The sequence below is a fragment of the Solanum lycopersicum genome, chromosome 3, assembly GCF_036512215.1.
Source record: "Solanum lycopersicum chromosome 3, SLM_r2.1".
Classification (NCBI taxonomy): domain Eukaryota; kingdom Viridiplantae; phylum Streptophyta; class Magnoliopsida; order Solanales; family Solanaceae; genus Solanum; species Solanum lycopersicum.
Window position 1 is genome coordinate 5673878 of NC_090802.1, and position 112676 is coordinate 5786553.

General features: G+C 30.7%; 8 protein-coding genes, 1 long non-coding RNA gene and 2 other non-coding genes across 15 annotated transcripts; 5 read left to right on the forward strand and 6 right to left on the reverse strand.

Annotated features, from left to right (window-relative positions):
* Nucleotides 1-10740: 10740 nt before the first annotated feature.
* LOC101259916 (uncharacterized) lies at nucleotides 10741-11931 on the reverse strand. Its single transcript, XM_004234450.5, has one exon. It carries the CDS (start codon nucleotides 11673-11675, stop codon nucleotides 10983-10985), a length of 693 nt encoding a protein of 230 aa, XP_004234498.2. The 5' UTR covers nucleotides 11676-11931; the 3' UTR covers nucleotides 10741-10982.
* A 2569-nt stretch (nucleotides 11932-14500) lies between these two features.
* Nucleotides 14501-19931, forward strand: LOC104646164 (uncharacterized). Of its 2 annotated transcripts, none has more exons than XR_011220346.1 (2): nucleotides 14501-17923; nucleotides 18117-19931. It is a non-coding gene; the product is annotated as an uncharacterized lncRNA (long non-coding RNA). The 2 variants fall into 2 exon arrangements; XR_740307.4 differs by having other exon boundaries at nucleotides 15307-17653.
* Nucleotides 19932-26408: 6477 nt separating this feature from the next.
* On the reverse strand, nucleotides 26409-28106 carry LOC138347728 (uncharacterized). Its single transcript, XM_069296047.1, has one exon. It carries the CDS (start codon nucleotides 27910-27912, stop codon nucleotides 27046-27048), a length of 867 nt encoding a protein of 288 aa, XP_069152148.1. The 5' UTR covers nucleotides 27913-28106; the 3' UTR covers nucleotides 26409-27045.
* A 13147-nt stretch (nucleotides 28107-41253) lies between these two features.
* Nucleotides 41254-49168, forward strand: ARF8a (auxin response factor 8a). Of its 3 annotated transcripts, none has more exons than XM_010319347.4 (14): nucleotides 41254-41609; nucleotides 41796-41908; nucleotides 42005-42103; nucleotides 42193-42257; nucleotides 42353-42508; nucleotides 42594-42678; nucleotides 43762-43852; nucleotides 43973-44137; nucleotides 44221-44343; nucleotides 45109-45184; nucleotides 46196-46343; nucleotides 46822-47828; nucleotides 47914-48104; nucleotides 48725-49168. In XM_010319347.4, the coding sequence occupies exons 4-14, from the start codon at nucleotides 42234-42236 to the stop codon at nucleotides 48903-48905; spliced, it is 2247 nt and encodes a 748-aa protein (XP_010317649.2). In that variant the 5' UTR covers nucleotides 41254-41609; nucleotides 41796-41908; nucleotides 42005-42103; nucleotides 42193-42233; the 3' UTR covers nucleotides 48906-49168. The 3 variants fall into 3 exon arrangements, with proteins under 3 accessions (XP_010317649.2, NP_001234552.1, XP_019068127.2); NM_001247623.1 differs by having other exon boundaries at nucleotides 41495-41609; nucleotides 42201-42257; nucleotides 48725-48951; XM_019212582.3 differs by having other exon boundaries at nucleotides 41553-41609; nucleotides 42205-42257.
* A 767-nt stretch (nucleotides 49169-49935) lies between these two features.
* On the reverse strand, nucleotides 49936-54010 carry LOC101260206 (probable L-type lectin-domain containing receptor kinase S.5). Its single transcript, XM_004234451.5, has 2 exons — nucleotides 51714-54010; nucleotides 49936-50835 (listed from the first exon to the last, which is right to left on the reverse strand). The coding sequence occupies exons 1-2, from the start codon at nucleotides 52948-52950 to the stop codon at nucleotides 50036-50038; spliced, it is 2037 nt and encodes a 678-aa protein (XP_004234499.2). The 5' UTR covers nucleotides 52951-54010; the 3' UTR covers nucleotides 49936-50035.
* Nucleotides 54011-60348: 6338 nt separating this feature from the next.
* Nucleotides 60349-65534, reverse strand: LOC101260512 (protein PIN-LIKES 3-like). 2 transcript variants are annotated; one of them, XM_004234452.5, is made up of 11 exons: nucleotides 65181-65534; nucleotides 64000-64177; nucleotides 63356-63435; nucleotides 63127-63251; nucleotides 62827-62948; nucleotides 62501-62728; nucleotides 62096-62188; nucleotides 61889-61989; nucleotides 61429-61481; nucleotides 61138-61323; nucleotides 60349-60763 (listed from the first exon to the last, which is right to left on the reverse strand). In XM_004234452.5, exons 2-11 carry the CDS (start codon nucleotides 64132-64134, stop codon nucleotides 60639-60641), a joined length of 1248 nt encoding a protein of 415 aa, XP_004234500.1. In that variant the 5' UTR covers nucleotides 64135-64177; nucleotides 65181-65534; the 3' UTR covers nucleotides 60349-60638. The 2 variants fall into 2 exon arrangements, with proteins under 2 accessions (XP_004234500.1, XP_010317673.1); XM_010319371.3 differs by having other exon boundaries at nucleotides 64000-64169; nucleotides 65181-65265.
* A 15390-nt stretch (nucleotides 65535-80924) lies between these two features.
* LOC101260797 (thioredoxin reductase 2) lies at nucleotides 80925-85596 on the forward strand. Its single transcript, XM_004234453.5, has 2 exons — nucleotides 80925-82205; nucleotides 84637-85596. Exons 1-2 carry the CDS (start codon nucleotides 81290-81292, stop codon nucleotides 84705-84707), a joined length of 987 nt encoding a protein of 328 aa, XP_004234501.1. The 5' UTR covers nucleotides 80925-81289; the 3' UTR covers nucleotides 84708-85596.
* Nucleotides 85470-85597, forward strand: LOC112941237 (U6atac minor spliceosomal RNA). The gene has a single exon (XR_003246334.1). It is a non-coding gene; the product is annotated as a U6atac minor spliceosomal RNA (small nuclear RNA).
* A 466-nt stretch (nucleotides 85598-86063) lies between these two features.
* On the reverse strand, nucleotides 86064-90032 carry HMG3 (3-hydroxy-3-methylglutaryl-coenzyme A reductase 3). The gene is made up of 4 exons (XM_069296265.1): nucleotides 88509-90032; nucleotides 87547-87728; nucleotides 86995-87341; nucleotides 86064-86680 (listed from the first exon to the last, which is right to left on the reverse strand). Exons 1-4 carry the CDS (start codon nucleotides 89582-89584, stop codon nucleotides 86447-86449), a joined length of 1839 nt encoding a protein of 612 aa, XP_069152366.1. The 5' UTR covers nucleotides 89585-90032; the 3' UTR covers nucleotides 86064-86446.
* A 4654-nt stretch (nucleotides 90033-94686) lies between these two features.
* Nucleotides 94687-94814, forward strand: LOC112941236 (U6atac minor spliceosomal RNA). Its single transcript, XR_003246333.1, has one exon. It is a non-coding gene; the product is annotated as a U6atac minor spliceosomal RNA (small nuclear RNA).
* A 577-nt stretch (nucleotides 94815-95391) lies between these two features.
* Nucleotides 95392-98929, reverse strand: HMGR4 (3-hydroxy-3-methylglutaryl-coenzyme A reductase 4). Its single transcript, XM_069296266.1, has 4 exons — nucleotides 97765-98929; nucleotides 96820-97001; nucleotides 96268-96614; nucleotides 95392-95954 (listed from the first exon to the last, which is right to left on the reverse strand). Exons 1-4 carry the CDS (start codon nucleotides 98724-98726, stop codon nucleotides 95721-95723), a joined length of 1725 nt encoding a protein of 574 aa, XP_069152367.1. The 5' UTR covers nucleotides 98727-98929; the 3' UTR covers nucleotides 95392-95720.
* Between the last annotated feature and the right edge of the window lie 13747 nt (nucleotides 98930-112676).

A 112676-nucleotide genomic window follows, 5' to 3' on the forward strand; every position in this document is an offset into this window, starting at 1 on the left:
CCAGACCTATCCTTCTTTTAAATGAATTTCAAATAATCACTATTTCTACTTTTAAAAGTAGATTGGAAAAAATCCTAACATTAATATTAATAAATTATCTTTTAATTAATATATATAAATTTATATTTTTAAAGAAATATCACATATTAATATTTTATTCATAGTAAAAAAAAAACAGGGGGAATAATCCAACTATTAGCACACATAATCAGAGAAGATTTTTTTTTTTTTTAAAAAAAAAAAGCTTTCTTCGTACAGGGATTAAGAAAGGGCAGATAAAAGTCAAACTCAAATTTAAGAAAAATAATAATTAGAAATGTAATTTGATAAATATATTTTTATTCTTTTTCTATTAATGTGCCTCCTAATTCCAAAATGATTAAATTTTTTTTATCGTTTAAATTAACAATTATATTCGAATAAGCACTTTTAATTGCTCAGGTGTCATGGATTTCCCAAATGATATTTGGAAAAAATTGACAAATAGTGTTTGTCCAAATGATTTGTTATTATTTAGTAATACTTTTAGCAATTATTTGAAATTTTTTAAAACTAATTTTTTTCTAGTATTTGGATCAAATCTCATTATTTGAAATATTTTGAAAATTGAAATTTTAGACCAAACTTTTATCTTTTACAAAAACACTTTTTGTTTGCGTTGTATTACATAATTTTTTGAGCAACTTTCACATATAACAAACACAAAATTCATATTTGTATGTTATAACAAAGTTTGCATAATTGTGTTTCATAACAAACATAAATATGTTAATTCGCTATACATATACAAAGAAACCAATTGTATAATTCACTATACATATACAAAAAAAATTGGGCAGGCGAATATTTATATTGTATAATTATAAGTATATAGGACGAAGATATATGTATTTGCAAGTGTATATACAATTTTCTCTCGCTTTATAAAACAGAAACACAATTTATACATTTCGTTTCTGTTTGTATAAGCGATAGAGGCGAGGGTGGCGGACGAGATCTGGGAGAGTAGTGAGCGAGATATGGGAGAGGGCAACGAAAATATATGTACGTATACAACTTTTTATTGCTTTATACAAACAGAAACACATTTTATACACTTGTGTTTGTATAAAAGTGAGAGGGAGCGAGAGAGAGATGGAGCTAGAGAGGGAGACTGACGAGCGAGAGTTTGAGGGAGAGAGGTGACTGACAAACAGTTCGCTACATGGCACAATCAAATTAAAGTGTGGTTATAACATTTAATTTAATTTATTAGTTTGTCATTATATACCTTTTTTCCTAATTTTTTACGTGAACATTAAAGTAGTGATGAAGTATTCAATGAATATGAAAGTAATGAATAATCGGCTCAGGGTAACAAAGTCATGTGTTTTGTCTACTTCACGATGTATGGAATGATACTTGTTGCAATTATTCCAAACTACCACATTGCTCTAATGTAACGGACACTACATGTTCTTTGTTGCAACGAAGATCGAATTGACTTCTAATACAAACTTATGATTGGTTTTGATAGTTTTTTAAAACTTATGGTACAAATCATATTTTTCTAAAAAAGTGAAATGTAATTTCCAAATACTATGGACAAATACATGGTGAAATTTTACACAAATTTTCACCCAGATAATATTTGCCAAGAATGAACACTAGCTTACTATATATGACAAGTAAAAAAAAAAACAAATGGACGCTCTTGTCGTTCATTTTTAATTGCTCATTTTAAATTTTGACAGACATTTTGAAAAATAATAATTATATATAGATATTTTATCATAATAGCTAGATTAATTGGTATTTATTTAGATTTTGAAAAATAAGTATTTGATATTAAAAATAAAATAGGAAAATATATATTATATTCTCCTAATATGTTAAAAATGGAGTAGTAATAATTATAATAATAATAGGGATGGAAATTAAGGTTAAGGATGTGTGTGTTGTGGGGCGGGGTGGGGTGGGGTGGGGTGTTGAAACTTAATTTTAACATTTTACATGTTATAAGAGTAATAGAGCATTATTTATTAGTATAATTTATTTAAAACTATTCATATATATTTAAGATAATAAATGAATTTAGGTCAATAAAAAATAATACAATTTTTCAATTTGATCTCTACAAAAAAAAATCAATCACTATCCTATTAAATTAATACAACTTATTCAAAAAATGAATTTATTTTTATAAATTTTATTTTTAGTATCGAACTGAAGTAAAAAAAAATATTAAAACAGTTAAGCAGGGAAGATTTATGCAAAGCGGGTCTATGTGTAACTAAGGTGGGTTGAAAATGACAAAAACTGTTTATGTGGGGCGCGGCAGAGCGAAGTGTGTTAAGCTAAAATCTGTGTCGCCCCATTACCATTAAATAAAAATAAAAATCCACTTTGAAATAGTGGAAATTTTCATAAATAATATTGTTTTTGTCCCTAATTATTTTAAACTTTATCTTTTATAATTATTCTTAATTAATTGTTCATTTTGATAAATTAAAAAAGGACAATTCAAATTCAAGTGTCTAAGTTAGAATAGAGGTGGTTGTTATGTTTCAAATATCTGATGAATTAAAGGAAGAACAACAAAAAGCATGTGAATTAGAGATCAATTAATGTTGTTATTAAATTCTTTATAGTATATAATATAATAATACTTCGATATGTTCTATTAACATGTCCTTTTTCTGAAAAATAATGTTACTTAATATATAAGTGATATTATTATTTTTATTTTATTCTTGAGAATTATTAATTTTAAAATTATATATTTGATGAATATAAAAAAAACTAAATAACTTACTCATGTTATTGTTAATTTCATTAATAAAAATAAATTAATTTATATATATTTATTAAAGTTTTACTTTAAGAGGACACTACATACAATAGTAATCTTTCTTAATTTCTTAAAGAAACATAAAATCTAAGATAATTACATATAAATAAGAAAAGGAAAGTGAAAAATTTAACATGCCACAAATGTCAATCATTTTGTTGGAAGATGAATAAAATGCAACACTTTTAGCTTTAAAAAAGACATTATAAGAAAATCATATCTAAAGTTTGTAACCTTTAAAAAGATTAAATTGTTCAAAATGAAAAAAGAAAAAAAAGAGTGTAACTAATTAAGAAAGATAAATTGTAGGCTGTAATCAATTTAAATTGTTCTTAATAGTAATATTATAAGTTACTTTTTAGAAGATAAAATTATTATTATTTTCGCAAAAATTAAGTTTTGGAACTTAGGCCAAGTATAAATTGTTGCTTAATATTAACAAAACTATTTGTAAAATTGATTAACAAGACTAAAATAACCTCTATACACAAATACTTTTTAAATATTTCTAATAAAATTACTTATACAAATTGTTATATATATATATATATATATATATATATATATATATATATATATATATATATATTGGTCAAATAAGCTATTTATTGCACATTAAAAAGATTTTTAAGGCAAGAAAAGACATATGGAAGAGTGGTTGTTATACATTAAAAATCTTTCCATCTTGGGGAAAATATATCTAAAATTGAAAGGAACTTATCATAAAGTTTAGCATGTAGGTGGGGGTGGGGGTGGGGGTGGGGTAGGGGCTACAATTGTGAATACTCAACCAAATCTATGGTGTAAGTTACTTCAATAGAAGGGAATCAATAGGAGACGAAATTCGAGATTTAAAATTTTATAAATTAATGTATTATAATTTTTTTTTGAACGTTACAGTTTTAAGATTGAAAGTGAAGGATGTTTGTTATTCGAATAACTTTCTCTTATCAAAAGAGATAGTTATCAAAACAGACATAAAATATCATTTATTTATTTATGAGTTTTTCATATTTGAACCATTAGATGCATGTTTGTATTTCTAATTTGAACTTTATATTCATAACTGTAATTACCAAAACAATCCTCGAAGTTGATTAAATCAATTGTTTGAGTGTAATCGTGACAACTATATTCATTAACTTTTTTTCATATATATATACGTGACAACTATATTCATTAACTTTTTTTCATATATATATATATATATATTATTTTTCATATCAAACACACTATCCACTTAAGTATAAAAAAAATTTGAATAAATTATACACATTTAACTTGGTCCCAACCAGTAGTTATATGAAATTACGGGAACATGTAGGAAAAATAAAAATTGCTAGCATAATAAATTCTCCAACAAATAACTGTAACAACTAATGCATTAGTTGTGTTGTAACAAATGGGATGGGTTGATCTTTTGAGGGGCCAACATAAAAGATATTTTTATGTATATGAAATATATATTTAATTTGGTTATATTTATACGAAAAAGGATTAAAAAAATGTTATTGAGTTATATGAAATAGCTCTGTTATATTTTGAGCTTTGATGTTATTCTAGAATCAATTTATTAGTGACATAACCTCTACTTAATTATTGGCAACTATGAATTAATACAAGAAAAGTGGATCGCTAAATAATCTCAGGAAAAAAAATAATAAATCATTTCTTATAATATAATGCTAAAAAAAATCAGTAAAAATCTTTAATGATAATATTCTGGAATTTTGATGTGACTATCATCACTATTAAATGTTCAGTTACTTATAGTAAATAATAATTGGCAACGCTTAGGCGGAGAGATTAGTGTTTATGTAGCTTGTACTCACACGATATATATAGTAACCTTGAATTAACTCATATATCTAAAAATATAACCAAGAATGTAAGGGCCCGCTTGGAGGCTTGAAAAAATAGTTTTTAAGTCAAAAATATGACTTTTAAGTCAAAAATATAAAAAATAGGTTGAGATTTACTTTTGATTTTTGACTTATTTTAAGTCATTTTAAAATTTATTTTAAGTCATTTTAAAATTTATTTTAAGTCATTCTTAACCTTGTTAAACACTTCTCAATTTATGTTAAGTTATTCTTTATATTTGTCAAATACTTTCAAAAATAAAAAAATGACTAAAAAATACGTTTATCCAACTTTTAAATCAATCCAACTAAATAACATATACCGTATGTAATAACCATGAATTAACTCATATATCTAAAAATATAACCAAGAATATAAATAATATATTTCGTATATTTGGATTTGACTCGCTATTTAGATATGGATGTACTCACATGACATGTAGTACCCTTAAATTAACTTACGTAAACATTAAAAATTGGCTTAAGTCATGCACGATCCTTTAAAATTATTCGCATAATTCACTTAGATAATTATTTCAATTAAACACCTTCATTAATTAAAAAAATATACTTATTGAATATTGTGCAACTTAAAATACAGAATGTGTGTCATACACTTGCGACTGTTGTGACATAGTAAGAAATAACAAAAAGATATGTAACGTTTCGTTCATAATAATAAGGAAAAAATAAATTAAAAAGAAAAATTATAAAATACTACGTTCTTAACAAAAAAAAAACGAAAAACTCTTCTTTCCCTCATTTCTTCTCATATTATCTTTTTTCTTCTTCTATAGTATGAGTTCTTTAGAATTTGACATTTTTAATAATTTGAAAGAAAATAATTTCATATTTGTATTAGCCTTCGCTCGGAAAATATAAAGTTTTGCCAAAATTATTTTTGATGCATTCGATTTTAGTTTTTGATAATATTAATAATTGTGGAATGCCACTCTGTAAAAATTAAATTGCGTATTCAAATATTAAATTAAAATCATAATTTTATATTGTATATTCAAACACAAGCTAATATTCGGAGAAGATAAAAAGTTGTTAGCATAATAAATTTCTCAACCACAAGCACAATAAATGTAATACCTGTTGTAGAAAATGCATAAGCTGTTGCAAATTAAATATAGTAGCAACATTTTTGGAAGGAATTTTTCAGTTTCTGATAAAAAAAAAAAAAGTAATTTTTGATTCAAGTATTGACATTCACCTGCCTAAGTAAAGATCGGTTCTGCGAACTCAATTGAATTTATTTATTTATATTTGAATTATGTGATATAACGATTTGGTCATGAAAATAAATAACGATTGACTCTATTTGAACTTTGAACTTCAAACTTTAAATTATGTTTGTCATGTTTTTAGTTTTTACGATAAATATTTAGAATTTGAATATATATATATATATATATATATATATATATATATAAAGTTTCAAAGAGAAAAAATTATAAAATTGAAATAATGTTCAGGATATTTTTCGAGTCGTATTTGAAATTTTTATGATTAAATTCTAATTTGTAAATAAAGAGGAAAAAGTGAAAATCCTCACAACCAAACACATCCTAAGAAAGTATAAAAAAAAATAAAAAAATTCATAAAAATTAACGTTTCACAACTCGGAATAGTTGCCCCACAGATCAGTTTGTGAAGTTAGTTGGAAATTTTGAACTATAAGTGTAGCTATAGTTAATTAATTGATGATAATTTTTAGATAATTAATTTAATTGGTAGCTAATGGACCAAATTTTTTTATAATTTATTTGAATAGATTGCATCGATTTGGAAGGCCAACGAAAGAGTAAGGCTTAAGTCCCGAAGTGATTGTTCAATAACTTGAAGCAAGTAAATTTTAGATCCTTTGTTAAGTGTATAGAGTCGTGTGTTTCCATGTGATATGTGCTAGGAGGGACTTGGTGATAGCTTGACTTGTCCATATTGAATAATTCTAATGACGAAAAATGGATAATAAAAGGCAATGTGATTAATTATTGTGTGTGATGATTTAAGAATGGTTTGAAAGGCTTAATTATTCATTGTTGATGTTGTATCACGATTGAATTTTTATGAACTGTGCATGGTTATGGAAATACTCATCTCCTCATTAATCGTGTTAACATATCATTTGCATTGATTCTGAGACATAGTCATGACATTACGAGGGACGTGTGGAGTATGACATATAATATGATTTGAGGGACGTGTCGCACGCCACAACAGATTTATTATCGAGAGTCGTGTAGCACACCGCAGAAGATACGTGGACAAATATGTTTGTGCGCCCTAGATTGAAAAAACAACGGGTGTATATCACTAGGTCATACATACATCATCATATTTGGCATTGCATATCTTTATCATTTGTAAACTTGTGAATGTCTTTCAGTGATTGTGATTAATCAATTAATCTCGTGTGTTTGTTGATATGTAATTGTTGAAATGTTGTAATTGAGTTGTGTGCTATAAATTTGTGAACAGTTAGGTTGATTCGGTTTCATGCAGATTGTAGTTGCAGAGGTTCAACCGGAGTGATAGGAGTACCGATATTTTATATTCTTAGAGTTTGTTTAAGAGTTCGCTTGATGAGTACCATATAGTTGATACTCACCTCTTACTTCTACATTTGTATAGGTTATGAGCCTATTAGATTGTCATCTCAACGGACCTTGTCACACTTATTTATCATCATGTTTTACTTTAGAACAATGTCATTTGAAACTTGTTTATTTCTCTTATATCTATTGTAATACAATAGAACTGATAGTATTTGACTTTTATTCTCACTTTGCTTCCGCATTATTATTTAAATTTTTGACTGACTTGTCTTGTGGGATAAGACGAGTACCATAACATTCATTTTGAATCATGACAGAGCTTCAAAACAAACTTGAACACACCATAATGCAACTATAAAACTTGCAGTTTTATCATGCCATAACATTTGTCTGTAAGAATTATAAAGGTTTGTTACTGATAATAAAATAGAATATCCAAGTCAAATCATTTTTCAAACTTCAAAAGCTATCACGACAATAACAAATTCAAAGTAGTCTCATACGAAAAGGTTTGAAAGAGGATAGAGTGTACCTCTACCTTAAACGTAAGGTAGAGAAGTTGTTTCCGATAAACATCCAGCTCAAAGGCAAAAACAAATCTAGGAAAATATATAATCAAAGTACAACAGACGATAGATGGTAACAAAACAACAAATAGAAACAAAATAGTACTACAAAAAAAAGAAATACTATTACTCTAATATAAACAAACTATACGAAATAATACACTCACAAAAAATCAAAGAATAAGCAAATACAAGACTAGTCCTACAACTATTAGTACAAAACACTCTGACTACTAATATAGGCATTCCAACCTGCTAATATTCTACCCTAATTTTTTTTCGAATCCTCCACACATTCCTATCCGAAAGAATAATAATAGCTTTTACAATGGTGATTAATTTTTAATAACATGTACTATTAAAAGTGGCTATTTGTCAAAATGCAAACTAACATGAAAGAGATGAGGCTTTTTAGCCAGTCAGGCCCAAATTCAATAATATACCATTGGGCTTAACTATTATCCTCAATTCTCAATTAATCAGTTTTATCAAATATAAAAACTGATACCAAGGAATAGCTTGTATATATTCCATCAGTGATTTCTTGTCCAGCATCCTGAATTGTGGCAACGCTACTAATCGAGTGCCAGCAACTACCAGTGAAGTAATCGTAGCAACCTTTTCATTGCCGGTAGAGAATACAGTTGGTAGGTGGTGGCAAAAATAGTTATGGTAAGCAGCAAATGGAAACTTTACTAAGAGTTTAGTCCAAAATCAACTAGCATATTGAAAAAACAACTGTCAACTGCACTCTGCCCAACCAGTTTAGAATTATCACAATAAAGAGAATACGAAGAACTGTTCTCGAACATCCAGAATATAGTGAAGAAGCTAGCAAGTACGGATTAAGCAAGAATAGACCTTCAGAGAACATCATAGAGTTCCTTTCATTAGACAATGTATAGCACTCAATCTTACTACTATGAGACAGCGAACTCAGCATACTGCAAAAAGGAAACTACAAGAAGAGCATAGCTTAGCTAGACATCTTGAATGATGATACTTACGCAGGCAGCTCATCCAGCTATTTAGTATCCAAATAGACAGGGCGACAATTACATGATAAGTCGGTAAAACGTAGAACTGTTACCATTCTCAAAAAAGAAAAAAGTGGGCAAAACCCAGAAAAACATGCCCTCTATGAAAGTAGACCTTATATAAACCTCTCAGAGGTGCTCCAAAGTCGGTAACAAATGGCTTCCAATTTACTTGTATCAACAAATAGAAAGACAATTATTGGCACCAACGATAATATTGTATTAAGGTTCGTACACTAAACACATCTTCTTCAATATAGTTAGACACAGCACAACAAACCAAACATTTGAACTCATCATCAAGCAATATAAGTGAGAGTTCATTTCACATATTGTCTGGGTATTGGGGTCCTTTCAACCTTGAGAGCTTGGCCCTCCTTGATCAACGCAATAATAACAAATCTCACTGACCACAGGAAAATCCAGATCACACGTGATATTTACAACACCTGTCAGTCAATGTACTAACAAACTTACTACCAAGCCCATCTCTCTCTACTCCTTTGCCTAAACCCATCCATCTTCCGCGAAGGCTCCGAAAATAGAACAAGCGAAAAAATGGTCAAAACACTTTCCTAACATAACTCTAACGATCAAATCTAAAGCTCTGTCGTGAATTGGCATAATAACAAATCTCAATGACCACAGGAAAATCCAGATAACACATGATATTTTCAACACTGTCAGTCAATGTAGTAACAAACTTACTGCCAACCCTGTCTCTCTCTACTCCTTTGCCCAAACCCATCCATATTCGGCAAAGGCCCCGAAAATAAAACAAGCGAAAAAATGGTCAAAACACTTCCCTAACATAACTCTAATGATCAAATCTAAAGCTCTGTCGTGAATTGGCAATTAAAGCATTGAAATCTAAGGGAGAGACAGATGTTTGAGGTACGAATACGATTGAGTGATGGTATTGCTGAGATGCTGATGGAAGATATCAATCAGAGCAGCATATTTGATAAGCTATGAACAATCATATTACAAGTTTAATTTGATGAAGACACTTCTAAAAAATAATGCTTTTTTAAAACTGTGATTGTGGTGGCAAATAAAAAATATTCGTATTAGAGGTGATGCAAGGTGGATAAGCAGCAATAAACAGAGTGAACTGGTATAAAGACAAATTATGCTGGGATTAGTTTATGTATGGAATAGTTTTTATTAACTGTTTCCTTTGTTGTATTAAAAACAACATGAATTCCATAATATCTAAGAAAGAGTTGCTTCTTAATAAAAATACCCTCCACCTTATCGAGTAGAAAAAGGTTTGTGTGCCCTGAAGGGTATCCCGGTACTACTAATCCATCCTCTGACACTGAAAACTTATCCTGCTACTAATTACTAAGTATGGTATAACTTATCCCAGGATTAGTAACAAAACAGGGGATAAGGCACCAAACAACGGATAAGGCAATACAAAATTTTTATCCGGGGACTATCTATGCTTTTCAAAACATACCAAACGACCCCTTAATTGTATTAGCCACAACACGCACACTATAACAAAAGTCAAAGAAAAAATATTCTGGAATTCCCTCAACTCAAACAAAGTTACTAACCTTAACTTAAATAACTAGTAAAGAAACTGGTAGCAAACCTGCAACAGAATCGGAAATCACAATTCTGGTGCATGGATCATGTTGGCAGACACATAATAAATCCAAAGACATAATTACCAAGTCCTACTGTCGGAGTCACCCATTAGTGAGAGGTAGCATTATCCCATGGAACTAGTTGACATACACACAAGCTGACACAGACATCTTGGCTATCCAAAAAAATTACAAAGTCCTACCCGAAACACACAGATAATACAATGTCAGCTTCCAAGTTATCATCTTTAACACAAGGAGTAGCGCATTGCACATCACATTATAAGAAACCATCATAATTTTTATATTTGTTCGATGGTGAATACACGATATACTACCCAATGAACATGGAGGATGCACTCCTCCATTACAATACTAACATATAAACAAAAGTAAAGTCACAGTAATGCAACACATTTGTTCATCAATTTTTGAAGCATCAATAACAAATGCATTCAACAAAAAGCAGAATTGTTTAAACGTTCCCCTATTAACCAAACACTTACACATAGAGACCACCTTTCATACCACTTCTTTAGTCGGAGCAGCAGGCTTCTTCAAATCATCATCCACAACTTTAGTCGGAATCGCCACATATCCCATCTTCTTAGCACTGGTAACATCATAATCGTCATTTCCGTCCTCGAACTCATCATCAGAATCCTCAAACTCGAAGCGGTTAGGCCAGAAAAGCGACCAGATCAAATACATACTCGCAGCAGTTAACGCACCACAACCCACACCGAAAAGCAAAGCTCCAACAACCCTCATAATATCCTTGGTCCGGTCACGGATTGAGCTCGTCACCGACGAGTAAAGTTCCACCGGAATCATCGACGATGATCGGCTCTCCAGTTCCTCTCCATCTTCCACATGTTCAACAGCGTCCTCTTGTTCGAAGAAAACCGGGTCGGGTCCACGGATTAGAAATGGGTCGGATCTTCGGAAGAAAACTGATGGCCTAAGAAGTCCAAATCTCGGAGCATCGTCACGGAAACCGGAGGTGGTAACGAAGAAAGCACGGAATCGAGGAGAAATAGAGGGGTTACGGAGGAAGAAATTGGGGTTAGGGTTAGGGTTTCGAGAAATAGTTGTGGGGATCTGGTAATAGGAAGTGGAGGTGATGAAGAATAGGGTTTTGCATGGCCGGGCGGCGGCGGAGACGGCGAGGAGAGAGAAAGCGAGAAGTAGAAGCGCGAAATTCGAGGACGCCATTGACGCTTAGAGAGAGAAAGTAAGAGACGATGAGAAAATCAATAATGACAATTATGGCTTTAGATGAAACTTTAGGGAGGAAAAATAGTTAATTAAACTAAATTTAATACAATTAATTAAACACTTTTTTTGGTTTCGACTTAAAAAAGTCATATTGAACTATTAACAACAAACTTCCAAATTAATATCTAAGAAACAAAACTGAACAAAAAAACTTCAAATTAGTCACCATTTGTTGGGAAAAAAAGAACCAAAAATAAATATGGTTTAGTTTAGTTTGATTTTACGTAGAGAAAATAGAAATAATAAATATAGCAGACATATTAACGTTTTACGGGTTTAGTTTCGATAATTGTATTTCATATTTATAGTTTTATTTGATATGTGGGTTGTGGTTTGTATATTTTGTTTGTGAATATACAAATAGAGTAAGTATATACAAATTTTGTATTTATACCTTTATGAATTTCAGAACTCCGTCTGTATATTTAGCTTGTCAATGTATTTATGGGCACAGGAAAGAAATCACATATTTTTAAAGCAGAATTACTGTTTGTCCCTTATAACTTTATAATTACAGAAATTCCTCAAACTGATATATAATATAAGCGTTGATACATTAATCTGATACGCGAGATAAATTAATCATTAAGTAAGATACATTACAATTTATACATGATACACTGATTCGAGGTACATTTTATACATCATACATTAATCTGATGCGCTGATACATTAATTTGATGCACGAGATACATTAATCTAATGTGTGAAAATGAGGGATTTATAACACTAAGGAAATAATGGTAATAAGAGAACTTTATTTTTTGATAACAACCGTAAAAGATATCATAACCATCAAAGAACAATTACAATTAAAGCAAACAATGAATTAAAGCACCTTATTTCTATTAGGAGAAATGAGGCCTCCAACAAAGCAAACAATGAATTACATCTCTAGTTCTCTAATAGAACTTCTTTAGTCCATCTACAATGCTCAAACAAGTGAGAATTAGTCTCGATCACTTGTTCATCACATAGGCAATACTCAGTCTCATCATCTTAAATGTAGAGCCTCACTTTCCTCTCTTGCGTTAGAAGTCTACCATGTACAGCGAATTATACCAATAATCTATGCCTAGGCAAGGCCATTGAGGTCCATATTAGTTATGCATTCTTATTATGATTTTTTCATAAATCGTATAGAAATAGTTAGGATAACTGGGTAAGCATAAACAAAATTTTGAATTTATTCCATTAGGAATACGAATTAGGCGAAACTATAGAGATGTAATTCATTGTTTGCTTTGTTAGTAACTACAACATTTAATATGGTTTAAATATTTGCTATTATGTACAATTTTTCCTTCTATGTATTTTGATACGGTTTATTAGTTTTTGATTTTCAAATACACTAAATCGATAACAAAACCAATAAAATATTTTTTATCGATTGTCAATTTGTTTTTTATCCTTGATGGTTCGAATTTTAGTTTAACCAATAATAAAATGCTTATAAAATAATTACTCCAATAATTTGCACAACAAGACAATTGTGTAATTTTACGAAATGCTCATAAAATAGAAGCAATAGTAACTAAAATTAAAAGAACAAAATTATACAAATTATGTGAATTGAAGGCAAATGACAAATATAATAACCACTAAGGTATTGATATTAATATTTAATATTTATGTAGGGGTAAAGTAACAAATTAGTACTGTCTTAATGAGTTATGTGTTTACCCGATCTTAATCTTATTCTTAATATAATATAAAGGAGAAACCTAAAGTAGGTGATATGGCACCTCTCTATGGCCTTCATTTAAATTTATCATTTTTCTCCTTATTTTTGGGCTTTTATTTCTTATTTAAATTAATTATTTTATTGTAAAAGTGAATTTCTTAACTTATTACAAATATATATTTATAAATTATGGACATTTACAACAAAGAATTCTCACATGCCAAGTTATTATTCATAACTCACATCTCTTTAATTTCTATTCTTAATAATTTATTTATTTATTCCCTTTTTTTTACCTTATTTTAATTATAAAATGACAACAAATTTTAATTTTTGCCCGTCTTTATTATTGAACTTTTTACCATGAATAATTATCCATGAATACACTTTTCAAATTTTATTGTTTTTTTTTACAAAAACTCAGGTGTTTGACAGAATAAAATATTAACTATTAACATTTGGTAAACTTTTTCCTCTTTTTTTAATTATATGTTATTTGCATGATTATGAAACAGAAGTATTTTATTTTTTTGATTGTTCTTTTTTTTCTTAATCTAACATTAGGTGTTTGACAGAATAATATATCGATTATCAATATTTGGTAAACATTTTCTTTTTTTCTTAGTGATTTCTTGACTATATATATAGTTGCCAAATTTTGAAACAGAGGCGATTGATTTTCTTGATTGTTCTTTTTTTTTTCCTATTAACATCAAGTATGATAAAGTAAGAGGATTGATATTTTGTAAAAAAAAATCCTGTTCTTTTTATTTGTCTTTTCGTCCATTTTGGGAGTAAAAGTTTGTGTTAAAAAAAGAATGAATCAAAAATTAAAATAATCATAATAGCAAAATCAACTGAAATATTTTTGTCAAATTTATGTTGAAACACAATTTTTGACGTTGTCCTTTTGAAAAACAATATTAGTGGCAATTAGAATTTTAGTCTTGAATTTTATTATTTTGAAAACTTGGAAATCTAACGTAGACTGAAGTTATTTGCCAAGGAAAATAAATTGGGAGAAGTATGTATAGTTTACCTTATTTTCTTTTCTATTAGTATGTCTTCTGTTTATTTATATTGTTTAATCATTTCATTTCTTAATATCAATTTTCATATATGTTTATGTTTAATTATCAAATATGGTACCAGGAACATTATTGTAATCAAGATAGCGGTTACATAGCAGTAAAAATACAAAAAATTATTAATTATAACATTTAATTTGACAAGGTTTGCACAAAAATAAAATATTGAATAATTTAGATAAATAAAGATATATTATTTAGCCTATTATTTATATGAAATTGTTTAAAATATTCTGTATACAAATTTAAATAAGGGTACATTTTCAATTATACTTTTAATAAATGATGCGCATTGTTTCCTTTTTTTCCTTTCATTTCCTTCATTTTAATAAAAATATCTAAAGTGAATTGTCTAATAATCTTTTTGTTGATATTGTTGTTGACACTCAATTTTAACCCTCTTCGATAATAATTAATTAATGAGCCTTTTAATTCTAAACGATTCGAGATAATTAGATTTATAAAGTTTAAAGAATTCATATAAAATAAAATGATTTTCAAGTTATTCTAAGTTAGCATGGTTACATTTATAACTTTTAGATAGCGTATGCTTTGCGTAATTATGTGTATAATAATATATTTTTATGATTACTCAAAAATCATAGCAAAAATATTTTACTTTGTTTAAATATTTTACTAACTAGTTTAGTTATATATGAGTTTATATTTTAATTAGTTATTTCATTATTAAGTCGATTATTTGGTTTCGTAAAATTAAGAAGCTCATTAATTATTATTATTATTATTATGTATACATTTAAGGAATCCCATAGTGTAATATAATAATTACATTCTGTCCCGACAAATTTAGTATTTACTAATAATCCCTTAAAATTGTTGTGGCGTGATACATTAGTATGTTGTGATACATGATAAATGATACACAGTAACTTAAAACTGTTAAGATTAAAAGGGGGAAAAAACAGAACATTTAAATTTGTTATCTAAATCAGCTTAAATTACGGTAACAGTTCATTAATAAGCATTAATTCAGCACGTAATTGGATAACAATTTCAAATTTTGAAAATTCGAGATTATATCATCTAGTTTGAAGATATTTTTATGAACATCCAGTTATTAAACTTATTGACTGATACATGATAACAATTTTCAAAAGCTCGTGATACATAGAAAATCATATGATACACATCAAATTCATGTATCAATGCATCGTCTAAACACTATAACACACTGAATCGATATGTATCAGCAAGCACACTTGATGATGCAGTTATTAAACTTATTGACTGATACATAATAACAATTTTTAAAAAACTCTTGATACGTAGGAAATCATATGATACACATCTAATTCATGTATCAATTCATCGACTAACACACTATAACACACTGAGTACTTATGTATTAAATTTATTGTCTGATACATGATAACAATTTTCAAAAATTCATGATACATATGGGATTCCTTTACTAAAATTTTTACTAATTTCAACAACAATGGTTGCTGCTTCTTTTTTCTTTTTTTTTGGTGTATTTTGTCAACCTTTGATTTAGATGATTCGCCAAAATATTTGTTTGAATCCTTCCGAACATTCATAGGATCATGCAAAGACTTTTTCTATTTTCTTTCCAATTTTCATCGTCCGAATCATAAATCTTTTTATTAGTAAAAGGATCCATTAATATGATGTAATAGAACAATGAACAAAAAAAAAAGAACGGATGATGGAGTAAGAAGAAAAAGAAGACCTAGAGACGGTTGATGTAATATAGCAATGAACAAGAAGAAAAAGAGAAGGAAATAAGAACAGATGGTGGAATAATAAGAAGAAGAAGAACTATAGACGGATGATGGAGTAAGAAGAAGAAGAAGAACCAGAGAACAATGGTACAATTTTCAGAAATTTCAAATTTTTTGAATTTTGAAATTCAAAATTTCATATTAAATGTTGTGAAACGTTTTTAATTAAAATTAATATCTCAAAATTCAAAAAGTGATTCAGAAGATTGAGTGTTTTAGTGGAGAAAAAATAGGCATGATATTGGGGAAGTGTGTGTTATAGGAGAGAGAAGGCTATGTATCTAAACTTCTACTAAAATTTTTTAAAAAAAAATTATGTAATATTTAAAAAAAAGGGAAAATTAGAGAATGCTAAACTTATAGTTGTGTATTTAAGTTATTTTTTCTTATTATTATTAGTCAATATTACGGCCCATTTAGATAAACTATTTTTTTGGGCCCTTCTTCCATATTCTATAGCAAACCGAAGTTGATTCACAATTCAAAAACCCGATCCCCCAGCCCAACCTTTTTTCTCCTTTACCCAAATAACCATTTTTGTTAGCCCAACATTCCCATTAATTATCCATCAGAGCTGACCCACATCCATTTTTTCTTCCAAAGGAAAACAAAAGCGGTGATAGCGTCAAACGCAGCAGCAGGGTGCGCGTGAACAGAAAGTGCCCCCTTACGGGTTTCTTCACGCGGCGCCAGTAGCGAATCAACCCAGAACTCCAATGCATCACCTTTTTCCCTCTCCGCAATACAAACAGTTCGTCGCCAGCAGAAAGATGCGTCCTTCACAGGCCAGGTGAAGCAATCTCCACGATTGCTCGTCCTTGGCCCAAGATCGAGCGGCTCTCGTTGATGAACCGTTGAGAAATTGTACAGTGTTGTACGAATTCAAGTTGTCTCCATCTTTTCTTTTTCTTTGGAGAGAAATTTCAATTTTTGGGGGATAGAATGTGAATCCCGTCTTTGACCTTTTCTCGCCCATTTCGAAAATCCTAGCTCCCTTCTATATAATATTGCTTTGGTTCTTTGTTGAGGGGATTTTTTTTGGTTTCGAAAATTTTCTTTAGTAAAAAAATTTTGCAGAAAGATATACAGAGGAAGTTTGATAAAAAAAAAGAGTTCTTTTTTACAAAAAAGTTCTTTGAGCTGACAAGTTCCTGAACTTTGAAAAAAAAATTAGTTTGGAGATAAATAGCTTGAAAATCGGGAGAAGGCACTAACCGTTAGTTATAAAAATTCCACATAAATACTTAGGCAAAGATAATGGGAGTTCAGTCGTAATTTGGGTCTTTGTTCGTTTTCCTCGTTCATTGAAATTTCTTGGAATCGTCGAAAGTCGTTGCCCCCCTTTGCTCGTGTCGTCCCAAGTTCGCTGCACTGCAAGAGGTAAACGTCCTTCCTTTGTTAGATTCATCTTCGCCCCCCCCCCCTTCTTCTCTGTGTTATTGTGATCTGTTCTGATGACGTGTGGAAATCGTGTGGGAATCGTTGTTCTGTTGTCTATCCACTGATTATTCGTCGGACTGATGTCATTACATAAGACGTATATTCCATGAGTTAGTCATAGTTTAATATCAAAGCTCTGCTGATTTCTGGTCAGTGTTGTTGCCGTCCGGTCATCGCATTCTTGATACCCTGTTTGTGATTTTTTGGAAGGTTGGTATTCAGTCGCTACATCTTCTTGGTAGTATTGTAACAAAATTTTGTCACCCCCTTTTGCTGTAAATATCATCCATTGTATTAGTCTTTTCTTATGTGTATATTACGATTTAAATTTTAAATTTGTGTTGTTTTCTTTTCCTTAGGCGATCTTGTTGGGCTTCATCTGCATTGTTATTTTTATTTGCAGTATTTTGCTTCAAACAGTTGGTTGGATCGTTATGTTGATCGAGTGCCACAGTCCCTGTTCATGTTGTTGTTGTTGTCTTGAGCTACAAATGTGCATTTACTGTAAATTTTAAAAAATAGAGCTCATATTTTTAATTTGTAGTGTTCGCATCCAAATTATAGTTGTGTTTAATACTCTTTTTCCTACTCCTTCCTTAAACGCTTATGCTCATTATTCATCACTGCAGGTTGTCACACTTTCCTCTACTTTGTGTATTTGTTTGCATATCTAGAATTCAGGGCTGTGATTTCTTTTATGGTTTACAACTATTCGTCAATCCTTCTTATAATTAGAAGTTCTCCATGTTCAGTCTAAATGAGTATACTTAGTAATACGCAGTTTGCTTGCTATTCGGGAGTCAGACGCCACTTTAAAAAAATGGATTTGACTTTACATCATATACCTTGAATGGGTCGGTGTCATCTCTTTGGGTCGTAACCTACTTAATATGTTGTTATTTAATGGAAAATAAACCTATCTTCCTCTACTGCTTTGTAACTTTTGTGAAATTGTTTTCCTTGATTTCAGTTTTTTTTTTTAAAAAAAAAAGAAAAAAAATAAAAAATAAATAAATAAAAAGTGCAAAATTTTAGATGCAGCGCTATTTGTCTAGTTGTGGCAACTCCTTCCTGGACATATTGCTAATCGTTTAAGTGTAATATACGACTTATTTGCTAGCTTCATTCCCTCACTTTGAATTTATAAAATATGGTCAAAGCTTTAGACTACGCTTTAGTATAGTTTTTTTTTTTTACTATCCTTAAGAATGCTAAACCAATATGCATCTTCTTTCATTGTTTAAAGTTCGTTGTCGGTAAGGTTGAAAGGTTTATTTGTGAGTAAAGTATGTGTTTAATCTTGCAAAATATTTGTAGCACTTTTGAAGGAATGCCCTTTTTATATTCTCTTTTCTTATGGTAGCCCCCGTAGCTAACAAATCGATCAGTTTTAGATTGATACTTTAATATCATGTTATGGGTTTGTCATGTCGATTTTTCTAGTCTTAATTGTTATTTTATTCTGACCTTTCGTAAAGGTGTGTCAGTGCATCTATTTGATTGTTTCCTTTCATTATTATTATTATAAGGGGTAATGTACAAGTACCCGCTCAACCTATGCTCGAACACACTTATACTATACTAAGGTCGTATTACCCTCATGAACTTATTTTTTAAATAATTTTCTACACCTTTTTAGCCTATGTGGCACTATCTTGTGAGCCCAACGCTGGTGTCACGTAGGCTGAAAAGGGGTAGAAAATTACTTATAAAATAAGTTCGGGGGGTAATAGGACCTTAGTATACTATAAGTGTGTCTCTGGTATTTCGGGCATAGTTTGAAGGGGTACTTGTGCATTTTCCATTATTATTACTATTATTATTGTCATTATTTTGCTAATGTGTCTTTAATTTGCCTTTTTATGTGCATTTGCCCGAGTTCGTCGAGAACTCCTTCTTCCCGCATTTCGAGAAAGTCGTAAAGACTTAATTTCATCTTTTTGAGTCTCTCCCGAAAACCGATGAACAGGTCTCCAACGTTGGAAAATTGCAAGGTAGAAAGTCAAAGAGTGGATGAAGTTTACCAAGAGGCCAAATCTATTTTACTAAATTGTATTTGTCATTTTTGGGCCTAAGCTTTGTTGTATTCCTTTTCTGTATTTTTTTTACGTAATTAGTTTAGGACAGGTAGAAATAGGTCAAAAATCCAAAAGAAGTGGGTCCAAATATCGATCCAGGCGGACAGAATTCGGGTTTGGGCCCAAACTCTCTTTCTCTCTCTCTCTCTCTCTCTCTCTCCCCCTTGTTTTTATTACTTATCTGCTTTTATTTGTCGCTAGTTTAAAGTTAGAAAACTTCAAATTTCCGTAGAACGCCGTAATGTTTTAGCGATTTAAAATTGAATCAAGTTTAAATAATTTTGAAATAATAAATTTTTCAAGTTAGATGTTTCACTTAGATAAAAGCTAAGTATTCATTTCCAAACAACTCTAAATGATTTTTACCCCAAAATAATTCAAGGTAAGTTTTAGCCAAATAAAATTAGTTGTTGGATTAATGCAAGTTAGCAAATATTTTAGGTGTCGTAAAAACCTTCCTAAAGTATAAATAGGAATCCCCGATCCCCTTTAAAAAGTTTTCAATCGATTTTCCTGTTTCAGTCCGTTGAAAACATAATTTTCTTGATTTTTCTTTAAAAAATTAAGTAACGACTCTAAAAAAGTCGAAAAACCTTAAATAAAAAATATTTTTCCTAAAACGTATTAAATAATTGTTTATCCTATTCATCCCATATTAATTGTCACATTTTTCTTTTACAAATTCTGTTAGAAATTATTAACGAGAGGTTTTTTTTCTGAATAATCAATTTTAAGGGCAAAATGAAAAATAAATTAATTTCAAAGATTTTGTTTCCTGAATATTTAATTTTAAGGGCAAAATGAAAAATAAATTAACTTCAATTTAATTTTTCTAATAATAAATGTTTTGGGACTGTAATTTTAAATGTTGATAACTAATAAAAATAGACAGAGTATTTTTCTTCCTTTTATTTTTCTTTCAACATATTTACTCTTTAATAAATTTCTTTAAATTTAGCTTAATTAGAAACACAAAAATTATTACAAATCAAGAAAAAAGAATGGTGTTACTAATTAAGAGTGAATTAACCATTGCAATCATAAATTTTCTATTTATTTTATTTAAATGTTAGAAGTGTTTAAATTCATATTATTTCTATATTTCATGTTCTTAGTGTTTTCAGCAAGTTAATTTAGGTTTCGATAATGTTCCAAAGAACTCAATTAAACATGAATTGTTTATATATTATAAATATTTGTCATTTACTTTTATTTTAGTAGACATGTTCATATTGTTATGTCAATTTAATCCTAAAATTTAATTGTGAATCAAGTATTTTATATTTTAATTTTGTTTGTTCCTCCCATTATGTCACCATCCAAAACGTGTCATGAGTGGCACCCACATTTATCCTCCTATGTGAGCGAACCAACCAATTTAAACCCCAATCATTTACCAATAATAAACAGAAAATAATGCGGAAGACTTAAAAACTCATTAATGAAAATCGGTTAAATAACTTCTAAAAACTCAATACTTATTATTCCCCAAAATCTGGAAGTCATCACTACAAGAACATCTATCCTCAAGATACTAAATCTAAGAATATCTAGGAAGCTAAAAAAATAAACAGCTAGTCCATGCCGGAACTTCAAGGCATCAAGACATGAAGAAGAAGATCCAGTCCAAGCTAGAAGCGTTAGCTCACCCTGAAATCCGGTGTGATGAAGACTGGCTAGAGTTGCGGTTGAGTTGAAGACGACGGTACGTTTGCTGTACTCCACAAATAACAAAGAAAGAAACATACAAGTAGGGGTCAGTACAAACACACGTACTGAGTAGATATCATCGGCCAACTCAAAATAGAAAACAGTATATATCAGATAATATCATAAAATCAACTACAATACTCAACATGCGCCATTTACAATTATCATAACTCTTGGTCACAACACCAAGCACATCAATGAGGACTCACGCCTCCCCATTATACTCATTTGAGAATTAGGTTCATTAAATTGAGTATATTAACATATTTCAAGATTCATTCTCTTTACTAATCCTGGTGCCGGAACGTGACACTCCGATCCTCATATACTATCCTGGTGTCGGAATGTGACACTCCGATCCTCATCATACTATCCTGGTGTCGGAATGTGACACCCGATCCATATTCTATCCTGGTGTCGGAACGTGACACTCTGATCCTCATATACTATCCTGGTACCGGAACGTGGCACCCGATCCATATACTATCCTGGTGTCGGAACGTGACACTCCGATCCTCATATACTATCCTGGTGTCGGAACGTGACACTCCGATCCTCATCATACTATCCTGGTGTCGGAACGTGACACCCGATCCATATTCTATCTACTTTCGTTCATCAAGCCTTCTTTTATACCAAGGCATCATCATTGACAAGTAAATTAGTGTTTTTCAAGATTTAGGATTCAATAGCCTCATCATGCTTATTTTATCACAATTATATAATCACATTCATGCAAGCATACAATTAAGCATATAGAAGGGTTTACAACACTACCCAATATATATCATTCGCTATTAAGAGTTTACTACGAATAGCATAAACCATAACCTACCTCCACCGAAGAATTCGTGATCAAGCAAGCTATCTTCCCAAAGCTGCGTTCTTCCTCTCTCTCAATCGATCGTTTCTCCCTCTCTCTCTGTTCTTTTTCTTTTTCTTATTCAAACCCTCTTTCTTTTACCCTAATTAGCATATAATTAAGTATAAAAGATGATAAAATACCCCACTACTTGTTTCAAGGTTCTCTCTTTTAACCCCAAATAATTAAATTATTAACACTAAACCACTAACTTTATAATTATAAGCAGGAATAGTCCAAAACGCCCCTTAAAATATTCAACAAAAATCCGACCCAGTCAGGGTCACGCAGCCTGTGACGGTCCGTCCTGCACGTCCGTCACAAAGTTCAGAGAGTTAATTCTGCGGAAGGATTTGTGACAGTCCGTCGAGCCCTCAACGGTCCGTCCTGCCATTTCGTCGTGAAGTTCAGAGAGTCAATCTCAGTACCCAAATTTCTAAATTCTAAGTGTTTTGGAACGAGACACCCTCGACGGTCCGTCGTGCCTATGACGGTCCGTCGTGGGATCCGTCGACCCAGACAGTGATTTTCAGAAATTAACTCTGCCGCTCCAAACGACTAAACAGGTCGTTACAATAGATACCAATTTACCCATCATTCGTCCTCGAACGATCACAAGAAAAAAAAACAAGGGTGAAAAGGAGTACCTGAATCTGTAAACAGGTGTGGGTATCTTTCTCGCATATCAGCCTCCTTCTCCCAAGTGGACTCTTCAACTGGTCGATTCTTCCATTAAACTTTGATGGATGCAATCTCCCTTGATCTCAACTTGCGAATTTCTCTATCTAGAATGGCAACAGGCTCCTCCTCATAAGTCAAATTCTCATCAAGCAAAACTGAATCCCATCGAATAATGTAGTTTCCATCCCCATGGTATCTTTTCAACATAGACACATGAAATACCGGATGCACTCCTGACAGTCCTGGGGGCAAGGATAATTCATAAGCCACCTCCCCTACTCGCTTAAGTACTTCAAATGGTCCAATATACCTTGGGCTTAGCTTACCTCTTTTTCCAAACCGCATCACCCCTTTCATGGGCGAAACCTTCAGCAAGATTTGCTCACCCTCCATGAACTCCAAGTCTCTAACCTTTCGATCTGCATATTCCTTTTGCCTGCTTTGAGCCGCTAAAATCTTTTCTTGAATAGATTTCACCTTCTCTAATGAAACCCTCAAAAGATCAGTACCCCAAGGTCTAACCTCAAATGCATCAAACCAACCAATGGGAGACCTACATCTCCTCCCATACAATGCTTCGAAAGGATCCATATCAATACTTGAGTGATAGCTATTATTGTATGAAAACTCCGCTAAGGGTAAGAAGTTATCCCAATGACCCCCAAATTCTATCACACATGCACGAAGCATATCTTCCAACACCTGAATTGTTCGCTCAGACTGACCATCGGTCTGAGGGTGAAATGCAGTACTAAGGTCCAACCTAGTACTTAATTCAACATGCAATGTTCTCCAAAACTTAGAAGTAAACTGCGTACCTCTATCTGATATGATGGAAAGTGGAACTCCATGCAATCGAACAATTTCTGAGATGTAGAGTCTGGCTAACTTCTCTGCATTGTAGGTCACCTTGACCGGGATGAAGTGAGCAGACTTAGTTAATCTATCCACAATTACCCAAATAGAGTCAAACTTCCCCAATGTCTTAGGAAGACCAACCACGAAGTCCATTGCAATTCTCTCCCACTTCCATTCAGGAATGGGCATTATCTGAAGTGTTCCTCCGGGCCTCTGGTGTTCATACTTTACTTGCTGACAATTTGGACATTTGGCAACAAAATCAACCATGTCGCGCTTCATTCTACTCCACTAAAAGTGTAGCTTTAGGTCACAGTACATCTTGGTTGCACCAGGATGTATAGAATATCCGGAACTATGAGCCTCTGTAAGAATAGTGTGGATCAAATCATCAACACGGGGCACACATACCCTTCCCTTAATTCTTAAAACACCTTCCTCATCCATTATTGCTTCTTTAGTCTCTCCTCGCAACACCATATCCCGAATTCGGCTTAGTTTCTCATCATTAAACTGTTTTCCCTTGATCTTGTCAAGAAAAGAAGATCTCGCCTCCACACTGGCCAAAAATCCTCCCTTCTCATTTACTTCTAACCTCATAAAGTCGTTAGCCAGAGTTGAACCTCTCTAGCCAATGGGCGTCTAGAAACTTGTAAGTGGGCTAAACTACCCATGCTCCCTGCTTTTCTACTTAAGGCGTCTGCCACAACATTAGTCTTTCCTGGGTGATACAAGATGGTAACATCATAATCCTTTAGTAGTTCCATCCATCTCCTCTGTCTCAAAATTCAAATCCCTCTGAGTAAAGACATACTGTAGGCTACGATGATCCGTATAGACTTCACACTTGACCCCATATAGATAATGTCTCCATTGCTTTAATGCAAACACAACTGCGGCCAATTCCAAATCGTGGGTCGGATAGTTACGTTCATGCACCTTTAATTGCCTCGAAGCATAAGCAATTACATTCTTCTCTTGCATTAGCACTGCACCCAAACCAGAATAGGATGCATCACAATAAACAATGAAGTTCTTACCCTCTACTGGCAAGGTAAGGATAGGTGCAGTAGTCAGCAAGGTCTTGAGTTTCTGAAAGCTTTCTTAACATTCATCCGACCATACAAATGGAACATTCTGCTTAGTCAAGTTCGTCAATTTGGAAGCAATAGAAGAGAATCTCTTGACAAATCGACTGTAGTAGCTGGCTAAACCAACAAAGCTCCTTATTTCTGACACATTAGTAGGTCTTACCCAATTTCTCACTGTTTCAATCTTAGAAGGATCCACCATCACTCCATCCTTAGAAACCACGTGACCCAAAAAGGACACTGAATCTAGCCAAAACTCACACTTGGAGAATTTGGCATAAAGCCTTTTCTCCCTTAACACTTCCAACACAATTCTCAAATGCTCCTCATGTTCCTTCTTACTCTTGGAGTATATCAGTATATCATCAATAAATACGATCACAAAGATATCCAGATATGGCTTAAAATTCCCGTTCATCAAGCTCATGAAAGCAGCAGGGGCATTCGTAAGACCAAAAGACATTACTACAAATTCGTAATGCCCATACCTGGTTTGAAAAGCAGTCTTTGGCACATCTGTTGCCCGTATTTTCAATTGATGATAACCGGATCTCAAGTCAATCTTAGAGAAGACACAAGCACCTTGTAACTGGTCGAACAAGTCATCAATGCGAGGAATGGGATACTTGTTCTTAATAGTTACCTTGTTCAACTGCCGGTAGTCTATGCACATCCGAAAACTCTCATCCTTCTTCTACACAAATAACACCGGAGCACCCCAAGGGGATGGACTTGGTCTAATGAAACCTTTACTTAACAACTTTTGAAGTTGGGCCTTTAACTCCCTTAACTCTGCTGGAGCCATTCTATAAGGAGGTATGGAAATGGGGCGAGTACCCGGCTCCAGATCAATGCAAAAGTCAATATCTCTATCCGGTGGCATACCAGGAAGGTCTGTAGGAAACACATCCAGAAACTCACAGACTACCGGAACCGACTCAATTGAAGGTATCTGGGTAGTATCATCCCGGAGGTGTGCCAAGAAAGTTGAGCACCCTTTACTAACCATTCTCTTAGCACGAAGAAAGGAGATGATACGAACTGGAGTGGAAGTGTAGTCACCCTCCCACACTAACGGATCTGTCCCAGGCTTGGCCAATGTCACAGTTTTGGCATTACAATCTAAGATTGCGAAATTTAGAGAAAGCCAAGTCATACCCAAAATTACATCGAAATCAACCATTTCTAAGATAACCAAGTCTACATGAGTATTGCTCTCCATAAAAGTCACAAGACAAGATCTATACACCTTTTCGACTATCACAAACTCACCCACCGGAGTAGAAACACGAATAGGCATGTCAAGCAATTCACAATGTAAATTAAGACCAGTAGAAAATGAGGAAGATACATATGAAATGTGGATCCAGGATCAAATAATACAAAAGCCATGCAATCACAAACCAAAAGATTACCTGTGATGACAGCATCAGATGTCTCCGCTTCCGACTGCCCAGGGAAAGTGTAACAATGGGCCCTATCACCTGTCTGCCCGTTGCCTCTACCAGGTTGCGCTGCAGTAGTTCCCATTTGTCCGTCATCCCGGCCGTTTTGGTGACCACCATTACCTCGGCCACCACGCCCTCTAGCATGACGGCCTCTTCCATGACCACCTCTACCTCTGACTATTTGAGGTCTGTAACTCTCTTTTGGATAATACCTCTTAATGTGTCCAGTCTCCCCATATCCATAACACTCTCTGGATTCAAGCATAGGTCTCTGTGAGAATGACGAAGTCTGGGGATAACCTCCAAACTCAGAGAAGTGTTGACCGATGTGCGATGGACCCCCAACTACAGTCTGCAGTGAAGACTGAATAGGTCGGACTGGATAACCTCCTGAACAATGCCCTCTGGAGTAAGAACCATTAAACTCACCTCCCTTACAAAACCTTTTAGATGTCGATGCCATGGTGAAGTCATCTGGCTTCACTCCCTCCACCTCTATCACAAAGTCTACCACTTCCTGAAAGGATTTCGCTGTAGCCGCTACCTGTAAGGCTGAAATCCGCAAATCTGACCTCAACCCCTTCACAAAACGGCGAATCCGCTCTTATAGACTGAAGCAAAGCTGGGTGGCATACCTGGATAATGCACGGAACTTAGCCTCATACGCAGTCACCGACATCTTGTCTTGCTCTAGGCTCAAGAACTCATCTCTCCTCCTATCCCTCAAGGTCCGGGGGATATACTTCTCCATAAATAAGCTAGAGAACGACGCCCAAGTCATAGGTGGTGCCTGTGCGGGTTGACACTCAACATGTGACCGCCACCACATTTTGGCATTTCCCTGAAACTGATAGGTTACAAACTCAACGCCAAATCGTTCCACTATGCCCATTTTATGTAGTAACTCATGACAATCAACCAGAAAATCGTAGGCATCCTCGGATTCAGCACCCTTGAAGACTGGAGGTTTTAATTTCAAGAACTTACTGAAAAGTTCATGCTGATCGCTTGTCATTATAGGCCCTGTAGTCAAACGAGGAAATGTGCCTATTTCCAATGAGGCATCCATGCGGAGAGCCTCAGCAGCGGCCTGTCGTACTTCCGGAACCTGAGATGCTGGTGCAGAAAACACTGGAGGTGTCTGGCCTTGATCAGTTAACCCGCTAAGATAAGCAAGAACCTGATTAATCATCTCTGGGGTAGGTTGGGGTGGTAATTCCTCATTCTGCACTTGCTCACTTTCCCCTTCCTCACCCTCTCTTGCTACTTCCTCAGTCGGTGGGGGAGTCACCGCCTTAGTACTAGATGGGACAGGTGCTTGTCCTCTTCCTCTAGAGGACGTCCTCCCACGACCTCTACCACGACCCCTTGTCACTGCTCCTCTTCGAGCTACAGCCCCAGTGGCTGGCTCAGACGCACCCTGTCCTGCCAGTGCTGGTGTTGGCGTAGTTGTTGCTCTAGTTCTAACCATCTGCGAAATAGAGTGAAGATGGTCATATAACAATTTGTATCACCTATATACCAATTGGATCCAAGTAATAGAACAAAAGAAAGAAAAAATGGAATTTTCCTAAAGTCTTATAGCCTCTCAAAGAAAAGTAAAGGCGTCCCCCTACCGTTCCTTAAGACTCTACTAGACTCGTTCTTGTGTGATGAGACCAACGAACTTAATGCTCTGATACCATGTTTGTCACGACCCAAAACGTGTGGTGAGTGGCACCCACATTTATCCTCCTATGTGAGCGAACCAACCAATCTAAACCCCAATCATTTACCAATAATAAACAGAAAATAATGCGGAAGACTTAAAAACTCATTAATGAAAATCGGTTAAATAACTTCTAAAAACTCAATACTTATTATTCCCCAAAATCTGGAAGTCATCACCACAAGAACATCTATCCTCAAGATACTAAATCTAAGAATATCTAGGAAGCTAAAAAAATAAACAGCTAGTCCATGCCGGAACTTCAAGGCATCAAGATATGAAGAAGAAGATCCAGTCCAAGCTAGATGCGTTAGCTCACCCTGAAATCCGGTGTGATGAAGACTGGCTAGAGTTGCGGTTGAGTTGAAGACGACGGTACGTTTGCTGTACTCCACAAATAACAAAGAAAGAAACATACAAGTAGGGGTCAGTACAAACACACGTACTAAGTAGATATCATCGGCCAACTCAAAATAGAAAACAGTATATATCAGATAATATCATAAAATCAACTACAATACTCAACATGCGCCATTTACAATTACCATAACCCTTGGTCACAACACCAAGCACATCAATGAGGATTCACGCCTCCCCATCATACTCATTTGGGAATTAGGTTCATTAAATTGAGTATATTAACATATTTCAAGATTCATTCTCTTTACTAATTCTAGTGCCGGAACGTGACACTCCGATCCTCATATACTATCCTGGTGTCGGAACGTGACACTCCGATCCTCATCATACTATTCTGGTGTCGGAACGTGACACCCGATCCATATTCTATCCTAGTGTCGGAACGTGACACTCCAATCCTCATATACTATCCTGGTACCGGAACGTGGCACCCGATCCATATACTATCCTGGTGTCGGAACGTGACACTCCGATTCTCATATACTATCCTAGTGTCGAAACGTGACACTCCGATTCGGAACGTGACACCCGATCCATATTCTATCTACTTTCGTTCATCAAGCCTTCTTTTATACCAAGGCATCATCATTAACAAGTAGATTCGGGTTTTTTAAGATTTAGGATTCAATAGCCTCATCATGCTTATTTTATCACAATTATATAATCACATTCATGCAAGCATACAATTAAGCATATAGAAAGGTTTACAACACTACCCAATACATATCATTCGCTATTAAGAGTTTACTACGAATAGCATAAACCATAACCTACCTCCACCGAAGAATTCGTGATCAAGCAAGCTATCTTCCCAAAGCTGCGTTCTTCCTCTCTCTCAATCGATCGTTTCTCCCTCTCTCTCTGTTCTTTTTCTTTTTCTTATTCAAACTCTCTTTCTTTTACCCTAATTAGCATATAATTAAGTATAAAAGATGATAAAATACCCCACTACTTGTTTCAAGGTTCTCTCTTTTAACCCCCAAGTAATTAAATTATTAACATTAAACCACTGACTTTATAATTATAAGCAGGAATAGTCCAAAACGCCCCTTAAAATATTCAACAGAAATCCGACCCAGTCAGGGTCACGCAGCCTGTGATGGTCCGTCACAACTGTGACGGTCCGTCCTGCACGTCCGTCACAAAGTTCAGAGAGTTAATTCTGCGGAAGGATTTGTGACGGTCCGTCGAGCCCTCAACGGTCCGTCCTGCCATTTCGTCGTGAAGTTCAGAGAGTCGATCTCAGTACCCAAATTTCTCAATTCTAAGTGTTTTGGAACGAGACACCCTTGACGGTCCGTCGTGCCTATGACGGTCCGTCGTGGGATCCGTCGACCCAGACAGTGATTTTTAGAAATTAACTCTGCTGCTCCAAACGACTAAACAGGTCGTTACACATTATCTTGGAAAGATTGTGCCTTCTTTTTAAAATGATGTCCGATAAAAAATAAAATACTCATTTTATGTTTGATGTGGTTATATTCATATAATTAAAATGGTTAAAAAATAACTAAATAATAAGAACATGAAAGTGTAAAGATGAATATTATTATTAAAATAATCGATGCTAAATTATTTATCGTTTGATATATGTATGAATTATTACTAACATACAACAAGGTTTTCATTTCAAATTATAATTTATATCAATACAAAATTATATTTTGAACTTCTTTTAAGAGAAGAATTTCTAAGTAAAAAGTTGATCATCATTTTAAAAAAATCGTTACTCAAAACAGCGTGAAGCGCGGTCGAATTTACTAGTGATCCAATAATTTTATTTATAAAATCATTAAAAATTCATTCACCCAATAACCCATTTGCAATAACCCAATTTAATATTTTTTTTGGTTTATTGGTCAATGTCGATTTGTGCATAATCCTAAATTTAAGGCTATATTTAGATATAATTTAATTTATTTGAAGTTGAAATTATATTTGACATAAAATTTGGAATATCCATATTCACATTGAGTATGAATCTTTTTTTTTTTACAGAATTCAAAAGAAAAAAAATTACAAAACATAAACTTATAAATCTTTTGCATTTAGAATTTTTGAAATTTCAAATTTTACTTTTCATTAAACGTTTCGTCATAGAATTTGGGATCGCCCTTTGAATTAGTGTTTATAAATGAAAATATAAACTAATCCAGATCTGTTGAAACTGTGTATGAGTTCGACAACATTTTAATATATAGATAGACATTTTAATTTGATTCCAACTAATAATTAAATATTCAAATTTTGAGAGTGTACATTAAACTCTTTATCTCCGCTTTAATGTATCAATCGAACTCTTCAACTTACGAAATAACACCATCAAATTTTATATGTCTCATCAGTATTGGATGCTCACAAGACACAATGACAATAAATTAAAGTGTCTAGATGTGCATTTTCAAAATCAGAGTGTGTAATTGTTAGTAGACACCAAAATTAAAATGTTTATTTATGTATTATATCTTTGTTCAAAAAAAAATTGTTTTTTATGGTTTTTTAGCCCGCAAGAGCTATACTTTAATTCTAAAGCGAAGGATCTATGGTAAAACAATCTTTTTACCTCACACAAATAAAGTAAAGATAAGATATGCATGAATTTTATCTTCTTCAATCTTCAGATTTTATTTATGAAGTTATATTCTTGAATCGAGGGTCTGTGATAAATAGTATTTTTACCTCACACAAATAAGATAAGGGTGAGATATACATATATTTTTATCTTCTTCAGAATTTACTTATAAAATTACACTAAATATGTTATTATTGTTATTGCGGTGCTATGCTTTAATAGATAGCCGTTTTCCATTTCAAGCAAACTCTTGTTGTTTTGGGGATAAGGTCCTATTGCAGGGCAGCTTTTGTTAATGATACAATTCACATACACGTATACAATATACAGATATACAATATATACATAAATATTCAATACTCAATTCGAGACTTGATATTTAAATTAAAAGGAGTATTTATGATTTCATCAAAAGAAAATTGATGGTATTACTAGTAAGTAGTGTGTATGCCTTTTAATTTGATTTTTGTGGTTAACTATTGTTATTTATCTCCCTGTTCAGTATAATTGAGTGATCATTTAGAAAAATTAACTAGTGAAAGAAAACATTCAAAATGAAAATATAAGACAGATTTGAAAAGAAAATAAATAAAGAAATATAAAATGAGAAACTCAACCCTTCCAGATACGCAAAAATTTGAAGTTCTAAATTCCTCATTACAAACTTTATCACGGATTACATTACTTACTACTAGAGCTCATACGGGCTGACTTGGTCTAACCTATGATTTAATATGGCTAGGTTATGATTTTTAGAGTCCATTTAAGAAAAGAATTTTTTAGCCTAATTTGAATAGGGCAACTTTCACATATAGCAAACAAAAAATTCATATTTGTATAATATAGCAAACTTTGCATAATTGCGCTCCATAGCAAAGATAAAAACTGTATAATTCGCTATACATGTACAAGTGTATAATTCGCAGGCCTAAATTGTATAATTCGCTGGACTATTTCGCTGCAATTGTATAATTAGCTTTGCATACAGTTGAATCGAATTAAAATGTATGTATATTGCATAATTATAAGTGTATAGCAAGAAGATATATGTTTTTCTCGCTTTATACAAAAACAGAAACACAATATATACACTTCTGTTGTATAAAGCTAGAAAAAATTGTATTTCACTGCAATTGTATAATTCACAATTGTATAATTCTTTGGCCTTTTTCTCTGCAATATTTGAAGTAAAATGTTTGTAAATTATATAATTAAGTGTATAACACGAAGATATACATTTTTGCATGTGTATATACAATTTTCTCTCGCTTTATACAAAACAGAAACAGAAATTATACACTTTTGTGTATAAAGCGAGAGAGGCGAGAATGGGAGAGTGGCGAGCGAGACTTCTGGGAGAGAGACGCTTGGCAAATTTTTGCCAATGTTTGCTATGGAGCACAATTAAATCAAACTCTAGCTATTCTATTTAATTTAGGTTATTAGTTTGCTATTATATACAATTTTTCCATTTGAATAAGCCTGACGATTTGAGGGGCTTGAGAAATATCGGTAGGACTGGCCCATGGGCCATAAAATTTAATTAAAAAATATAAAATTTAAAATTAAAGAGAGTCCAAACTCAAAGCAATTATGTTAATATTTCTATTTAGATATTTATACTTGGAAAAAAAAACTTAATAACTTTTTTTTTGTTTTTTGAAAATGATAACTTAAATTAATAAATATTTTATAAAGACAATTTTATTTGTGAATTTGATTAACAAGTAGTAACATTAACATCGTGTAATACTGTTTTGCCGATATTTGTGATAATATTTTTCAATTATAATTTATAATTTAAATTAATAATTATATAAAAATATAATTTTTAAAAGGGCAAATTGTATATAATAGCAAACTAATAACCTAAATTAAATGGAATAGCTGGGTTTGATTTAATTGTGGTCCATAGCAAACATTAGCTAAAATTTGTCAGCGTCTCTCTCCCAAAAATCTCGCTCGCCACTCTTCATTCTCGCTCACCTCTCTCGCTTTATACACAGAAGTGTATAATTCTGTTTCTGTTTTGTATAAAGCGAGAGAAAATTGTATATACACATGCAAAAATGTATATCTTCGTGTTATACACTTAATTATACAATTTACAAACATTTTACTTCAAATATTGCAGAGAAAAAGGCCAACGAATTATACAATTGCAAATTATACAATTGCAGTGAAATACAATTTTCTCTAGCTTTATACAACAGAAGTGTATATATTGTGTTTCTGTTTTTGTATAAAGCGAGAAAAACATATATCTTCTTGCCATACACTTATAATTATGCAATATACATACATTTTAATTCGATTCAACTGTATGCAAAACAAATTATACAATTGCAGCGAAATAGGCCAGCGAATTATACAATTGTATATGTATAGCAAATTATACAGTTTTATATTTGTCATGGAGCGCAATTATGCAAAGTTTGTTATAGCATACAAATATGAATTTTTTGTTTGCTATATGTGAAAGTTGCCCTTTTAAAAAAGTGGGCTGACCCGGCAAGCTTGTAGCTCACGTACTTATGGGTTGGATCGACCATTTTCTGGCACACACAAAAAATGGGCTAACCCGACCTAACCCGTAAAATATCAAAACCTGTATGGGTTAACCCGAATAGGGTGGGGTAGCCCATATTGACAGCTCTACTTACTACTCTACACATATTCTTGGTTTCAAATATTTTCATTAGGTTGATATCATTATACATTTGCATTATCACAATTTACAATATCTAGATTCATTAGTTTGCTTGTGACCTCATTTTAAATAATTTAACCAATTGAAGTTAAATTACTTGGCATAATGGATTACACTAAAAAGTTCACACAATGGGATATAAATTTAAATAAAAATGAATGAGGCAATAATTAAAAGAAATAATTATGTGGTCAAATATAATATAATAATGTCTTGCCTAGAGGTTGTCTAAAAAACAAGACATTGCTATTTTGTAAAATCATCATTAGTAATATATTATGCCATATCCAAATTCAAAACCTTAACCTTACCAAACAACAAAATCTTGACAATTAAATATGTCAAATACATATTTTATATTGGGAGACAAATTGAATCAACAATCATATCTTATGAGGTTAATTTTATCCACTTCATAAAGTCTTCTATAATATAAAATCAAGCCCTAATACAAAATACTTATGAATGTTGTACATATACGATAACGAAATTTTAACTATTACAATTCAAGAATAGTATGGACAATACTCAAATAGGATCAAGCTCTTTGTATTAAGATTTCGCCTAAAATTTCAATTTTATCTGAATTCTATTATAATTTTATTTTATCTCAAAAAGATTTTCTTGACTGAAAAAATTATTTTATATCTATTATTTTCTTAGAAAATAAAAATTTAACTCGATATTAAAGTACACCTTCTTCTTCTCCTAACAATAATAACAATAATACCTTTTTTTATATAATGATGATGTTGGAAATAGAGCAAATGCACTTCCATATTTTAATGATAGTCATGTACTCAAGTTTATTACCTTAGTCTTTTTACATTTATGAAACAAGAAATTTTTAATCTATAATACTAAGAAAAACACTATAATTAAGCAAAAAAATTTCATAATCTCTTAGGATTATGATTTTGATTATGACCCCTCCTCTTCTTTTTTTTTAAATTTTTTTTTTAACCTTAAACCTTTGCCAGCCATTTCTCAAACATCATTATTAAAATTTGTGTTCCATTAATTGACATATTTAGTGATATGATTAAGCTACCTAATTTAATCTAAAATGAAAAATTTACTGGTGTTAATTATGATTTATGAACAAGGCCCAAGGGTATAATTCATGTAGATAGGAGGGGAGTGAGTACTACTTAAGAATTGAGATAAATTCGATGTCTTTTGCTTAGACCTCATTTTATATGAAAAATTAATTAAAAATATATAAATATGTAATTGTAAATTTCGATATTCATTTATTGTCCTTATTAAAAATATTTATAAGCATTTTATATTAGAAAATTGGTAAATATATAATTGTGATTTTCAATATTTAATTAAATATTTCACAAGACAAAATTAAATCATAAATTTCTTTTGTTTTACTTTAAAAATTGCTTTTGAAGATATAAACACTTCAATTATTGTACATATATAGACATAATTTATAAGGTACATACTTAATAAAGATAACTAATTCTATATATATATATGAGTATGGAAAAAATAATCAAATATCCTTCTCAATAAATAATTAATCCATGAAGTATGACATAAACTTACGGTACAACTATTCAAAAAGTTGTAAGATTTATCCTTCTGTTTTTTTTTTAAAAAAAAAGAAATTCAAGCCACCAACAAAAAATTAAATGTGTCAATTAAAAATAAATATATGTACACATGGTCAAGCTAGTCAAGTTACATGATTTTATTTTTAGAAATTGAGGATTAAATCATATTCAGACAAAATATATTCAAATTCTAAATATTCTTGTAAAAATATGGCCAAATACTACTCCAACTTTAAATTTTCGAATACAATAATTATTTAGTTTATTTTTATAACTGAACGCTTACGTAATTTCACTAAATTTTCAATATTTTTGTATGTTGTATAAAATGCAAATTGCATTGTATATGAAAGATTCGTTTCCTATCCGTATCCTTATTCTTTTAGGTAACTTTGATCTTCTCGTTGTGGCAAGACATGACCAAATTATTATTTTTTATTGGTTCGATTAGTTTCTTAACAAAAATAGATTGAAGGATGGTTCTTGTTATTTTTTGTATAGAATAAGAATATTTTTTGCTCACTTAGATAATATAGAATGTACATTAAATTTGAGTCACAATTGAGGGATAATTTTAGCCAGTAACTCTAAATAATTTCTTAAGATATTTATAAATAAGTAAAAACATAACAAATATTTTGAAATTGAATAAAACATATATATTAAAATTTATTTTAACCTCGAATATTGCATGACGAGGCACTAACTATAGACCCTCGCTTCGAGAAAATGAATTTGCATTTATTAAAGTGTATAAGTTTGTTGTACCAAATTACATTTTATAGGCAATCTCGTATGCCAAGCTCACTTTACTATTGTATTTCTTACTTAGGAAGTCTAGTGTTGTGTAGATACTTAGAATTTGGTAATTATTATTATTTTTTAATGGCTCAAAAATAATCAGAAATCACGAGTTTGAGTTACAAAATATATAGTGAAATTTGAGAATAGTTGAATGTACGCGGATCGTATCACTATCTCGTAAAACTTTTTGAAAGATCCTCCCGCTCAACTGTTCGAAGCTAACCAAAAAAAAAAGGAGAAAACAATGAAGAAATTAAAACATAGTAGTTAATCATAAAATTAGTTGTAAACAACAATATTTTACAAATTCAACTATTAATCATAGTAACAAATTTTCAGGTAGCAATATGATTTCGACAAAACTCAATAACTTTGATATCTATATCATATATATTTACTTGAGAAATCTATTAATGAATACGTACATATCATAAATTTCAAAACTTAATGAAATTCAATACCTAACACTCGTAAACTTCAAATCTTGAATCATCGTCTAATCAAACAATTGTTTATTAATTTTTGAACCACTTGTCGGTTCCCACCTACTATACACAGCACCTACTTACTATATTACAAAATTATTTTACCATGAAATGAAGGGTTGTTGCTCCAAATCTTTGAAAATCTTTCACTAAAATCTTTGTATTCTCCACAACGTGTGAAAGGTTTAAGTCTATTGTACCATATTAGACTATAGTACTAAATATGCAGGCCATAGCCAACTCTTTTTTACGGCTCCCTCCGTCTCAATTTATATGACACGATTCGATTTTTATAAAATAATCAAAACTTTTTAATTGTTTTTGTTTTTGTATTTCTCTTAAATATTTTACATCACGTTGTTCATTGCTGTGATTTACATATTGTTTTTAAAATAGTTTTTAAATATATAAACTTTATTTAAATTTTTTAAAGAAGTTTTTTATATTAAAATTTATGATCAAAAAATAAATGTGTAAATCTCAAAATTTTAATTGTATTAGATAAATTGAGATGACGAGAGTACTTTAATTATGGACTTTTGTTAGGCTATTTTGATTTTAAAAAAAAAGGAGGAAAACAATTCTACGTCCAAACAACCCCCTAACTTGTTAACTTTAAATTCTAACAATATATATTAATTTTTTATATATATGATGAGTGGCTATATACACTGTATTTTTCTCCATATCTTAAATCTTTTTCAGTGTACTTTCCAAAAATAAAAAAGTGTGAATTCTTAAAAAAAAAAAAAAGGGAAAAAAATTAGTGGCCACAACATATTGCTTTTTATCAAATGAAAATAATATAGGTATGCATATACTTTTCTTTTTCTCACTTTTGACCAAAAGTAGTACGACGTATTAGAAAAACTCCACTTAGATATGAGAAGAAAGATGCACTTACCCTTTTTTTTTTAATTTGAAAAAAGTTCGAAATATATTTTAATTTTTATTGATATTATTGTAACAATTTTAAATTTTGAACAAGATCTGTTGCTCATGATATACTATTGAATGGTGTATTTAAAAGATAAATATTTGTTCACGTGGACGTATTGCATCATTATAAATAGTAACTTGTCCAGTTGAATTTATATATCTTTAAAATACATTATTAGATAGTGCAAAAAGATAATACGTTATGTCCAAAGTTTGAGATTGTTATAATAATTTCGATCAAAGTTCACATATATATATTTCATATTTTTCTCCTAATTTTTTCTTGGAATATATCAATGACTTTAAATTTTTGGGTATATTTTATTTAGATATATGAATATGTATGATTTGTCTTAGTTGAGTACTTGATAAAGTGTACTAAACAATTTTAACTCAAATTTTTTGTAAAAGTTTCTATTATTAAACTAAAATTCATTGATTAATCACTTAAAATATTTTATCTTGATTCAAATACGTGCATTAACTTTAAACAAGTTGTAAAATCTCAAAGTTTATTTTCATTGATGTGATTTGTATGATTAAATGATGAGATATTTTATGTGAATAATTTATTTAGTAATGAGCTTTTTTGAGAATATGTACAGATTTAACTTTTTGAAATATGAATTAGAAGTGTCTGAGAGACACTTAATCAATGTATTCAACTGCTTAATTGAGACATGTTAATTAAGTATTCACATGAAATTTACTAACAAGTTTAAAAAATAATCGATGAGTTTAACCTTAATTTTAATTGAAATTCAGTCTATATGAGTATGTTCATGAGTTTCGTACTCCATTTCAATAATGGTTAATTTAGAATTTTAAATTTATGAAATTGAATAGAAAAATAAAATAATAATTACTTTAGACCTAAATATAGAACTCAAACTAAAATTATTAAATTTTATTGAACTTATATCTCAATTTTATCCTATACTAAATTAAACAAAGTTCAAATGTCTTGGTCCTTGTTATTGTCGACCGTTTTCGAAAAATGATAATTGATGTGAGTTTAATTTGATGATAAAATGACAAAAGTATGGTCCCTAGTGTTTGATGTATATTTATAATGATTGCTTGGATATATTTTTGAGTAATTTTAATTAATTTTGATCTTTTAAATTTATAAAAGAAAATGTTGTTTGGTCTCTATAAAATAAAATAAAATATTTGAATAAATTAGAAATGTTAAGGGACTATTTTTGTTTGACAGTGTTAAAAAAGTGATGTTATCGTTAGAGGCGGAATCAAGATTTAAAGTTTGAGAATTCTAAATTAATTTGTTTGTGGTTCACAAGTTAATATATATTATTTTAATTTTTTTAATATAAATATAAAGTCTACAAAAAAGCTAGTGGATTCGTCTGAACGCATGAACCCCACCTAACTCCGTCTCTGATTGTCGTAACAAGTTATTTTATTACTCTATATATAACTCGATTTAAGTTATCATTTGGCTATATATTTATATTATATTAGAGTTTATTCTTTAAAATATTTTTGAAATCTTAAGAACTAGTTATTCGATTTATTTAATTTTAAAATTTATCAAGTAAGTAGCATGTTCGAACACAATCTCAAAGATCACAATTTTAAATATATAAATTTAAACATCAATATCTATAATTAAATACGAGTTAAACAACTTGACTGAGATAAAATACCTCACTATTCACTAGCTATAAATTATTGTCAAAATAGATTCCAAACAATTCAACATTGGAATTATTAATGTCTCCATATAACTACGATTGATTCTTTAATCATGAAAAAATCTTTTTTCACGTAGAGAAAAAATATCTATATATCCAATTTTTTTATAAAATCTATAGGGTTGATAGAAAAAGAATTTGGTCCCCTCCTAAACAAAGTCCTCCTAGGACTATATATATATATGAGTAGTAAATTATCAATTTTTTAGGCATGGACCATTTTACCATGTCCCTACCCTCTATATATACAAAATTTTTCTTAAATTATAATACATTATTTAAGATTAAGTTTCCATTTTAATAATCTAAATTTAATTTCACGCGTAAAGTCTTTATCTATAATTCTAACTTTTTGAATAATAAACTTAAGTCGTTATCATGTGTTATGTGACAGAAAAATGCATGTATCTCCAACACATTCTATTGAATAATTATAAAATCTATAAATGAATATTAAATTGTTCAAGTCCAGCACATTTACATAATAATCTTAAAAACGTGAATAATAAAATAATATACAATTATACAAGAATAAATAAAATTAGGAATAATAATATTCACAAAAAAATCAAATAACACATTAAAATATAGCATGCTATAGGCCAAATACATAAACAAATTCTTAAACTTGTTGGGTTTTTTCCCTCAGGTATCTCAACTACGTCATTTTCTTATTGAATCATTAAATTACCCATAATTTGTTTCGTTTAAACAAACACCATTTTCCGATGTGGAACCAGATTTGTGAAGGGTATTGATAGAGAATATATATGTTGTTCCAGAACTCATTAGTCCAATTGATTATAAAAATGTTCGAGAATAATTGTATTTTACTTAATTCATTTGAACACATTAGAAAACAAATGAGACTAACACGATTTGTCTTTATTCCTTCAATCAAAATCATTACAATTCGAACACAATTAAAGATATTTACAATAGAAAAACGGATCAAAATCAACCAACAATGTTTTAAAGAAACAAATAATGATTGATTAAATGATTCAATAGAAAAATGACATAATTGAAGTACGTGAGAAAAAAACCCTACAAATTTAGAGATCTATTTATATATTTGGCCTATGCTATAATATCATACAAGATGGGGTTAGGTTTGTCATGTCATAAATCGACAATGAATGCATAAAATGATGATAAGTCAATTTAACACTAGGAAAAAAATAAATCAGTTTGCATTCTTTTTTGATCGATTTATGAAATTATACTAAATATATAAAAATTATTAGTAATATATATAAAAATAATTTCGAATAAAATGTATTACCGTTTCACTATTTTTTTCAACTCTTTCTTTCCATGTCGTGAGTTCGGAACTTAAATAAATAAGTTACCGAAAGATAAAAGTAAATAGTAACTTATTTTGATAACTTTTATTTTTTTCTAACTTATTTAGGCTTGGAACTCCTTCTTCACTCACCACTAAAGAATATAATGCTGAATGAGATTGTTTCTCTTTTAATTATTGATAGAGATTTGAGTTTTGAATATGAAATATTATTGGCATAGAAAGTATGAATATGAATATCGAATTTCGAAAAAAAATAATCTTTCTTCCTTGTTTGTGTTTGTTGATCATGTGCAAATATTGTATTGGATGGTCCGTACTCTGACAATGACTATTCAAGAATGGTGGCACATGCCACTTCTGTCAAATCCAATACCCCACCTCAATTCAATGGCGAAGATCATTCATGTACAAGTTTCATCAAACGGCTGTTGATTGAAGCTTTTCTCCCCCAAAACCCCTTTCTCTGATTGAGTATACTCCTTATCTTTCTCTCTCTGTTTCTTGATTTTCTCTCTCTACTGTGATTCAGGTCGAACTTGGTCGGGTGTGCTATAAAAACAGAAAAAAGAACCTTTCTTTATCACTCACTCTTTCATAGATAGTGATTGCTCTCAACTCAACTTCTTTTTCTTCATATTCAACTAAAAATCAAGAAAAGGGTAGTGTTTAGAATTTCAGAAACACTTCAAAAACTTGATCTTTTTTTCTTTAAAGCTGGTTTTGGTGTTTTGGGGTTGTTAATGGAGGTCTTGGAGAAAGAGAAGTGTTGATTTCTTTAAGGTTTGATGTTGGGGAGCTGAAATTAGGAGTCTTTTTTTAGTGGGAGGGTGGGTGGGGTAATTGAGGGATTTTATATAATTGTCTGGATAATCATAATTTAAGGGTGTTTAAAAATATGAAGCTTTCAACATCAGGAATGGGTCAGCAAGCTCATGAAGGTATCTTCTCTTCCTTTCATGTCCTTTTTTTTCTTCCAAGTTTGCCTTTTTATATATCATTGTTCTGTCTTTATCTGTATATTTATGCTTATGCTTTGTGTTTAGCTAATAAAAGAGAGATCTTTAAGTATTTTACTTAAGTTGAACTCAATTATTGATGATGGATTCTTTATTTGGTTCTAAAAGGAGAGAACAAGTGTTTGAATTCAGAACTATGGCATGCTTGTGCTGGTCCCCTTGTTTGTCTACCAACGGTAGGGAGTCGAGTGGTTTACTTTCCTCAGGGTCACAGTGAACAGGTCTTTCTCAAATTAAGCTACATTAATTTTGAACTAATTGTTGCATATATTAGTATTTAGTCAATTGCTGATAGTTACCATTGGAATTGAGTGTAGGTTGCGGCGACAACTAATAAAGAAGTCGATATTCACATACCTAATTACCCGAACTTGCCACCACAGTTGATCTGTCAACTCCACAATGTCACAATGCATGTAGGTTCTTTTTTCATATTCTATGTTTTCTTATGAATTAGTGTTGTGTAAGTTGTAATATAGGCTTACGAGGGAATGACGATTCCTAGGATTTTAGGCAGATGTTGAAACGGATGAAGTATATGCTCAGATGACATTGCAACCCTTGACACTGGTATTTTCTGAACGATGCAATAAAGCTCATTTGCTTTTACTGATTACCGGATATTTTGTGTGAATTGGTGACAAAATATGCTGTTGCATTTTCAGCAAGAACAAAAGGACACGTATCTTCCTGTTGAATTGGGTATTCCTAGCAGGCAGCCTACTAATTATTTTTGCAAGACACTCACTGCAAGTGATACCAGTACGCATGGCGGCTTTTCTGTTCCTCGTCGTGCTGCAGAGAAAGTTTTCCCTCCTTTGGTGATATAACTGGTCCACTGTCTTGTATTTTCATACCACTCTGGTTCTGAGCCTGATGTTGTTCTCATTTTCTTGTGGCTCTCAGGATTTCTCACAGACACCACCCTGTCAAGAATTAATTGCGAGGGATCTGCATGACATCGAATGGAAATTCAGGCATATTTTCCGAGGCAAGCTTCGGAGGATCCTTTCTTTGCTATGTGTAGATTTACACTGTGTTAAGTGTATTGGGCTTTTATCTAACAGCTGGTGGTTATTTAAGTTTGCACACTTAGATATGTGCTGTCATTTAGCAATGTTTTAGTTTAATCCTCTTTAGTACTTGCTTGTTTAGAACCCTTGAGTTTTAGGTACTTCCTTCACTTGAATGTATTGAAACAACACGAATGATGATGAGTCTAGAGAAAATCTTTTGAAGTACTTTTTATTTTCTTTATTGAATCAACCAGACTGCAAGAAAAGAGAAAAAAGAAGCAGGATAGTAGCTGGTGTATAGGGGTGATGTTTTGTCTTCTGTACTCCCCTATACTGTAATATCCTTATGAATGATTAGAGTTGTGATTATAATTATGGAGGATTAACAATCTGTTATGTAGTAATAAAGTTGTTATACAGTGGGTCAAGGATGAGATGGTATAGAATGTGAAATTCAAGTAGGAACTAAGGCCATATGAGGTTCACATTAGGCAACCTCAGCAGGAAAAAGTAAAATCATAAATGTATAATTTTTTTTTTTGAAAAAGGGTAAACAAAATAACAGGCTGAATAGATTAGTCGATGGCCTAGAATGGGGTAGTTATAGAATGAGGAAGCAGGTCAATTGTTTGTACTAACCCATTTATCTTTAATCGTCTACTCAGTTTCAGTGGGACTGACATTGTGAGTGAGATTTGCACCAGTGCTTCGAAATTAATTGTTTAATTTATCTGAATTCTCCATACATGTAATATGGTGCATGGATTATTGTAGTCTTTAGACTTGTGCTATAGATTTTGGACATCCAAATGAAAATGGTCCCCATAAATGGTTCAGAGTTCTCGGCTATGTGCTCTTAATTTCTCATTTCTTTAACCTTATTATGGGACTGTTTCTCTTGTCATCCTAATCCTGTTCCCTTTATCATTCTTGGCTTGTTTGTTGGGTCATTTGCTGGATATACTAGTGAATACTGATGTCGTTTGGAAGCATGAGCATAATGCATATGAAATTAACTAATGCTGAAATATGTTCATATTTTTTGTCTATGCATGTAGGACAGCCTAAGCGGCATCTTCTGACGACTGGCTGGAGTGTGTTTGTTAGTGCTAAGAGACTTGTTGCCGGAGATTCAGTTCTTTTCATCTGGTACTTTAAGTTTTTTTTATCAACATATCTGAGTAAATTTACACTTGTAGAATTGCAATTAAGTGCCTTGTTATTCCTTGAGACTTTCCCTTAAATGGTTTCTCATTGTTCCGGTGTCAGGAATGAGAAAAATCAGCTTTTTTTGGGAATTCGTCGTGCAACTCGACCTCAGACTGTGATGCCATCATCTGTTCTGTCTAGCGACAGCATGCACATTGGATTACTTGCTGCTGCTGCTCATGCTGCCTCTACCAATAGCTGTTTCATTGTTTTCTTTAACCCAAGGTGGTGCTGAGCGATTGTCTGCTTCTTCTTTTTTTTTTAAGTCATATCCTTTCTGCTATTTGAACTAACACTTATCGCATCAGGGCTAGCCCATCCGAGTTTGTTATACCACTTTCAAAATACATCAAAGCTGTGTATCACACACGTGTTTCTGTTGGAATGCGTTTCCGGATGCTATTTGAGACTGAAGAATCAAGTGTTCGAAGGTACGGAAGTATTTGATCTTAGATCTTATCCTTGTTTCCTTCGTGGTTAGGTTTTTTAAATCTCTTTTGTTTAGACAAGTGCATACAGCTACTTAAGTACTTCCTTTGTCCCAATTTACGTGACACACTTCTTCTTAATCTGTCCCAAAAAGAATGTCACCTTTCTATAATTGGTAAAAGTTTAACTTTTGAGTTCCCCGTTTATCCTTAATGAAATGATATATAGCTACAAATATGGTCAAGGAGTGGTTAAGACAACAAATTTCGAAAGTCTTCTTCTTTCTTAAACTTTATACCAAGTCAAATGGTGCGACGTAATTTGAGATGGAGGAGGGTGTAGCATATTTGTTTCTTGTTGATGGATCTTAGGCACTTTTTGATACTTAACATAAGCGGGTCTTTGATCTGGCTCCTAAACACAGATGAGTGTTTTTTTTTTTGGATGCGGCTCCTTTGTTTTGTCAATAATTTCTAGTAATGTAGGGAGAGGTGATTTAAGATGAAGGTGCAAGTTTATATGGCCCCTGTTGCTTCACTTTTTACTCATAATTTGCATGTCTTGTTTAGTCTAGTGCTCGCAACAAGTAACACTAGAGTATTAATTGGGCCAACTCAGTTTTTTAGTACATGTATGTAAACCAACTAAATTGGAATTCCATAGCTGGGAATGGGAGTTAAATGACCTGATTGTGGCGATAGTTGAAATTCAAGTTGACAAATTGTGTGTCAGGTTTCTTTTCTTAAATGTGGATCGATACTTTTCAGGTACATGGGCACAATTACTGGCATTGGTGACTTAGATCCAGTTCGCTGGGCCAACTCTCACTGGCGGTCTGTCAAGGTAAATGTGTTTTAGCTCTGTCATAGTTTTTACTTTTTAGTATTTTTATAAACAATTCTTTTGAAGCCATAGCATTTAAAACCTATGTTGCTCGGACTCTTAAAAATTGTCATCGGGTGCGTGATGGATCCTTCAGAAGTAGTGCATTTTTGAAGGATCCAATACGGGTGTGGCAACATTTTTGAAGAGTCCAAGCAGCTTACTTTAAAACGCATTATGTGCACATATTAGGTTTTACTTGTATGTCCATATTATTAGGAAATTCAAAATTTTTAATAGAATATCTTTTCAACTGATTTTTCTTCCCCCAGTTTCTTTTTCGGTTGATTTCAGTCATTGATGTTGTCATGTTTCCGTGGCACTAATTTTGATCTTCAATTTATGTTGGCATGCACTAGCTTTGCTTATGTCTTAAACTAGCTATTACTTGTGCATTCTTATCCTAAATACTTTTCGACATTGCTATGCTACTTGGCACCCCACCTCTCTCTCTCTCTCTCTCTTGTGCAAACAAAATACACCTGTGAGTTCTACCTCTTTTCCTTTTCCTGTGGTTGATATCTTCCATTTTAGAATATGCCCAAGTTTTTCTTCAAGAATGATGACATACTTGCCTCGGAGCTCATGGTTCTTTTGCTGGCAAAGATTTATAGACTTCGTTGCCTAATTAGGAAGACTTTTACTTCACCAGCATCAAATGCTTATCTATCAGCTTTTCAAATACATTGAACTTTTAATAGAAGTGATTTTGGTTTATTTTATCAAATCGCCAAGCTTCTTTACTGTGTCAAGTTGTTTCTCCACAAGGTTGTCTATCTTTGGTGCTATGTTCATTAGTGTATAGAACTTGTTTGTCTCAGAACTCACGTAGCAAATTCAGAAATCAGACTATCTTGCTGTGCTTTTACCATCATTCATAGGGAAATTACAAATTTATGATTGTAAAATTGTTATATGTTCGTAAACAGTTATTCTATGTTCACAGATATCTATTTAATTGTGAAATTGTAGGTTGGTTGGGATGAGTCAACGGCAGGCGAGAGGCAACCTAGGGTTTCACTATGGGAGATAGAGCCTTTGACTACTTTTCCAATGTATCCATCTTTGTTCCCTCTTAGGCTAAAGCGGCCTTGGTATCCAGGAACTTCATCTTTTCAAGGTATTTTGCGCACTCAATGTTATGCTGCTAGGAAAGTGAAGCTGTGTAATCCTGAGGTTTCCTTGTACTCCCTCCGTTTCAATTTGTGTTGTCTTACTTTCCTTTTTAGTTAGTTTCAAAAAGAATGCCTCGTTCCTTTTTTGACTACTCTTTAATCTCAACTTTTTCACATGACATATTTAAGACCACAAGATTAAAGTGCATTTGGGTACATTATACACATCTTTAGTTTTAAGACCAAAGATTTATTATTCTATTAGTTTTTTAAACTAAGTACCAAATCAAAACTAGACGAACAATTTGAACCAGAGGGAATACTGTTTATTGAGAAAAATGTAAATTCCGTTGTCATCCAGATGGCTCTTCTAAGTAGGAAAAAACCTTTCTTTAGCAGTATCATTTATTTCATTATTTGAACTTTCAGCTTATATGTGTTCCCACGGTCTATTATGAATATTTGCCGTTTGTTTTTTTGCAGAAAATAACAGCGAAGCTATTAATGGAATGACATGGTTGAGAGGGGAAAGTAGTGAGCAAGGACCACATCTACTGAATCTTCAATCTTTTGGTGGCATGTTCCCCTGGATGCAACAAAGAGTTGATCCAACAATGCTCCGAAATGATCTTAACCAGCAGTATCAAGCTATGCTGGCTAGCGGTTTGCAAAATTTTGGGAGCGGAGATCTGATGAAACAACAACTGATGCAGTTTCCACAGCCCGTCCAATATGTTCAGCATGCAGGCAGTGTTAATCCTCTCCTGCAGCAGCAACAACAACAACAAGAAACAATGCAGCAGACAATTCATCACCATATGTTGCCTGCACAAACTCAAGATAACCTTCAAAGGCAACAACAGCAACACGTTAGCAATCAGACAGAGGAGCAATCTCATCAACATTCTTACCAGGATGCGTACCAAATACCAAACAGCCAGCTCCAGCAGAAGCAACCATCAAATGTTCCTTCTCCATCATTTTCAAAGCCAGATATAGCAGATCCAAGCTCCAAGTTCTCGGCATCCATTGCTCCATCAGGCATGCCAACAGCGCTGGGTTCTTTATGTTCGGAAGGAACTACTAACTTTTTGAATTTCAATATAATTGGTCAGCAGCCTGTGATCATGGAGCAGCAGCAGCAGCAGAAATCTTGGATGGCAAAATTCGCAAATTCACAATTGAACATGGGCTCCAGTTCACCCTCTCTCTCTGGATATGGGAAAGAAACTTCCAATTCACAGGAAACATGTAGTCTAGATGCCCAGAATCAATCTCTTTTTGGTGCTAATGTTGATTCTTCAGGGCTTCTCCTCCCTACAACTGTGTCTAACGTCGCTACTACATCAATTGATGCTGATATATCCTCTATGCCACTAGGGACTTCTGGATTTCCGAATCCCTTGTATAGTTATGTGCAAGATTCTACTGACTTGTTGCATAATGTAGGGCAAGCTGATGCACAAACTGTGCCCCGTACATTTGTCAAGGTTCTAGTTCTGTTGTTTAGGTTATGCATTTCATTGTTGCTTTCTTGCATATTACTATGATATGGATGATTTTTTTTTTTTGCAGGTTTACAAATCAGCGTCCCTTGGGAGGTCATTGGACATCACTCGGTTCAATAGCTATCATGAGCTACGACAGGAACTTGGACAGATGTTCGGGATCGAAGGGTTTCTTGAAAACCCTCAAAGATCAGGCTGGCAGCTTGTATTTGTTGACAGGGAGAATGATGTCCTTCTCCTTGGAGACGATCCGTGGGAGTAAGTACCTAATTAACCAGAAAACTTTACATTTTGACTCTTGTACTTTGACTATCATATTATTTGTTGTAGTTACTGCTCAAAATGTTTTGTTATTCTTTCACTTCCATTACTTCGTTTTGGATTTTTTTTTCCGTGGCTACCGTAAACAGCCTCTCTACCTTTGAGGTAGGGGTAAGGTTTGCGTACTCTCTAGCCTCCCTAGACCCCACTTTGTGAGACTAGACTGGGTGTGTTGTTGTTGCTTTACATTTCGACTCTGCTCCAAATTTTTTGAATCTGATGGAGCAAACAACTTTATGCTGTAAGTCTTTGTTCTACACACAGGATCATCGGGTATTTGGTAGTGATAGCTGAATATATCAATGCAAGTACCTTTGTCAAAATTATTCGTTCTGTTAAAAAAGAAGTCTTTTTACCATTCTTTCAACTCCATTTATTTTCTTTTTTCGAACTGTTATGAAATGCTTCTCCTTGAGTTGAGGGTCTATAGGAAACAACCTCTTTACCTTCCAAGATAGGGGTAAGGTCTGCACTCTGCCCTTCCCAGACATTACACTTGGTATGTTTGTTGGCTTTTTACCATCTTTTGTTCAAACAAAGACATGATATTATTTCAGGGAATTTGTCAATAATGTTTGGTACATCAAAATTCTTTCACCCGAGGATGTGCAGAAACTGGGGAAAGAGGAGGTTGGATCCCTAAACCGCGGTCCACCTGAAAGGATGAGCAGTAATAATAGTGCTGATGGTCGAGATTTCATGTCCGGACTTCCATCTATAGGATCACTTGATTACTGACTGCTGTCGTTGTTCGATAAACCAAGTGTGGCTCTGCTTCACAAGAGCTTGGCGTTCTTTTGCTTTCGCCTAATTAATCCGGTCTCGTTTCTAAGACACTGTTCTTTATGTAGTAAAGACTTAATCCCCATCTGTCATTTGTATTACAATGCTATTTGTATTAGTTAATCTTGATCGCTGTACTGAGGATCAGGACATATGTGATGTAGACTAAGAATCTTGATTTGTAAACTTGTTAATGCAGTTGAACTTTTGTGAGTAAATTCCCTTTTTTCGAAAAGGACCATGTCCGCGAAATGCCAGTACTATGCAGCTGCTTTAAAGCCAACGTGGTTGGATGATCGATATATTGGTGAATATCACATATGATTGAGAAATATGTACCTATGATCACATGAAAACCATGAAAGCGAGTTGATAAAGAAAAAGTAGATTCCAAAAAAGTGAAGGATGGTTGTTAACATCCCATTACTAGAAAACCCTCTTTTCTAGTTAACTCGTAACAAAATGTTAGACCAATTTCAGGGTTTGATCGAAGATCTGTCAGGTTGTTGAGGACACGTCTTAAGTGGAGAGGAGCCATCTAGGTTGACCACCCTATGATACAATGAAATTTGGATTGTATTGGACACATGAGTTCGACTAAATTTGGATTCATGCTGAAAAGTCCCACATTAGGGGGTAAAGCTCTCTGCCGCTCTCTAGTAAAGCATGACTCCGTACCCATAATGACTCAAACCTGAGACCTGTGATATGGTTAAAAATGAAAGAGTGATATGGTTAAAAATGAAAGAGTACTTACCACCCTGGTCTTACTCTTAGAGCTTGTTTGGTATGGTGGACCAACATAGATAATTTTGAGATAAAAAAAGTTAGTACCACCTTATCTCTTATTTGGTTACTAATCCTTGTATAAGTTATAGCAAGATCAATAATTAAGTTATTTCTATAATATGTTGGATTAATAGTCCCAAAGATTAGTTACCTCAACCCTTTTTCTACTAAATAAATAAGGTGGAGAGGACTAATGTAAACAAACAACTTCCCTTTAGAAATTATTGTCATTTTTAATACAACAAACCGAACAGTCTGATAAATATATACATGAGGTGGTATTCATGTGAAGTGGCCTAAATCAAGCTATTGGTTTGATATTCAATACTGTTGTTCTCTGAACTGTACTGAGGAGTTGTGATGGATATGGTATCGACGATGCTGGATGAATCTATGTCCATTGGAACCATAGAAGGCCAAACAAATGATGGTTTAAATGGTGGTACTTGTGGTGGTGGTACTGATCCTGATATAACTTGAACTATCGTTTGTGTTTTAGGTCTTTGATTGGCAATTGGATGGGAGCAAGCCAGAGCAAGTAGTAACAATCTCTCTGCTTCTTCAACCACGTATTGATCCCCGAGCCTCGTGTCAACAGCTTCAAGGATTCTCCCATCGCGATGCAAGAACCAAACCCAATCAAGATAGAGTTGAAAGCCATTCACTTTGGTTCCAGGTCTTTGGCCACATATTAGCTCCAACAACACAGCTCCGAATGCATAGACATCAGAATGTTGAGTTGCTTTTCCTGTGTGGAAGCATTCTGGCGCGATGTATCCCATCGTGCCAAGTACACCTTCACCTTCATCAGCATAGGAGGTCTTTTCGTTGTCAATGGCTCGTGCTAATCCAAAGTCACCTAAACGCGCATTGAAGTTTGAGTCCAGCATGATGTTGTTTGCCTTGAGATCGCGATGGACTACCTTCTGCTCGTATTCGTTGTGAAGATAGTGAAGAGCTGACGCGACTCCCGAGACAATGTTGTACCTCACACTCCACCTGAGTGGCTGCCCTGAGGAGAAGAGATGTTTGTCCAGGCTACCATTTGGCATGTATTCATATACAAGGAGTAGCTTACCATGCCTATGGCTCCATCCTGTAACAATAATATTAGCATATATGTATATATATACACTGACATCGTAAAAGAACTTTTATACCATTACCAGATCACCTAAATGATAACTACATGTAACATTTAGGTTACATTTCCATTAGAAGGTAAAGGATTACTTTACATCACTTGAAATTGTTACAACAACAAATTCACTGAAATCCTACAAGTGGGGTACGTTTGACAAAAGGTAAGATGTAAATATCCATATCCCCTTTTTTTTATTGACCCTCGACAACTCTCATTCTTTATTTATCTTGAGACCAACAATGTGAGCGAGTTTACACAGCTGACAGAGTCGAAATTCTTAGTAGCACATATAAGTCAAATAATGACAACAATAATACTGATCTATGAATGTATACAACCTTATTCCTAACTCTTATGGTATAGAGGATGGTGTTTCTGAGTGATCCTCTATAACTCTCCTTCTTAATTACAGACAAAATTTGAGCGAGTTCATGCAAATGGAGTTAAAATTATTAATGCATATATAAGCTAAATTGTTTCTACAATAATAATGATCTATAAATATATTTAATCAATACTATTTTGAGGATATCAAACCTTTACAAGACAAGGCAAAAAAACAAAAATAAAAATTGGGTTGTATATGTGTTCCAATCAACTTTTTTTGTAGGACCAAATTTTGGAATATGTGGACCTCTCTCAATTATGATGACATGTTGTAGGGTTACAATTTTAGCCTTAATTTCTTTTATATAATTAATTTGAATGATCAGAATTACTCGATATTTATGAAATATTCGTTTTTGCTGATCTTTTCATCCTTTATCCGAACTTAAACAAAGAAGAAATACTCAAAAAACATAAAAAGTAAAAGTTAAAAAAATTCTTACCAAGTAATTTGACAAGATGTTTATGCCTTAAACGGTTGATAATTGTCAACTCAGCCAAGAAATCATCTTGACCCTTGATACTTTCCCTAGAAAACCACTTCACAGCGATTTCCAATTTTTCACCAACTAAATACCCTTTATACACAACTCCAAATCCACCTTCACCAAGTTTATTTTTTTCATCAAAATTATTAGTAGCTTCTTTCAATTCTTTAAACTCAAAATCCCTAGGCATTCCAGGTAAACTCTTTAATGCACCTAATATAGTAGATTCTGACCTATCATCACCCCTTTTTTTCTCATTAAAAAAATAATAATACCCAAAATACCCTGACAAAATTAATAAAACAATCAATAGTGTCACACCAACACTTACACTTGTTATTAGTACCTTTTCTTGATTATTCTTCTCTTGAAAATACTCAACTGTTAAATTCCATCTCAACACACAATTCAACTGTTTGAAATGCCCTGTTGAAGCTGAGAAACCAAAGTATGAATCTTCATTTACAACCTCTTTCAAATCAACATTGTGTGTTAGTATTGGTACTTTTGGCCTTGTTGGCGTTGCCCCATTTTTTGTCATTTGTTCAATAATGTACACATCAAGTATTTTCTTGATTCCATCATATTGTATCCATATGTTGTAAAATCTTGCACCTATTGGAGCTAGTTCAATTCCATATGGTGTTAAAGACTTTGATTCAACGGATTCAACGTTGTTGATATCAATCCCAACATGATTATCATCAATATCGAATTCTTGTTTGAATGTATCTAGCTCAATCGCGATTATTTTGTTGGATGGTGCACCATTTGTTGTAGCGTTCGTTAGGCCCAAGTACTGACCCTGGCTGTTTAGTGGCAAATCCAAATTTGGACATATCAAGAATGCTAGACCTTCGGCTCCTGTTTTGTTGTCCGGTCTATAAATGTTTACCAGGAATGACGTGTTGAAAGACGCTGTCCTTGAAATATCGTCTACCCATAATTTGAAAGGTCGTTTTAGTAGGATTCTGCCTGAATTATTTAACGTTTTGTAAGCAGTGGAAGCTGTGTCAGGGGTGATTTGAAGTGCTTGATTGCTTATTTGTGCAGGATATTTGATTTCAAGTAAAGGAGCATATGTGTGGTCAAAAGGATCACCATATTGTTTGTCAAATGTTATGATTTTGGCTTGTGATATGAGTTGAAGACAAGAGAAAAATATGAAGATTTTTGGTGCGAAAAATTCCATGTTTTTTTTTTTTTTTTTTCATGTAGTGAAAAGAAGTATAGAGATGGGAGGGATTTTAATAAGAGGATGGGTCAATAAAAGAAGCTATTTTGAAGCATGTTGGAGTTGTGTAAAATGAGATATTAGAGGAGACATACACAATGATATATAATGATAATATATGGTTGAAGTTTGAACTTTCAACTTTGAATATGTTTTGTTTTTTGGGTCTTTCATTGCACTACTAGGAACTTGACACCTCCCTATCTCAACCACCCACACTAATTATCCTCAAATTTGTTTGGTACTTTTTTGCCGTAGCATAACTGATAAAGTTGATGTCATCTGAACAAGAGAACAATCTATTATAAAAACGTAGGGTTAAGATTACTTACAAAAAAGAATATGTGTTCGAATTATGAAAATAATTTATTGCAAAAATGTAGTAGAGATTTTTGTGTTCTGATTCTTCATTGAACTCCGTGCATAGGGAGAGTTTAGAACACCCTGAAGGAGAGTCGTGGTATAGCTAGTAAAGTTCTTGTCATATGTGACCAAAAGGTCACATGTTGAGATGTGAAAAAAGACTCTTGAAATAAAATACAAAATACGACTGTGTGTAATAGACATTTTGTCGAAAAGTTACCGTCCTATTTTAGTTTTACCTTTGGTTTCCTTTGAAGTCATTCACATATACTTGGTATATGCTTAGAAACTTAAGAGACAGATTTATGATTTGACTATTATGATATTGAAGTATAGAGTGAAGTAATTTTAAATAATAGCTAAAAATAGAAGAGTAATTAATTTATTTTTTCTCGAAGTATTTTGACACATAAAAATTCATGTTAAAAAAAAAAAAAATTTAAAGTAGAAATTAAATATGAGACGGTTTACTAACAAAAAGAATATGAATGATATTTAAAGTATAACTATTGCAAAACTAAAATACTTTTTATGCAGTAGAGTAAAAATATATCTTGAATAACATTTTTGCTATTTTTTATATGGTATATTTTTATTTTTATTTTTTTTTATATGGTGTATGTCCTGTTATTCATCCTTTTTCCTGCTAATATACAAGGAAGTTGTCACCTTCCTTCCTTTTGTCTTCTTATTTGATAATAATGGATGATATTAATGGGCATATTCAAATTTGGATATATTTATTAGTATTTTATTTTGAAATGTTTGTACGTAATCGAATATTATCATATTTTTTTAATTTGATAATAATAGATGGTCATATAATAATTGAAAATTAAAGAATCGAATTAGTCCAAATTGATTTTTTTGACTTTGAGTATTTATGTCCATCCTGTTACGAATATATGCAATTAGAGGAAGGTTTTTTTTTGTTGAATAAAAAGGCAAAGGGATTATTCCATTACATAAAATTAACAAATAAATTGATAAAAGTAGCTTTCAATTGTACAAAAAGGAATGTGTATATGCATTTAAATATTTTAAATAGTAGGATTAGGTTCTTTTATTAGTGTGAATGTTGATCATGCATCATGACCCTGCTGAGCTAATTAATTAATTAATTCTTTTAGGTATAATAAAATTCCATTTGGACCACAAGGATGTTGATTAGTTTGGAGTAACTTGTATTTAAAGAAATTAAAAAAGAGAGGAGAAAATAAAGTATGAAGTGACATAATAATAATAATAATAATAATGTATAAAAACCTTCAAGTTGCTTTTCTAATCATTATTTTTGGTTCTTTTTTACTGTCTTTTATTATTTTATTTATTTACAGATATAATATTTTTGATTCCTCAATTATTTTTCTGGGACATGAGAAAACTCATATTAAGCAATGCTCCATCATCATTAGTAGAAAGAGGAGGCACGATAATGAAAATTAATTCATCTCAATCTACTAACAGTATTTTATTTTAGATATAAATATTTTTTAAAAAAATAAAAAAATCGCTCTATCGAAGAAAATTTATTTAAAGCCTAGCACAAATGAATCAAATCATTTCTCTTTAAATGAAAGTGATTGAACTTCACTCACTTAGGCAACACGAGTTGATTACGAAATAATAGACTTTAATTCATTGAATTTAATACAGCTAAAAATTTTAGAACAAATTTAATTGATCCTTCTTATTGGAATATATAAATTTTTGGTCTCATTATGTAGGAAATATGTCGTGTATGAACTATTTTTAGAAGTATACTACTTCCAAATATGGAAAACAAACTTAGTATAACACATAAGCTAATAAATAGTCGAACGGTACGTTAATAATTCTCGAAATTAACAAAAACACATTTTAGCGATATTGAATATACACATTAATAAAGAGCAGTAGAGTCTTTATCGACAGTAGTTAATTGTCATTTGATTAAAAGTCATTGAAGACTTTAGGGACATATATAAAGAATGTTAATTGGCCCTAAAAATATATATTCAATGACAATTAAGTTATGCCGTTAATAATTGCTGGTAAGGATATTTTTTTATGTAGCGTATTCACAAGAAAACGGATAAAAAAGGCACGTTTTCACTAATTAAAAATTCAAATATACTTAGTCAATATTACAAATATCAAAAAAAAAAAATTTAATAATTAGGTCAAATATTATTAGCCCTTTATTTTTTATTGTTTGAAAAAGGGTAAAAAGAAGAGAAAGTTAAAAGACTTTATTTATTTTCTTTCTTTAGTTAATTTGAGTTGAAAAATATTTTCGTGGATGCATTATTTTCTTTTCTTCACACTGCCAATATTTTTTATTGTTACATATAGCCTTAATATATGTTGTTTTTTACCCGATATTCATATTAATTTTCATTTAAATTTGATTTATTTTTAAAATCTTATTGAAACTAAATCGCTTTTTTATAAATAATAAATCTCTTGAGAATAAAGACATCAACCAACTAATTATCATAAAGCTTACACTTTACACAAAGTAAAGTTCACGGCATATTTTAAATTATAGAAAAAATGCACACATTTTTCTAAAAATCAAATAACAATTATGTAGAGTTCAATTTTTTTCTTCTAAACTTTACGTTATTGTTAATTTTTTGATAAATTATTTATACCTTTTGTAACTGAATTTTTTAAAAATTATTTATGCCAATTATAAAGTAAATTTTTAATATGTTATTGTTTAGTTGTTTTCTCTATCTTTTGGCTCTCTTTTTTTGGTCCTTTTTCTCTTTTGGGCCAAGTTTTGCTCTCACACTTGGTTAACACATATTATATATAAGAGATTAAGTATTAATTACATCAATTAGTTAAGTGGTATCTATATAAAATTAGTCAAAGTATGTTTGGTACGTAGGAAAATAGAAAATGATTCTTGAAAAAAAAGTGAGTTTAATTTATTTCTTATTTATCAATGGTTGATGAGTAAGGAGCTAGGAAAATATTTATCCAAAAAATATTTATGCATTATACATAACTATATCTTTTAATTTGACTTAGCTGATAATTATGTTCTCCAATTTTGGTGTGTCCAAGAAGACACTTAAACTTATATAAATTGAACAAGTAGATACATGTTTCCTACGTGGCATAATATACAAAAGACACAAAATTGTCATGTAGGACGAATGTGTCTATTTGTTCAATTTTTTAAAAGTTTGAGTATCTATTTATAAACACTCTAAGTTAAATATCATAGTTATCGGTTGAAGCCAAGGTTAAGAATCATGCTTGTGTATCATGTCATATATTTATAGGTATTTTAAAAAAATACTATGACGAAATGGGACGCGAAAGTGGAGGTTCAGGGACGGAAGAGGTGGGATGAATGTAGGGTTGAGATTGGGACGTTAGGTGAATAGAGAAGAGATAATGCATTTGAAATGTCACCTGTAAAACTTATTTTTTCTTACTAAATCATTTATTCTTTCAGTTTTACTGAACTTAATTTTCTATCGAAATATTTTAATTAATAAAATATATGAAAAAATACAGAATTATTTTCCTCCTTACCAAACTCACCAATAGAGTCAAAAGTAGGAGATTAATTGGTTCTATGCAGATTAATTGGTTCTATGCCTTTATATAAAGTAAAGTCAGTATTAAAGAAAAAATTGACAAAACAATCTTCTTTTAATTTGTTCATCTCAGATGGACCACATGGGGAATTATATAAATATAAAAGTTGTTAATTTTTTTAATTTCTTGCATAATTAAATAAATAAAATATAAAGAGTCTTGATGTAATTAGTAAAATCGTCATCATATTACCAAGAGGGTCTTGAATTTTATCTAATGGCGATAGCCTTTTGATAAAAATATAGGATAAAGTAGCATATGATAGTGTTGCGATCCTTCCACCTGAATTCCGCCTTAGCAAAAATTTAAGCATCAAACTTTCTTAAAAATTTAAATTTTAAATAAAATAATCACACATTTTACAACAATATCTAAACAGATAAAGATCCGAACTCGAGTCTCACCGTCATACATTGTTTCTAAAAAATTACATACTTTGAATCATAAAAAGAAAAAAAAATCACACCCTTCACTTAATAAAACAAGTCGTCTTTAATAAAAATATGATAAAAAATATTACCATTACTTAACCAAAAAAGTGTTAAAAATTTAATGAGCATGTAGCACAATAACACTATTACCTCTGGACATCAAATATTTCACTTTTATTTATTATTAGTTTAAAACCTAGAAATCAATTAGAATATGAAAATTAAAACAATAATAAAGGAGGTGATAGAAAAGAGAGAGAGAAACTTTTTTTTTTTAAATTACTTTGACTTTTAAACAAAAGAAAATTAAAATAATTTCCACGATTTACATGCTTTTAATAAATAAATAGGGGTCGAAGCCTAAAGAGCAAAAAAAGATTAATGAAAATTTCAAAAGGACACATCAATTTTTTTTAACAAAAGGGGCAAAATTGCTATTGACATAGCGATTTGATTTTACGCTGTTACTCTGTTAAAGTTCAAAATCGCTGACGTTCGAGTGATTTTCTTCAAAAACATTTTTCTTTTTTTTTAAAAAAATATCACTGCCTCTTAGCGATTTTGGCCAATTTCTTCTTTTTTAAAAAATAAAATCACTGCTATGATAGTGTTTTTAATAAAAAAGATATTTTAGAAATAAATTTAGATTGAAAATGCTCCATATATGGCGATTTTAGTAAAAAAAAAATTAGACGCACCCTTTACAGTGATTTTATTGATTTTTATTAAGTCGTTACCAATGATTATTTTTTTATTTTTTTATCACCATAAAAATAGGAAGAGGCGAGTAGGTGAGGTTGGTCAGACGTGATCTTTATATATATATATAAATCACTGCTAACAGCGATTTTAGTGAATTTTTGATGGAAAATTTAATTTTTTTTTAAAAAAAAAATTGCTGGCAGCGAATTTAGTAAAAAAATATAATTTATTTATGTGTAAAATGGATCAAAACAAAAAAAATCTCCTTTTTCGTGGAAGGAAGCCATTTTTAAAAAAGAAAAAAGAAAAACCATCAAAATCGCTGCTTAAGCAGCGATTTTAAAGAAAAAAAATTCACTCAAATACTTTTTAAATTAAAACGCTGTTACAGCATCGATATTATTTTTTTTTAAAAAAATTATAAAAATATTGTAGAGACAGTGGTTTTCTGAAAAAATAAATAATAATTGAATAAAATCGCTGATAGGACAGTGATTTTGATCTATTAACGGAGTAATGATGTGAAAACAAAATCACTCCTTCAATAGCGATTTTATCCTTTTGGTCAGAAAAAAAATTAATGTGCTCTTTTAGTATTTTTGTTAAATTTTCTTTATCTTTTAGACTTCGGATTCAAATAAATAGTGCAATATAATGATACAAGAAAGGACAAGTATAATAAGTACATCAATTGAACGTACATATGTCTTGGTTGTTAAAACTATACAGCATAGAGTTAAACATTAAGATGATTTTTGGTGCATTTCCTACTGACACATCAAATAAGCGAGTTACACTGAACTAAGATGAATTTAAAATATATTCAATTAATAACAAATTTGATTTATTACTTGAATTGAGATTTATTTGAATTACACATCTAATCCAAATCAGTGCACTTTTTAATTGGATAAAATTTATTCGCATTGGATGTTTAAATTAAGTCAATAATATATGTCATGTGTTTATATTTATAATTCATTTTACTTTATTAAATTACATAATAATAAAAATTACGTTGACTTATTGTGAATGCCTCGTACAGAAAAATTTTTCCTAATTAATAGAGAAAATAATTGTTGGAAAATAAGTCAATTTTAGTAGTATAAAGTGAATTCAATATTAAAATAGAGTTGTGGTAAGGTGGACCAAAGACTTCTTTTTGTTGTTCATATTGTAAATATAATTAGTTCACATCTTCACTTTCTTCTAATTTAATTTTTTTCTTAATATTTACCTAATGATGTATTAGAAACTTTGGCATAACACAATGATAGCTATTTAACAAACTTTTTAAAAAGTTTGTATGCAAGTTGCACATATTGCTAAAATTTTCACAAGTGGATATATTAATGATTTGAGCCAGTGAGCCAGATATTTGATTACTTTAATATTCAGTATGTTGTTGTTATTGTTGTTTTAGTTACGTTCATAAACAACAAAAATCCCTCTAGTTAATAAGTAAATTGAGTTTTTAATGTAATAAATTTTATTAGAATTTGTACTTCAGATATATGTATCGCGTAGATCTAGATACATATATCTCAAATATAAATGGTCAAAGTTAAGTGTAATTTATATATGATATACTATTGTGAAGTGAATTCATATATATCTGGTTCTCTCCTATAACTCTCTCTTATCTCTCTTATACTCGTTCACCTCTTTTCTATCTCGCTCACTTCTCTCCCTATTTATCTGTATTTCAGAATGTATATGATTTAGTTCAAATATAATATGCATCTGATGTGATTCACCATTTTTCTTTCTCAAGTACAATTATATAGGAAAAATTATATGAATCGGTACATTTTAATAAATAATTACTGATTTTAGCGAAAAAGTTTTCTTATTACCATTTATAGCAATAATATGTTAAATCAGTAATATGTATTAAAAGTGAATTATGTATGCAATATATATGAATTATAATTGTTTTTGATATATGTTATGTTTGTTTGGTAGAAATTTGACACATTGTATTAAAATGTGTAATAAATGTATTATCCATCTTTAAAACTTTTATTATATGTGAATAATAAATTGTACGTTGTAATATATATTAAACTTGTATTATAAATTAATTAGAAGTGATCAAGTGAAAAAAAAATTGTTGCTATCAAATGATTAATATTTTTTTATTGTAATATATTTACTTAAGTTTCCCAATTAAATATGTTTTTTTTTTTAGTTTTATTACATTCATTTATTTGTTACATTTTTTGTTTTTTGCCTTTTTCCTGTCTAATTCCTTAACAAATAAATCATAACCACATTTATTCATTATCCTCAAGTCAATCAAACACAATATTTTGTTCATGAATATATATATTTTTTTACAAATGAACCCAAAAAATGACATTTCAATATACTAAGCTTCCGCTGTACTCAAGCTTAGAAAAGACATTTATAATCCATTGTACGCAATATTACCTTAGCATTTCAATTATAAATTATTTCCTCAACTTAAATCTATATGACCTCCTGGTAACACGACAACAAACACTTAACGTTGCATCAAGGCTCCCCTCGCGATATAAAAAGTATTGATCAGGACAAGATATACATGAAGTATGTCGACCAAAGGGTCAGAGCAACTGCTGCCACAGCATAATTCCAAAACATGATAACAGAACATTCAGTTTCACCAATTTCAAACAACTGTGTGATAGTACCTGCAAATACTTCACTCATTAATCTCAAATGTTTTCGGAGGATCCGACACACATAACACAGTAATTTTTAAAAAGTCTGAGCAATATATAGTTTATTAAAAGAGTAAAGGGACAAATATACTTCTCAACTTTGCGATTTAAAATGGATGTATCTCTTGTTTAAAAAAATGGTTTATATCGAGTATATGCATAATTTTTCTAACGAGAGGTATATATATCCACTCTAAAGCACTTAGAGATCAATGAGGAAACTCATACTCCGCTGATCGATCTCACGTTTTTGGAGGATCTGACACAGTATTTTTGAATAGTTTGAGCGAGATAGTTGATTAAAACTTGAGATGAAATGAGGGATCATTACAAGTGAACTTTACCTATAGCCATTGCAGGTGGAACTGCATACTGAAGCAGAAGAACAAAGTGATATAAAGGATCTGTTCCCACCATGCCTAGATTTTTTGCAACTGTAATAACAGCAACACCAATGATAGGCAAGATAACGAATCGAACTACAATGATCCCGAAAAGAAGCCAAATTCCCACTCCTGATCGCTTGAAACCTGAACGAGTACGTAAAGAGTAGTTGAAATGATGTTACAGAACAATGCAGTGGATTTCGAATGATATACAATTGTATAGGATACTAAGTTCGATATACTACTTACCTCTTAGAAGATTCGCGCCCATTATAATGGTCATTGATGGAATTGCTGCCTCCCTGCAGTAGATAAAATCGTGTAACCAAATGGCCGCGTTAAGAACCAAGAGAGTAATGATGGAAATGCTCTACATGCTACGCCATCGTTGAGTTTGCCTTAAGAGTTGAAGGTCTTTCAAAAACAAACTCTCTACCTCCAACGAAATGGGCGCGGGGGTAAGGTGTATGTGCACTATACCCGTCCAAAGACCCTACATGTGGCGGATTACACTGGATATGTTGTTGATACATTAGAGATTCGTTGGGAGAGTAACTTTGGTTCAAACTTTGTATTGGTCTTAAGAATCTATTTAATATGTATAAATTATTAATTTACGTTGGTAAAGAGCTATGAGGATTCAGGCAACAGATATGATATACCCTCCTACAAGTAACTCAAGTAGCATTATTTGCGTGAGGAATCATACCCTAGCAAAACAACGGAACTCTCAACGAAACGAAGTGGAGCACCAGAGCCAACCATGAAATTTTGGATGGGAGATATTGAAGCAATGATAATGCCAATAACCTACAAGAAACGATAAGCCACGTATAAAGAAAGAACGGAACAAACATGCATCCATGAGCCTAATTGGGATGACATTGTGTTATGCAGTTGAGCACCAGTGTCATACCGTTGCAATTGTAGGTGGTCTGAAAAGAACACTCAGGTCGATATATTCCACCAACGACTTCACCTTCTTCTCAATGATAGCAGGTACCGAAACCTGTTGTGTCGAGTTGTGAAGTGTTTATATTTGATTTTTTGAAACATCAAACAACTTAAAAAGTAATAAACGAGGATAAATCTTGATGAAAAGTAGTGGAACAAAGTACAATTGTTATGACACTTTCTTGATTATTGATTACAAAAACGATTACATCAAACCAACAGAGGTTCATAATCTATTATTTGTTCATGTAGAGTAGAAACTACAAATGAAGTAACTCCTTAATTTTAATGAAGTTTTAAATAATGCAGTTATTTTCGCCTATAGAATATCCGTCTCATGGTGCATGACAAAAAGTGAAGAAATTACCTTGGTTTCGTCGATGGATCCTTGGGAAATAAGCTCAGCTGAAACTTCAGCACCTTTTGAGTTGCTACTTGGTAGCAATGTTTGTGTAGTACTATCCAAGGCTCGTCTTGACGTTTCACTGTGGCTATTTTCTCTTAATTTGGAGTAGGCTGAGACATCCCCGTCATCCCTTTTTCCATATGCCCGTATGATATTATATACATACGACCAAATGCCTATAGCTCCTATCTGGAAACAGAATAATAAAACCAAGCTGAAGGTCATCACATCCAAGACGGATATTGTTTATGTTTTATCACGGATAGAATGAAGTTTGTATTCAATACCCCCATAGAGAGGGATACGTAGCCCATCCCATTTATCGAGCACGTAGATGAATCTCCAAACGGATTGTTTTTCTCGGCACAGATGGCTGGGATTATAATGACAGGCAAGTTCCCCATGTTTCCTGTCATGATCATTTTTGCAGAAACTCAGTGAGTATGAATACGGACTTAATGATTCAGAAGAAAAACTTGAAAGTTTTAGGAAAATCCATCAAAGGATGTTACGAAGAAAAAGTTTGTGTGTGGAGATCGATAAATTCTAGCATACTAAAGAAAAACGACAAAATGCTGTTGATCTACCTCCCGCGCAACAACCAATAACAAGGCCGTGCAAATGCTGAGGCGTTCTAGTGATTTTGACAAGTATCCACCCGAGAGCTGATCCAACAAGAAAGGTAATAAGAATACTCACTGGAACGAACCACCTGTACTTGAAACAAATGTACCAGAAACACAAGAAATGTTGAAAACTAAAGGAAAATGTTAAAATGCATTTCAACGAAAGGTGGAGAGATAAGAATGCACCTACAAAGAAAATAACCCCGTCGCTGTACTTGAACTGATGAGACCACTAGCACAAAGTGATGGAAAGAAGACGTAGAATACAAGCTGCCCAAAATTAAAAAAAAAACAACATAAGACCGTCTTTAGTCCTTGCAAGGTTAGTTAGACGACAAAACTACTCTGTTTTCCGTTTTCATTTTCTCTTCAAGGCAGTTAAATATTTGTTTGTCGTGGAATATAAGACAACTTGACGATAAGAGGAAAATCTAAACGGGTAAAATGCTACATATAACCACCCGTCTTTCAGTTTCATGCTTAAATGTTGCTCGGACTTTTCAGCAATGTTGACAACTATGTGTCGGATCCTCCAAAAGTAGCGCATCTTTAGAGGATTTGACACACGTGCAGCAACATTTTTGGACTTCCCGAGCAACATAGCTTATAGCAGACTACCAATTCACACATATATTTCTGAGTAAACACAAGCAGATAATTTAACGCTCACGAAAGCCAAACGTTTCAGCACATCACCATCCACACGAGAAAACACACAGGTAGAAATCAGCAGTATATAATAATATCTGATTGCATAATCTTTCATTTGCTTTTACCACTTTGAAATTTTAAAACGCGGAAGGAGGATGCATTAGCAGTCTCATGTCAACTTACATTGTTCAGATGGTGCCGTCCTTCTGCAGTCAAAATACTAACATGATCCATTGCAAGATATAAGCCAACAACCGCAATCAACAACGTTTTCAGAACAGGCATTAACGCCAAAAAAAACAATTCCTCAATGTTCATCGTAAATACTCTTCTACAACCTAACAAATGTCCTCCTGCAAGTCTATATGCATCGAAAGATTAGGCAATAAAGTAACTTAAATCCGTAAAACACTAAACAAAGCACCATCATTTAACTTATTAACCAAGAATTTCCACCCGAGACCTCTTCCGAGTTGCAAAAAACATAAATAACGTAACATCTAAATGTCAGCCAAAGTTATTCCCTTTCCCTACAAGCCAGAAAACACATATCCTTTCCTCAAGCTCGGATTTGTTGAAGACATAATGAAGTAAATAAAAGTATAATCTCTCTAACAACTTAAGCTTTTCGATGAGATAATGACACAAATTTAACAGGACTCAACCGCAAAAACAAACATCATAAATCTCTTTTCCAAGTTAATAATTCGAAAACAATAAGATATTTCAAGAGGTTAATTACACCTACCATCACTACACATACCCACCAAAAACACAAAAACAAATCTTTTGCAACAGTAAAGTCACTAAAGAACAGGATAGTTCGCATAGAAAGATTCAAATCGCCAAAAAGTCAAATTTCGACCTCCTGTCATAATAACTATTAGTTGAATGACCATACGAAAAAATTTATCATGCATTTTAGCTGCAACTACAACTAATAGCTAAAATCTTGCCTCTTTATGCAAGTAACTAGATAGAAAAAAAAAACATTTTCCCACAATCAATCAATCAATCAACTCAGCCTCAATCGCGAATTAACTACAATCAATTATATTTCTTTCTAGAAGATCCAAATAAACTAAATTCAACAACTTTATACTTCTTATAAATTGGACCATAAAAGCAATTTAAGGATGATAGGAACTATACAACTTGACAGAGGCGGATTCAGAATTTAAAGTTTATAAGTTCCAAATTCTAAGCTTTTAAAGTTATTAAGTTCTAAGCTAATATTTTCTACGTATTCAAATGATTTATTTAAATATAAAATACAAAATTTGTAGTAAAAGCTATTGAGTTCAATCAAATCCGTAACCAAAACACACAAAAAAAAAAATGAAGATGAATGTGAAGTGACTTACAAATTTAGAAAACTGGTTCCCGCGCAAATCTTAAACTTTCCCAAAATTGGTTTTAATTTTATGAAAGTTATAATAGAGATTCAAGAACTCTGTTTTTCAGATATATAGTATGAATTTGGACAGTTTTTGTAAATTACACAAACACCCCTTATTTCCATTTGTAACATATTGGACCTCCACTTTTTCCCTTTTTTTAGTAGTCCGTGTTGCAGTACGATTAAATTTAAATTTATATTAAGAGAAAATTACTATTTGATAAAGTTGATTTGTATTTGCAAAAAATTAAATTTAACACCTAACGTTAAATAATAAAATATTTATCACTTTGCTACGACTGTGTTTGTCTTTTTCCCTAGTCTTTTAGTAGTATAAGGACTATGGAGTTTTATACACACTATTTTATTGTGATTTGGTATGAATAAAGTCACTTTTTCATTAGATATTTTTGAAAGCGTAATTGGTGAGTAAAAAAATATTAAAATATGAAGTCTTAAATTATGTTACTATAAATATTATCAACCAAATAGGAGTGTGTCTTGGTGATTATTTTTTTAAAGTATTAAAATTAATTGAAATGGTGGTTAGAACTGAAATTTTTTAGGATTAAAATTAATTAAAATGGTAGTTAGAATAGATAATATAAAGTGATTTGAGAATCACGAAGATTTCGAGGATTCATATTCTATAAATTAAAAATATTAGATGATATTTTTATAATTTCATGTGGAGTAGTAGTGTATGAAAATTGGATCACACACTATAATTGTCTAAAAAAGAGGGGAAGATATTTTTCTCCTATTAATAAAAAAATCTTGAAGATATTTATGGATAATAAAAATATTCAAAAATGATTTTAGTATTTGTTAGGTGTTGAAGTATATATGTATTATTTGTTAAATATCGAAGTATATATACACCGTTTTATTAAATTAAAATCACAAAGTTAAAAGATATATTTACCCTTTAAAGTTAGTGATTCTATCCCCCCTTTTACTTGGCAAAGCATGCGAGCAAATCATCATTTCTATTAGTGAAAAAAAAGGAATAGAAATTGGTTGCGGATTTAGAATGTATTTGAATTGACTTAAAAATTAATTAAATTTATTTTTAATACAGTTTTTAACTTTATTTGATAAATATAAATAATAATTTAAAATAAAGTTAAAATGATTTAAAATAAGTTAATAGTGTTTGACAAGGTGAAAAAAAACTTAAATAAATCAAAAATCAAAGGTTACTTTTGACTTAAAAGTTATATAAGTTTGACTTTTTGTTTTTGACTTAAAAGCTATTTTTTAAGCCACTCTTAAATTTTTCACGAAAAAATGAAAAAAAAAACAAATATATAGTGCGAGGAGTTTGCACTTAGAAATTTCAAGATAAATTTTGAACCCCTTAAAATATTAACCTAATTCTATATTTATAGGATTCAAAATCTATATATGCATACACACACAAAAAAAATCTTATATATAATGTATTATTTTATTGAGATATTTCAGTAAACATCTTAACAACTTTTTAAATCTTCCCTAATATGACAATAACTTAAATAGCTTATTTCGAAACAACTTGCAAATATATAATAACTTTATCCTACTAGTATTCGGATTATATTATAATAAAAAAAAAATTTAAAAAAGGCAGCAAGATAAGCCACGGCTCTTTTGTAACACATCAATTTTTGTGAAGTAGGTATTAGTTTGAAAATTAAAAATTAATAAAAGTCTTTTTCTTATATAAAAAAAATGACAAAAATGGAAAAAGGACCAGCAGAATATAGACAAAATTAAACTATATATGTAATGGTAGCAACTATATATCATCTGTGGACTGTATAAATTTATTTAAAATGATAAAAGGAATCTTTCAGTATTTTTTTTATAAAGTGTATTTTAATTGGAACATTGCCCTTTCATGAAGTGGATGGTCCAATATAAGATTTGTCTGACTATAAGATATTATTTGAATATTAAATTCGTATATTTGATTTAACGGGTTTGAGATTGAAGTGTAGTTATTCATTGATATTATAAATTTTCAATTGAATTTTTTATGTATATACGGCAATTAACACTTTGGATGATTGTTACATATGATTTTATAATTGTATCGGATTATATTACACAATATTTTTTTGAATGAATATAAGTTTTAATAGATTGTATGATTTTACATTGTTATATGTATAATATCACAGATAATAATACGATCAGATAATATTATAAATGAGATAAAGGCATATACTATAGGATATAACATAAGTTTTTAATAATAAGTCAATGCAAAATGAAAATGAAAAAAAAAAGTAAACAATACGATAATATCAAATCGCTTGTTTAATAAAATGAGATTTTTGGTAATAATGAATTTAAAATGTCATTAAAAAAACATGCAAACTTTGACCTAAAATGGATGTAATATAATAAATTATGTTGAGAGTGACTTTGACTTATTTAGTAAGATGAAAAATAATTAATATATGAAGCTTCTTGACGTAACACTTGAAGCCACAAGGGAGAAAGATAAAAGATGGATTTTACCGTTATATTAATTATATATTTAATCAAAGCTTTTGGATTCAAAATATGTAAATGTAAAAATTACCTAATCCAAATTAATGCAATTTAATCTTAGATAGGAGTCTTTCAAATTAAAGTTTTCCCAATGGCCAAAAATGTGGAAACTCTCTTAAAATTCTAATTGAGTTACAAAAACTTCTTTGTTACACACTCATTCATATCACACACATATATATATATATTACTAATTTTATTTATACTTTCAAATAATTATGTGTTCACCACTAATTAAAAAAAGGTAAAATGTCAAAAATCCCTCCCTTAAGTTTATTTATTAACCTTATCCCCTATTAGTTTTAAAAATAACTAAAAAATTTCATTTTTAATTCAAATGAGGTGGATACAAAAATATGATAAAAAATGAGGCGCATACAGAAATGGGAAAAAAAATAAAACGGATACAAAAGTGTGATAAAAAATTAAACGAATACAAAAATGAAAAAATGAGGCGGATACAAAAATGTGACAAAAAATGAGGCAGATACAAAAATGTGATAAAAAAATGAGGCAGATACAAAAATGTGACAAAAAATATATAATGTATCCACCACATTTTTATTGTATCAGCCCTATTATGTATCCGTGTTTTTGTATATTTTTTGAGAAATTTTGGTCATTAGAAACTTATAAGGGACGAATGGTCATTTAGCCCTAAAAGTATGTTATTTATGTCATTTGCCCATAAAAAATTCTACCATATATCAAGAAAAATATATCTAGATACATATATTTTTGGTACCAGATACAATAAAATAGAGGGAGAGGCGAGCAAGATGGGAAAGAAGGCGATGGAAATAGTCATATATCTCATATATATATATAATCACTCACTATATACAACAAGATTTGTTATATATGTATTTCAGATACATGTGAATCTACTTGAATTTGTTATATATGTATTATTTGTTATATATATATGGAACAAAATACATCTGATTTGGCTCATTTATATTTGGACAAGAAATACATAAGAAAATTATATATACAATAATGTTTCTATCCTACAAAAAAAATTATCAAAAAAAATAAAAGGAAAATAATGTTGGAGAATATTATACTAAATTTTTTCCTAATGAGTAGAGGCTTTCTAGATAAACCAAAAATATTGTTGCACAAATCATACTTTTCACTATATTTTTCAACTTTGAATTCTCTCAATTTTTTTCTTGTTATATTGTAACACATTAAGAATTTCATATTACTTTCAAAATGTGATATCTTCACAATATGTGCACACAAATTTTAATGATTCCAATTTTCCAAAGTTTTCATTGTAAAGGTAAAATCATGTGACTCTCCCAATCGTCATTTTGAGACAAAATCGACAATTTGATATCTCTCTCCAAACCATTATTTTTGCACTTCAAAAACGGTTAATTTTCCTTTCACCTCTATCATCTTGTAATTAAAATTATATTCAACGGAATCATAAAGACATGTTAAAATTTTAAAAGTTTCAATTTTGACATCAAAACGCAACTATTTTCAATTTGAATGGAGGATACTCGTAACTCAAGATATAAGAAAATTATAAAATTTAGAAACACAATCTGTAACGTATTAAAGACTTCACTAGAAGCCATGAAAATATTTCGAAGATTATATTTAGCGGAATTGACTTTATTTTTGTATATTTCATTTTCTTCTCTCTATTGGATGAGAGTGGAGTTGGGGCCCATGCCTTATGATAGATTGTAAACCCTAATATATTAATTTTGGTAGTTTTATCGATTTCTTTTCCAAATATATATGGACTTATAGTATATAGGGAAAAGGGTCTGATATACCCCTCAACTTTGTCATTTGGAGCTGATATACCCCTCGTTATAAAAGTGGCTCATATATGTCCTTACCGTTATACAAACGCCTCAAATATACCCCTGCCGTTACAAAATGGCTCACATATACCCTTCATTTAACGGAAGTTAAAAAATTGATTTTAAATTTATATTTATTACTTCTAAATTTTTTTAAAAAAAATTATTTAGGGGGATATGATTCTTCTATCAAAGTTCAAGGTATATTTTAATTTTTTTCATACATAAATTATTTTTTGACTTCTTTTATTATAATTATTTGAATTTCTTATTCTTATTTTGTTTTTTTCTTCCATTCCTTAGTTTAAAGAATAAAATATTAAACTATTTTTTGTGTGTGTGCTGTAATTTAATTTCGTATTCGAAGAAAAAATTTGATCATCTACAATAAGTTTTACAAGAATATTAGTGAAACATAAATAAATTTGATTATCAAAATAATTATTATAAATTAGTCATTGAAACCAAAAAAACTCAAAAAATATGTTTGACGAGGATTAAATTAACTCATATGGGATTATATTTTTTAGAAAAAAATAATAAAAATTTAGATTAAAATTATTTTTTTTTCATTTCCGTTAGAGAAAAAGGATATATGTGAGCCATTTGTTTACAAGTAGGGGTATATATGAGTCACTTTCATTATAAGGGTATATCAGCTCCAAATGACAAAGTTGAGGGATATATCAGACCCTTTTCCCTAGTATATAAAAAGATTATATTCTCGAGAGTGAGAATCCTAAATAAACTCTATCTAATTAATTTAGAATTCAGATTACTTTATAATACTTTTTTATTTATTTAAATATTAATAGCATGTGAAAATACTTAGGAATATTTCTAAAAACAAAATGATTGTGTATGATAAAAATTTTGACTAACATTTTAAGATGTATTTTTTCATCATATTAATATGCAAAAAATTGTAATTTATAGTACTTTTCATATAGCTTTAGAATATCTATTTTTTTTTTTGTTTAAAATATCAAATTAATGTGATCTAATTTACCTTTGAAAAAAATTAGTCAAATTGACTTTCGATTAGCACAACATGACAAACAATTCTGGACAAAGGGAGTATAAAATTTCTTCACATTAACTACTTCAAATGTTTTCTAATTGGGAGTGATATATGGGTAATTAATTTGATTAATTGATCTTAACTAGGCACATGGTGTGCATCATCGGTTTGGTTTATGGCTTTTGATTTTTAAAAATGATATAATTGATAGTTAAATAAATAAGATATTTTATCGATTTTGGTCCTTAACAGTATGTTTTTTGGTTTAACCAATAAGAAAATGTTTTAAAATAAATATACAATTTCTTCAACAATTTTAATATGAGAAGACTATAGTGTAACTTTATTAATGCTCAAAAAACAGAATAAATAGAAATAACTAACAAGAAAAGAGAAATTAAGAGGAATAGGGTTCTTACTTTAGGGTTTTAACGTTTTGTACGGTAAGTTTCTCATTGAGATTAATATTCAATATTTATGTACAGATAAAGTAGTAAATACTACCGTCTTAAGTGAGTTATTGGTTTACCCAATAACCAATATCGTATATCAAAACAAACCAATAACCTGATAATATATTATTCTTTTTATAAAACTATTAAAGCCTTAATGGGTTATCGATTTACTCAATAACCAATATTCATAAATCAAAACCAACCAGTAACCCGATATTTTTTTTATTAAACCATTAAAAACTCGTTAATTCAATGCGGATAACTACAAGCCAATACCATTTTTAAAATCAAATATAGGTGAGAGTATAATATGTATATTCCGAACACAATTTATATCAATTGTATTTGTATCAGCATAAATATAATATACATTCATCTTTTATGTCAAATATATTTGTATTCAATCAAAGAGAGAATAAATACAATTAGATTCATTGTATTTCGGATTTCATACAAAATAAATAAAGAATATTATTTTTTTAAAAAAAGAATTTAATCTTGAAGTCTATTACTTCAATTTTTACCCAACAAGAAGAGGCTTTCTTCATAACCAAAAATGTTGTTGCACAAATTCTTTGCACTAAAATTTTTAACTTTGAATTCTCTCCAACTTTTTCTTGTGATATCATAACAAATATAATCCCATACACCAATTTCCAATCATATTAATTTCAAATATGATATCTTCATCATTATCCCAAGATGTGCACATAAAATTTAGTAATAATTACTGAAATACACTTCTTATATTTTTCTTATTTTCAATATACACTTCTATTTTCAGAAACCTCTAGAATTCCTTATTTCTTTAATGTATCCGAGCTATATATTAATGTATCTGATTTATTGTATAATGTATCCGAGCTACATATTATGTCCAGTTTATGTTATAATGTAGCTGAAATACTCTTTAATGTATCCGAGCTACATATTAACGTATGTGCTTTATGTTACTTTTTAAAGAATTAATGAAATCACAAACTAAAGAGAAATAAATTACAATTTCATATTAAAACTATGTGATTCCTAAAATTTATTCTAAAATATTCTAAAGTTTTTCCATGATAAAGGGATGTTAATTATGTGATACTCCCAATTATCATTTTCCAAAATCCACAACTTCATATCTCCCTCCCTATTATACTTGCACTTCAAGACAACTAATTTACCCTTCATTTCTATCATAATAATGGCTAGTGGGACATTTTAAATTTTTAAAAGTTTCAGCTCCGACATCAAATCCAACTATTTTCAATCCAAATTTTAGATACAAGAGAATTATGAAATTTAGAAACGTATTTTTAACGTGTTAAAGACTTGACTGGAAGCCATGAGAATATTTCAAACATTATCTCTTTGAGGACTGAACTTTATACCAAACTAATGCAATTTCTATTATTATGAAGTAAAACACACGTTACTTAATTTAGGTTAAGTATTTAAACACATGGTATACACGTATTGAATTGGTGTATACACCCGATGCGGATAAATTTTATAGACATAATTCATGTGGATCATACCTAAAACGAGATGATTGATTTATTCTAAAGAGTAACGCTTCTGCTTCCGTCGTTATGAAGTTGGAGTTGGAGTTCTATTTAACCATATATTTTTGCAAGGAATATTTAATATTTGAATGTACTTTTTTAAAAAATGACTTATACCTTGCATTTTCTAAAAACTAACAAAATCATCACACTCAATTAATTTACCTTAAATATACTGTCAAATTTGCTCTAAAAGAGTAATATCTCAAAATAGATAGCTAATCATGTATACAAGCTCCTAAATATTATTATAAATGTTTTTTCACTTTTTTTTGAAAATTTTGAAGTTAGAGTTTGAAGATGAAGATGGAGATATTCATGACTTGATTAGTGGTCTGGCATGCAATTAAATAGATTTACCTTAGAAATCGTATGTTTTCTTAAGTATGTTGTACTAGGGGACAATATCGAAAAATACAAAAACTTTTTTTCTTAGAAGGATTTAATTATTTTCCTCTGAATGACAAATTCAAAAATAAATACACATTATCGTGATTTGTGACCAAAGGTCGTCGGCTCCTCTGTCATTACTTATTAGGTCATCAACTTCCTTGATCTTATGACAATGGGAAAGCGTCAGGCTCTGTGTTTTGGTAAATAGTCATTTCAACCTATGCATCGATCGAATTGACTAAATAAATACAATATTTGAAAATGCGATTGAGAAAAATGAATTTTCAAACTATAGTAAAGTCTTTATCACAAATGTGAATTTCCCCTTATCTTTAGTCTCTTTAACTTTTATTTAATGTTGACCCATCCACTTGTATTTTATATTTGTATATTTGTAATAAATAAATATAAATAGAGACAACTCATTATTCCTTGTAATATATACATAATTCATTTTTCCATAAATAAAATGGCTTCTTCTCTCTCATATAGTCTGTTACATAAATAAAATGGCTTCTTCTCTCTCAGATAGTTTCACTTCCATTCCCATAATATTTACATAAATGTGTATAAACAATTTTAGAATAATATTTATTATTTATCAATCACTAATAGTAAAGAAATATATAATTTATTTTTTGGAAAAGGGTCAAAATTGTCCTTGAATTATGCGAAATAGATTATATATATCCTTCATTACATTTTGGGATAAAAAATACTGTCGTTATTATCCTAGGAGACCACAAATACCCTCAAGAGTTGACACCTAATTTTTTTAGTGACATGGCATGCCACATGAGACTAATCCCTCCATCTAAGCATTGTCAACTAAGATTCACTACAAAAGAACTTGATCTAATATCTCAAAATATTGCCACTAAAGGTTATGAGTGACTTTTAGTGACGACTAATAGTAAAACCTATTTTTTCAACAAAAAAATATGATAATTAATTTTCGATTGCAATTTAATTTTCTAAAATAAATAACTTACAAATATTAATATTAAAAACACCCAATATTATTATGAAAAATCATGAAAATTACTTCTCGATTCACATCTCCTATTATATAATGCATCACTGTACATTTTATACATTAACATATAACATAAAAATAAATCATACAGTATCTTCAAACCCCTACTTAATCGATAACATTTTTATTTTTTTTAAATACTGAAGAAAAAAACACAAAATTAAAATTTAATGTTAAAATATGGGTGTTAACTCTTGAGGGTATATGTGGTATCTTAGGATAATAGTAGGAGTATTTTTGATCCAAAATATAATAACGAAAGATATAAATAGTCTAATTCATATAGTTCAAGGGCAATTTTTACCTTTTTTCATTTTTTTTTTTAGAAAATATTCTTCATCGCACCGAACACACCCTTCATACTCCACTCTTTTGTCAATAATATATTCAAATTTTACGGGATAATTGAATAATGTCAAACAAAATTAAGAGTTTATCTTCAATACATCAAAATTATTTTCTAACGAAAATCGATTAATATAGCTTAATTGTAGTATATTTTTTTAGAGGCAATTTTATAAATGTTCCCAAAATTCATAACAAACAATTGACCCTATAACAATTAAATCATATCAATAATTGTTTTAATATTTTTTATTAATATGCGTATTTATTGGTGCTTAAATTTATTTTTGTTGTATTGCTCGATGATTTATAAACATTATCCAAAAAGGCATCCTTAAATAGCTCTAAAATATTCTTTGGACTTTCACTTGCTAATTTTTTTTTAAAAAAATAAAAAAAATTGAGTGGAAAATTGCTGTTACGACCGTCCAAATTTATTTATTTTATTATTCTAGTACTAAATATATGTGTAGTGGATGTATATTGTATATACCAATGTAATCGATACACACTATTCTTAATGAAATATTGGTTTTGTCTCAAATTATTTATTGCGATATTTTTTATATTATTATTTTTAAAATTATTAATTAGAAGTTTAACAATGTATACAATAATTAAAAACGAAATCATAATTAAAGATATTTAGTCAAAAAAGATTTTAAATCTTTTAAGACTATTACAGAAAAAACAATTGAAACTTTTGAAATAATAAATATTTTGAGATAATTACTTTTAAATAATTTGAGATAACTACTTTTAAAAACAGGACAGATAATTTGAATAAAGGAGTACATAATTAACCAAATTAAAATTTTATCTTTTAATCAAATAAATCTTACACGTTAATTAATTAATTGACCTTGTGTATATTGCATGACAGACGCAGAGGCATATCGGATACACGTAAATTCATGTTTTTTTTCAAAAATTATATATCATAGTGTTTTAATTTTTAATTTTTTTTGTTAAATCCAGATGTGTGAATCCATAATCGAAGTATCATATATTGCGATGATGATTGAGTATGCCATTCAGTGAGATGAGAAATTTGACAATATATATCTCTTATATTATTTTTCTTTCTAAAATTAGGTAACACCTCTCAAAGTGTTATTGATCGTACTTTTAACGTTTTAACTAATTAATAATTTCAAATTTGAATCTATAATTTTAAAATTTTAATTTTATGAATCTAAATATCAAATTGACACTAAAAAAAAGTACAAATTACATGAAGATTTTCTTGTGGATTAATATGAAAATTCAGAGAAAATTATTTTCCTGTAATTTTTCATACTAATTCTCAAGAAAATCCCTATTTAATTCACAATTTTCTTATAATGTGATTAAATTCACTTTTTTATAATAGTGCATCTATCATCCTGAAATTCAGAATATGCCTTATCGAAGGTAGTAATCTACTTGTTAATATAATTTATTGGACAACAGATTTTGTGATTATTAATTTGTTAATCGACTAATTTGTTATGCTTATCTAATCTTAATCTCACAACTACTCCAGTCACTTTGGTTTGTGAAATATAAGACACTTTCCCTATTTTTCTATCGTTTGTCTCCCTTTATTCTGTCTTGATTATATTCTCAATAAAAAAGAATAATGTCACCCAATTATTGACAAATTTAATTTTTATTTATTTCAGCAAATTTCATTAAAATATTTCTTAAAAGATATTGAACTGAAAATATCTAATGTATATATTAGTAGATACTTTATTACATGTATTCAGGTTTTTAATTGGAATAACGTGTTTCTATCAAATACTTTTAATTTAAATTTTGAACTTTTTTCTATACATGTTCTCAAACATTTATTGAGAAGTTAACTTAACTATGTTAAATATACCATTTCCTTCAAATATGTATATACATCAACCTCGATTGAAAGGGCCTAAGGTTTTACGACTTACTGAAGCAAATACATACAGTTAAAAAGAGGTGACAAATCTTAATAAGTTAATATTTCTACACAATAAATACGTGAAAACACATTCAGATATTATTTTTTTCAAAATTTAAATTAAAATTGTATAATACAAATACTATATCATATGTTCATATCCTCAATTAAAACAAATATTCATTTGAGTTTCTGAATACTTTATTGTATTTTCAAATGTTTAATTAAAACAAGACCTCATTCAAATATCTTAAACTTAAAACACTTTATTATATGTTATGAGGTTTAATTAAAAACAAATCTTTATTTAAGTGTCTATACACTTATTACTCTCTCGGTCCCTTTTTATTTCTTCGCTTTTTCTTCAATAGTTGTTTCTAATTCTTTGTTCATTTTGACAAATTAAAAAAGGACAATTTATTTACCTATTATACACTCAATTAAATGACTAGTTACTTTGAAAAATGTAGAACTTTTCATCCACTTCATAATTAATAGGGTAAAATTGTAAACTAATTACGCCATTAATTATTTTCTTAATAGGTATAACAATTCAAAAATAAACAAGAAAAAATTAAACGAAAAAAATACATATTTAGATATTCAATTGAAATAAATATTAATTCAAATATTTAAACACGTTATTATATATTCAGATGCTTAATTAAAACAAATCTCCGACTATCTAAACCATTTTTTTTTTAAGTCTTACAAATCCGCGTTTAGACCATCAAAAAGTCTCCTCCAAAAACACCCCATTTTCCAAGTTATTTCCCTTTTCCACTCACCAACTTGAAATCATTGCTATTCTTCATTCAATTTCCACACTTATTTATAACACAAAATTTCCATCCAAAAATTTAAAAAAAAAAAAACAAAAAAAATTCATCATTTTTGTAAAATATAATAATATCATGAGTCATATGGGATACAAGAGAGTAATAATTGGAAGAAAAAAATGTTATGGAGTAAGAGGAATTAAGTTAAATTCAAGAAAATTTTCAGTTCAAAGATTACAAGTGAAGTTCTTGAATTTTTTCAAGATTTTGAGAAAATCAATTTGTGGGAATTTGTTAATTTTGTTGAAGAAGAATTTTAGTGGAAGAAAACAAAGAGATGAGAAGAATTTGGTGAAGAAAAAAGTTGATTATGGTATGTATGGTAATAGCAATGATTATAAATTAAAGTCTTTTACAAATTCAAATTCATTTTATGCTGAGGCTATTGCTGATTGTTTGGATTTCATCAAGAGGAATTCTCTTTCCATCGAGGAAAATCATGAAACTTCAATGTTGAAATAATTACAATAACTGATCAGAGGTTTCACGTTCGAGTTCTGAAAATAAAAGAAAAATTTTCAAAAGGTCGAAGAGATTGCAAGTCTAACAAGAGGTGTAATGATTGAGTTCGAGTTCCAAAAAGTTGAAGGTTGAAAAGATTGCAACTCTAACGAGAGCTCTTGGTTTTATGAATTGAAGTTATGAAAATAGAAATATTCCCAAAAAGATAGAAAAGATGGCAAGTCGATGGAGAGGTCTTGAATTCGAATCGTGAAAATTGAGAATATTTTTTTAATAAGCTCAACGCGATTGATGATTCAAATTACCCAGATTAATGAGTTTTGTCCATCTAAAAAGAAAGTCAAAATCTTTGTAAATATTATTAAGATAAGTACTATAGATTTCCACCTTGATTTTTATTTTCTTTATTTAATGTTGTATTTCTTTGAGTTGTTTGATTATATGGTACCTTAGGTTTAATTCAGGTGAAAATTGCCTGGTCATGAGATTTGAAATAGAACATTTTTTTGTTTTGTTCTTGTTGATGTTTTTGTTTGTATTACATTAGATACAGTTCTGTTTGTCCTTGTGTTTCCTCTTGTTGAATGGTTAGATTGGAAATGTTGTGGACCTTTCAAAGGAACAAAATTACAATGAAAATAGGACAAGTTTTGTTGTATGAATGGGGCTCTCCTCCCGAGGTCTCGGGTTAATAGAGAGCGTTTTTCATCCAATAAGACGTTACGTGGTGTAAATTTGAAGTAATAATCAAATTTCAATGTAGGTATTGTCTACCAAACCAGATGTATTGATAATTTGGTATCAGTAAAAAAAATCTTTCTTCTGTCTTAAAATCAGTGTTATTTTAATAAAAATCATGTCAATTAAGAAATCATCAACAAAAATAATGTATAATTTACTAAAAACTACTCTTATTTAATAAATATCCCTTAAAAATTAAACATTATTAAAAAGATAATATATGATGGCATAGTTTGATATAAAAAAAAAACATACTAAAATTTTATTTTGAATACTTAATTGAGATGAATAGGGTACTTATATAAGTAATCTATTTATAAATAAATCTCTCCGTCTCACTTTATAAGATACTTGAATTTTAAGATTTAATAAGTTAATATTTGACTGTAAGTTTTTCATAGGTTTTTTAAGAATTTTGAATATTAGTCATTTTAAGCTATGATATTTTTTACGTAATTTATAAATATATAAATTTCATTTTAAAAAATTAAAGATTCTGTGTGCAATTTTTTATTAAACTTAATTGCTTGACTTTTAAAAAATAAAATGTGTCACATAAATTGGAACGGAGAGAGTAGTATGTGCCTTATTTTAAGGAGAAGGTTCTTATTAGGTATAGGTGAAAGATTCAAAAAATTATGTAGCCACCTAACAAAAGTCTATTATATTGACCATAACTATAAAATCAATAAAAGTTGATGTTGTTGAAAGAGGGTTTGAAAAATTAATATAATTTATTAGATTAAGGGCCATCCTGTTTTTCAAACTTTGGGAAAGTTCACTAGTTATGTCTCCATGATGATAATCACTTTTGCTTTGATTAGTCAAATGTTGAGATTAAAGTCTCTTTATCTTTAATCATTTCATTAGAATGTTTACTTAATACTTCATCTGTCCCTATTTAGTTGTCCACTTTAAAAAAGACACACATATTATGAGAATAATAATTAACATATTGAAATTATAATTTTATCCTTAATAAATATGCTTTCAAGAAGAATGAATTAAAACTTAAAATTTTTCAAAAAGTTTAAAGGAATTTAAAGATATAATAGAATTTTTTTTTTATTCTTTCTTGATTTGTCAAAATTTACAAGTAAATAAGAATATCTAAAAGAGGAAATACAAACAAATAAATAGGAACAGATGGAGTAAAATAATAATGTCTCTCGCATCTCATGAATTCATATTGCTTTATTTATAATATCATGATTCAAAATTTATTATTATCATACTAAATAGAATAAAAGTAAAAATTAAGTTCAATAACAATAATAATAATAATATGACTAGAAGTTGTGAAACAAGTTTAAAATTTAATTTTCGCTGATATAATATTTTTAATTAAATTTGCATTATTATTTACGATATGTGGTTTTTTGAGACATCTATCAAATTAAGTTTTGAACCAAACTTCATAAGAAATCTGTGAAGTAAGAATCTCTTCGATTGTCAAATCTTATAATAACTAAAATAATTTACCAAAATATTTTTTTAATCAACAACTATGTCAGAGAGTTTTTTTTTTTTTTTTGGGGTTGTCTGTGTTGTTATTTACTTATTTTATTCACTAGTCCAAACTTTACTTATTATGTTTTTAATGTTTATCAATAGTGTAAATTAATTTTATATCGTTCAAGCATTTTACTAATTATGACGTGTTATTTAATTAAGACAGCAAAAGTAATATTTCCTCCGTTCAGTACTATTTGTTATAATTTCTATTTCTAGAGTCAAATTTTAAGAATTTTGATTAATATTTTAAAATGTATATGTGTAAAAAATTGTAATTTATAGTGTTTTTCATATAGTTTTAAATATTAATTTTTTAATTAAAAAAATATAGAATTAATATAATCTAATTTAACTTTAAAAATTAGTCAAACACTTTTAAAATGCACAACATAATAAATAAAAGTGGATGAAGAGAGTGTTGTTCATCTTGTATTCGAAACATACTTAGAACATCTTTGTAAGACAATAAAGTTTAAGAACATTTTTACAACTAGAAAATTAAAACTAGTAGCGAAACTAGATTCAGAAACAGATTTTAAAAAAAAATATATGAAATATTTTTCTTAAAGAATAATTGTTTTACAAATATTTTTTTGACTCTAGTTTCGCTATCAGTTTTAATTTTCTAAGTTATGAAAATGTTCTTAAACTTTGTTGTCTAACAAAGATGTTCAAAGTTTTTGTTCTAAGTATGTTTGGAATACGAGATGAACAACGGAGAGTACTTGCTAATAACCATCTATCCCTTATTGCAAAGAGAAAAAAAAAAACACAATCCAAATGGTGCAACGACTGTTAAGGTATTGAATTCGAATTCTCAAACATAAAGACAAATTTTTTGACTTAGAGTCTAGTTTCATATTTTTATTTTTGATTGTTTCAAACTTAATTATCTTACAATATAATAATATTTGCTTTTGAGCAAAATGAAATTTATCCGCTCATAAGTCATATGTATGACTTATTTTGTTTGTCACTTTGTTTCTAAGTGAATTTTAATTATTTTTTTAATATCAAATTTTAATAGTTAAACAAATAACTAAGCCGCTAACAATCTATAACCGATAATCCAATATTAGATATTCTACAATGATTTACGTATCTACAAATTAATAATAAGAAAATCGAACTAATAAACTTCAAAATTGGACTCAACTAACTGATACGCAACCCTACTTGGCTGTGGCCATTTAGTTTGCTAACCGCTATTTGAATTTGGCGCCAAAGTAAGCCCGCCCAAAAATGAAAATATGAAAAAACCAAACCCGCCAAAATCCGACCCATTTTGAAACAAAGTGACCCGTAACTATTGGTCACATGTCATAAAGATCCACTCCAGAAAGCCCAATAACAATATCAACTCTCCGCCGTCGCCGTCGTCGTCGCCGCCACCAACCACCATTATTACCGGGTCGCTAACATAACATCTATGGCGGACATACAGAAGACCAAAGTCTGCATCATCGGAAGTGGACCGGCAGCTCACACCGCCGCCATTTACGCAGCACGCGCCGAGCTAAAACCGATCCTTTTTGAAGGATGGATGGCCAATGATATCGCGCCAGGTGGGCAGCTCACAACCACCTCCGAGGTCGAGAATTTCCCCGGTTTCCCGGAAGGACTTGCCGGTGGTGAACTCATGGACCGGTGCCGTGCTCAATCTGTTCGATTCGGTACACAGATCTTCACTGAAACTGTAAGTAACGTTGATTTCTCCGCTAGTCCTTTCAAGGTCATGTCCGATGAAAGGACTGTACTAGCAGATACTGTTATTATCGCTACTGGTGCTGTTGCCAAGCGGCTTGAATTTCCAGGATCCGGCGACGGGGCAAATGGATATTGGAATCGCGGGATCTCGGCTTGCGCTGTGTGTGACGGCGCAGCTCCGATCTTCCGTAACAAGCCTTTGGCGGTGATCGGCGGTGGAGATTCAGCAATGGAAGAAGCTACATTTCTGACGAAATATGGTTCAAAAGTGTATATAATTCATAGAAGAGATGAATTTAGGGCTTCGAAGATTATGCGAAATAGGGCATTGAGTAACCCTAAGATAGAGGTGATTTGGAATTCTGCTGTGGTGGAGGCATATGGGGAGAAGTCTTTGGGGGGATTAAAGGTGGAAAATGTGGTTACTGGAGAGGTATCAGATTTGGAGGTTTCGGGTTTGTTCTTTGCTATTGGGCATGAACCAGCTACCAAATTTTTGGATGGACAACTGCAGTTGGATGCTGAGAGATATGTTGCAACCGTGCCAGGGACGACAAAGACTAGCATTAGAGGTGTATTCGCTGCTGGTGATGTGCAAGATAAGAAGTACCGGCAAGCCATCACTGCTGCTGGTTCAGGTAGTGTTCCTAATTTTACTTTGCTGTTTGCTCTTTGTTAGTTTGCTTCATTGAGCATAGCTACTGCTTCTCTATTGGTTGTGTCTGATGAATGTCATTGAGTTGAAAATACAACAGTGCTGAAGAATCCCCATTTCAACAAGAAAACTAAGCCTCAATTGAAGCCCGTCTGAATCTTGGGCTATTAGCACATAGATGGATGCGAAGTCATATAAATAATCCAAAATCCAGTTTTTTTGAAGTTAATTAAAATTCACTCTAGTTTGGTGATTGTCTATAGTTTTGACTGTTAAGGATTGGATAATACTTTGTCCTTCTTGGAAATACAGAACTAATATTAGCAATTTGACCCTTTTATTTTCTGAGCTAGAAGTAAAGCATCAATATGTTTTAAAGCATGCTGCTTTGATAACAAGTGTACAAGGATTTTATGATACACGACCTTGATAGATGCTGAGAATAAGGAGGCACTTTCTATCATATTAAGAAAGTGCTTCAAAGGAAGCATTCCTCATAGCAGCTACAGAAGTAGCACCCTGCATTTTTTGTTAATTGATTACCTATCTCTACTTTTTAGGGAAGGTTGGCTGGCTCTATTGAATGAGAATTAGGTTATCAAAGTTTGAAAATAGGAGATTCTCAAAAACTATTCAATTAGTAGCGTCAAGTGTCGATACTGACTTCCAGGAGAATCATAGATGTATGTAATAAAAGAAGTGAGGTTCCTATTTAGCAAATGTGTAGTGGTTCAAAATGTTGATCAGGGTAAAGATCTATTCTGCTTATAGCTTAGTAAATGAAACTTCTCAAGGCTCAATGCCATTTAAGAGAGAATGAGAAGAAGGATATCATATAGGAGTAGCAAAAAAATACATAATGAATACAAATGGAAGTTGATTAAGAGGAAATGAAGCATCCTGCTGCTCCTGGTATAACCAGAAATTTTCTTTATGCATTGTTTATAAGAATTAGTATGTCCTTTGGAAGTGTTGTGGAAGAGCTTTTCTCTTCATTTCTTTTTTTTGCAAAGTCACTTGATTATGGTTTGGCTTTTTCCCAAGATTTTGCTGGACAATTAGTGAAAAATCACTTCCAATTAAAGAGAAATGGAAAAACAACCCTTAATAAACAATAAATTTGTAGCCCTTGATATTAATAAAAAAGATACTTCTGTAGTCCATTATGATGGTATCTTGTAAGGATTGCTTGAGCAGAAAGCAACTTCCTGAGATAGGTATAATGTTTTTCACCTCAAGGGAATAGTGTAGTGCATTGATATATCTTTGAGCAATAGTTCTCTGGAAAATTGTTTCAATGAGCTTGAGAGTTTCTGGAGGTAAAAGTATTTGATAGGAAGTTGCTTGCCAATTTTTCTTAGTGTACTAGCCTGGACCATGGTTAAGTTGTCTCCATATGACCCTATCACGGGTTCGACCCATGGAATCAACTAATGATGATTGTATCGGGATAAGCTGCCTACAGTACATCACATTCCTTGGAGTGCGTCCCTTCTCTGGACCGTGATGTAGGATGCTTTGTGCATTGGACTTTTTCCTTTTTTTAAATACCAGCATGGACCACAATATAATGATCAGCCAACATATATTTTTCCAACAATTATTTCTAGTGAACTGATTTCTTGTTTTGGCTAGTGCTACTATAATCTCCTGTCATAGTTGTCCCATGGAAAAGAATTTTCTTTCCATCTAAAGTGGAAACTTTAATCATTTCTTCCGGTCCAATATTATACAACTCAAATATAAAATAAATTGGTTATACACCTTTCATAACACAGTTCTGCACTTTTTGAAATCTAAAAACAGTGACCTTCATTTGATTCTATAATCTTTTGATATCATTATACTTATAGGAGGTTTATATGCCAAGTCAACAAATGTCAAGCAGTGCATTTGTTATGTTGGCACCTTTCAGTGCTAACCCCGACTTCCAAAACTATTGATCAGTGTCGATCCTGTAAGGAGTATTACATTAACCAATTTTGAACTGTTAACATTTATATGCGACGGGCTTCATAAGTGGGCTGTTGTTCTTTCTGACACAATGAGTCGCTTTACTATTTTGATTTGGTGGAGAATGTGAATCTCCATTATATTACTGATCTCTAGCTGGTTTTAAGTCAATGATTTATCTCACAAACATTCAACAATGCACGTTTCTCAACTCCCTGAATTAACCAGTATTTCGACACATGTTTTGAAGAGAGTAGTTTTCAAGGGGTAAGCTTTATACTGAATGCATGCAATATGCTGTTTATGCAAATTTCAGATCTAGTGTCAGTTTACGACAATGATCATATATGGTCTATTGTTAGTCTGTATGTGTGTGTTGATATCCTTTCTAGAACTGTCTTAATATTGATTGATTTCAGGTATAAAAGTTAGTGATCTCTTTGAAAAAACTTGTTTTGCAGGATGCATGGCCGCGTTGGATGCAGAGCATTATTTGCAAGAACTTGGTGCCCAAGAAGGAAAGAGTGATTGATAGCATGGCAGCCTTGCCACGAAAGAATCGGTATTTGCTTAAATTCCGTATCTGTTAAAATAAATTATTGTTATCATGAATTTATCGATGAGAAGAAACTATTTTGCAACGATTTACAAACCTTTGGTACCTCAAGGTTTGGATGAATTTGATGGATACAATGGCTAGCATTTGCTTCATTGCAATTCTATCGTTGTGGTCAGTCTTTCATACTTTGAAGAGATGTAATTTTGTAATCAAAGATAAGATGGCGTTTGATTAATTTTGAATGACTTAAAAACAACCTCGGAATGCGTACACTTTACCTTTCCCAAACTCCACTTTGTAATGATAGGGGACCTATTACTAGGGGTGGATCCACGGTACATGACGATTCACATGAATTTAATAGCTTTTGTTTAAACTATGTATATGTATTAACAATTCATTAAATATTTTTATTGAGAAAAGGAGGATATATATTAACTTAAGATCGTTATATAACTTCAAACTCTAAATTCGTAACACTAATAAAGAGTAAGTGTGTCCAACATGCTAGACTAAACTTGTTTGATACAAGCAGTAAATGTATATTGTATTGGTAATATTAAAATCTCTGATTTAAAAGTTACTCATTAGTCAATGATATCTTTTAATATCTTGTTTTTTTTTTCTAGCTTAAAGTTGCTAAAGACATTGAGAAAAGTCTACCAAATTGTCCCACATCGCCAATATATGAAACTTTTTTTGTGTTTATATGAATTGATAGCTTGGTGTAAGACTGTGTTCGTAGAAAGGAGAGATGGTTGGCATCTCCCCCGACAGGGACGGGAACGGCCTTCGGGCTTTACCTGTTATCAGACACATCCGGTTAAGGCTACCCACTTCGGTGGATCTTACCCAATTTTTTCATTTTAATATATAGAGGATGATAATTAAGATAAAAAGTACTTGTCAAATATCTATCATAGATGTCTCAAAATAATTAACACCGACTCAATGGAGTCATAAATATGAATTTTAAATTATATGGTGAATGAACGAAATGATTCATATAAGTAATGACGAAATCAGAGTTTACTTTTAAGAAAATTCAAATATGAAAAAATAATCACGCAAATAAGAAACTAATAAAACAATTATATATTTATACACACACATTCAATCCTAGATGATTTTGTCAAACTCATGCATGGCAGCACGTTAAAGGTAATCTTATAAAAAAAAATGTGATTTTCTGTATCTGTTTTATTTAATTGATATCGATTTGTTAAAAAAAATTATATTATATATATAAATAATATATTTAATTACATAAATGTTGTCAATTTTCAATACGGTAATTGTGAAATAATGAATTTTAAGTAAATATTAGTATTTTTTTAAGTATCTGACAAGAGAAAGGATTTTATTTAAAAAGATACAACACTACGTGCAGAGCAAAACAATACCCATATTGAGATGCCATTTTAATTTTTGGCCCTAAATTACAAAGTAATAGTACAAAATTAGAAGACATTATAAGGTCATCCACCTTGACACATATTGAAACTTATTAATAATACCAACTACCTTATCCCCACATATCTTTTTTTTTAAAAAAATATTTGCATATATTAATACATATAACACAGCATACAGATCATCTTGTCTCCAATAATATGAAAATATTAATCCTTTATTGCAAAGATGATGATGATTATATATATATTTCAAGAAAATCTGTACAATTTTTGAAGCATTAGCTGCGTTGTTGCATATTACTTTGTGACATCTTTGCATGATCTATTGTATTTCATGTGGCTCTTAACAAGTTGCCCAGCTGAGATAGCTGACATGAGGGATAGCTCACCCGCGAGAACCGAACCTGCTACTATTGTGGCCAAAAGCCTTGCATTTGACCCTGGTGCCTCTCTGTTGGCACCTTTCACTCCTAATAAGTTCAAGCAAGCTGATTGCGATGCTAGTTGAGTTCCTCCTCCTACTGTACCCACCTGATAAATCACAACGACATGCATAATAAGTATCATGAAGAAACTCATGCTTCCATGACCTAGTTTTAGTAGTACCAACAACAACAACGACATACCTAGTGTAGAGTGTACACAAACTTAGGCGTAGAGAGGTTGTTTTCGATAAAAGCATAAAGGACTCATATAGACAGCTATAACTTCCTTGGGGTTTGACGCATAGTTGATTTAAAACTCCATTAAATGATATCGTTAAAAGCGTCACATGTAAAAGTTTGGGGGTGGAAAGACGGTGTACCAAGAATATAACGATAAGTAGCAACATGTTTAATGCATACCTCAATTGAAGGCATGGTGACGGATATATGGAGGTCCTTGCCATCATTTACAGCCTCCATCATAGTGATGCAGTGAGAGCTTTCAATATTTTGAGCCGGGTCTTGGCCAGTGGCTAAATATACAGCTGAGACAATATTGCTGGCATGGGCGTTGAAGCCACCAAGTGCACCAGCCATGGCAGAGCCAGTGAGGTTTTTAAGCATGTTCAGCTCAACTAGAGCAGCAACCTCAGTTTTCAGAACTTTCTTCACCACCTCTTCCTTGATGATTGCCTCACAAACTACCGACTTTCCTCTCCCCTCAATCCAATTAACTGCTGCTGGTTTCTTGTCCGAGCAATAGTTCCCTGTCATAGTTCAACAATTCCAATTAATAAGTGTCTACAGATCATGGGGATAAAAAGAAGAAAATAAATTAGGTGTGCAGTAGTTGAGGCTTGTCGTTACATTACATTGGCATTAGGTAGTATGTAAATCAAGTATACATGAAAAACCAATGAACATGGGGTATCAAAAAGGATTTTTCTTTTTAGAAAAAGGTAGGTGGAGTACCAGATATGCCAATGATGTCCATGTCGGGGTACTCATTCTGAAGGTAATCAAGAACGTTTTGTACACCTTTGGAAACCATGTTCATTCCCATCGCGTCACCAGTGCTACAGCTAAACCTCATGTATAGATTCTTTCCAGCTATTGCACATTGAATGTTCTGTAATCTGGCAAATCTGCTTGATCTGTAAAGTCCAAATCAAAAACAAAGTTATACAACTAGTATTGGTTGTAGAATGATGACATGTTGATTCCAAAAATCATTCGATTCATCCAAGGAAACGAAAATGACAGATATTGAAGTAACAGACAAATCTAATAAAATCATAAAGAAACAAAAAATGGCTTCATTCACTGAACATATCAACATCAATCGATCTTCAAAAGGAAAACACATTAAGAGAAGATGTCCGAGATATTAGTCAACAATAGAAGAAAGAAGGGAAGATTCAGATGTTCTCATCTACCATACTGTTTGAACACTTCCGTGGTAACTTTCATCAACTACAAAGCAAAATACTACTCTCTTTCAATTCGTTTGCTTGATTTTGACTAACACGAGTTCAAGAGAGAGAAAAAGAACTTATAAATCACGTGAACTAAAGAAATGTCGAATGTACCAAAATGCCCTTAGAATTAACGAGTTGCCAAAAAATGAAAGAGCCGTTACAGACTAAATAGGAAAGCAAGACAAACAAATTGAAACGTAGGGAGTATATACATTTTACTTTATACTATTTTCAAGAATTTACATTTATAAAGCTATTCAACTCCTGGACTTGAATATGATGATATTTCTATACTTTTAACCATAACTTAATACTTTTCATAACTATTATGATATATAAGTCAAATTTAAGGGATTACTATGATTCTATTAGCTTCATAGCAAAAGATATATGCAGTAAAATGAGTATAAGCATATTAAAAATCAAAACTTGAACACGAAGAACGAGAACACTCACTTATTGAATACAACAGATAGAGTCTCGAAATTCATTGTATCCTCGACGAAGAACTTCAACTCTGCAGCTCTCTTTGCGCTGCCGAACCTAACTACAGGAGCTCTAGTCATCCCATCTCTAAACAAAACACTGGTAGCGCCACCGGAAACATAAATGGCTTTACAACCCCTGTTAGTACTAGCAACTAAACATCCTTCTGTGGTTGCCATTGGCACAGAAAACTCATTCCCATTAAGCAGCAAAGGTCCAGCTATTCCCACTGGTATTTGAATATACCCAATTGGCATCTCACAACACTGTCCAAGAATTGATTCATAATCAAATCCATCTAATGGTAACCCATCCAATGACTTCCCTGAACTCCTCTGTAACGCCTCTTTTCGAATAAAAGCAGCTCTTTTACAGTCACCCAACTTAGATTCCAATGAATATGATGGTATTCTCCCTTCCACCACCGATTTGATAATCACCTCATCGTCCTCTAACGAAAATGGTGTGATTATCTGAGCATCTTTTTCATCAACAGGTACAGATTTCATTGGGATATTTCGTCGAACAGGTGGTGATGTAACAGTTGTATCAATAAATTGTTCTGGGGTTTCATCTTCAACGTCCCAAGAATCATTATTTCCTTTAGAAACGAAAGATTGAACAAACCCAATACCAAAGAACCCCAACAGATAAATAACTGAAGCGATCAACGAAAAGATAGCAACTAATTCAGAAAAGTTGAGCACGTGGAGTGGAATTCCATTACGGATCTTCTCACGCCATCTGTGTAGAAGAAAATACATGACAGAGAAAAACATGGTGAAGAACAAACCATTTGTAAGATACAACGGTAATGGAAGAGCATCTGAAGCTTTAACAGAGGAATCTTGATTATGGGGTCTGAGAGGTTCTCCGGAGGAAATGTGTTTGGAAGCGTCAAGGGGTTTTACAGCTCGCCGGCGAACGTCCATCGTGAAAATTTTCCGGTCGCCGGAATTTACAGAGAAGAAATGGAGAAATGTGAGGAAGTATTGTGAGTGTTGAAGCTGTTGTATCGGAAATGCATTTATAGCCCAAAAAAACATCGGCTGGAGTTCTTGACTTTTATGGCCACACTTTAAATTAAAATTTTTACTTTTTTTTTTAGAAAAAAAAATAATTTTGTCTATTGGTAAAAAAAAAATATTTTTTTCATAAATTACGTTTGCCTATCAATTTTGGCGTCAACAATTTAGTTCATTAGGTCTTTTAGTTTTGTTTGTGATTTATCATATATTGAATCTATTTATCTATAATAATTCTCACATCGGCGTTACCTCATTCTGACAAATTAGTAAATTTTTTTTTTCTTTTTCTTCTTCATTTTACTGCTTAATGTTTATTATCGTTAAGGTTATTTATAGCTTTATTAGTTTACAGAATGTCTTTTTTTATACAACCGATGATCTTTACTTATATTTAACTACTTTTAAGCTAATTACTTTCAATTGTAACCTTAGTGATGATTCCTTCTATATTTACATTCACCTTCACTACCTACATATGTTATTATACTTTCAATTAATTGCATGACGTTGAATTTATGGCTTCTTTGTTAATTCTCTCTTTTCTTTTATTGTATATGTGATATCATTCGAGTTCGCTATGAACTCTCGCCTTCCCTCTGCATTTCGAGAGAGAACTATCAAGGCTCGAAATTCCTTATCAAGTCAATCTGTCACCCAAACCTACGAATGGATGTCAAAATGTTTAGAATTTGAAGAATTCAAAACAAGTTGGAAGAGTTGAAAAACTTGGGGCAATTAACCCAAGTTTATTTTTAAATTATCGCATTGTATTTATTTTGGGCATAAGCCCTTGTTGCTTTTCTATATTCTCTATTTTTTTATTATCATTTAGTCTAGCACAGGTACGAAAGAAAGTCAAATGGGTCAAAAACCCAAAATAGGTGGGTCCAAAATTCTGATCAAGGCGAACAGAAAATCAAGATTTGGACCCAAATCTCTCTCCCTCTTTATATGTTTTTCAATTATTTGTTGTTTTGTTTGTCGCTAGTTTAAAGTTAGAGTAATCCGTATCCCCACAAAACGCCACTTTAGTTTTAACGATTCGATCAAATAAAGTAAATGGCTTAAAAGATTTTACAAATTAAAACTCATTTAGAAAAATAATTTTTCACTTTCAAAACAATCTTAATGATTTTTGACATTCATTTTCAAACAACTCCAAGAAATATCTGATCACAATTTTAAATTTTAGCCAAGTTAAGTTAGTTATCGATAACCGCAAGTTAGCGGATATTTTAGGGGCCTAACACATTCCTAAAATATTAATGTGAATCCAGGACTCCCCTAAAAAATGTTTTCAAATGATTTTATCTGTATAAGTCTTTTAGAAACGTTATTTTTCTTGATTTTTCTCAATAATTAAGTGGCGACTCTAAAAGTAAAAAATTTTCAAAACAAATAATATTTTTCGATAAAACAGAAATGGCGACTCTGCTGGGTAGATTGGAGGATTCTAACTTTAAAAACTAACTTTATTTGGCTGTTTGTAATATTTGTTTATTTATTTACTTTACCTTATTGTTTAATTGTTGCATTTTCATGACATTTTTCCGTCAAAGGACAAATAAATGCATTAGGAAAACGAAAGTTATGTGGCTTTCCACGGCTTTCTTTAGAAATACACAAAAAAATTCATTTAGAAGTATCAAACAAATAGTTGGAATGCGGTCATCCGACATTGTTTGGTAGCTTCACCCCGAGGTTTGTCCGACTCGGGTAACCGTCAACTTGAAATCTATTCTAGTAAGACTAAGCTAGAACGAAATCAAAACCAAAAATTAAGCATTAGCCTAAGATGACTTAATATCCAAGCTGTATTAAGTCTATTTAGTAGAAACCCACCAAAATTGTATCTAAGGTCTCCGACCTAACGACACATCATTTTATCTAACATTTGAATTATGTACGTGTGAAAAGCAATTTGGGGTGGGTAAACCTAACTAGTTTCTATTTTGTTGATATGGATCGTTTCCCAAAGTTTGACGTGGTCATAGCAGCACCACCTCAACTCACAATGTGGTATAATAATCTCGATGTAAATCATAAAAAAACTCTCAACAAATACGTGGATGCATTGACAGAATTGATCAACATGAACGGTTGATCAGAATTAGTTGAGGTCCTCACGGGATATTGGGTGGGATAGCCAACGAATGGTGTTCTAATTTGGAACCGTTGAAATTACCCTGACTTTGGAGGAGATCAGAGACTGCATAGACACAGTAAGTACTGGGATAGAAAGAAAGGCAAGGAAACAAGAAGACATTGTCATCCCTAATAAACCTTTTATAGAAGATATTGCGGACCGACTCGAATCGGAGAAAGACTTTGTCTACTAGTGCCAAGAATCCCACATAGCATTCAGAGATCTTTATATCACATTTGACATGCGAGCTTCTACGCCATTTATAACCGAGAGTTCAAGGTCTCTTACAGAGAATGGAACAAAATTTGTCCTCTAACATTTGTTGTAGCGTTGTTAGGAACGATGGTCTTTCCGCATGGCCCAAGTCTGAGTTTCAATACTCGAGTTATAACACTCACGCACACTCTATTCAAAGGGAACGAGAACCGAGGAATAACAAAATACTACCCTATAGCTCTGGTCATCCTGTCCGACATGTATGGAGCCTTGGAAAAGTGTAATGAGGGACATCGAATGCATCCTTTCGAGTCTTGCAACAGTTCGGGAGGAGACAAACTGTACCCAAGAAGGCGTACTATGGAGCTTATGTATATGATATTAGAGATGATAGAGTGCACGACACGTCTGAAATGTTCAGGGAATGGAAAAGTGCCAAGCGAATGGATAAAACTACCATCTCCCCAGACTGATCCAAAGCTGGATACGATGAGGGTTACAAAAAATGGTTGAAAAAAGACATACAAAGTATGTCCTCCCCAACCCCACGCAGCTTTTGCAGCATTACAGACAAAGAAGCCAAGGCAGTGGCTGAGCTACAACAGGTAAAAAAGAGGCCAAGAAGTGTGCGCTAAGTTTGTCGAGAACCAAGATACTCTTGAGAAGGCGACTCAAGAGGTGGAAAGACTAAGGCGCGGTTATGATGATTTCGATACCTGGGTTAAGCAGAAAATTGAGAGGATGCAATACGAAAGCTTGGTAGACAAAGGACGCCTGGGTGGAGGATTCTTGCTGATGCTAAGTTATATGTTTCAGCAATACAAAACTCAGGGGGACGGCGACGGAGCGGGACCATCAGGCACAGCATAGAGAATTTTTGAATTTCTAAGGAAGAAGATGAATAATCCCCCAAGGGAGGAAGAAAAGAAGAGAGAGAAGAGAGGAAGGAAGATGAAAAGATTTTTTTCTTTTAAATGATTTGGTTTGAGTTATAAAAGTGTGTTTTTTTGTATTTTATAAAAGATTAGAAAGTTTTGAAAATGTTAATTTGATCTCATAATTAGTTAATTACATTTTAAAGAGGATTTGACCAGCTCTTGGTCAATCTGTCATCAAAAACAAAAATGAGACTTATTTGATACCTTTCCTTTAATTTTCTCGAAAAAATGTGCATGCATTTGATTATTTATGCATTTTATTTATATATTGTTTGGTTTGTAAATAGAAAAAAAATTATGCATATATTATTTTCGTTCCTCCCTTGATTCTTCTCTCATAAGATATTTATCTCTATACCATATTTGTTCATGATTTGAGGTTCGCTTATGGCGTATTTCTCAAATTAGAATATTTGATTTTGATCTCTCTATGTATATTTCATAAATTTATAAAATATTTGACATTTCAATCTCTTTATGAAATTACAATTAATATCTATTCCATAATTATAGTAAATTTTCTCTACATTGTTTATATTCATCATATATATTATCAATAATATAATATAACACACTATTACTTTCATGTAATATAATACTATTATAGTTTTCATAATATGCTTATCTAAATAATTTTAGAATATGTATTTGGCTATATTCAATGTACATAATTATAATAATAATAATAATAACAATAATAATAATAATAATAATAACAATGCACATTAAATTTAGATACACATAATATTTGAGTTGAGTTCAAGTAACAATATCCTAATTTATTTAGGAGGTTAAAATAATTCTGATCATAGTAGAATATTGAATGATCAAACACGCCCCCACCGTCTAATCAATACTATTTTGAGGATATCAAACCTTTACAAGATAAGGGGAAAAAGTAGCTGGGTTGTATGTGTTCCAATCAACCTGTTCTGTAGGACCAAATTTTGGAATATTTGGACCACTCTCAATTATGATGACATGTTGTAGGGTTACAATCTTAGCATTTTGAAGCAATTGTCCAATATATTACTATATTATATTAATATTAGAAAGTACCAAACTTATCACAATAGGTGACATTTGAATGAAAGTGATTTTCAAAGGCAAAGGAAGTTTCCCTACAAAAGAAAAGTTTGTTCAAATAATGACTCTAATTTAATCGAGATAAAATCACTAAATAATTTTTTGTACCATAATAATAATATTTATTCAATATTTTTTTGTTCGAAACGAAAAATGGATAAACATGCACTTGTACTCGAAAGTAATAAAAAAGTAACAAAAAAATACATAATGAATACAAATGGAAGTTGATGAAGAGGAAATGAAACATCCTGGTATAATCGTGATGTAGGATGCTTTGTGGATCGGACTTTTTCCTTTTTTTTAAATACCAATATGGACCACAATATAATGATCAGCCAATATATATATTTTTCCAACAATTATTTTTTTATTTTGGCTAGTGCTACTATAATCTCCTGTCATAGTTGTCCCATGGAAAAGAAAATTTTCTTCCCATCTTAATTGGAAACTTTAATCCAATATTATACACTAATAAAAAGTAAGTGTGTCCAACATGCTAGACTAAACTTGTTTGATACAAGCAGTACATGTATACTGTATTGGAACTATTAAGATCGTTTGTTCAAAAGTTACTCATTAGTCAATGATATCTAGTAACACCTTTCGTCTTTTTTTTTTTTTTCTGACTTATAGTTGCTAAAGACATTGAGAAAAGTCTACCAAATTGTCCCACATCGCCAATATATGAAACATTTTTGTGTTTATATGAATTGATAACTTGGTGTAAGAATGTGTTCGTAGAAAGGAGAGATGGTTGGCATCTCCCCCGACAGGGACGGGAACAGCCTTCGGGCTTTACCTGTTATCAGACACATCCGGTTAAGGCTACCCACTTTGGTGGATCTTACCCAATTTTTTGGTGTTAGAAACTAATTATATCATATCATCACTCGTTTAACGTTTTGGTATATCGCTAATTACATATTCAATGTATGCTTCGAGATGTATTTTAATAAATAAATGACGATAATTAAGATAAAAAGTACTTGTTAACTATCTATTTTAAATGTTTCAAATAATTAACACCGATTTAGTAGAGTCATAAATGTGAATTTTAAATTATATGGTGAATGAACTGAATGATTCATATAAGTAATGACGAAATCAAAATTTATGTCAGAAAATTCAAGTATAAGAAAATAATCACGAGAATAAGAAACTAAAACAATTATATATTTATACACACATTCAATCCTAGATGATTTTGTCAAACTCATGCATGGCAGCACGTTTAAGGTAGTCTTATAAAAATTATGATTTTCTGTATTTAATTTATTTAATTGACATCGATTTATTAAAAAAATTATATTATACATACAAATAATATATTTAATTACATAAATTAAATATAGTCGATTTTCAATACGATAATTGTCAAATAATGGGGTACATTTCAATAATGAATTTTAAGTAAATATTAGCATTTTTCAAGTATCTGACAAGAGAAAGTATTTTTATTTAAAAAGATAAAAACACTACGTGCAAAGCAAAACAATACCAATATTGAGATGCCATTTTAATTTTTGGCCCTAAATTACAAAGTAATAGTACACATATTGAAACTTAATAATACCAACTACTTTATCCCCACACATCTTTTTTTTTGAAAAAATATTTGCATATATTAATACATACAACATAGCATACAGATCATCTTGTCTCCAATAATATGAAAATATTAATCCTTATTCAAAGATGATGATGATTATATATATATTTCAAGAAAATCTGTACAATTTTGAAGCATTAGCTGTGTTGTTGCATATTACTTTGTGACATCTTTGCATGATCTATTGTATTTCATGTGGCTCTTAACAAGTTGCCCAGCTGAGATAGCTGACATGAGGGATAGCTCACCCGCGAGAACCGAACCTGCTACTATTGTGGCCAAAAGCCTTGCATTTGACCCTGGTGCCTCTCTGTTGGCACCTTTCACTCCTAATAAGTTCAAGCAAGCTGATTGCGATGCTAGTTGAGTTCCTCCTCCTACTGTACCCACCTGATAAATCACAACGACATGCATAATAAGTATCACGAAGAAACTCATGCTTCCATGACCTAGTTTTAGTAGTACCAACAACAACAACGACATACCTAGTGTAGAGTGTACACAAACTTAGGCGTAGAGAGGTTGTTTTCGATAAAGGCATAAAGGACTCGTATAGACAGCTATAACTTCCTTGGGGTTTGACGCATAGTTGATTTAAAACTCCATTAAATGATATCGTTAAAACCGTCACATGTAAAAGTTTGGGGTGGAAAGACGGTGTACCAAGAATATAACGATAAGTAGCAATATGTTTAATGCGTACCTCAATTGAAGGCATGGTGACGGATATATGGAGGTCCTTGCCATCATTTACAGCCTCCATCATAGTGATGCAGTGCGAGCTTTCAATATTTTGAGCCGGGTCTTGGCCAGTGGCTAAATATACAGCTGAGACAATATTGCTGGCATGGGCATTGAAGCCACCAAGTGCACCAGCCATGGCAGAGCCAGTGAGGTTTTTAAGCATGTTCAGCTCAACTAGAGCAGCAACCTCAGTTTTCAGAACTTTCTTCACCACCTCTTCCTTGATGATTGCCTCACAAACTACCGACTTTCCTCTCCCCTCAATCCAATTAACTGCTGCTGGTTTCTTGTCCGAGCAATAGTTCCCTGTCATAGTTCAACAATTCCAATTAATAAGTGTCTATAGATCATGGGAATAAAAAGAAGAAAAAAAACTAGGTGTGCAGTAGTTGAGGCTTGTTGTTACATTACATTGGCATTAGGTAGTATGTAAATCAAGTATACATGAAAAACCAATTGATGCAGGGTATCAAAAAGGATTTTTCTTTTTAGAAAAAGGTAGGTGGAGTACCAGATATGCCGATGATGTCCATGTCGGGGTACTCATTCTGAAGGTAATCAAGAACGTTTTGTACACCTTTGGAAACCATGTTCATTCCCATCGCGTCACCAGTGCTACAGCTAAACCTCATGTATAGATTCTTTCCAGCTATTGCACATTGAATGTTCTGTAATCTGGCAAATCTGCTTGATCTGTAAAGTCCAAATCAAAAACAAAGTTATACAACTAGTATTGGATGTCGAATGATGACAGGCTGATTCCAAAAATCATAGATTTATCCAAGGAAACGAAAATGACAGATATTGAAGTAACAGACAAATCTAATAAAATCATTAAGAAACAAAAAATGGCTCCATTCACTGAACACATCAACATCAATCGATCTTCAAAAGGAAAACGCATTAAGAAAAGATGTCCGAGATATTAGTCAACAATAGAAGAAAGAAGGGAAGATTCAGATGTTCTCATCTACCATACTGTTTGAACACTTCCGTGGTAACTTTCATCAACTACAAAGCAAAATACTACTCTCTTTCAATTCGTTTGCTTGATTTTGACTAACACGAGTTTAAGAGAGAGAAAAAGAACTTATAAATCACGTGAACTAAAGAAATGTCGAATGTACCAAAATGCCCTTAGAATTAACGAGTTGCCAAAAAATGAAAGAGCCGTTACAGACTAAATAGGAAAGCAAGACAAACAAATTGAAATGTAGGGAGTATATACATTTTACTTTATACCATTTTGAAGATCAACTCCTGGACTTGAATATGATGATATTTCTATACTTTTAACCATAATTTAATACTTTTTCATAACTATTATGATATATAAGTCAAATTTAAGGGATTACTATGATTCTATTAGCTTCATAGCAAAAGATAAATTCAGTAAAATGAGTATAATCATATTAAAAATCAAAACTTGAACACGAAGAAGAACGAGAACACTCACTTATTGAAAACAACAGATAGAGTCTCGAAATTCATTGTATCCTCGACGAAGAACTTCAACTCCGCAGCTCTCTTTGCGCTGCCGAACCTAACTACAGGAGCTCTAGTCATCCCATCTCTAAACAAAACACTCGTAGCGCCACCGGAAACATAAATGGCTTTACAACCCCTGTTAGTACTAGCAACTAAACATCCTTCTGTGGTTGCCATTGGTACAGAAAATTCATTCCCATTAAGCAGCAAAGGTCCAGCTATTCCCACTGGTATTTGAATATACCCAATTGGCATCTCACAACACTGTCCAAGAATTGATTCATAATCAAATCCATCTAATGGTAACCCATCCAATGACTTCCCTGAAGTCCTCTGTAACGCCTCTTTTCGAATAAAAGCAGCTCTTTTACAGTCACCCAACTTAGATTCCAATGAATATGATGGTATTCTCCCTTCCACCACCGATTTGATAACCACCTCATCATCCTCTCCAGAAAATGGTGTGATTATCTGAGCAGCGTTTTCGTCAACAGGTACAGATTTCATTGGGATATTTCGTCGAACAGGTGGTGATGTAACAGTTGCATCAATAAATTGTTCTGGGGTTTCATCTTCAACGTCCCAAGAATCATTATTTCCTTTAGAAACGAAAGATTGAACAAACCCAATACCAAAGAACCCCAACAGATAAATAACTGAAGCGATCAACGAAAACATAGCAACTAATTCAGAAAAGTTAAGCACGTGGAGTGGAATTCCATCACGGATCTTCTCACGCCATCTGTGTAGAAGAAAATACATGACAGAGAAAAACATGGTGAAGAACAAACCATTTGTAAGATACAAAGGTAATGGAAGAGCATCTGAAGCTTTAACAGAGGAATCTTGATTACGGGGTCTGAGAGGTTCTCCGGAGGAAATGTGTTTGGAAGCGTCAAGGGGTTTTACAGCTCGCCGGCGAACGTCCATCTGTAAAATTTTCCGGTGCCGGAATTTACAGAGAAGAAACGGAGAAATATGAGGAAGTATTGTGAGTGATGAAGCTAATGTATCGGAAATGTATTTATAGCCAAAAAAACATCGGCTGGAGTTCTTGACTTTTATGACCACACTTTGAATTATAATTCACTTTTTTCTTGGAAAAAAAAATAATTGTCCATTGGTAAAAAAAAAAAAAATCATAAATTATTATTAATTTAATTAAATTTATATTTCCTATGTAGGAAAAAAATACTCTTTTTCGAACCTTATTTATAAAATTATATCGAATCAGCACAATTGAAATAATGAAGGTATAAATTCAATTTAGGACTTTAGAATTTTATAGTGACAATTTCAAGTGATAATAACTCGATTCTAAATTTAAATTTGTGTACATAAAATGAAATGATATGTTATTTGCGAAAAATTTATTAAATTTGGTGAACCTAAGTGTGAGCTACTAACTCTCCCGATAAAGCTCGAGTATTTTTCTCTCTCATTTAATTACTTGATTAATATTGAATCCTACAAAAATAACTTTCTAATTTCGTGAGATAATGAAAAATTATGCATATATTTGATTATTTATGTATTTAATTTTATATATTGTTTGGTTTGTAAATATTAAGAAAAATTATGCATATATTAATTTTATACTATGATTATCCTATATAGCATTAGGAAGATCTATTTTACATTATGCAACATCTTAATTAAGTTTAATGACTTTGCATCCTTTCATAAATGACATAACTAATATCAATTTTAGCATGTGTTAAATTTTATTAGTGTAGACTAGTCATTAAAGGTGATCCCATAAAATATGAATTTAATTTTATACAGCTTTTGATTAAAAAATAATTTTTTTTAAAAAAAATATGAGAAATATAATTTTATTGATAAAATTATGTTTCTCCCTTGATTCTTCTCTCATAAGATATTTATCTCTCATATAATATTCGTTCATGATTCGAGGATCGCTTGTAACGTTTTTTCGAATTAGAATATTTAATTTTGATCTCTTTATAAATATTTCATAAATTTATAGAATATTTGACATTTCAATCTCTTTATAAAATTACAATTAATATCTATTCCATAATTTTAGCAAATTTTCTCTACATTGTTTATATTCATCATATACATTAAATAATATAATATAACACACTATTACTTTCATGTAATATAATACTATTATAGTTCTTCATAATATCCTTATCTAAATAATTTTATAATATATATTCAATGTACATAATAGTAATAATAATAATAATGCATGCTAAATTTAGATACACATAATATTTGAGTTGAGTTCAAGCAACAATTATCGATTTGTTTAGGAAATTAAAACCATTCTGATTATAGTCATATTGGAAGTTGAGGTTGATTATTTGAATTTTTTGAATTTTAATTTTATTATGCTCGTTTTAGAAAAGATTAGTGGTGATAGTCCTTTATTAATGTTATTTTAGTTAAATGATTCTATTAGGACGGTCGGAATAAGCCTAAAAATAAAAGACTCGCTTAAGTTATTCAAATTTTATGATCTAAGCTTGAAATATTTAAAATTAGGTTAAAGTTTCATCGATTCAATCTTTTAAGACGATTTTAATCAGCTTAACCTAATTTAGTTGAAAATTTCAACTTGTTTTCTATTTTCACTAAATCGCAATTATTATTATTATTATTATTATTTTTAAATATGTTTCATTATACTCAATAAGATCAGGTCCTGGGTCTTGGGTCTCGAATCACATGTCTCAAGTATTACGTCCTAGGTCAGGATTGAATAGGTCTCAGATCACGAGTACAAAAAGTTCTATATTATCAAGTCTTGAGATTTGAATTTTAATTCGACATTGAAAATAGATCCTAGATCTCAAATTATGAATTAAGATTGAATTCCGAATTGCAGTCATGTCTTAAATTTGAGTCATGCATAGCTGGATCGGGTAGCGGTCAAAGTAGGATCCGGGGGGTAAGGGGAAGTTGGTCATTAAAAAAATCAAGTTAAATTGGCGGAATCAAGACACAACTCATTTCAACAAATTAATTATACTTTAAGTGATATTTTATTAATTTATTACATTTCAGTTTGTTCAATAACAGTTCCCTTCCATTTGACACAATTAAATCTAGCAGAAACTCACATAAATGGAGTGGAAATTAAGTACTTAAATATACAAAATAATAAAAAAGCTTGATTTTGGTTTATATAGTTAAGTTGACTACAAATTTGGATTGTTGGAGTAAACACAAAAAAAAATGGATATTTATATAAATACATTATATTGTGAAAATATATTACATATTTTTTTTTTTGGATAAATATATAATTGGATAAGCTTGTAACGACATAAATTATAATTGGATAAATTTATAATAAGACAAAATTACAATTGGATAAACTTATACTCATCTTTCCGTTTTAAAAAAAAATGATTTCCTCTACTTTTTAGTTTGTCTAAAAAAAGGATCTCTTTTTTTTTGGAACGTTTTAGTTTCACCTTTTCATGTGGCACGTTTAAGGCCACTAGATCAAAGGACAATTTTGTACATTTAACTAACTTTAATTTAAGATCACAAGATACAAAAGTCTTTTTTATACTGCTAAATTTCATGTCAAATCAAATCAGGTTATTCTTTGTGAAATAGAGGGAGCAATAAGATAAAATTACAACCAGATAAACTTGTAATTAAAGAGAAAATTTATAAGTAATTCATACAAAAAAAATTTATTCCGATTCAATTCATTTATAAATGATAAATAATTTTTATCAAATTACAAAAATTTGATATGATTTTATTTTTTTAAAAAAATAATCAAATGGCCAAAGACTACTTTTTTTTTTCTTGAACTTGGAAATCTAGATGTTCACCAAATATATTTACTAAATAATAACAAATTATAAGGTCAAACACTAATTTCTAATTTTTTTACAAATATATTTGTAGCCAAATAATACCTTAGCTATATGTCACTATTTTGAAACCAAAATATTATTCCCTTTCGAAATTAAATAAAACCTCCCTATATATAAAAAAAACACAATGTATTAGGGATTTACATGATTAATTCTATTATTCATTTTTACATATATTAACGCATTAGTCGATTATATCTTTTTTATTTTCAATATTAATTATTCACTGTTGAAACTATTTCTCAAATCCATTTAGACTTTATATGAGTTAATATAAATATTATTTATCGTGGACACGTAGAAATGAATAAACGAGAAATATATAAACAAAAATTACTATAATGCCTTAACACAATGATTAAATTCATTTAATTCTCCATACCGAATTTAAAATTTTCATAAATACTACTTTTTTTCTCTATTTTTTTTTTAAAAAAATAAACAATAAAACGTGAAGTCTGCATGTAGATTATTATTATTTAATGAGTTTATTGGATAAGATAAAGGCAGCCAAAAACGAAGAAATGGGCAGTCATGCATCGACTCTCTTACGTTTGTACACAAGTGAAATTAGTATAGAGGCGGATTTAAAATATAAATTATATGTATATATTTAATAAATTTTTTAATAGATATATTAAGTCGATTGGATTGACGTTTCAGTATTTGCACGATGTACAGTTCCCCTTCCTAGCTAGCATCAATTATATTTTTCTTAACAATTCGTAAATTTTGTGTGTATATAACACCTATCTTGTTGTGAATGAGACAGGTCTCTCATAAAATCTATCGGCCAAAAAATTTTTAAGAACGAAAAATTTGATTAAAAAATTATTTTATAATTGATTCTTATTATAGAGTCGAGGAAATGATCAACCACTTGTTTGTAAGAAGAGGGCGGTTATCTAATAATAAATTAAATTTTATTTATTTTATTTTTGTTATCTAGAAAAAAGGTACAAATAATCTTTCTATAATAAATAAATAAGATTAGTAACCTATAATTATAAAATGGTAATGTTATTAAACCACCCCTAATTTTCAAGACTTAGCTTGTTCCACATTCCAATATACTATTATACATTTGACATTTATTTAATTAATTTAGTTAAAATATTGATTTCCTTATCTTAACGGAATGAATTATATGTTAGTTGAGTTATATTTCCTCTATTCTTTTTTCTTCTTGTAAATTTCAAAGTCCACTTTTCATGAATAACATTTCAATAATTTATATAATTATGGCACAAATAAGTCAAAAATCATAATTTTGATATGATTAATACGTTGGAAAACATACATGCATAACGAAAGTATATCATGATATTTACTGTTTACATGAATAAGAGATAGTCAATATCGTTTATGCTAAAACGTATATTATGATAGAACACATAAACATATTGAAATTTAATTCAAAAATTACCTCTTGAAGCATGAGCGGATACCTTCAAGCGAATCCCCAGGACATACAGACCTTCAAGCGAATCTACAAGATAGACAACATCTTCTAAAGTAATCCCAAGTTCACATCCGAACTATCTCAATACTTGGTGGACAAGTATCGAATAGAAAACTAATTCCTCTATTTTCTAGGTTGGAATTTTATTTTTTTTTAAGAGTTTTCTTGCTAATCCAAAAAGGACTAGAAAACCTAGTTTTTTTAGAAGACTAGAAAAACTATACTCCCTCCTTCCATTTTATGTGGCAATATTTGACCTGGCACGAAATTTAAGAAATAATGAAGACTTTGAAATGTTTACCAAATTGTCCTTCAAAAAAGTAACTCATTTTCTATCTCCTCATAAATGTCTTGGAAAATTAAGTAGGACTAGTAAAGGTAAAAGAGAAATTATACCTTTAAATACTTACCATATAAGAAAATGTTATATTAGTTTTGAGACTGACCAAAAAGAAAATATGGGACGGAGGAAGTATTATTCTTCCTTTTTCCATAGAAATAGGATTCTGAGTTCTAGTTAAATATGGGCACTATAGGGACCACAAAATTAATTACCGAGCATTCCAATCATGGAAATAATTCTAAATAATTAATTTGAATTATTCTTACCATAATAAATTACAAATTGTTCCACTAGAAATCCGTAATTGCACTCCACTATTTATATTTCGTAATTCTCCATTAAACACTTGTGTAATTCCCCATATTAAGATTTCAGATACTACTCAATAAATTAAATTATTGACGAATTTAACTTAATGATTAATTTTCTTTAGATCACTGCTTAACTTATTTCATGTGTCGGATTCATAAATCCACTTGCAAGATTTGACACGATGAAAACTTATAAGTTTCTCAAAAAGGCATATCAATCTCTATAACGAGACATAAATTTCATAAACTAACTTGTTATTTCACCAATAAATATTATTATCATTCAACTTAACAGGCATATTGACCCATCTCAGAATCTCACCTTCTAATAAATCAAAATGATTAAGAATATAAGTACATTTAATAGTTTAGAGTATATGTTTTTTGTCAGCCAGTCTAAAACAATTATCTCTATTCGATCCCGTTCAATACATACAAAATGCACCAGCACAAGTAGTTGGAACTATATCGTTCTCATAATCAAGATAAATTACATATAATCTTGTGCTACAATCATATCGATAACATGTCCAATTTTCATCCTAGATTGTGAACAAAAAAACTTTATACTTATAAGAACCGATGATTTAATCCTCTGTATATAAACTAAAATTCTACACACTAAATAATCAACTATATAAGTAAATAGATACCATAAACGAACATATGATTTATTAAAACTGACAAATAATTAGGGATAATTGTATAGAATGACAAACTAATAATATAAAATAAATATAGTAGCTACCCTTTGATTTATTTGTGTACCATAGCAAATTGTTTGTCAGTCAGTCTCTCCCTCATATTCTTGTTCTCCACTCTCCCTCTCTCGCTCGCTTATTCATGTCGCTCGCCTGTCTCGCTTTATACAATAGAATTGTATAAATTGTGTTTCTTATTGTATAAAGCGAGAGAAAATTATATAAACGCATGCAAATACATATATATCTTCGTCCTGTACATTTATAATTATACAATACAAATATTTCCCTGCCCAAGTCTCTTTTGTCTTTCTCGTTTTATACAAATTCAAATTGTATATAATTTCTCTCTTTCTCGTTTTATACAATTCGATTCAATTGTATATTCCCTGCACAAGTCTCTTTTTGCTTTTCTCTCTTTCTCATTTTATACAAATTCAAATTGTATATAATTTCTCTCTTTCTTGTTTTATACAATTCAATTCTGCCTTTCTCGCTTTCTCGTTTTATACAATTCAAATTGTATATAATTTCTCTCTTTGTAGTTAAATACAATTCGTCTTATACAATTCGCTTCAATTGTATATGTATAGCGAATTATACATATATAAGTTTGTTATGGAGCGCAATTATGTAAACTTTGCTACAGCATATAAATATAAATTTTATGTTTGTTATATATGAAAGTTACCCAAATATTTATTCTATAATAAATATTATCTCTTAACATATGATTAATAGTATGTATCCCAACATAATATTCTCTAATATTATTTGCATGTTACGTTAATTCTAACACTAGTAATGAGCTTATTATAGCTCCAGGCAACTCTATCGTTAAATAAAAGACTCGAATTTAAGGTTAAATCAAGAAATTTATTTTTTTATAGAGTGTTTTTTAATTAAGCGTGTGCATTCAATTCATTCAACTTTTTGGTTTGAGATCTTTAATTTTCGGTTTTGAAGAAGTGTAACTCAATCCAAACTGAAATAAATTTTATTTGATTTGATTTTTCTATTTTAGTTTGATTTTTTCGATTTGATTATTCGATTATGTCAATGATTAGAAACAAAATCAAAGTTATATTTGCAAAATGAAAAAAATATATACATTTATACAAGGAGGAGTAACAATATTAAATCTCTTGAAAATATACTTTCTATTATAAATCAGAAGTAAAACGTAAAACACAATATTAAAAGTATATCAATTATAGATGTCCAAACATAATACATGAATTAAATAATAATGAAAGAAAAAATAACTAAAATTATATATATATATATATATATATATATATATTATTTGATTTTTTTATTTTTATTTTTAAATCCGAAACCAAACCGAATAACCAAACAAAGTAAATTATTAATTCAAAATCAAATCAAAAAATCAATCCAAATAAAAATTTAATTTAATTTAATTTAAAATTTTAATTTAGTCCAAATAATACACACATCTATTTTAAACCCTACTAATCAAAATAAATTAGATAAATAAATTTTGAATATTCTATGGTTATTAAGTTGATTGAGTAAAGTTATTAGTTATTACTCATGTGAGTGTCAAAGTGAAATGAGACTTTTGATATCCATGAGGAATGCATGCAAATTGCAATATGCATGCATATGGCGGCTATCCTCTTATTCTCTCGATTCGTTTTTAATTGTCGTGTTATATCTTTTGAGAGTTAATTCGAATAATTTTTAAAATTAAATAAAATTACTTTAAATTGATATTTTAAGAATAAAATTTTAGAAATTTAAAAATTACACAAGAAAAGTACTATACATTACAACATTTTTTCATATATGAGGAAAAAAAACATCTTCAAATGTTAATCAGAATTCGTATCGCGTTACGTTAAAAATGATTTTTACTGGCAATTAAGTAATGACAATAGCTTAATTGCTGCTAAATGTATGTTTTTTAACACTCTTTGTATATGTCCCTAAAACCTTTAGCGACACTAGATCTAATGACACTTAACTAATGTCGTTAAAGATTTTAACGTTCTTTATTAATGTGTCTGTTTATTACTGCTAAATCGAAAAACTTTATTCTTCTACCTAATTCTAAATGTATCAAAGTCCTGGATAGTAATGGACGGAGGACATATTATGTATAAGCTATATATACGGAAAAGGGTCTAAAATAGCCTTGAAGTATTGGAAATGGTACAAAATTACCCTTCATCCACCTATTGGCTCCAAAATGCCCTTCTCATCTACCTATTGGCTCCAAAATACCCTTGTCATCCAACTTTGGGTTAAAAATTGACCAATTATTTAACTATGTTAAAATTAAACTATTTAAATATTTTTTAAAATACTTGGCGCTCAACTATTGGTTATAATTTAATTTATTAATATAATTTATAAACCAACCTACTACCGACTCATTATTAACTAAACCCCACCGAATTAATAAACCAATAATAATATCAAAATTGTGATAGACACTACTAAACACGATGGATTCCTGAAAATGACATCCAAAATTATTCGACTCTGAATCAAAGCCCCAATTAAATTTAGGTTGAGCCCTTATTTAGAAGGACACTTTCAATAGGATTCTATTTCAAGCTTGAAGCCAAAATCTATGATTAAAGTTAAAGAAGTAGTACATCCGAATTAATTATGCACTTTTTTAAAATATAAATTTATAAATATATATGGTTTGTTTTAAAACCTTAATATATTATTTTAAAAAAAAATTATCTATGAAGTAACATCACATAATTCAGACTTTTAAGTTTATCATCAATTTTTATTTAGACACTTGAATGTATGATAATTTACTTCTATAGATATTTTCGCCTTAAATTTTCAAAAACTCTCATTGGAAGTAGCTTTATTGTTGTTGCATTAGTAACGTGACGGGTTTATTATTTTGAAGGAATTTAATTAGTAATGGGTGGGTAGTGGATTGATTTATAAATTATATTAATAAGTTAAATTATAACAAATAGTTGAGCGTAACATATTAAAAAAAAATTAAATAGTTTAAATCTAAAACCGTTAAATAAGTGGTCAATTTTGAACCCAAATGTGGATGACAAGGGTATTTTGGAGCCAATAGGTTGGTGGGGAAGGTATTTTGGAGCCAATAGGTGGGTGGAGGGTAATTTGTACCATTTTCAATACTTCGAGGGTATTTTAGGCCCTTTTCCGCTATATATATTTGTATAAGCAAATTTTATATTATCATATAGAGGCGACAATATCTTAATTGTCGCTAAATATGTAATCGTTAACGGCAATTAGTACTCTTTGTATATGTTCATAAAGTCTTTAGCGACACTGAATCTTGCCGTCTTATTTGATATGAGTTAGTTTGACTCAACACGAATTTTTTTTTAAAAAAAATAGGATCTTTGAAACCTGTGGTTTAAAATAGAGGAAAAGGGTTCGTAAAATATTCAAACTTTGACTAAAATTGTTGCAATAATTTCAAACTTTGAGCAAAGACATATTATCCCTCTGTATTATTTAGTAGTGTATTTTAATGTTATATATGTGTCCATGTACAAATTACTATTTATAATGATACAATATTTATGATGTCCACGTGGACATATATACCATTTAAAATACACTATTAAATAGAGGTAAAAAAAATTTCAAAGTTAGGGACTGTTACAACAATTCCGGTCTAAGTTCGAAGATAATTTAAATTTTTTCCCTCTAAAGTTATAATGACCCGCGAGGTTATTTTTGAAAAATTTAAATTATTTGTATAACTTGAGTTAATCTTTTATAGTTAATTGTAGATAATGAAATTAATAAATAGTTAGTGATATAAAATGAACATTTATCTAAAACAATAAATTAGTGGTTTTGATCAGTTTAATAAACAATTAATTTAGAAAATGAGAGACAGAAACAATCACTCGTACTTCGTTATAATTGATTTGGTTAATTGATTATGGATTAAATACAATATTAAATTTAATAAATGGGTTTGAAAGTGCAATTAGGTCCCGTCTGATGCAATGTGAGTATTTATAGTTGGGGTAAATTGATGCCATGTGAAGAAAAAATGGTTAGTTTGCATATATATATAAATAATAAAATTAATTAGGTGCTATTGGAATGTGAATTCATTCGAGCGTAAATTTCAAAGTCTCTGTTATTATATTATGATTCAAGCTTTGATATATATTGGTGTGTATATTATTTAAATATTGGGTGAATGATATTTTGTGAGTATCATTTAAATTATGATATTGGAAAAAAATTTGAGATGCAATCTTAGATTTAAAACTTGAAAAATATGATAGTTGCCATCAAGAATTAAGAACTTGATTATACATCTGGGCGAATTTTTAGGTTAAGATTAAACACATAATAATATGAGTGTTGTTAGTTCTGAAACCTTATTATGAATATATATGCTTGAATAGATTCCATCGATTCGGAAGCTCAACGGAAAGGGAAGGCTCAAGTTCCGGAGTAATTATTTGATTGGCTAAGGCAAGTGGATTTCTAAACCCTTGTTAAGCGTATGAAATTCGTGTATTTCTTTTTGTGATGTTTGAGAATGATTTGGAGTCTTATTGCTTATTTGTAAATGTTGTGACAATTGTTTCTTGTTATCAAAACGGTAGTTTCCTCATTATTTGTTTGAACTTGTCATTTGCATTGCATCTGACATGGCTGTGATAAGTACTATGTGATAAGAGGATGTACCATTTTGAGGGTCGTGTCGCGCGCTGCGATGGTTACTATTATCGAGGGTTGTATCTCACGCCGCAATAGATGCTAGACAGATATATCCCCCATGGGTCCCAGACTGAGAGACAGCATGTGCGTATCATTAGGTCAGACATGCATCACTGTATTTGACATAACATTTTATGACATTGCACATTTTGATCATTAATGAACTTGAACTTGTGTTTTGCTGATCTTATGAGTGTTTTTTTTGTGAAACTTGTGACTGACGAATATTAAGCTGTGTTATTGAGAATACTAATCGATTAACGTGTTGTTATTGAGTTGTGTGCTTTGTGAACTATGAACTGTTAGCCTGTAGTGTGGAGGTTAATTCAGTAGGGTGTAAGGGGTACCCGTATTTTGTTCACTTAACTTGTATTTAGAGGTTTACTTGTTGAGTACCGTGTGGTTTGGTATTCACCCCTTGCTTCTACAAAATTTTTGAAGGTTACGAGCACGGATCTTCGTGATACTATCCATTCTCTTCGTTTCCAAGGCATCTTGTGGAGGATTGTGAGGTAGTTGCTCGTCATCTCAGCGAACCTTCCTACTCCAGTTTATGACTTTATTTTTACTTGAAAGACAACTTCATTCTAGACTCGTATTTTATTTCAATTCTAGTATTCACATTAGAGGCTTGTGCACGTGACAATCTGATTTTGGAGATTGAATTAAGTTGACTAGTTTTCGTAAAAGAAACTATTATTGAACTTCTGTTTATATTCCGCATTTTGTTAGATGTTGGGTTTTAGGCTGACTTGTCTTGGTAGGATAAGACGAGTACCATCACATCCATTTTTGGGTCGTGACTAGTGCTGGCAATTTAAGCCCATTTTTCATTGACCCGCTCAAATAGTTCATCAAATATGGATTGAAAGAGTGATTTTAAATATGGGTAATATTTGGGACTATACCCATATTTTACCCATTAAAATATGAGTATATTATGGTTAAACTACGGGTCAAATATGGATATTGCAAGTTTTCTCCAAATTTTCAAAAAATCTTCTGTTACCAAGGTTTAGAATCGATTTTTCAAAACTTTCATATATGGGTCCCTATTAATATTTCAACTCTCGACCTCCACCCCATGCTTCCCAAAAAAGTTAAAGTTTATTTTTAAAAAATATTTTAAACTTCAAATTTTATTTTTTTCACCCTACCCTAAAAAACAAAACAAACCTACTTATTTTTTAAGAAAATATTTTTGAATCATATAAAAAATCTCTTTCATACCAAACTCATGACACCAACCTTCAAATTAATTTTAATAACCTAGTATTTTTTTTAGTGATGATAAGGATTGTGCAAATATTTATGGACACTAGTAAATATTAATTTAATTATTATTGCCATTTCATGCTAATCAACCATTTTTAGTTGATGAAAAATGTGCGTAGTATTGTCATAATGTGATTTGAAACAACTAAGCCAAATGTAGTTACTTGATTTGTAATATGTGGTTGATATTATCCTTATTTATATCCAAAATAAAAATCTAGAGGCAAATTTTTCACAATTTAATTTTATGGAGAACCTTTTATTCATAAACTATTTAATAGTATATTTTAAATGTATCTATATCTCGTTGATATATTATTATTAAGCAATATCTTTTATATCCACGTGAACACATATGTACCTTTAAAATACACTATTAAATAGTGTATGAATAAATTGTCTTTTTCAAAAATTGATATCGTAACAGCAATTTCGATCAAAATTTTAATATATTTCAAACCTATTTCTCAAATTCTAAAATATAATCCAACTATCACATGATTTTTATAAAAAGGCCAAACATACATTGTTTAGTTATGGAAAAATTACATGAATTAATACATTTTAAGAAATAATTACTGATTTTAGCGATACTTTTTATTTATTACCATTTATAGCAATATTGTGATGAATCTGTAATATATATTAAAAGTGAATTATTTATGCAATATATTTAAATTATAATTGTTTTTGAACTATATTGTGTTTGTTTGGTAAAAAATGGTCACATTGTATTATAAGTGTATTAAAATGTGTGATAAATGTATTATCCATCATTAAAACTTGTATTATAAGTGAATAATAAATTGTTCTTTGTAATATATATTAAATTTGTATTATAAATACATTAAAAGTGATCAAGTGAAAAAAAATATTATTGCTATAAATGATAAATATTTTTTTATTATAGAATATTTATGTAAGTTTCCATTTAGTTAATTGAAAGTTAGGCCAAACTTGTGTGGTGGATAATTATTTTCCTTTGATAACAAGTATATATATATATATATATATATATATATATATATATATAAAAACTCTTATTGTTATTTCAAGCTACCAACGGGTAAAACTACTCGCATCAGGTGTTTACACCAAATCAATACATGCGTAATATGTATTTAAATTTATAGTTTATTTTACTTGATCATAATTAATTAACATGTATTTTACTTCATTAAATCACATAATAATGAAAATTATATTAATTTGATATAAACACTCGATGCAGGTAAATTTTTCCTAAACAATAATGTGATTTAAAATAACAAGCTAAAACTAAATTGATAAGTATGTTTTTTTCTCATCAAAGAGTAATATGTGGCTTATATTTTCTTCATTCCAATTAGATATTCCCAAAAATCACATTTGAAGTCATTTTAAATGTGGTAAAGAGTAAGAAGCCAAATCGAAATTGATATTATTATTATTTTTGTAAAAGAACCTAAATATTTTGTACTCATAATTAATATTAAGTTTATGTTGATTCTCAAGCATATAATATATATGAAAATAAAATACTATTAAAAAAATAAAAACATGACTTTCAAAATCGATCTTCAGAGGTCAATTTATTTTCTTTATTCTAAATTATTTTACCGTAGTAGGATACATTTCTACTACTAAACCATTGAGATTTGTTGATTTAAAACTTCGATTTTTTTTCTTATTATGCGTTTTAAATTATTTTATTTACAAAAAAAAAATGACCTCGCAATTTTTAATTGAAAAAGAACAAATAACGCTACAATATATTAGGGTCAAATGCATTTTGCAGATATTTATTAGCATTTTAAAGAATTTTAATTTTTTAAAAATAGTTTGAATAGTGTCATCTAGTTGATGTTATTGTAGTAGTAAAATCATATTTGATCAAAATTTGAGATTGGTATGCATGTAATATAGAATTGTTTATTTCATTAAACTTGGTCATTCTCGTATAATCGTCTCTAACGATTTAAATTTTTAAATAAGATGGTTATTCGGTTCAACATGATATCAGAGTTGACAAGAGATTGTATAGTAAATTTGAAGTATCTCATTGCAACTCGAAAAGTAAAATATATTTCCGCTATTATTAAAAGAAATTTCTACGAGGCACATAAAGGGACTTGTTGAAGAGTCGTAGGTTAAAATGTCAACGATACATATCATCAAAAAAAAGTTTTACATGCTCTTGGCCAATGAAAAGTCAGGC

What these genes read in the sequence shown, in the direction of transcription:
- LOC138347728 (XM_069296047.1), bottom strand. Translation starts at nt 27,912, where the DNA reads ATGGTTAGAACTAGAGCAACAACTACGCCAACACCAGCACTGGCAGGA.
- LOC101260797 (XM_004234453.5), top strand. Translation starts at nt 81,290, where the DNA reads ATGGCGGACATACAGAAGACCAAAGTCTGCATCATCGGAAGTGGACCG. An exon ending in CATCACTGCTGCTGGTTCAG is followed by an intron (nt 82,206 to 84,636) that starts GTAGTGTTCCTA and finishes CTTGTTTTGCAG; the next exon opens with GATGCATGGCCGCGTTGGAT.
- LOC101259916 (XM_004234450.5), bottom strand. Translation starts at nt 11,675, where the DNA reads ATGGCGTCCTCGAATTTCGCGCTTCTACTTCTCGCTTTCTCTCTCCTC.
- HMG3 (XM_069296265.1), bottom strand. Translation starts at nt 89,584, where the DNA reads ATGTTTTTTTGGGCTATAAATGCATTTCCGATACAACAGCTTCAACAC. An exon ending in CTATCTGTTGTATTCAATAA is followed by an intron (nt 87,729 to 88,508) that starts GTGAGTGTTCTC and finishes TGGACTTTACAG; the next exon opens with ATCAAGCAGATTTGCCAGAT. An exon ending in TCACCATGCCTTCAATTGAG is followed by an intron (nt 86,681 to 86,994) that starts GTATGCATTAAA and finishes GTGATTTATCAG; the next exon opens with GTGGGTACAGTAGGAGGAGG.
- LOC101260512 (XM_004234452.5), bottom strand. Translation starts at nt 64,134, where the DNA reads ATGAACATTGAGGAATTGTTTTTTTTGGCGTTAATGCCTGTTCTGAAA. An exon ending in ACGTATCCCTCTCTATGGGG is followed by an intron (nt 62,729 to 62,826) that starts GTATTGAATACA and finishes TTCTGTTTCCAG; the next exon opens with ATAGGAGCTATAGGCATTTG. An exon ending in TCCACCTGCAATGGCTATAG is followed by an intron (nt 60,764 to 61,137) that starts GTAAAGTTCACT and finishes AAGTATTTGCAG; the next exon opens with GTACTATCACACAGTTGTTT.
- LOC101260206 (XM_004234451.5), bottom strand. Translation starts at nt 52,950, where the DNA reads ATGGAATTTTTCGCACCAAAAATCTTCATATTTTTCTCTTGTCTTCAA. An exon ending in ACATCTTGTCAAATTACTTG is followed by an intron (nt 50,836 to 51,713) that starts GTAAGAATTTTT and finishes TTATTGTTACAG; the next exon opens with GATGGAGCCATAGGCATGGT.
- HMGR4 (XM_069296266.1), bottom strand. Translation starts at nt 98,726, where the DNA reads ATGGACGTTCGCCGGCGAGCTGTAAAACCCCTTGACGCTTCCAAACAC. An exon ending in CTATCTGTTGTTTTCAATAA is followed by an intron (nt 97,002 to 97,764) that starts GTGAGTGTTCTC and finishes TGGACTTTACAG; the next exon opens with ATCAAGCAGATTTGCCAGAT. An exon ending in GGACATCATCGGCATATCTG is followed by an intron (nt 96,615 to 96,819) that starts GTACTCCACCTA and finishes GAACTATGACAG; the next exon opens with GGAACTATTGCTCGGACAAG.
- ARF8a (NM_001247623.1), top strand. Translation starts at nt 41,567, where the DNA reads ATGAAGCTTTCAACATCAGGAATGGGTCAGCAAGCTCATGAAG. An exon ending in GATTCAGTTCTTTTCATCTG is followed by an intron (nt 43,853 to 43,972) that starts GTACTTTAAGTT and finishes TTCCGGTGTCAG; the next exon opens with GAATGAGAAAAATCAGCTTT. An exon ending in ATTGTTTTCTTTAACCCAAG is followed by an intron (nt 44,138 to 44,220) that starts GTGGTGCTGAGC and finishes TTATCGCATCAG; the next exon opens with GGCTAGCCCATCCGAGTTTG.